This window comes from Pelodiscus sinensis, chromosome 9, assembly GCF_052426305.1.
Source record: "Pelodiscus sinensis isolate ZL-2025 chromosome 9, ASM5242630v1, whole genome shotgun sequence".
Lineage (NCBI taxonomy): Eukaryota > Metazoa > Chordata > Testudines > Trionychidae > Pelodiscus > Pelodiscus sinensis.
Window position 1 is genome coordinate 67,860,894 of NC_143060.1, and position 121,896 is coordinate 67,982,789.

The 121,896-nt window shown below is 58.3% G+C and overlaps 4 protein-coding genes and 1 long non-coding RNA gene across 10 annotated transcripts; 4 read left to right on the forward strand and 1 right to left on the reverse strand.

Annotated features, from left to right (window-relative positions):
* Positions 1 to 4,886: 4,886 nt before the first annotated feature.
* UAP1 (UDP-N-acetylglucosamine pyrophosphorylase 1) lies at positions 4,887 to 25,485 on the forward strand. Of its 3 annotated transcripts, XM_075937087.2 has the most exons (10): positions 4,888 to 5,170; positions 7,141 to 7,345; positions 8,702 to 8,877; positions 10,467 to 10,639; positions 17,804 to 17,997; positions 19,066 to 19,209; positions 19,956 to 20,144; positions 20,787 to 20,834; positions 23,541 to 23,607; positions 25,049 to 25,485. In XM_075937087.2, the coding sequence occupies exons 1-10, from the start codon at positions 4,903 to 4,905 to the stop codon at positions 25,178 to 25,180; spliced, it is 1,596 nt and encodes a 531-aa protein (XP_075793202.2). In that variant the 5' UTR covers positions 4,888 to 4,902; the 3' UTR covers positions 25,181 to 25,485. The 3 variants fall into 3 exon arrangements, with proteins under 3 accessions (XP_089636785.1, XP_075793202.2, XP_075793203.2); XM_089780659.1 differs by lacking the exons at positions 23,541 to 23,607; positions 25,049 to 25,485 and adding an exon at positions 21,098 to 23,534 and having other exon boundaries at positions 4,887 to 5,170; XM_075937088.2 differs by lacking the exon at positions 20,787 to 20,834.
* A 936-nt stretch (positions 25,486 to 26,421) lies between these two features.
* LOC142830631 (uncharacterized) lies at positions 26,422 to 30,660 on the forward strand. Its single transcript, XR_016350298.1, has 2 exons — positions 26,422 to 26,744; positions 26,829 to 30,660. It is a non-coding gene; the product is annotated as an uncharacterized LOC142830631 (long non-coding RNA).
* A 3,850-nt stretch (positions 30,661 to 34,510) lies between these two features.
* Positions 34,511 to 82,022, forward strand: DDR2 (discoidin domain receptor tyrosine kinase 2). Of its 3 annotated transcripts, none has more exons than XM_075937092.2 (17): positions 34,511 to 34,556; positions 48,912 to 49,022; positions 54,098 to 54,200; positions 56,864 to 57,095; positions 57,566 to 57,713; positions 58,521 to 58,626; positions 59,998 to 60,181; positions 61,285 to 61,525; positions 62,359 to 62,421; positions 63,701 to 63,831; positions 65,003 to 65,213; positions 66,354 to 66,577; positions 70,507 to 70,634; positions 72,971 to 73,162; positions 73,851 to 74,085; positions 77,426 to 77,575; positions 78,392 to 82,022. In XM_075937092.2, the coding sequence occupies exons 2-17, from the start codon at positions 48,944 to 48,946 to the stop codon at positions 78,527 to 78,529; spliced, it is 2,565 nt and encodes an 854-aa protein (XP_075793207.2). In that variant the 5' UTR covers positions 34,511 to 34,556; positions 48,912 to 48,943; the 3' UTR covers positions 78,530 to 82,022. The 3 variants fall into 3 exon arrangements, with proteins under 3 accessions (XP_075793207.2, XP_075793210.2, XP_075793208.2); XM_075937093.2 differs by having other exon boundaries at positions 34,540 to 34,560; XM_075937095.2 differs by lacking the exon at positions 48,912 to 49,022 and having other exon boundaries at positions 34,536 to 34,556.
* Positions 82,023 to 100,358: 18,336 nt separating this feature from the next.
* Positions 100,359 to 113,975, forward strand: HSD17B7 (hydroxysteroid 17-beta dehydrogenase 7). Of its 2 annotated transcripts, XM_075937106.2 has the most exons (9): positions 100,361 to 100,762; positions 102,436 to 102,639; positions 104,555 to 104,647; positions 105,754 to 105,868; positions 106,512 to 106,706; positions 107,690 to 107,794; positions 109,796 to 109,852; positions 110,792 to 110,890; positions 113,272 to 113,975. In XM_075937106.2, exons 1-9 carry the CDS (start codon positions 100,557 to 100,559, stop codon positions 113,371 to 113,373), a joined length of 1,176 nt encoding a protein of 391 aa, XP_075793221.2. In that variant the 5' UTR covers positions 100,361 to 100,556; the 3' UTR covers positions 113,374 to 113,975. The 2 variants fall into 2 exon arrangements, with proteins under 2 accessions (XP_075793222.2, XP_075793221.2); XM_075937107.2 differs by lacking the exon at positions 104,555 to 104,647 and having other exon boundaries at positions 100,359 to 100,762.
* Positions 113,976 to 114,385: 410 nt separating this feature from the next.
* CCDC190 (coiled-coil domain containing 190) lies at positions 114,386 to 120,319 on the reverse strand. The gene is made up of 3 exons (XM_075937110.2): positions 120,040 to 120,319; positions 118,911 to 119,040; positions 114,386 to 116,263 (listed from the first exon to the last, which is right to left on the reverse strand). Exons 1-3 carry the CDS (start codon positions 120,218 to 120,220, stop codon positions 115,690 to 115,692), a joined length of 885 nt encoding a protein of 294 aa, XP_075793225.1. The 5' UTR covers positions 120,221 to 120,319; the 3' UTR covers positions 114,386 to 115,689.
* Positions 120,320 to 121,896: the final 1,577 nt, after the last annotated feature.

The following is a 121,896-nucleotide window of genomic DNA, read 5'->3' on the forward strand; positions in this document are numbered from 1 at the left end:
CCAGTTACAGTGTGCTGCTGCCCCAGGCCCTGGGTATAGGAAGCAGAAAATCTGGGGTTGGGCCAAGGGCTAGGGATTAACTGCTGGGCTGGGGGTGAGAATGAAATGCTGGGGCAGTCTGTGAAATGGTGGAGAGCAGAGGCTGAAGGACAGGGACTGGTACAGGCCAGCAGTGGTAGGGCATGCCCCACACAGCCAGGCTGGCCTCACGCCCCTGCCAGGAACCAGTCTGGGGCAGGTTTTGTTTGGTGCATAGGCTAGCTGCCAGTGGCCCCACCCATCCTTCCCCTGAGATCAGTGCCTAGATGACACACACTGCTCCACCCTGTCCCTGGCTAAGCTCATGGCTCAGCCATGTTAGAGAGGGGACCTGCTGCCGGTTCCTTGACTGTGATTCTGAATTTGAGATGGGCCCGAATGGACGAGGAAAATGTGAAAGTCAAACCTTCCCCCATTGCGTACTGGGGGTTGGGGCTGAATGGGGATGGGAGGTGTGACCTTGGGAGGCAGAGGCCTGACACACATTACCCCCAACACTGTTGTGAGCATATATAGCTCAAAGGGATTCCATACGGTGTCATGATATGTACACTGGCAACCTGCTGGCCACAGTATCAGGGTGAGGTGCCTGGGCGCTGCCGGGGAGCTGGAAATAAGTTCCGGGGGCCACAGACAAAGGTACATGGATTGGCTTGTCTGGGCCCAGTGCTGAGAGCTGGGGCCAATGGAAGTACATTTATGCATGGGGTGACCCAGGCCCTTAGAGAAACCGAGTGGGGAGAAGCCCATTTGGCAAAGGGCTGGGGACAGACACTCCAGGCGGAGGCGGCAGATACGATGGGCTGTGACAACAGGCCCATGGGGGTCTCTTGCTGAGAGGGCCTCAGGCCCAGCTCCTGCCCCCCCACCTGGGACATTGGAGCTGAGTCTGGCGGGCCAAGGATGCAAATGAAACACTCGGTGGATGTGTTTGTGCCCCGAGGTGCCTGGCACTGGGCTGCCACTCCAGCACTCCCTGCTGCTTCATGACACTGTGTGAGCATGTGCCTCAGCCCAGCTGGCAGCCTCCCCGCCGTCGCCCCGTCTTTGGGGCCACTCTGGACACTCAGGGGCTACGTCTACACTGGCCGGATTTTCCGGAAATGCTTTTAACCGAAAAGTTTGTCCGTTAAAAGTATTTGCAGAAAAGAGCGTCGAGATTGGCAGGGATGCTTTTCCCCAAAAGCACTTTTTGCAGAAAAGCGTCCGTGCCAATCTAGACGCGGTTTTGCACAAGAAAGCCCCGATTGCCATTTTCGCTATCAGGGCTTTTTTGCGCAAAACAACACCGCGTTGTCTACACTGGCCCTCTTGTGCAAAAGCATTTACGCCAGAGGGCTTTTGCCCGAACGGGAGCAGCACAGCATTTCTGCAAGAACACTGACACTCTTACATGAGATCGTCAGGGTTCTTGCGCAAATTCAAGCGGCCAGTGTAGACAGCTGGCAAGTTTTTCCGCAAAAGCAGCTGCTTTTGCGGAAAAACTTGCCAGTCTAGACACAGCTAAGGAATATCTGGACCCAGGCGGGGGGAGAGGGGCTTGAGGGTTGTGGCCAGCAGACAGAGGGAGTTGGGGGGCAACACAGCTTAGTGGCCGGAAAGCCCTGGCCCTGCCCCTAGAGGTGCCCCAAGGACTCAAAGGTGAGTGCCCAGGGATCCCAGTTAAAGGAGGCGTGTGGGGAGGCATTTGAGCCGGGCCAGCCGATGATCATGTCAAACCAATCTGATAGCTTTGAGTCTCGTGGATAAGGGAGAAGCGGTGGACATGGAATACCTAGACTTTAGTAAGGCATTTGATACAGTCTTGCATGATCTTCTTATCAATAAACTAGGCAAATACAACTTAGATGGGGCTAATATAAGGTGGGTGCATAACTGACTGGATAACTGTTCTCAGAGAGTAGTTATTAACGGTTCACAATTCTGCTGGAAGACCATAACAAGTGGGGTTCTGCAAGGGTCTATTTTGGGTTCTGTTCAATATCTTCATCAACAATTTAGATATTGGCATAGAGAGTACAAGTATTAAATTTGCAGATGATCCCAAGCTGGGAGGGGTTGTAACTGCTTTGGAGGATAGGGTCATAATTCAAAATGATCTGGACAAACTGGAGAAATGGTCTGAGGTAAATAGGATGAAGTTTAATAAGGACAAATGCAAAGTGCTCCACTTAGGAAGGAACAATCAAACAGTTTCTCTCTCTCTCTCACACACACATTCACACGCGCGACTGTCTAGGGGGGGAGTCCTGCAGAAAGAGATCTAGGGGTGATAGCGGACCACACTCTAAATATGAGTCAACATGGTTGCAAAAAAAGCAAACATGATTCTGGGATGCATTAACAGGAGTATAGTGAGCAAGACACGAGAAGTCATTATTCCACTCGACTCTTGTGCTGGTTTGGCCTCAGTTGGAGTACTGTATTGTGTCCAGTTCTGGGCACCGCATTTCAAGAAAGATGTGGAGAAATGGAGAAAGTCCAGAGAAGAGCGACAAGAATGAATAAAGGTCTAGAAAACATGACCTATGAAGGAAGGCTGAAAGAATTGGGCTTGTTTAGTTTGGAAAGGAGAAGACCAAGAGGCGACATGATAGCTGTTTTCAGGTATGGAAAAGGGTGTCACAAGGAGGAGGGAGAAAAATTGTTCTCCTCGACCCTTGTGGATAAGACAAGAAGCAATGGGCTTAAACTGCAGCAAGGGAGGTTTAGGCTGGACATTAGGAAACACTGCCTTCCTGTCAGGGTGGCTAAACGCTGGAGTAAGCTGCTTGGGGGATGGGGGAAGGAGGCTGTGGAGTCTCCATCACTGGAGATATTTAGGAGCGGGTTGATACCGGCAGGGGTTGGGCTAGACCTTTCTCAACCCCCAGTCCCCACAGTTTTCAGACACAATCTTGCTACGGTTGCAACATGTTGATTTGCACAAGGTCATGTCGCGCGGGAAATGTTGGGTGTGAAAATACCAAAATAGCCAAGTGCTGCAAAGCTGAACACGCCCGCCCGGTCTCTTCTCTCCACGCTGTGGGGAGGGGCAGTCCCTTCTCTCCACGCTGGGGGGGGGCACTCCCTTCTCTCCACGCTGTGGGGGGGGGCATTCCCTTCTCTCCACGCTGGGGGGGGGGGCATTCCCTTCTCTCCACGCTGGGGGGGGGCACTCCCTTCTCTCCACGCTGTGGGGGGGGGCCAGTCCCTTCTCTCCACGCTGTGGGGGGGGCATTCCCTTCTCTCCACGCTGGGGGGGGGCCAGTCCCTTCTCTCCACGCTGTGGGGGGGGGCATTCCCTTCTCTCCACGCTGGGGGGGGGCATTCCCTTCTCTCCACGCTGGGGGGGGGCCAGTCCCTTCTCTCCGCGCTGGGGGGGGCCAGTCCCGTCTCTCCCCGCTGGGGGGGGGGGCCAGTCCCTTCTCTCCACGCTGGGGGGGGGCATTCCCTTCTCTCCACGCTGTGGGGGGGGGCCAGTCCCTTCTCTCCACGCTGTGGGGGGGGCCAGTCCCTTCTCTCCACGCTGGGGGGGGGGCATTCCCTTCTCTCCACGCTGGGGGGGGGGGGGGCCAGTCCCTTCTCTCCACGCTGGGGGGGGGGGCCAGTCCCTTCTCTCCCCGCTGGGGGGGGGGGGCCAGTCCCTTCTCTCCACGCTGGGGGGGGGGGGCCAGTCCCTTCTCTCCACGCTGGGGGGGGGCCAGTCCCTTCTCTCCACGCTGGGGGGGGGCCAGTCCCTTCTCTCCACGCTGGGGGGGGGGGGGGGGGGGCATTCCCTTCTCTCCACGCTGGGGGGGGGCATTCCCTTCTCTCCACGCTGGGGGGGGGCCAGTCCCTTCTCTCCGCGCTGGGGGGGGCCAGTCCCGTCTCTCCCCGCTGGGGGGGGGGGCCAGTCCCGTCTCTCCACGCTGTGGGGGGGGGGCCAGTCCCGTCTCTCCACGCTGTGGGGGGGGGGCCAGTCCCGTCTCTCCGCGCTGGGGGGGGGGGGCCAGGCCCGTCTCTCCACGCTGGGGGGGGGGGCCAGGCCCGTCTCTCCGCGCTGTGGGGGGGGGGGGGGGGGCCAGGTCCCCGTCTCTCCGCGCTGGGGGGGGGGGGGGGGGGGGGGCCGGTCCCGTCTCTCCCCGCTGGGGGGGGGCCAGGCCCGTCTCTCCCCGCTGGGGGGGGCCAGTCCCGTCTCTCCCCGCTGGGGGGGGGCCAGGCCCGTCTCTCCCCGCTGTGGGGGGGGGGGGGCCAGGCCCGTCTCTCCCCGCTGTGGGGGGGGGGGGGGCCAGTCCCGTCTCTCCGCGCTGGGGGGGGGGGGGGGCCAGGTCCCCGTCTCTCCGCGCTGGGGGGGGGGGCCAGTCCCGTCTCTCCGCGCTGGGGGGGGGGGCCAGTCCCGTCTCTCCCCGCTGGGGGGGGGCAGTCCCGTCTCTCCCCGCTGGGGGGGGGCAGTCCCGTCTCTCCCCGCTGGGGGCCCCCCCAGATCCTACCTGGGGGCGGGGCGGACTCGTGGCCTCCGGGGGTCCCCGCCAGTCGCAGGGTTCTGTGGTTCTAGGGGGGGGAGGGAGTTTCCCCCCCAGCCGCTGACGTGGCAGCAGAGGCGTTGCCATGGTAACGGCCAGGCGTTGCCCGGCGAAGGGGGGTGACGTGGAGCAGTCGGCGATGGGGAGGAGGGGGCTGTGGCCCCGCCCACGCCGGCTCTCAGCCAATAGGCTCGCGTCACGGCCCCTGCACGTGGCGGAAGTGGCCCGTCTGCCGAGCGCCGCCATTGGTGGTCGCGGGGGCGGGGCCGGCCCGGAGGAAGGCGATAGGTGAGGGCGCGCCCGGGGGCGGGGCCGAGGGGCGGAAGCGGCTGGAGCGGGGCTATAAGAGCGCGCGCGGCCGGCCCGGCCCGCGCCCGCCATGGAGCCCGAGGCGCTGCGGCGCGGGCTGGAGGCGGCCGGGCAGGGCCACGTGCTGCGCTTCTGGGCCGAGCTGGGCGGCGCGGGCCGGCGGGCGCTGCGCGAGCAGCTGCAGGGCCTGGACTGCGGGGCGCTGGGCGCCGCCTTCCGCCGGGCCGGGCAGGGCGGCGCGCGCCTCGGGCTGGACACGCGCATGGAGCCGCTGCCGCGCGCCGTGCTGGGCAGCGCCACGCGCGACGCCGAGCGCCTGCCCGCGTGGGAGCGGCAAGGTGGGGGCGGGGCGCGGGGGGGTCTGCGCGGGGCGGAGCGGCAAGGTGGGGGCGGGGCGCGGGGGGGCCGGGTAGCCGCGGGGGGGGTCTGCACGGGGCGGAGCGGCAAGGCGGGGGCGGGGCGCGGGGGGGCCGGGTAGCCGGGGGGGTCTGCACGGGGCGGAGCGGCAAGGCGGGGGCGGGGCGCGGGGGGGCCGGGTAGCCGGGGGGGGGGTCTGCACGGGGCGGAGCGGCAAGGTGGGGGCGGGGCTCGGGGGGGCCGGGTAGCCGGGGGGGGTCTGCACGGGGCGGAGCGGCAAGGCGGGGGCGGGGCGGCGGCGGGGGCCGGGTAGCCGGGGGGGGGTCTGCACGGGGCGGAGCGGCAAGGTGGGGGCGGGGCGCGGGGGGGCCGGGTAGCCGGGGGGGGTCTGCACGGGGCGGAGCGGCAAGGTGGGGGCGGGGCGCGGGGGGGCCGGGTAGCCGGGGGGGTCTGCACGGGGCGGAGCGGCAAGGTGGGGGCGGGGCGCGGGGGGGCCGGGTAGCCGGGGGGGGTCTGCACGGGGCGGAGCGGCAAGGTGGGGGTGGGGCGCGGGGGGGGCCGGGTAGCCGGGGGGGGTCTGCACGGGGCGGAGCGGCAAGGTGGGGGCGGGGCGGGGCGCGGGGGGGCCGGGTAGCCGGGGGGGGTCTGCACGGGGCGGAGCGGCAAGGTGGGGGCGGGGCGCGGGGGGCTGCGCGGGGCCGGGTGGGGGCGGGGCGCGGGGGGGCCGGGGAGCCGGGGGGAGTCTGCATGGGGCGGAGCGGCAAGGTGGGGGCGGGGCGCGGGGGGGCCGGGTAGCCGGGGGGGTCTGCACGGGGCGGAGCGGCAAGGTGGGGGTGGGGCGCGGGGGGGCCGGGTAGCCGGGGGGGGTCTGCACGGGGCGGAGTGGCCCCTGGGCTAGTGTGTCCGGGTCGGTCCGAGGCGCTGCTACCCGCGGGGTCCCGTCCCCCGCCCCTGGAGACCCCCCCCCCCGTACCTCACAAGGGCCGAGTTACACGGGCGGGTGACTTCCAGCGCAGGCTGGCGTGGCCAGTGCTTATCTCCCGCGGTGCGGCTCGTCTGGGCTGGAGCGGGGCTTAGCGGCCAAATTAGCAATTACTCGAAAGGGCTGCAGCTGTGAGTTCCGTGTTTGATTTACTAGAGCTAGTCCAGCCTGATTTCAATAGCATGACAAGTGGGTGGTGTGCATACACACTCTGCAACGTGACTGGCTTTTCAGCTGTCGGTGGTGATTAACCTAGAAGACGTATCCTGATTGTTTAGTAACTTAGAAGATGCCTTGGCATTAAGACACAGCTGCAGGAGATCATGTGGCTTGCTAGCCTCAGTCTGAGGATCACTGGTCCAGGCTGTCCCAGGTCTGGCAGACCACAAGGAGTTGAGGGCAGCTGACTCCCTGGTCCTTGAAGCCCAGCACAGTGGGTCCCAATGCTTTGGGGTAAAATACAAATCTAAAGAGACTTGACTGAACCTGGACTACATGGCTGCTGGTGGGACCATCTGACAGCCCCTCCCACACAGTCACTACATGAAACTGCTGGCTGAGGTTCTGTCCCTGCAAAAGATCCCCTCCCTGCCCTTCCAGGCCACTCCTGGGTAGAGTGGTGTGATGCTGGCTGTTCTCAAGAAGGGTGTGGGGTAAACACCACATGCATGCCCAGAACTTAGTCTAGTCCTGTTGGGGCTGCTCTGAAGCTCATTCTTGTCTCTTCCAGACAGAGTTCCTTGGCTATGATTGACCCAGACAACAGAGCAGTATGCATGTTCCTCTCCCCCTCCCATCCCGTCCCCTTGCCTAACTGCAGAGCCTGTGGGATTGGCTGTGCTTCCTTCGTCCCCAGAGCCAGGCAGCTTGAGTGCTAGAGGTTTGTGGCTCCAGTGCTGCTGCTGCTCAGAAGCTGGAAGGTGTCATGTGCAAAGGGCAAGCTTTTGATTACTTTTCTTTCTTGTTTAGGTCTCCATCAGATTTCTCAGAGCAAAGTAGCTGTCCTCCTCCTCGCGGGTGGACAGGGGACGCGGCTGGGTGTTTCTTATCCCAAGGGAATGTATGACGTGGGGTTGCCATCCCACAAAACGCTCTTCCAGATCCAAGCTGAGCGTATTCTGAAACTGCAGCAGCTGGCTGAAGAACAGCATGGCACTGAGTGTGTCATTCCATGGTAAGGGAAGTGGATTGTCAGGCCTCCTGATAGGGCTTTGGGTCTGGTCCTGGCTTTGTTTCCCTTGTGCAGACTTGGGCACGACTGAGCTCTGCTTTGACCTTGCTGACATGAGGGCAGTCGGCAGGGGTATTGCTGCTCGCCCCACAGGAAGTCCTAATGCAGACATGGGATGCCAATTCTGAGGCTGTAAATTACCAGGTTAAGGTGCACTGGTGTCATGTCTGTTTCTCCCTGGTCAGTTGGTTCATTTTCCTCTTGAAAGTGTCTCCTCTGGTCACTGGCTTCCGGCACTGCTGTATCCTTGCCGCTGTGAGCAGCTTGTGTGTCCTCCTCGCTCTGGGATACAAAAAAGGATGCAAGAGTATCGGGGCTGCTAACCCGCTGACAAAACAAATGGCGTGCCACACATACACATTCAACGCACATGCTTGGGGCTCCCCCCCACAGTGGGGCTAGCTGGGGCTTGTGACTCCAGCCACATGGGCGGGAAGCTCTCCCAGACTGGGTTGAATGTGTGGTCCACAGGCTGGATGAAAAAGAGCAAGGGCTTGGATCTGGTCTGTGGGCAGTAGGTGCCCCACTCCAGCTGTCCATCTTGGGTCTGCGCTACTGTCCTGCCTAGGGCATTGAGGGAGACCAGCGTCAGTACAGATTTACCGTATTCCTGATGACCGTTGCTAGTATTAGAATCCTTATCCTACTATGCGCTGCGCTGCCTGTTCCCGCAGAATCCCCAAAGGTCTGGAGACCCCTTGGGTGGCTGCTGGAGGGGGCTCAGAAGCTAGTTAGCAACATGCAGCAGCAGAGCTAGATGCCATTGACAGCGTCCTCAGCCAAATTACCCTGCAGTATTGTCCAGGTCTGCTCAAGGAGGCTCAAAGGAGCATGCTAACAATGTGTCAAGGTCTGTGTGGACTTGGTGTTGGTTTTGCCAGGACACTTCCTGAGCCAAGGAGAGAAGCAGGCTTGTGTCCCCAGCTTCCCTTCAAGCCTACTTGGTGCCATGAGGTTGGGGGGGGTGAACCTTCCAAAGATGATCTAGACAGCTCAGTCTACTGACCCCTGAAGAGAGCTAGCGCCAGTCTTACTTCCCGCTGGACAGCATCCTGCTTTCCCCTGCCAGGACCCTTCCTGGCGTCCGCACTGATGTGTCAGTGGATGCGATGCTGCAGAGTTCACTGGTCTGGGGAAATGCTGATGTGACTCAGCGTTAGACTTGTGAGCTGCTCTGATGCGTCCTGGTCCCAAGGGTCCTGTTGGCTGTATGTGGGCTCCAGAAGCAATCCTGTGTTGATTAGGCAGGCACAGAGTCTGGCCCCCAGAGACGTACTTGGGTTGTTCTTGCTGTGGCAGGTACATCATGACGAGCAGCAGAACCATGGAATCTACAAAAGAGTTCTTCTTGGAGCACAATTGCTTCGGCTTAAAGCAGGAAAATGTGATCATCTTCCAGCAAGGGATGCTGCCTGCCATGGATTTTGATGGCAAGATCCTTCTGGAAGAGAAGGGCAAAGTTTCTATGGCGCCAGGTCTGTGCAGTTGACAGCCCCTTAGTGGGGGTTTAGGGGTGTGAACTGCTCCAGCAGGCCTGGGACACCAAGAGATCATTCTGGCTGGAGGGTTTCCAGTGCAAGATCTGGAGGGTAATGGTGAAAAGCCTTGAGGAGATGGGAGTAAACCTCCTGGGGGTAGGAGGGCAGTGAAAATTCATTCGCACTCCTCAGACAGATGGAGCCAGCTGCTGGCAGGTGTTAGATGCAGAATTGCTTTGTTAGTCCTGTGGATGTTGCAAACCTGTTTCGTGGCCTGTGCCAAATTCAGCACCATGCCCCCATTTCCGATGGATTTTCAGTATTGCTTTGGCTGGCCGCAAGCGGGGCAGTCCCCGAGAGCAGTGGACGGCAATGCTTTGAGTGCAGTGTAGGAACACCGCCCGCCTCGCCCAGGACATCTCTCGGGGGGGCAGGGTAGATTGGAGGGTGAGGACTTGTGGGGGTGACATGCGCACAGGCTGGTTCTCAGGCAGATCACTGCTTCTCCTCAGGCCAAGCTTGCCAAAGCATTTTGCAGGATTAATGCCATTACATCCCTGTCTCTGCTGTTAGCGTGCGCCTGCCTGCCTGCCTGTCCCTCTCCCTTAGGCAGACATGGCTCTAACACAGCCAGGCCTTTTGCCTGCAGACTAGGAGTGCCCCTCTTGTATGGTACCTAGTTATCTAGGGGCAGCAGCCTGCTCTGCTACAGCACAGCTGGGTTCCTATTTATCCCTGGGGGAGGGTGTGTTTCTGCAGAGCCACTCCTGTCCTACCACTCCTTCCTTGACTTGCTGATGGAGTAGCTCTGGGATGCCAGAGAGCTCGCTTACCCCATATGTAGAGCCCTGCAAGTCCACAGGTATCCACTGTATCTCCATGGGTATCTGGGACTCTGGATGTGGGTCCAGGTGCAGAATTGTGTATCCATGCAGGGATCTCCCCATATGCCATTGGATGGGGGAGGGTCAGGGTATCAGGCCATTGTTAGTTGGACCCTGGCCATTGGTGCCCTGCAGCCCCTAGGGAACAATGGCACTTGTATTGAGCTGAGGCCTGGCCCCAATTTTGCATCTCTGCTGTTAGAACAAGCCCTTTGGTCCTCATGATCTGACCCTGGGCACCTTGCTCACCACCGTCCCCATAGACACTTCAGTCTTGTCGCCCCCTTGTCCCTGCACACGCTGCTCTGGCTACGACTGCTCTTCCTCTCCCCCAGAGCGGGCAAAGCGGTTCAGCCACGCCGGGCCGGGACCTCGCAGCAGGCCCCGAGTTGAAACAGCTAAACCAGGAACTGTTTGTGTCCCTACTCAGGGCTGCATGATGGCTTCTGTTTAGCCCAGCATCTGCTGCAGGGTTGCAGTGCCAGGCCCCTGCATGAGGGATGGAATGGGACAGGGCACCAGGGGAACTGGCACAACGGGCAGAGGAGATCTGGCCTGGGCTCCCTGGCCCCTCTTCCCAATGTCTAGCCTGCTCCCTGGCAGCTTCTCTCAGTCTCTGGGTCCCATGGCGCCCGGCTGGGAACGGTCTCGGATGCTCACTCCTGCAGGCCTCTAGTGCATAATGTGTTCTTGCCTGAGCAGATGGCAACGGGGGGCTGTACCGAGCCCTGGGTGCCCATGGCATTGTGGAGGACATGGAGCGGCGTGGCATCTGGAGCATCCACATGTACTGCGTTGACAACATCTTGGTGAAGGTGGCTGATCCCAGGTTCATTGGGTTCTGCCTGCAGAAGGAAGCGGAGTGTGGTGCAAAGGTAATGGGGCTGCAGAGGGTGGAAGGGCAGAGGAGCTGGGCCTACACCCCTGTGTGCCCTGACACAGTTGTTACAATTGCCCTGTTGGCAGGAGTCAGCAGCATGCTCCCCAAGGCGGTATCCAGGTCCCCAGCCCCTCCCTTGACATGGGCTCCAGAGACCCGAGAGGGGCTGGCACTGACCTCACTGCCCTGAGGTTTGCAGGCTGCTTCCATGTTAGCCCCTGGACTCGGCCCACACCAATCCATGCCTGAAGCTATGCACATGGCACCATAGGATGCCTGTGGCAGCAGACTGTGCAGCTCGATCAGGCTGGCTTCATGCCCTTCTCACTTCGCTGCCAGCAATGCTGCTGCAGGCCGTGTTCAGCTGATAGTGCTCGGCTGCAGTAGGGCCTTGAGGGTCAGAAGCATGGCCAGTGGAGGAGTGCTCGGCTGCAGTAGGGCCTTGTGGGTCAGAAGCACGGCCAGTGGAGGAGTGCTCGGCTGCAGTAGGGCCTTGTGGGTCAGAAGCATGGCCAGTGGAGGAGTGCTTGGCTGCAGTAGGGCCTTGAGGGTCAGAAGCATGGCCAGTGGAGGAGTGCTCGGCTGCAGTAGGGCCTTGTGGGTCAGAAGCACGGCCAGTGGAGGAGTGCTCGGCTGCAGTAGGGCCTTGGGGGTCAGAAGCATGGCCAGTGGAGGAGTGCTTGGCTGCAGTAGGGCCTTGTGGGTCAGAAGCACGGCCAGTGGAGGAGTGCTAGGCTGCAGTAGGGCCTTGGGGGTCAGAAGCACGGCCAGTGGAGGAGTGCTAGGCTGCAGTAGGGCCTTGGGGGTCAGAAGCACGGCCAGTGGAGGAGTGCTCGGCTGCAGTAGGGCCTTGGGGGTCAGAAGCACGGCCAGTGGAGGAGTGCTAGGCTGCAGTAGGGCCTTGTGGGTCAGAAGCACGGCCAGTGGAGGAGTGCTCGGCTGCAGTAGGGCCTTGGGGGTCAGAAGCACGGCCAGTGGTGGAGTGCTCGGCTGCAGTAGGGCCTTGGGGGTCAGAAGCACGGCCAGTGGTGGAGTGCTCGGCTGCAGTAGGGCCTTGGGGGTCAGAAGCACGGCCAGTGGAGGAGTGCTAGGCTGCAGTAGGGCCTTGTGGGTCAGAAGCATGGCCAGTGGAGGAGTGCTTGGGCTGGCAGCAGCGTCTGCTGCGGGTGCTTTGGAGTGTGAAGCTTTTCTCTTAAGTGCCAGGGAGTGAACTCTGCTGAATGTTCAGGTTCTGGAGCCCAGATCTTCCCCAGGGAACAGTATTGGCTCCAGGGCTGTCCCAGTCCAGTGCCTCTTTCCAGCCAGGCCTTTGGGATGGCCCAGCCATTGGCGCTCTCCCTGAAGGGAGAGTAGATTAGGCGCCTGTTGCTATTTCAGGCATTGGTTCCTGGACTGGCGCCTGTGCTGTTTGGTAGTGCATCGGACAGAACTGCATCCTCACTCCAGTTAGATGCCTGGGCACCCTTATCCCAGGCGTTTCCTATGCATGTAGGCCGGCTATCAGTGGCCCGATTGCATGCTACCACCCCGGGCCTCGCCTCACTCCATGCACGGGCAGGAGTGTGAAGCAGGTTGAATGGGTATTGAGGCTTGTCCTCGGTGCATAACCCACATTTTTACTGTTTGCCATCCAAGTGCACAATAGAGTAACTCCCGGGCTTTCCTGTGGTGCTCTCATCCTAGTGTCTTAGCGCTGCGTGGGCGTTAGTGAGCATGGTGTCTCCCGCCTGGGAGATCAGTGGGTGGCATCTCACTGACAGCAGGGAAACCAAAACACAGAATAAAGCCACGTGGCAGCTCACTTCTGGTGCCAATTGGAGCAGCCTAGGGCCTGATCTTTTGTTTAGAGTACTTGGAACTTCATCACACTTCAGATATTGAAAGCACAGTTCCCATTGCTGCCTTACAGCTGCTATTGCTTAGCCTTCTGCAAAGCAGGCCACATGGTCACCAGTCAGACCTAGAAAACGAGGCCCGGTCTGTGCTAAACAGAGGATTGACGCTATGGAGTACCAGAGAAACTCAGCCTCAGGTACTCCAGCAGTGGTGTTTACGTTGCTGAAGTTGTCTACTAAACCAGAAGGCTGACTAAATAGACCGTAGTGTCCACCTGCACTGTTGGATTAAAATGATGAGAAACAAAGATGTAAGAACATACGAATGGCCAGTCCATCTAGCTCAGTTTCCTGTCTTCTGACAGCCAGTGCTTCAGAGGGAATAAATACAACAGGCAGTCCCGAAGTGATCCAAATTACCAATACTTGTGTACAATTAAACTTGAAATTAGCAGTGACCCGCCTTACTGTGATCTATTAAAACAGTTTAAATAAATGTTTGATCAGTGAGTTCCCAAACCTGAATTTGTTAATGCGGTTTTATTATACAGAATTGCAGGGGAGCTATCTTCTGGGGTGAACTCAAGCTAGCTTGATAAACAGTGGTTTAATAAATTTCATTAAGTATCACATTCAGACTCTACAGAAGAGCAAATACTTATTTTTCAATTCCTGTTGAGAACTTTTGCCTTCAGTTTAGCTAGAAGTTACAGAGAATGCTTTCTTCGTTTGGGCTAGTTCATAGTTGAGAAACCAACTAGGAGCTGATTTCAGTAAATTAGGTATTCAGAAATCCTACAAGAACATGCATCTTTAAGTGACTAAGCTTTAAACATCTGGGGGCAATCTTGTTTTTAATATAACAAGGTCATTTTAGTTAAAATGCACAAACATTTGAAAGTTATTAATTGAATTCCTATTTACATCCCATGTAGCCTGACAAATTTCAAAACACTAAATCACCATTTTCTAGCCTAGTGAGCCAAGAATCTGAATAAATGTGTTCTGAGCTGTCACTTACAGTTGTTGCCGTCCTCTTTAATATTTGAGTCAATCCTTGAAGAAAATATTTGCCTCTTTTCTGTTGGGGGAGAGGAGGGTTAGAATCCAGTTTCTGGAGCAGCAGCCAGCTGCCTTTTTTCCTGCGATCCCCAGTTTGGTTCACTACACTCTACCACCACCAGCCACAGCTGAGGCAGAGAGCCCAGGCCAGGTCTGTCCTGGGCCCTGAGTGGGGGATGTGTCGACGTGCTATTTGCTAGAGAACAGGAGGGAGGGGCTGGGGTGTAGGGAGTTCTGGTTGGATTTTGGAAGTGTGCGGTTTAGCGGTTCGACACTTCGGTTCCTGCCCGTGGGACTGATCGCTCTTCCCCCGCCCTTGCCCCGACTACTGCGTCCTCCACAATAGAGCTACCCCTCTGTACCCAAAATGTTCCTGCTGGGGGACCAGGCACTTCTCTTACTGTCCCTACCCCCCAGAGGAGCAAATGCAGGGAAGTCTTGCTCGGGTCTAGTAGCCTGGAATCAAATAGGCTCAGTGGCTCTGGGGCTATGCAAAAATGAAGAGTCCTGGGCAGGCTGGAGCATTGCTGCTGGCCTGCTTGTTTCAGAGCTCTCACTGAGAGCTGGGCTGCTGGCATGGCTGTCAGCCTGAACTGTACAGTCAGCACCATGCGGGTGCACGTCAGGAGGGCTGGGTGCTGGAAGGGTCACTGCAGCCAGAGATACCCGCGTGGGGCTTGCCTGGGGCTGGTGCTCCTGATGCCAGTAGTAGGTGTCAAGACGGATTGCGGGGACACCAGGGTAGCAGCACGGTGTCCTGTGGAAGGGCACAGTTCACCTCAGCACTTCTGGAGCAAGCCCCTCCCCTGCTGGAGACTGGCTGTCTGGGAAACTTACTAGTCCAAGCAGAATCTGCTTTGCCTGCTCGCTCCATGCGCACCAAGTACCCTCCCTTCTCAGACACCAGGCCGGTCCGTGCAGGCCGGCTTTCTCTCTCCCTCGTGTGGCTGACTAGCTTTTCACTAGTGGATTCTTTTCTCTGCTGCCAGACACCACTTGGACCGATCACATCAGTTCTCTCCCCCCTCCCTCGGCTGTCTCCTAGCAGAAGCAGTTCAGAGCCAGGCTGGCTACTCCTGCCTGGGGTAAACTGCTCCCTGCCGCCTCTTCCCTCGGGAGAGCAGTTTCCTGATGATCCCAGAAGCCTGGGAGTCTGGCTCTGCCATTTCCTGTGCTGCGGGGAGCGTGCTCTGGTGTGACCGTACGCTGTAGCTCTGCCTGGAGTGGGGTAGGCTCTAGTTCCCTGCTGGTCCCCTTCCTGAGTAGGAGGAGGTTGCGGGGAAGCAGAGCTGGAGTGCCCGGCTCCTGGTCTGAGCTGGCTGAAGAGACCAGAAGGGAAGAGATGGCCCACGGTAGCAGGAATCCAGGGAAACGGCTGCTTTTCACTCCCTCTGAGCCCAGGGCCTGGGGTCTGCAGGAGGAGCGCTGCTGAGGTGAAAGGGCCGTCCCTTCTCCCTTGGCAGGGGGGAGGCAGCTGATGCCACGCACACCTCTGCTTTCCCCTCCTGCTGGTGCTGCACCTGTGTGTGGGGGTAGACAGGGCCTGGGATTGTGGACAGATTAGAGGGTGATGCGTAAGCTGAGAGGCAGTCCTAACATTGCAGGGAAGAGACTGATTCCTTCCCGTCCTCCTCCGTCACTGGGGCTGTCGGCGTTCCAGCCACCCCGCAAACGCAGGCTGCTGGCGTTCTTGCTTCACGTGTCACGCTACCTGGCCCTTGTCAGCCGTGTGGACTGGATGTTGGCAGGTAGAAGGAGCACTGGGTACGCAGAGCTGGCTTGCTCGGAAGAACGGAGCAGGTGCGTGCCACCAGTAGACGCACGACCCCCAGATATGCCATGTTTTAAAAATGTACCACAGGGCTAAGGGGTCAGGCGGTGTAGAGCTCGCTGCTCTGCAATGCATGGACCAGAGGACGGCTAGCGCCGCCGGAGCGAGAAGCGCTGCAGTCGCGCGAAGGGGCGATCGAGGCATGGCGGGAGGGAGAACAGCAAACTAGACACCCAGGCCAGCGCCGCGGCTCCAGTTGCAGTGGTGGGCCCAGAGGCGCGAGTGTTCAGCGCCCAGTCTCCTGTGCAGTGCTTTGCAACGGGCAGGCCCCACGCTGGCCGTTTTCTCTCCCCAGCTCCGTGTCCCCGATGCGTCCCCATGGGCACGGCAGCATGCAGCATCCTCCAGCTGCAGAGCCAGGCCCCTTAGCAGGAGGGAGTCTCTGGGGCAGGCTGTCCTGCAGGTGCACCAGAGGCTGCCACAGGAGAGCAGCTGCCCGTGGCAGTGAAGTCCTCTCCTGGCAGAACAGTGCTCCTGGGAGGCGAGGACTGGGTCGCTGGTGCAGGAGAGGCCAGGAGCCAGGGAAGCACGTGGGAGGGGGCAGCGGGTAGATTTACCTTCGCAAGCAGCAGTGTGAAAGTTGGGGGCTGATGTGGGAGGGGGGGGCTCCCACCCGGCCCCTCTGTGAAAGTTGGGAGCTGACGTGGGGGGGGGGCTCCCACCCGGGCCCCTCTGTGAAAGTTGGGAGCTGACGTGGGGGGGGGCTCCCACCCGGCCCCTCTGTGAAAGTTGGGAGCTGACGTGGGGGGGGGGGGCTCCCACCCGGGCCCCTCTGTGAAAGTTGGGAGCTGACGTGGGGGGGGGCTCCCACCCGGCCCCTCTGTGAAAGTTGGGAGCTGACGTGGGAGGGGGGGCTCCCACCCGGCCCCTCTGTGAAAGTTGGGAGCTGACGTGGGAGGGGGCTCCCACCCGGCCCCTCTGTGAAAGTTGGGAGCTGACGTGGGGGGGGGGCTCCCACCCGGCCCCTCAGTGAAAGTTGGGAGCTGACGTGGGAGGGGGGCTCCCACCCGGCCCCTCTGTGAAAGTTGGGAGCTGACGTGGGGGGGGGGCTCCCACCCGGCCCCTCTGTGAAAGTTGGGAGCTGACGTGGGGGGGGGGCTCCCACCCGGCCCCTCTGTGAAAGTTGGGAGCTGACGTGGGGGGGGGGGCTCCCACCCGGCCCCTCAGTGAAAGTTGGGAGCTGACGTGGGAGGGGCTCCCACCCGGGCCCCTCTGTGAAAGTTGGGAGCTGACGTGGGGGGGGGCTCCCACCCGGGCCCCTCTGTGAAAGTTGGGAGCTGACGTGGGGGGGGCTCCCACCCGGCCCCTCAGTGAAAGTTGGGAGCTGACGTGGGAGGGGGGCTCCCACCCGGCCCCTCTGTGAAAGTTGGGAGCTGACGTGGGGGGGGGGCTCCCACCCGGCCCCTCTGTGAAAGTTGGGAGCTGACGTGGGAGGGGGGGCTCCCACCCGGGCCCCTCTGTGAAAGTTGGGAGCTGACGTGGGAGGGGGGGCTCCCACCCGGCCCCTCTGTGAAAGTTGGGAGCTGACGTGGGGGGGGGGCTCCCACCCGGGCCCCTCAGTGAAAGTTGGGAGCTGACGTGGGGGGGGGGGGCTCCCACCCGGGCCCCTCAGTGAAAGTTGGGAGCTGACGTGGGAGGGGGGCTCCCACCCGGGCCCCTCTGTGAAAGTTGGGAGCTGACGTGGGGGGGGGCTCCCACCCGGCCCCTCAGTGAAAGTTGGGAGCTGACGTGGGGGGGGGGGCTCCCACCCGGGCCCCTCAGTGAAAGTTGGGAGCTGACGTGGGGGGGGGCTCCCACCCGGGCCCCTCAGTGAAAGTTGGGAGCTGACGTGGGAGGGGGGGCTCCCACCTGGGCCCCTCTGTGAAAGTTGGGAGCTGGCGTGGGAGGGGGGGGGCTCCCACCCGGCCCCTCTGTGAAAGTTGGGAGCTGACGTGGGAGGGGGGGCTCCCACCCGGCCCCTCTGTGAAAGTTGGGAGCTGACGTGGGAGGGGGGGGCTCCCACCCGGCCCCTCTGTGAAAGTTGGGAGCTGACGTGGGAGGGGGGGCTCCCACCCGGCCCCTCTGTGAAAGTTGGGAGCTGACGTGGGGGGGGGCTCCCACCCGGGCCCCTCTGTGAAAGTTGGGAGCTGACGTGGGAGGGGCTCCCACCCGGGCCCCTCAGTGAAAGTTGGGAGCTGACGTGGGGGGGGGGGCTCCCACCCGGGCCCCTCAGTGAAAGTTGGGAGCTGACGTGGGGGGGGGCTCCCACCTGGGCCCCTCTGTGAAAGTTGGGAGCTGACGTGGGGGGGGGGGCTCCCACCCGGGCCCCTCAGTGAAAGTTGGGAGCTGACGTGGGAGGGGCTCCCACCCGGTTGAGGGAGCCCGCTTTCCCCCGTAGAGGGACTTCCTGGGCAAAAGGCCTGTCGTGAGTCCCCGTGTGTTCTCTGGGCAGGTGGTGGAGAAGACCAATCCCATGGAGCCGGTGGGTGTGGTGTGCCGCGTGGATGGCACGTACCAGGTGGTGGAGTACAGCGAGATCTCGTTGGCCACAGCACAGAAACGCAGCCCTGATGGCCGGCTGCTCTTCAACGCAGGCAACATTGCCAATCACTACCTCACCGTGCCCTTTCTGAGAGACGTGGTCAAGTACGGGCCAGCTGGGGCCGGGGCCGGGCGCTAATGCGGGGCCAGAGAGAAGCGCTTGCACTTGGAAATCAAGCCTCACCCCGGTGCAATCAGGCAAAAGCTCTTGGGCAGCATCTCACTTTCTCTTAAGCACTCCAGGGGTGGCAGCTTTCCCATGGGGCTGGGGCCAGCGTGTCTCCCGCACTAGCCCCTTCCTTCACAGCTAGCTCCCTGTGCAGCAGCCCAGGTGGCTGGCTGGTCTGGCCAGAAGGAGGCTGCTCTGAGCTCTGTGGTGCCTTCAGAGAGTAGCATGGCCCTGGCTGTACAAGCTAGGCAAAGTGCCCTGCGGACATCGCGCTTGCAGCCAGCCAAGCGGCAGGGGGTAAAAGGGTTACCTGAGCCTCCCCCCCCCCCACTCTCACTCACACACACTGGCTAATATTGCCCTGTTCCTCCTGTGCTTAGCTGCTGGGGCTGCGAATGTGTGAACTGGGACAGTCACTGGTGGGTAAATGTGGAAACAAACCAAAACCTGCTTCTGGAAACTAACCTCTGATCAGCAAGGGCTGAAACCCCACTGGGCTGTCTAGAAGGTTAGTAAGAGGCACCAGGATGCACATGTGCAGCCAACAAAGCACGGGGCCGGGGCCAGGATCTGGCCCTGCACAGATCCACTAGGAGCATCGCGTGCTCAGCATCGGGCGGGGAGATCAGCATCCTGCTTCGTCCCCTCCTTGTGCTCTGCTCTGCTTGCTCTCCCGCCTCCCAGCAGAAGGTGGAAGCCTGGGAGCACCTGGGCTTGCTGCACTGCAGCAGGCCAACCCGCCGAGGGGGTGGGGGCCTGCCGGCGCCCCAGAAGCAAGGGAAAAGTGGTTTGATCCAGAGGGCATTCAGGGGTCAGTGGGATTTCGTGTCTTGTGCTCTGGCTGTAGGGTAAGCAACGTGCCCAGGGCTGGGGGCCAAACGAGAAGGCAGCTGGGAGGACGAGGGAGCCCCGCTCACTCCGGGCCGCTCCTGGGTTGGATTGGCAGTGTCTAGAACGGGCCTGCCGACCATAGCGGTACTGACGCCTCTTTCTTGCCCTGGCAGCATTTACGAGCCTCAGCTGAAGCACCACGTGGCCCAGAAGAAGATTCCGTACGTGGACCTCAGCAGTGGGCAGCAGGTCAAGCCAGACAAACCAAACGGCATCAAGATGGAGAAGTTTGTCTTTGACATCTTCCCGTTTGCCAAGTACGCCAGGCTCTTCTGCTCGCCAGGCAGACGGTAGAGCTCTGCTGCAGCCTGTCCCCGGGGCTGCCAGGGAGGCGCTGGGCGTGCCCGGTGCTGGGATGCTCTGAGCCAGGCGGTGAGCCCGGCCGTCTCCCAACAAGGCCAGCCCAGCGTGGGGTTCCAGTGCATACTGTGTAGGGTCCGCGCGGCCGCACGCGGGGGCCTGGCTCTCCACACGGCGCCAGGGAGAGCTGGCTGCTACGGATAATGGACTCTGGGTCCGGGTCCCCAGGTGGCACCCTCTGTGAAGGAAGCAGCACGACAGGGTGGGGAAGTTCTTTGCTTCCTGCTCCACCCCCACATGGTTTCCCATTGTGGGCTGCCGTCACGGCCTGCCACAGGTCGCCACTACCAAACCATACAACGTGGGGGGGGCGTTTTCCTGGAATTGGGGTGAGAAACCTCTAACTCCCTCTGGTGCCATCTCAGTCCCCCTTCCTCTGGGGACGACTTGAGTCCTGAGCTCTCATCTGAGCAGAGCGTCTCTGGGCTGCCAGCAGCAAGGAGAATGCGTTGAATTCCCACCCCGAGGGCAGGGGACACGGTGCGGCCCAGGGCTGCAAGGCCCAGGTCCCTAAGGACTTCCAGGTCTGAGTGGGTCAGTGCCTCGGCCCAGAGGAGCCAGTTGTGACGCCCTGGCATTAGCTGTGCTGCTGGTAGCCGAGCTCTCGGGGGCACTGAGCGGTTCCTGCCTTGCCCCGCTGCAGGCGGTTTGTGGTGTACGAAGTGCTGCGTGAAGACGAGTTCTCCCCGCTGAAGAATGCAGACAGTCAGAACGGGAAGGACAATCCCACCACAGCCCGACACGCCCTCATGTCGCTGCACCACTGCTGGGTCCTCAATGCCGGGGGCCACTTTGTGGATGAAAATGGCACCCGCATCCCTGCGATTCCCCGGTAAGCGGCCCCACCCTGACTCCTGGGCCATCTGGGGGGCTGGTGGGAGCGCAGACGTCTGGCTCTGTGTGGGACCTCGCTGGGCAGCGTGGGAGCTGCATTGCCTGGCCTATCGGGGGGCACTCCCCTGCCCTCCGGAGTTCGAGGGGCAGTGTGGAGAGCCTGGGCCGCCGGCGCTCTAGTCCTTTCTGAGCAGGGCACACTGGAAGCAGAGCAGGCACAGAGTTCCCTGCTGCTGGGCAGCCATTCAGAGTTCCTGCGCAGGCCTGGTCTCGGGCGCTGTTTGCTAGCTGCCGCCAGTGGAGCTTTGCCCTGGGTGGAGTTGCAGCCTGCAGAGATCAGGCGTGTATGCCAGTCCCTGGGGCTGAGCTCTGCCGGGCCAGTAGCTGCACACGGCGTGGCTGGGGCCAGCTGCCCTCCCCTGCCTCCGTGAAGCGGTTCCTAGAGTTTACCACCATGCAGCCCAGCCCGAGGACCGGTGGTAGAGCTCTAATGGATGCTCTGGGCTGCAGGCCTTCCCTCTCACCAGCTCCACCGGGGCCCGAGGAAGAGTCTGAAGAGCAGCTCTGTCTCCTGGCTTGGTCTGGTTCCAGCTCCGTTTGCTTCGGTCCTCATTAACCCTTATTTGTTCCCACACAACAGCATGACACGTGGAAGGCCAGATGCCATCCCAGCCGATGCCCGTTGCAAGTAAATATCTGGTGCCAGGCTGTGTGCCATGCGTGGTGATGGGGCTCTGCTTAGGTACTAACGGGCTCTGCATTTCACTGCAAGGCCAGGTGCCTGGGGAGCCGCGGTTCGCTCCTGCTCTCTGGCCTCTGGATGGGAGCTACTAACAGAATGGCAGTGAGGGTGCATGCTGGGAAACAGGGAGCATGCCCTGCTAAGGATTCCTGTGGCTGCTGCTTCTCCTGGCCACTAGATGCAAAGTGCAATGATTTCTGATATTCCAGGTCGTCTTGCGTGTCCAGGCCTGTGTGTGTTCATTCCGCCTGCTCCTCTGAGTGCTGTAACTCCAGGCAGAACTTAGCTGCATTTGCTGATGTGCAGGAGCCAGGAAAGTCTCCAGCTCCCTTTTGTGGCTGCGCTCTCTCTTGCGTGGACCTGAGTCTGGTGCACACTGGGAACAGGCGAGAGAACACACCCTGGAAACGGGTGTAGGAGCCCTTCAGGTCCTTACAAAGCAGGTGGGGGCTGGTTGTGGCCCCCTGTCAGTGTTCCTCCAGCACCATTGACTGGCTCAGGCTGCGTCTACCATGTCGAGTTTTTTCCGAAAAAACTTCACTGGTGTCCACACTGCAACCGCATTCTTTTGAAAAACCATGGAAAGAGCAGAGGGGGTTTTCCGACACTGGTAAGCCTCTTTCCACGAGGAAGATGCCTTTTTGCGAAAGCTCTGTTGGAAAATGTCGGGTGTGGACGGGGAAGAGGGAGCTCTTCGAAAGAAGAGGAAACAGCCTGGTGGCCACTCCGTCCATAGCAATCACAGCTTTCACGTGAGACAGCGTCCCCACTGAACGGAGGCTCTTTCGATGCACTTGGGCAGTGTGGACACTCTATAGGAAGAAGTATTTTCAGAAGATCTCTTCCGACAGAAGCCTGCGTCAAGCTTGCTGGCATTTGAACTCGGACTCGCAGGGTATGTCTAGACTGTCGGCAGGTCAGCATTGCAAATGAGGCAGGGATTTAAATATCCCACACCTAATTTGCATACATTTGTCGGCAAAAAGCAGCAGTCTAGAGGGGGATCTGTCGAGAAAGAAAGCCTTTTTCCACAGATCCCCTATGCCTCCTTCAAGGGGGTTTACAGGATCTGTCAAAAAAGGCTTTCTCATCAGATCCCCCTCTAGACTGCTGCTTTTTGCCAACAAAGTGCTGAGTCCACAAAATGCGGTGGCCATTTTATGCAAATTAGGCACGGGATATTTAAATCCCTGCCTAATCGTCATGCCTCTGCCAACAGAGGGATGCGGTCTAGACATACCCTCAGAGTGTGTGTATTTCTAGCCCTAAATGGAGACTGCCCCCTTCAGTGGTCAGCATCTCAGGCTTGTGTGAGGGACACTCACTGGAATGCTGTTCCCGTCAAGCGTTTCCACCTGAGCCTTGCATCGCATGTGGTTGGGGTAAGGTCTGGGGGGAGTGGTCTTTCCAACTTGCTGCTTGGTTCTGTGATTCATTCTGCAACACACACAGCTGCGCCTGTTTGTGGCTCGGGATAGCCAGGGGAGAGAGGAGTCACCGTGGGGAGAAAGCAGGGGTCTGGGGCTGCTCTGGCTGCCCAGGGACGACGTTAGGGAGAGGAGGGGAACAATGGAGGTAGTTTTCCCACTTCACCTCTGCTTCGCACAACAGCCCGGGCTGGGCGGATCAACCCCCGGAAACGTCCCCCAGCTGCAGGAAGCTGCACTGCTGGCAGGGGCGGGGTGAACTTGGCAGGGGACTCTGGTGCAGGAGGTGAGTCTGTGGGGTGGATGCAGGGGGAGGCAAAGCTTGTGAGGGGGTTTGGGTCGGATCCAGTTGCACAGGGGCTGGGCAGGCAGGGCAGCTCCATACTGTGACCCTCCCTCTCCCACTTCCTGGCCTTCTCACAGGGTGGGCTCACTGTGTCTGCCCAACCCCTGTGCAGCTGGAGCCCTCCCAGCGAACCTCACTCCCCACATGCCCAGGATCACCTTCCTTGCTCGGGGCTGTGACCAAGCCCCGGGGCTCAGCAGTGTTTCGCTGAGCAGAGTCCCTGCCTGAACAACTGGGCGGGTGGAAGCTGACGTAGCTACAGCCTGGTGGCCGTGGATTACCGACTCCCCCGGGAGAACAGCTTCCGTGGGCGTAGGTAGTGGCCGTGTGCACAGTGGTGCACTGCAGCATTTGAAGTGTGGACACGCTCTGGCTGGGCCTGCCATCTTGTGTGGAGTCCTGGAAGAAATTTCCTTTTAAAAAAGCTGGGTGACAGCTACCAAGAGCTGCTTGCAGTCCTTGGCAAACTGCACATGCACCCAAATGCTCTCCAGCTTCTGAAGGAGGCTGAGGGAAATCGTGAGGCTAGGCCGGAGTCCCCGCATGCAGAGACCGGCTCAGGCTCTCCTAAATGGCTACTGCTTGTGCTCTGGTCCAGACAAGCAGTCTGCTACAGCTTGTGGGAGCGGCTGGTCGAGGGCAACGAGAACAGGGTCACTCCACAGGGTCCACCTCATCCGTCGCTGCTCTCTTAGCTCAGCGAGGATCAACCGTGAGTGCACAAGTGCCAGCCTGTTCCCGCCTTGGTGTCTGGAGCAGGCGTGTGCACCGGAAGGCTGCTACTGCCTGAGGCTGAGTTCTCCAAGGCTGTAACCGGCAGAGTCCCCTCAACCAGACGCCTCTGTCTTAGCACTCATGACTCTTCTCTTTCTGCCGTAGCTTGAAGGACGCGAACGACTTACCAGTTCAGTGCGAAATTTCTCCCCTGGTCTCCTATGGTGGAGAAGTAAGTGGTTTTCTCTTTCTAGCTGACACCACACGTGAAAAGGCAGCTTAGTGAGGCTTGGGGGTGATTGTGTGGGTTGTGCAGGTGGCCTGTCCTAGAGAGGGGGAGGAAGGTGTGCTTGAGACCCTCCTTTTTGGGAAGCCTGCCTGGGCCTCCTGCTCAGAGGGGCCTGACTCTGCCCCTGCCGGGTGAAGTCTGCTTTGTGTGTTTGCTGAGCAGGCTGGTGTGCTTTGGCCTCTGTAAAAACGTGGCCCCTTTGCCTGTTGGCGACATAGTGAATACAGCAGTGAGTCCCCCAGGTCACAGTGTGTCACGCTGTAACGGGCTGCATCAGTGTTCTGCAACACCATGCAGTGCATGATTAGTAGCTGAAGGGAGTATCCCTGGGTTCTTGGTGCAGATAGAGCCCTTGCTTTGAGCGGCATTGCTCAGCAAATCTGAAGCTGGCATTTCTTGGGTAGGGCCAGTTCAGTCCGCAGAACACAGTCCAGCTGCCACCCCTTCGATGGCTCCTTAGTCGGTGCACCGTACCTCTCCTGTCCCGTGCACAGGCAGTGTTTGCCAAACGTGGCTGAGGACTGGGCAGAGGGGCCCAGGTGAGCACGCTGTCTTTAACTGGTACCCTGAGCTCGTGTGGGTCACCCCTCTCCCAGCCATATTTGTGTAACTGGGTTGGTTGTTCCTCCTTGTGCTGGAGGACATCCCAGAATGCATTGCTGCAGATGCTGCTCTGCATACATGTCCTCAGAGCTGCGCAGACTCCTCCAGAACTCTGGAAAACCACTTGGGCGGCACAGCAGATGGGACGGCAGAGGCCTTGCTGTTTAGACCAATGGTTCTCAGCCAGGGGAATATGTACCCATGGGGGTACGTGGAGGCTTTCCACAGCAACTCCTCTACAGATTTGCCTAGTTTTAAAACAGGCTCTAATAAAAGCACTAGTGAAATCCGCACAGACGTGCACTTCGTACAGACTCTGACGTGTTTTATTGCTTATCATACGTGTAATATTTATATGCCAGTCGATTTTATAATCATAGGCAAAAATGAGTCGGTCAGCAATTTGTCAGGACCAGTGTGCTGTGACGCGTGAGATTGTTCTGTCTGATTTTGTAAGCAAGCCTTTTTTAATGGGGGTACACAAGACAAATCAGGCTTCTGCAGGGGAGCCAGTCGTCTAGAAAGGCTGAGTCCCTTGTGTAGACAGAACAGAGCCTTGTATTTTATAACTGATTAAGATGATGGACATGATATTGCAGTTAAAAGTTACCATGCAGATGGGCCCAGAGATTAACTACTAAACCAAACCTTCCTGATTTGCTCTCCTCACTTGGTTAAGTATCTAGCTCCAGTCTGGAAGCAGGCAGAGCCTTGCTAATGCTGCCAGTTCCACTGGACTGGGGTCACCTGTTTCCTAACAGCTGCTCTTTTCTCCTTTTAGGGCCTGGAGAAGTATGTGGAAAACAAAGAATTTCACGCACCGTTGATCATTGATGAGAGCGGGATCCATGAGCGGGTGAAAAACTGTGTAGACTCTTTTTCAGGAAGCCAGCAGGCCCAGCATAGCTTGTGACGTTAGTTGTCAGACTGGAAATCCAAGGAAACGAAGGCTGTCACTGGAAATGGTGGTCCTGCCATTTGAACTCACTGGCTCGAGGCACATTGATGGCCTCTGTTTTAAGTTAAACAAACACTTTAGTCAAGCCCCTGCCAGTACATACAGACGTGATGTTTGAGCCATGGGCATTGATTTTAAATGTGTATAAAGTAGCAAATGTCCATGCAGAGGGCATTTTAGGGTACGAGGAGGGGCTCATCTTAAACGTTTTTTCTCAAATATACATGACTATTTTTAAAAACAAAATCTATGTAACTGTCCACACTCTGCCTTTTGAGAGTCGTCATTTTGTTAGCAAGTACGTCTGTGTTGGCTTTGCATATACCGCATTCCCAGGAATTGCGTGTATGGTATTCATGTAGCATACATGGTGTGTTATGTTAACCGAGTGTATTACGCTCTTCCACATTCATACCCAGGATCTTACAGCCCTGAAAAACTGAAATCAGCTTTGGCATTAGAAAACTGGAAACTTGTCAAAGCAAAGCGACATAAATACCTTGTACCAAGGTCAGGGAGGAAGGGCTTTCCGGGCTCACCTGCACTGGAAGGGAGTAATCAGAGCAAGAGAAGGGAAAGTGTAGGGAGGTACCAAGAACAATCTTGCACAGCCTAGTGGGTTACATTTAAACCGGCCTTACAGGGGCCATTTAGCTTGTAAACCGTCCCACTGTTAATAGAAGTGTGCTGGAGGGCGTGTCTGACAGGTGGAGATGCTGCGAGGTAAGAATTGTTTCCCCGCATGGGAGTGCCCGTGTCTCCTCTTTGGAGTGCACCGTTTTGTCTTTCAACAACTCATGTGGCTAAGCTTGGTCCCGTGAACGTTCTTCGGGCTTGTTTACTCTAGAACAGTGTTTCTCAAACTGCTCTGGGGAGCCCTAGGGTTCCACGAGACCTCCAGGGGTGCCGCGAGGTTGACAAACTGGAAACGGCAATAGCTACGACACACATAGGCTACGTCTACACTGGCCCCTCTTCCGTAAGGGGCATGTAAATTTCAGCAGTCGTCGTAGGGAAATCCGCGGGGGATTTAAATATCCCCCGCGGCATTTAAATAAAAATGTCCGCCGCTTTTTTCCGGCTTTTAAAAAAGCCGGAAAAGAGCGTCTAGACTGGCCCCGATCCTCCGGAAAAAGTGCCCTTTTCCGGAGGGTCTTATTCTTAGTAAGAATAAGACCCTCCGGAAAAGGGCACTTTTTCCGGAGGATCGGGGCCAGTCTAGACGCTCTTTTTTAAAAGCCGGAAAAAAGCGGCGGACATTTTTATTTAAATGCCGCGGGGGATATTTAAATCCCCCGCGGATTTCCCTACGACGACTGCTGAAATTTACATGCCCCTTACGGAAGAGGGGCCAGTGTAGACGTAGCCATAATGAGGGGACTGCTGGGGCGCCGTGTAGGTACGACACACACAATCGGGACCGTTGGGACGCCGCGTAGGTACGACACACACAATCGGGACCGTTGGGGCGCTGTGTAGGTACGACACACACAAGCGGGACCGCTGGGACGCCGCGTAGGTACGACACACACAATCGGGGGACCACTGGGGCGCTGTGTAGGTACGACACACACAATCAGGGGACCCCTGGGGTGCCGCGTAGGTACGACACTCACAATCGGGACCGTTGGAGCGCCGCGTAGGTACGACACTCACAAGCGGGACCGTTGGAGCGCCGCGTAGGTACGACACTCACAAGCGGGACCGTTGGAGCGCCGCGTAGGTACGACACTCACAAGCGGGACCGTTGGAGCGCCGCGTAGGTACGACACACACAATCGGGACCCGTGGGGCTCCGCGTAGGTACGACACACACAATCGGGACCACTGGGGCGCCGTGTAGGTACGACACACACAATCGGGGGACCACTGGGGCGCCGCGTAGGTACGACACACACAATCGGGGGACCCCTGGGGTGCCGCGTAGGTACGACACACACAATCGGGACCACTGGGGTGCCGCGTAAGTAAATATTTATGCATGTAAAGGGCTCTGGAGCCCAAAAAGTGTGAGAACTGCTGCTCTAGAGGATTAAGTTGGTTCATCTGAGGCAGCAGGGAGGGGTGTGTGGAAAATCCCCCCCCTTGAGTTCCTTACGTTGTTCAGGCCTCAGTCTAGGGATGGCCGTAGATCAGTGGAAAAATTCTCCTATTGGCCTCCTGGGGACAGGGGTTACCTGCGCTGTTGGGCGAACCCCTTCCGTTGGTGTAGATGGGGTCTGACTGACGCACTACTGAGGTGCAGCTGTAGCATTTTAAGGGCAGACGTGCCATTAATCATGAACCCTGAGTGTAGTCAAATCAAGCGGTGATAATAATTTGGCAAACCAGGCTAGGGGACATGAGCCAAGCATTAGTCAAACCTGTTTGTGCCGTGCTCAACAGCTAGCCTGTTGGATTTGGAGTTGCAATTGCATAGAGTTGGACTTCGGGGGTCCTTGCCAACTCAGGGCAAAACTATATTAAGTGTTGTTTTGGCAAATAACTGGTTAACAAAGATTCTGGAAAGCAAAAATGGCCTTGTGGGCATAAAGCCATACTTCAGGCATAGTTAAAGGTGAATTACAAGTCAGATGTTTTCTGGGCAGAATATCCAGAGAAAGCCAAAGCTGAAGTGGTGACTGTTCACAACAGTGCTAAAATGCCATGCAGTATAAGCCATAGCAAATGAAAGGGAGAAACAGGCCGTTTTAAAGGTGTTGATGCCCAGTGTGTAACAGTCCCTGGCAGCGATTTGGTCACATTAAAGGCAATCCAAAAAGCGCTCTCTGGAGTCATGTTTGTAGTCTGTTTAAACTGGAGATGGAGGGAAAAGGGAGAAAGGGAGGGGACGATGCGCAGACAAGAATCGGTGTTTACACAGTGACACAGCCTGTTCATCTCAGAAAGAAGGGGCATTACTGGAGCCATTTGGGGTGCATACAAAAGCAGCAGGCACTGGGGCAACAGATACAGGTTTGCAGGGACAGGTAGCAACCCCCACTCCCCCCAGAGCTGGGGTAAAATCCCGAGGTTCTGGCCCCACTTCCATTGCCCAGAACCACTCTCCTAGCCGATGACATACCCCTCTAATGTTTTTACCTTCAGTTCTGCTTTTCCTTTCTGTCCTTTCTCTGTCCGAACCCTTCCCTCCGCTCCCCTTTCCTCTCATGTTCTCTTGGCTCAGTTTGCTGAACTCTGCTGCTTTGTGCTTTGAAATGCCCTTCCAGATTGATTCATTTCCCTGCCTATCTTCTTTCTATCCCTATTCTGTCGCTACATCCCTTCCTGGGATGTAACCTCGACAATGATAGTTACTAGAGAAACCTGCTGTTGCATAAAGTCAGAGAAACTAAAAGAAATTTCCAAAATGCCAAAGGTAAAAGCTTTAAAGTCAGTAAAATGAATAATCTTAACCCTTGTGAAATTCAATAGCGAAAGAAGATATGGATGCCTAGCAAAGAATGTTACCTCTGCTTTAGACCCCAAAGGTTGGGTTCTTTTTTTAATTAGATGCTAACTAATATATATACATGCGACAAGGAGTCCTGTGGCACCTTATAGCCTAACAAATGTATTGGAGCATAAGCTTTTGTGGGCAAAGACCTACTTTGTCAGATGCATGTTGTGGAAATTTCCGGAGGCGGGTATAAATATGCAGGCCAGAATAAGGCTAGAGATAACAAGGTTAATTCAGTCAGGGAAGGTGAGGCCCACTTCTAGCAGCTGCTATGGAGTGTGACCACCACATCAGTTGAATTAACTGATTCAACTGAGGTTGACTTAACCTCGTTAGCTCTAGCCTTATTCTGGCCTATGTATTTATACCTGCCTCTGGAAATTTCCGTTACATGCATTTCACGAAGTGGGTCTTTGCCCATGAAAGCTTATGCTCCAATACATCTGTTAGTCTATAAGGTGCCACAGGACTCCTTGTCGCTTTTGCAGATCCAGACTAACATGGCTACCCCCTCTGATAATATATACATGGGTTTTTCTTATTGATCTAGCGCAATAGTCTTAAGGTAATATTGTAAAGTAATGTAAGTTGCCTTAAATTAACTAAATTAGTACAACTGAGGGAGCAAATAAACTAATAGGGATTTTTAATCGAAGTGTTTAAATAAAAAGGAAACAACCTACTTAGCTTAATTCTTTTAACTTTTTGTTTTGTAACATACCTTTCCATAGTAACGCTTAATGCTTCATTATGTATCTGTAAAGACAAAGGTTGGCTCCATTTGTCTTGAATTGTAAGTCATTCTGCATGTCATATGTTGTCCTATGTGTTGTGAGTCATGTGACTTTTTCTTTTCCTATATTTTTATGCTCTGTTACAACAAAATCAATTTTGCCGGCATCGTTATGAGACTGTATCCAGTAAACGGCGTGTTCTCTGGCGCTGGCCCCGCTGGCCTGTCTGCTACCTCCTAATACAGAGCTTCAGTCTAGTCCCGGGGCTAATGGCCTGCGCCGCATGTTACACCTCTGCACTGCACTTTCATGCAGAAGAGGCAGAAGACTAGCAAGCTGATACCAGGGATTTATTCAAAAAAGCAGCTTCCGATAGGGGCAAAGGAGGCAATGGCACAGGGCCCCGGAGCTCCCAGCTGCTGCCACCGCTACTGTGCCAGGGGTAGCAGCCAGAGCCCTGGGCCCCCCTGAATTGCCACACGAGTGCTGTGCCACCATGCCATGCAGCTCTGAGGGCTGGGTGGGAGGGCCCAGTGATGCACTCCAGGTGGCACTAGACTGACTGCCATCAGCCACACCCCTTCCACCTGAGGCCCTGCCTCAGAGACATGCCCCCCCACACTTTGCCCCCAGCCCCTTGGTGGCTGTTGGCCCTGCTGGTCATAGGTTCATTACAGATTCAGACCTTCTGCAGCTACCATGATGCTGGAGATGATGCCCATGAGGTTCTGCAAGATCCTGACGTGCCTTCTGAATCCGCAAGTGTTACAATATGTTCATTTTAGTTTGTTGTGTATTTTTAGTGATCTGCACATACCCCATGCTCTGCCCTCAGTGATGTGTAGTGTCATACGATCACCTACTGTACAGAAAACTTTATACACCTAAGTGCTTCAAGAAAACTGCTCCACAATGCAGTTCTGCTATTGGATTGATGAATACCTGTGTACTATGGTGTACTTTAGTCATTTTACTGTTTGCTAATTCTTTGAAAATTGGAATTCCATTAAGTATAGCTCTTACTTAACCAGAATGTTTGATTAACTGGCACTCCCCATGTCCTCAAGATGCCAGGTAACAAAGCTTTTACTGACTTTAACGTGAGAGGTACCATGCTATTTCAATACTATGGTTACACTTCATAACGCCACTAGAGCTTTTCTGCAATGCTCACAAAGGGGCCTGTTTATCAATATATGTACATATATTTCTGCCTCAAAGAATTATTCACCTGCAAACAAATAAAATGTTTTTAAAACAGGGGAACGTGCCTCAAAGCAAAAATAACATTAACAAGACCATAACTTTGTTATATACATCTTTATTCAATCTTAAAATGTAGTGGCGAAATCAGGTCTAAATCTCCTATATACCAGGCCAAGCCTAGAACTTGCCACACTTGCCTCTTTGTGGTGAGGGCCTCATAGCCCTGTACCGCTTCTATCTTATCTATTTGGGGTTTTAGCTTCCCTCCTCCGACCACATACCCCAGGTACGCCACGTCCCCCCGTCCAAAGAAACACTTGCGCGGGTTGGCTGTCAAGTTCGCCACTGCTAAGGCGCCGAAGGCCGCTCTCAGGTGTTTGAGATGATGTTCCCATGAGCTGCTGTAAATGATAATATCATCAATATATGTGGCTGCATAATTTAGGTGTTCATATAGTACCCTATCCCTCAGACGCTGAAATGTGGCCGCTGCTCCATTTAGGCCAACGGGCATCGTAAGGAACTGATACAGCCCAAAGGGGGTGGCGAGCGCCGTCTTTTCCTGTGACGCCGGTGTTTAGGGGATTTGCCAATACCCCTTGGTAAGATCCAGGGTCGAGAGGTATCGAGCGGTACCCAGTCCGAGTAGCTCATCTGCTCTGGGCGTAGGGTCCGTGTCACAAAGTGAGATATGGCGTTTATTTTGCGAACGTCTATGCAGAATTGGTCCGAGCCATCTCGTTTGGCACCAGGGCGACAGGGCTCCTCCACTCGCTTCGGGGCTCCTTGATTACGCCCATCTGCAACATCTGCTCCAGCTCCTCTTGCATCAGCTCCCAGTCGTACCCTTTGCCCGGGGGGGGGGGGGGGTTGAATATGATGGTGCATCAGGGTCATCTTCCCAGGGAGGGTCAACAAGACTGTTGGAAATTCTTGTAGCACCGCTGCCAATTCCTCCTTTTGGGACAGGGTTAGGTCTTCGGCGAAGTGCGTCGGCCTGGGCCTCCATGGGCCCAGTTCTGGGTCTGGAGCCTGCGAGGAAATCATCATCCCCTCCCAGGCCACCCTTTTTTTACCAAATTCACGTGATATATTTGAGTGTCTCTACGTTTCCCTGACAATTTCATCTCATAATCTACTGGCCCCACTTGCCGCAGGCCCTCGAAGGGCCCTCGCCACTTCGCCAATAGCTTAGAGTCGGCGGAGGGTAGGAGCAATAGTACACGGTCCCTTGGGTGAAATGGCCGGAGTTTAGTACTCCGATTATAATATTGGGCCTGCTTTTCCTGGGCCCGTCCCAAATTCTCCTTAGCCATTTCCCCTACCACCCGCAACTTGCGCCTCAAGTCCAGTATGTAGGGGACCGTGCCCTTCACTCATGAGTCTTCCTCTTCCCAGGTCTCCCATGCCAGGTCTGAGCTGCCCCGGGGCTGCCTCCCATACAACAGTGCAAAAGGGGAGAACCCCGTCGATGCCTGCGGAACTTCATGTATTGCGAAAAGTAGGGCAGGCAGCAAAAGGTCCCGATCTCATGGGTCTAGGTCCACGCAGCGCCGGAGCATTCCTTTTAATGTCTCATTACATCGCTCCACAAGCCCAGCAGTCTGAGGATGGGCTACTGACGTTCGGAGCATTTTGATCTATAGGAGGCGGCACAGCGCCGCTGTAAGTTTAGCCAACATGTTAGTGCCTTGGTCGGTTAATAATTTTAGGAATCCCCACCCGTGCAAATATTTCTACCAGTTTGTTCGCTGGCATGGCGGCCATAACCTGATACAACGGCACGGCCTCCGGATAGCGGGTCGCGTAGTCCACGAGTACCATAACATACTGGTTGCCACGCCGGGTCTTTTCTAACGGCCCCACCAAACCTAGGGCAACCCGGCTAAAAGGGACATCTACCACTGGTAAGGGCACCAGGGGTGCCTGCGGCACCACCCCGGTCCTGCTTTCTGGCACTCCGGGCAAGAAGCGCAATAGTCCCTGACCTCCCGGTGAATCCCCGGCCAGAAAAACCTTTGCATCAGCTGCTGCAGAGTCTTTTCACGGCCCAAGTGTCCTGCCCACGGGTTCGCACGGGCCAGCTCCAGCACTTGTCGCTGGAACTGCGGGGGGACTAGCAACTGGAGGACCTCCCTGTCCGTTGGGGCGTTTCTCTACCCGGTGCAGCCGGTCGGCCCTTACCTCGAACCCGGGAGTCGTTCTTGGTTCTGGTTGGTCTAGAAGGGAGGTTTCTGGGGTGATCACGTGTTCCCAAGCATTCTTCAAGGTGAATTAGCTGCTGCTGCTCACAATGCTGAGAGGCTAATTGCTGCGGAAGTTGCTGCTGTCTATGGCTTTCCACCAGCCATTCTAATAGCTTGTTGGGCTCCATCTCATGCCCGCTACCCGACTGTTACCACTACTGGGGGGTTGTTGCTATCCTTAAAAACTTTGCGGGGTGACTTTTTTTTTTTCATGATACCCACGTTCTCCACCAGTGTAAGAGGGTGGCGAACCAGTCTACTGCCACCCCCCCTAAGTTCTCTCAAAAGGTCCTGTAAGCGGGTAGCGACCCAGAGTCTACCACCACGGCCCCCTCTAAGTTCTCCCAAAAGGTCCATTTTAACCATCGGGCTCTCTCGCATAAGAAATTCATGTTGCCTGTCTACACTGGCCTCTTGCGCAAGAACAGTTGGACAAGAGGGCTTCTTCCTGAGCGGGAGCATCATAGTTCTTGCGCGAGAAGCCCTGATTTCACACATTAGAACGTCAGTGTCCTTGCGCAAGAACTCGCGGCCAGAGTAGAGAGGCGGCAAGTTTTTGCACAAAAGCGGCCGCTTCTGCAAGATGGCGCGGATGTAGAGGTAGCCAGAGTGTATACGGGCTGGGCTAGCAAGGGATGGAGCAGGAGAACAGAGGGCTGAGGGGGCTGGGGGGACCGTGGCTTGTTCTGACATTGAAGAAGTGATCTTGGGGGTGAAAAGGTGGGGGAGCCGCCTAGCAACCCCCCCAGGCGCTCTGTGCCCCCCCAGGGGCTCTGTGCCCCCCCCAGGGCTCTGTGCCCCGCCCCCAGGGGCTCTGTGCCTCGCCCCCAGGCGCTCTGTGCCCCCCCAGGGCTCTGTGCCCCACCCCCAAGGGCTCTGTGCCCCCCCAGGGCTCTGTGCCCCGCCCCCAAGGGCTCTGTGCCCCCCCCGGGCTCTGTGCCCCCCCAGGGCTCTGTGCCCCGCCCCTGGGGCTCTGTGCCCCGCCCCCAGGCGCTCTGTGCCCCCCCCCTGGCCCCCCCAGGGCTCTGTGCCCCGCCCCCAAGGGCTCTGTGCCCCCCCCAGGGGCTCTGTGCCCCGCCCCCAGGGCTCTGTGCCCCACCCCCAAGGGCTCTGTGTCCCCCCCCGGGCTCTGTGCCCCCCCAGGGCTCTGTGCCCCGCCCCCAAGGGCTCTGTGCCCCCCCCAGGCGCTCTGTGCCCCCCCAGGGCTCTGTGTCCCCCAAGGGCTCTGTGCCCCCCCAGGGCTCTGTGCCCCGCCCCCAAGGGCTCTGTGCCCCGCCCCCCGGGCTCTGTGCCCCCCCAGGGCTCTGTGCCCCGCCCCCAAGGGCTCTGTGCCCCCCCCAGGTGCTCTGTGTCCCCCCCCCCCGGGCTCTGTGCCCCCCCAGGGCTCTGTGCCCCGCCCCCAAGGGCTCTGTGCCCCGCCCCCAGGGGCTCTGTGCCCCCCCCCCAGGCGCTCTGTGCCCCGCCCCCAAGGGCTCTGTGCCCCCCCCCCGGGCTCTGTGCCCCCCCCACGGGCTCTGTGTCCCCCCAGGGCTCTATGCCCCGCCCCCCCCAGGCGCTCTGTGCCCCCCCCCGGGGCTGCCGGGCGGTGACGCCCCGGGCAGGGGCCGGGCCCGGCGGGGGATTGTGGGACGTTGGCGGGGGCCCAGCGCCGCCCTCTTGCATCAGCCGGGCCGGGCCGGGACGGGGACTGACGGGCGGCCCCGGCGGTAGGTGCGGGCGGCCGGGCCGGGCGGGCGGGGGGAGCGGGGCGAGCGGGCGGCCCAGCCGGGCCCAGGGCCCCGCACCCCAGCAGCGGGCGGCGGCAGCCCCGCTCCCTCGGACGGTGCCTGCAGCCCCGCGGACTACAGCTCCCAGCGTGCCCCGGGCGGAGCCGCCAGCCGGGCCCTTGGCGCGCGCCGCGTGGCATGCTGGGAGCTGTAGTCCGCGCGCTGTCCCGTGGCAGGTCCCGCTCGGGGCTGTGCCCGGCACCTGGGGCTCCGTGGGGGGGGGGGGCTGCAGTCCCTGTGCCCGGCACCTGGGGCTCCGTGGGGGGGGGGGGGCTGCAGTCCCTGTGCCCGGCACCTGGGGCTCCGTGGGGGGGGGGGGCTGCAGTCCCTGTGCCCGGCACCTGGGGCTCCGTGGGGGGGGGGGGGGCTGCAGTCCCTGTGCCCGGCACCTGGGGCTCCGTGGGGGGGGGGGGGCTGCAGTCCCTGTGCCCGGCACCTGGGGCTCCGTGGGGGGGGGGGGGGGCTGCAGTCCCTGTGCCCGGCACCTGGGGCTCCGTGGGGGGGGGGGGGGGGCTGCAGTCCCTGTGCCCGGCACCTGGGGCTCCGTGGGGGGGGGGGGCTGCAGTCCCTGTGCCCGGCACCTGGGGCTCCGTGGGGGGGGGGGCTGCAGTCCCTGTGCCCGGCACCTGGGGCTCCGTGGGGGGGGGGGCTGCAGTCCCTGTGCCCGGCACCTGGGGCTCCGTGGGGGGGGGGCTGCAGTCCCTGTGCCCGGCACCTGGGGCTCCGTGGGGGGGGGGGGCTGCAGTCCCTGTGCCCGGCACCTGGGGCTCCGTGGGGGGGGGGGGGCTGCAGTCCCTGTGCCCGGCACCTGGGGCTCCGTGGGGGGGGGGGGGCTGCAGTCCCTGTGCCCGGCACCTGGGGCTCCATGGGGGGGGGCTGCAGTCCCTGTGCCCGGCACCTGGGGCTCCGTGGGGGGGGGGGGCTGCAGTCCCTGTGCCCGGCACCTGGGGCTCCGTGGGGGGGGGGGCTGCAGTCCCTGTGCCCGGCACCTGGGGCTCCGTGGGGGGGGGGGGCTGCAGTCCCTGTGCCCGGCACCTGGGGCTCCGTGGGGGGGGGGGGGGCTGCAGTCCCTGTGCCCGGCACCTGGGGCTCCGTGGGGGGGGGGGCTGCAGTCCCTGTGCCCGGCACCTGGGGCTCCGTGGGGGGGGGGGGGGGCTGCAGTCCCTGTGCCCGGCACCTGGGGCTCCGTGGGGGGGGGGGGGGCTGCAGTCCCTGTGCCCGGCACCTGGGGCTCCGTGGGGGGGGGGGGGCTGCAGTCCCTGTGCCCGGCACCTGGGGCTCCGTGGGGGGGGGGCTGCAGTCCCTGTGCCCGGCACCTGGGGCTCCGTGGGGGGGGGGGGGGGCTGCAGTCCCTGTGCCCGGCACCTGGGGCTCCGTGGGGGGGGGGGCTGCAGTCCCTGTGCCTGGGACCTGTGTCCGTCTGTGCTGCGCCTGGCTCCAGACTGACCCAGCCGTGCTGGGCAATGATGAAAGGTCTAGAGAACATGGCCTAGGAGAGGAGACTGGAGGAACTGGGCTTGTTTAGTTTGGAAAGGAGACAACCTAGAGGGGACATGAGAGCAGTTTTCAAGTATCTAAAAGGGTGCTACAAGGAGGAGGGAGAAAAATCGTTCCCCTTAACCTCTGAGGACAGAAGAAGCAAGGGGCTTGAACTGCAGCAAGGGAGATTTAAGTTGGACACCAGGAAAGACTTCCTGTCCGGGTGTTAAGCGCTGGGATAAGTTGCCAAGGGAGGTTGTGGGATCTCCAGCACTGGAGATATTCAAGAGCAAGTTGGATCGACACTGCCCAGGGATGATCTAGATCAGGGCTACTCAACATGCAGCCTGTTTGTTTGCGGCCTGCGGTGCAGTTTGGGTTCACACGGGGCTCAGCATGCAGCCTGGCGGGGGATCCTTTGAACGTGGCCTCCACTGGGAACACGCTCCACAGCAGCGAGGTGTCTCCCAGGTGGGGTGAGTGTTGAAAGACGCAAGCAGACGGGCTGACAGACGGGTGCAGGGTGTCAGCGTTTCTAGCCCCCAGGGAGGAGGTGCCGGGAGCGCCGGGGCATTGTGGGACGTGCTGGCTGCTCAGCCTAGTGGGCAGAGCCTGAGAGGTGCTGACTGGCTCACACTGGCCACGCATGGGTCTGGCGCTAGGCTTAAGGCTTAATCTTTGTATTCATGCCCATCAGTGTGAAAGAATATATTTGCGTGTCTATGCATCCACACTTAAGTTGCGGCTCTCTGCATGTGCTGTATTATTGTGGCCCCCGGGGCGTCCAAAGTTGAGTAACCTTGATCTAGATGGTGCTTGGTCCTGCTGTGGGGGCAGGGAACTTCTCAGGGCCCCTTCCAGTCTACACATCTGTGATGAATATTTCTGTGGCTCTAGAGGCCCTGCTGTGCCTGGGGCCTTCACGGTGTATAACGGGGCAAGTTCCTGGCTTATGAAGAGGGCTGTGCCCGATGCCAGTTGGCCGGGGAGATGCCGGTTACCCTGTGACTATGAGCCTTCTCCCTGCTTGGGGAGCCCAGCACAAGTGCTAGGGCCAAGGAGGAGTGTGTTCTGCTCAGGGCGTCTTGGTGGTAAGGAGACGATGGACTTGAGATGCTCAGCTCACCCCCAGCCAGCCTTCCCCTGCCAACCGCACTGCCTTGCGGGGCTCGTGGTGTCAGGCGAGCAGGGATCTACGGCAGAGGAGCGCGACCTGTTTTCATGCGCGACCCCTGAATTGCCAGATGGTGTCGCCAAAAATACCAGACCCAAAGTTGTTGAGCAAAAAAACCAAAAACCGCTGGGCTGCCAAAATGCAGTCGTGGCCCCTGCCACTCCTCCTGCCCCCGCCATGTGTCCGTAGGCACCAAGGCAGAAAATACCGGCTGGATCACAGCACTGTGACCCCCACGAAGACAGCCACGAGTTGTGCACAGCTGATCTATGGTACCTCATCTGGCTCCCCACAGTTCCTGCCCTGCTGGTGCAGCTAGAACTGACCTTTGGAAAGAGCCCCCAGGCCTGTGCCCCAATGGCTAGTCTCTCCTTTAAAATCATGCACTTCATTTCCACCTTGAACTGTAACTGCAGGATCCGTCTCCTGGCGCTTGTTCTGCCTGTGGCTGGTAGATCAAAGCGCCTCTGTCCAGTGGGGCTGGCTGCCCTCTGCTACTTCCTGGCCTCTCCAGTGCCAGGTCTTGTCCCCACTTCCCTGGGTGAACTCTGGGGAGTCTCCCACATTGAGGCCTGGCCTGGGGCTACAGGCCCCGGTGTATCAACAGTGCATACGCAGCAGGTCTTACTGAGATCAGTACCTGCAGTTCTTCCCGTCTGGGGCCTTTGGCCAGGGCTGAATACAGGAGCCAGACAGTAGGAACGGAGCGTACAGGGAGAGGGTTTTCAGCACCGCACAGGCTGCATGCCTGGCTTTCTCACCTTCAGCCCTTTTCTCCTGGGACAGTGACCCTGGCACTTCAGGGACCCTGAGTGGGTCTCAATTCCTCAGATAAACTCTCCCCTTTTGAGAGTCCTTATTAAAGCCTCTACAGTCCTATCAATTTTCTGGTTCCCAGGCCTTTTCTTGTCCTGGCATGGTCTGTCGTGTGCTATTTTCTAATCAGGATGTTGTGCGTTACTAAGCCACACATCCATGTGTATTGCATCGATACAGTTCTTTTGACAAAACAGCTTGTAATCTTGTCAAAGAACAACATGCAGTTCTCTGACACGTCCCATTTTCCCTGGAGCTGTGTTAATTGGTATCACTCCTATTTCTGACCTGTCACTCTTTGCTGATAGGTTCTGGGGCAGCTGTTCTGTGATTTTTGCCCAGGATAAGTACCCAGCTAACCAGCCTATGATTACTAGAACTGTCCTGCTTATCTATGTTAAATACTGATACAACCATGGATGGTGGATGAGCCTAGGGCTGTGGGATGCAAATCCACAGTCCTGTCCCTGCCACATAAGGCCACCCATTGTGAGCCAAGACCCCCCACCCCACTGTAGGAGCAGGCCCCCAGCCCCTCCTCCCACCAGGGGTGGCACACGGCCCAACCTCCCTGGCCCCAGCTCTGGCAGACTGGAAGGAGCAGCACTGAAGTGGGGAGGTGTGGGTGGGCCCATGCTTGGCAGTTTGGGGACATATTGCTTTCCCCTGCCTCTGATAACCACTGCCCTGGGCACATTAACTTTCTTGCAGTCTTTTCAAACTTCCTAATAGCCCAAGATGTGTGAAAAATTCACATCAGTGCTCCAGAGAGCTACACAACCAACTCTGTCAAACTTTTGAGCGACAGACTGGATCGCTCCCTAAAAGATCTGCATGATTCCCATATCCAGAGCAGGCATCCCTGGATGAAACTTTCCTGCCTAGCTTCTTCAGGTCAGACAAGATTATCACAGTGGCTCCATCTGGCCTTACAGTGTATGGCTTCATGAAGTTATCCAGACCTGCTGAGTTTATCGTTAGTAGGTACAGTTTAACATCTTCCCCAGCTACCCTTAGAACAGGAGGAATTTCATCCTGGTTACCTGACATTGGATCCAAGCTGTGCGGTGTAACAAATACCAAGAGAAATATTGATTGAGCACTTCCATTTATTGATGCCTTTTCTGCATCATGATTGTCATGTCCCCCATACTTTTCTGCATCAGTGTTGTCATGTCCCCCATACTGTGTCTCTGCTACCATTGTTCCCATTCCTTTTTATCCTGATGTGTTTAACAAATGATTGTCATGAAGTCTACTGGCTATTAATATGACATTCGTTCCTTTATCCGATCAGTCATCTGCTGTTATTATGGAACAGGGATTTCTTACTTGTATTGCCGTTTTCCCATCCTATCGCAACCAAACTGGTTTTCCAGGTGAAATGACTGGCTATTGATTTTGGCTTCTATCTGAGTGACTGCAGATATTGAGGTATTTGGGAGCTATTTAAGGACATACATTCTGATTACATTTTTGCTCACAATCATTTTTACTCATACTTATTTTTAGCTTTGGGAAATTGGACCATTTAGACTTCCAAGTACATACGTTACTGTTTAGGATTATATTCTGTTTGCACATAATGCAGGTTATAGCCATTTGCTCATAGGTATCTATTAATTTTTCATTCATTCATCATCATTATTAATTACTGTCTGTAACTAGGAGTCTGTCACAGATCAGGAACCATTGTGCTAGGCACTACACAAACACAGAACAAAGAAATGGCTTTGGCCCCTGCTCCAAAAACCTACAGTCTAAGTCAAGTTTTGTGATGGATCCATTTGTATCTATTAAATGCTATCAAATAATAATTGCAATGCTTTCTGTGTTAGAAAATCATCCTGTGTGAATTGCAGAAACACCAGGGATGTTCTACTGGCAGTATGAAACTCCAGCACTTGTCCAGTTTCAAGCCCCCTCTCCCCAACAGAAGTTTCTTCCCACCCATTGTAGATGGAGGCTTATGGAGTTTCTTGTCCTGCTTCCAGCGTTTTGGATCTGTGGAAAAGCTGAGCCCTAAGCCTAAGGAAGGAGGCAGCAGGCAAGGCAACGGCCTCGGGGTAAGAGGCAGAGCAGGGATTGGGCCTGGGGCTCCAGTTACCACCTAGGAAGGTGCAACCCTAGGCAGCATTGCCTCTGTCCGTGCTGTGGCCCCGTCTGCACAATAATCCGGTCTCCCTCCTGTAGCGCCGTTGAGGACTGGCAGCTCCCCCACCCCCACCTTCCAGGCCCTTGGGAGGGGGCTTTGTCCTGCCCCGTCCTCAGGGCCACCAGCAGGGGGCAAGCTGGACGTTGCCCTCTGGCTCCCCCTGCTGGCTGATTCTGCCCAGCTGCTGGCAGCCCTAGGGGGCAGGGCGCGTGGGGGTGGGGGGGAGGGGGCGAGCAGGTACAGGGCAGGTGATATGGGACAGTTGGGGGCTGTGAGTGGAATAGCTGCCTGTCCCTCCTGAGGCGCAGGGGTGAAGGCCCCCTGGTGGTGACCAGGGAGCCCCCATTGTGTGTAGTTAAGGCTGGATTCTGACTGACCTGACCCCCCACACTGGGGCCGGTGGCTTCCCGACAAGGGAAACGGGGGGAGATGCGGAAAGCACCGTGTCGTTCTTGGTTTGAAGTCTTATGATGTGGAAGGCCTGAGTCATGCCCGGGGAATTCCGGGGGCGTGACAGCCTGATACCTCGCCAGCCCAGCTCCCAGCACGGACGGGCCCCTTGCTGCACATCTGGCTTTTGTGTGTGGCCGGAGCTGCCGCGTGTGCCCGGTGCCCCTTCCGGCAGGGTGGGGCCTTGCTTGTATCCAGCCACAGCCTCGGGGCCTGGTCGGAGCGGAGCGGCAGAGACGTAACACCCAGGGTAGGGAGTAGCAAATTCCACCCTCGCCGTATTTATCCCAACAGTGCCTCCGTGTAACCCGTCTGCCAGCACGCTGAGCACCGTTTGCTACCTAGGAGTTTCTCGTCACACTGCACACTAGAACCAACTCGAACTCCCACCCAGCAATCTGGGAAAACAATAACCCCCCCGGGCAGCTCTCGAGGTCCCTTCCAGCCCTAGGATCCCTACACAAGGCCAGAAACTCTCTGTTTCTGTGTCGAACCCCATAATACCTGCCTGAGCTAGAGCGTTCATAGAGTCTTGGTTTAAATGTTTAAGTGATGGAGAATCTCCCCCCCCCCCCCGACTCCCTGTACTAAGTAGCTGATGGACCGTTCTGAATAATGACCAGAACTGAGGTTTTTATGCACAATTCACAAACGGGGGCAGAATTCATTAACTGGCTTATCCCCTGAGCTGTCGCTAGAGCGTGCAGGTGAATCTGGCGCACGCACGCCGCGGTCCGACAGGTGGGCGCAGGGCACCTCTCCCAGGAGGAATGCGGTAGCTGTCAGTGCACAGCCCCCGGCGCGGAGCGGACAGCATGAAGGCACACCTGGGGCCCTGCTGGATTCCAGAGGTCCACAGGCTAAGCCCCGGGGCTGGCTCTCGGGCTGTGGGACAATGTGTGTTACACAGCTGTGGAGGTGCGTAGCCCTGCTGCTGTAGGTGGAGGTGCTGAAGAGCACAAGACAACAGTTTGTGCCCATGTCTGGCATGAGCAGGGGCTGATGTGGCCCCCTGTGGGTGTTTTAGCTCTCCTGTGCATGGCAGGTCAGGCCCCACTGCCCATAGGGCCCCAGCTGTTTAACCTGCGGCTTGAGCAGCTGAAGGTTCCTGTGGAAGCAGGGTTCAGGGGAGTAACATGCTGTCCCGAAAGCGCTCAGCTTGCAGCAGGCAGGGCAGGTGTGGGGGTGTCCCTGCGGCGCCCCAGTCCTGGCTGCCGCATGTGAAGGAGCAGGATGGGTAGGCAGCAGCCAGGCATTAGGAGCACCAATTGGCTCTGGTATCTCCTGGCCTGGGTCTCTCCCACAGCCTGGGTCCCCTGTAACCAGCAGGTCGGAGCATGCTGCCTGCAGCCTCTCCCTGGGCCTGCCGCAGCCTGCAGCCCTGCCGACCGCCATACCGCGTGCTAAAGCTAGGGCACAAGAAGCTGCATGACCCACGGGCCAGCCCCTGGGCTGAGCCGCCGAACGGGTAACCCGTTGTCCCAGCAGAGCTCCGCTAGCTGCAGTGGAAGCCAGCGTGCTGTCGGCTGAGTGGCGTGCGGGGCCAGCCTTCTGCACAAGCCAGGCGGAGGTGCCTGCGAATGTGGAAGTTGTGTTGATATTCGTGGTGGTGTTTGTGGGGCACTTGCTGTAGGGCTTGTGTGGGGGTGACTGAGAGCAGCCGGCGGGAGCCTGCAGCGAATGCCGAACTTCTCCGCACACGGCCGGCTCCAGCGAGCCTCGTTCTGGCAGGTGTTGCCGTGGCGCCCGCGGGAAAGCAGGATGGTCTGATAATCAGCCCTGCCATGAGTGCAGGGGACTGGACTAATGAAGGTCGAGACTACAGCAGGGTTCAAGTACGAGGTCCCCGGAGGACAGGTCCATCAGAGGCCATTAGCCAGGGTGGGCAGGGCTGGTGTCCTGGCCTCCATTTGCCAGAAGCTGGGAAAGGGCGACTGGATCAGTTGCCGAGTCCCTGTTCTGTTCGTTCCCTGGGGCACCGGGCGCTGGCCGCTGTGGGCAGACGGGGCCCTGGGCTAATGGACCTTTGGTCCGACCCAGCCTGGCCGCTGTGGGCAGACAGGGCCCTGGGCTAATGGACCTTTGGTCCGACCCAGCCTGGCCGCTGTGGGCAGACGGGGCCCTGGGCTAATGGACCTTTGGTCCGACCCAGCCTGGCCGCTGCGGGCGGACGGGGCCCTGGGCTAATGGACCTTTGGTCCGACCCAGCCTGGCCGCTGCGGGCAGACGGGGCCCTGGGCTAATGGACCTTTGGTCCGACCCAGCCTGGCCGCTGTGGGCGGACGGGGCCCTGGGCTAATGGACCTTTGGTCCGACCCAGCCTGGCCGCTGCGGGCAGACGGGGCCCTGGGCTAATGGACCTTTGGTCCGGCCCAGCCTGGCCGCTGCGGGCAGACAGGGCCCTGAGCTAATGGACCTTTGGTCCGACCCAGCCTGGCCGCTGCGGGCAGACGGGGCCCTGGGCTAATGGACCTTTGGTCCGGCCCAGCCTGGCCGCTGTGGGCAGACGGGGCCCTGGGCTAATGGACCTTTGGTCCGACCCAGCCTGGCCGCTGCGGGCGGACAGGGCCCTGAGCTAATGGACCTTTGGTCCGACCCAGCCTGGCCGCTGCGGGCAGACGGGGCCCTGGGCTAATGGACCTTTGGTCCGACCCAGCCTGGCCGCTGTGGGCAGACGGGGCCCTGGGCTAATGGACCTTTGGTCCGACCCAGCCTGGCCGCTGCGGGCAGACGGGGCCCTGGGCTAATGGACCTTTGGTCCGACCCAGCCTGGCCGCTGCGGGCGGACGGGGCCCTGGGCTAATGGACCTTTGGTCCGACCCAGCCTGGCCGCTGTGGGCAGACGGGGCCCTGGGCTAATGGACCTTTGGTCCGACCCAGCCTGGCCGCTGCGGGCGGACGGGGCCCTGGGCTAATGGACCTTTGGTCCGACCCAGCCTGGCCGCTGCGGGCAGACGGGGCCCTGGGCTAATGGACCTTTGGTCCGACCCAGCCTGGCCGCTGTGGGCGGACGGGGCCCTGGGCTAATGGACCTTTGGTCCGACCCAGCCTGGCCGCTGCGGGCAGACGGGGCCCTGGGCTAATGGACCTTTGGTCCGGCCCAGCCTGGCCGCTGCGGGCAGACAGGGCCCTGAGCTAATGGACCTTTGGTCCGACCCAGCCTGGCCGCTGCGGGCAGACGGGGCCCTGGGCTAATGGACCTTTGGTCCGGCCCAGCCTGGCCGCTGTGGGCAGACGGGGCCCTGGGCTAATGGACCTTTGGTCCGACCCAGCCTGGCCGCTGCGGGCGGACAGGGCCCTGAGCTAATGGACCTTTGGTCCGACCCAGCCTGGCCGCTGCGGGCAGACGGGGCCCTGGGCTAATGGACCTTTGGTCCGACCCAGCCTGGCCGCTGTGGGCAGACGGGGCCCTGGGCTAATGGACCTTTGGTCCGACCCAGCCTGGCCGCTGCGGGCAGACGGGGCCCTGGGCTAATGGACCTTTGGTCCGACCCAGCCTGGCCGCTGCGGGCGGACGGGGCCCTGGGCTAATGGACCTTTGGTCCGACCCAGCCTGGCCGCTGCGGGCAGACGGGGCCCTGGGCTAATGGACCTTTGGTCCGACCCAGCCTGGCCGCTGCGGGCAGACGGGGCCCTGGGCTAATGGACCTTTGGTCCGACCTGGGCAGACGGGGCCCTGGACTAATGGACCTTTGGTCCGACCCAGCCTGGCCGCTGTGGGCAGACGGGGCCCTGGGCTAATGGACCTTTGGTCCGACCCAGCCTGGCCGCTGCGGGCAGACGGGGCCCTGGGCTAATGGACCTTTGGTCCGACCCAGCCTGGCCGCTGCGGGCAGACGGGGCCCTGGGCTAATGGACCTTTGGTCCGACCTGGGCAGACGGGGCCCTGGACTAATGGACCTTTGGTCCGACCCAGCCTGGCCGCTGTGGGCAGACGGGGCCCTGGGCTAATGGACCTTTGGTCCGGCCCAGCCTGGCCGCTGCGGGCAGACGGGGCCCTGGGCTAATGGACCTTTGGTCCGGCCCAGCCTGGCCGCTGCGGGCAGACGGGGCCCTGGGCTAATGGACCTTTGGTCCGGCCCAGCCTGGCCGCTGCGGGCAGACGGGGCCCTGGGCTAATGGACCTTTGGTCCGGCCCAGCCTGGCCGCTGCGGGCAGACGGGGCCCTGGGCTAATGGACCTTTGGTCCGGCCCAGCCTGGCCGCTGCGGGCAGACGGGGCCCTGGGCTAATGGACCTTTGGTCCGGCCCAGCCTGGCCGCTGCGGGCAGACGGGGCCCTGGGCTAATGGACCTTTGGTCCGACCCAGCCTGGCCGCTGCGGGCAGACGGGGCCCTGGGCTAATGGACCTTTGGTCCGACCCAGCCTGGCCGCTGCGGGCAGACGGGGCCCTGGGCTAATGGACCTTTGGTCCGACCCAGCCTGGCCGCTGCGGGCAGACGGGGCCCTGGGCTAATGGACCTTTGGTCCGACCCAGCCTGGCCGCTGCGGGCAGACGGGGCCCTGGGCTAATGGACCTTTGGTCCGACCCAGCCTGGCCGCTGCGGGCAGACGGGGCCCTGGGCTAATGGACCTTTGGTCCGACCCAGCCTGGCCGCTGCGGGCAGACGGGGCCCTGGGCTAATGGACCTTTGGTCCGGCCCAGCCTGGCCGCTGCGGGCAGACGGGGCCCTGGGCTAATGGACCTTTGGTCCGGCCCAGCCTGGCCGCTGCGGGCAGACGGGGCCCTGGGCTAATGGACCTTTGGTCCGGCCCAGCCTGGCCGCTGCGGGCAGACGGGGCCCTGGGCTAATGGACCTTTGGTCCGGCCCAGCCTGGCCGCTGCGGGCAGACGGGGCCCTGGGCTAATGGACCTTTGGTCCAACCCAGCCTGGCCGCTGCGGGCAGACGGGGCCCTGGGCTAATGGACCTTTGGTCCGGCCCAGCCTGGCCGCTGCGGGCAGACGGGGCCCTGGGCTAATGGACCTTTGGTCCGGCCCAGCCTGGCCGCTGCGGGCAGACGGGGCCCTGGGCTAATGGACCTTTGGTCCGGCCCAGCCTGGCCGCTGCGGGCAGACGGGGCCCTGGGCTAATGGACCTTTGGTCCGGCCCAGCCTGGCCGCTGCGGGCAGACGGGGCCCTGGGCTAATGGACCTTTGGTCCGACTCAGCCTGGCCGCTCTTACGACCTCTGGAGGTACCTTCCAGTGGTATGATTCCGTGCCTGCCAGTGGGACTAATGAATTCCCGAGCCTCTGGTGCGTGTCCGGTGGCCCCTCTGGTGCGTGTCCGGTGGCCCCTCTGGTGCGTGTCCGGTGGCCCCTCTGGTGCGTGTCCAGGTCTCTGTTCCAGCTCCTGTCACACACTCACCAGCTACTCTGCACTGGCTGCATGGGCCAAGGAGACTGTACGCCTTCAGCCCCTGGTGACACTGCCTGCTGGATCAGAGCAGGAGTGTGCTGGGAGCTGGTAGACGAGCAAAGGCCTTCATTCACAAAGCCATATGTTACTGCTATAGACAAATAAGTTGTGAGCATGCAAATGAGCTCATTAAATAATTTGCATACATCTTCATACATGGAGCTGCCCAGAGCTTGGCAGCTGTGCAATACTTCTTTCTCTGGTTTTGCTGGCTGCATTGTCATTCTGCGTCTGGACGGGCAGTGTGTGTGTAGTTATGTGAGGACGGATCTGAGCTAGTCCCTCCAGATGTAAGAACGCTCCTGCTTTTCCTGCTCAAGCAGTTCAAATTCATTGTTCCTACAATCAGCTGCTGTTTGTTTTAATTGGGCTGCAGGCCCTTACTAGAGAGACAAGAACTCCCAGGCCAGATTACAGCCCCAAGAGGTCTGAAAGTTTGGCAAACGTTGGGCTACACCCCAAAGCACCTATCCACAGTGACCAGACTCCACATCATCTGCACTTCTCTCGTGTGCGAAACGCAGTGAAATGTTCCTTGGCAAGGGGATGGGGAAAGGTATGCTTCCAACGTGTGACTTTCAGCCAGCAATCGCTTGACTTGCACAAAGAGCCATTCTGTATAGCGAATGGCAGGGGGGGTGCTGAGAGTGCTCTAGGGAAGCACAGCAAAAGGTCTTTCCAGAAAAAGCAGCTCTTGCTCACACATAATCTCTTCCCTACCCCCGCACCCCGTCCCAAGGAGGCCAGATCAGCTTCAGAAGTGACCGGCTCTGTGCTGCATTCTGAAGTTTTGTTTTGTGGCCAAGGGGGATCCAGTGGATGTAGTGTACTTAGATTTCCAGAGAGCCTTTGACAAGGTCGCTCACCAAAGGCTCTTAAGCAAAGTAATAAGTTGTCATGGGATAAGAGGGAAGGGCCTCTCATGGACTGATAACTGGTTAAAAGACGGGAAACAAAGGGCTAATCCATAAATGGTGAGTTTTCCGAGTGGAGAGAGTCCCCCAAGGGTCCGTACTGGGACCCATCCTATTCAACTTATTCATAAATGATCTGGAAAAAGCAGTAAATAGTGAGGTGGCAAATCTGCTCATGAAATAAAATTACTCAAGATAGTGAATCCCAGGCAGACTGCAAAGAGCTACACAAGGCTCTCTCAAAACCATGTGGCTGGGCAAAAAAAGGCAGATGCAACTTAATGTTGGTAAATGCAAGGCAATGCACATTGGAAAACATCAAACCAACTGTACATACGAAATGAGGGGTCTACAGTAGCCGTTGCCAGGCATGTGAGAGAGCTCTTCGCATCCTTGTGGATAATTCTCTGAAAACATCCACTCCATGTGCAGCAGCCGTCAAAAACCCCAAACAGCATGTTGGGAGTCATTAAGAAAGGGCTAGAGAATGACAGGAAAAGATCCTATTTCCTCTCTAAATCCATGGGACGCCCACATCTTGAAAACTGCGTGCAGATGTAGTCGTCCCATCTCCAAAAAGATCTATTGGACCTGGAAAAGGTTCAGAAAAGGGAAACAAAACTGAGTAGGGATTTGGCACAACTTCCGTGCGAGGAGAGATTGAGAAGAATGGGACTTTTCAGCGTGGAAAAGAGACGACCGAGGGGGGATATGATGGAGGTCTATAAAATCCTGACTGGTGTGGAGAAAGTGAATAAGGAAGCGTTATGAGAAGGAGTAAAACCCAGTGAAAGGAAGAGAGCGAGAGGCAGTCTTTTCTCAGCCCATGCACAGTCAGACTATGGAACTTGCCAGAGGATGTTGTGAAGGCCAGAGAGAAATTCATGAGGCCAGGTCCATCAATGGCTGTTAGGCAGGCTGGGCAGGGCTGGAGTCCCTGGGCTCTGTTTGCCAGAGGCTGGGAATGGGCCACAGGGGAGGGATCACAGGGGCACCTGGCCTTGGCCACTGTGGGCCGACAGGACGCTGGGCCGGCCCGGTGTGGTGGTTTTGAAGCTGTTGCCGCTGCCATGGTGAGGGAGGGGGTGCGTGGAAAGCACAGACGAGTAAACAAGGTGACTAAAGCCTCGAGTCGCTTCCTAGAATATCGGGTCCACGTCCGCAGCGCTGCCTGGGAAGCGTTTTCTAGCTTGGGAGCGATTAAAGGACAGGCCCTGGTGTCGGCCAGCTTGCTCTCTGCGTGTGCCGCCCGGCTAGCCCAGTGTGAGCAGCGGTGCAGGCACGGGGCTGTGTCTTGGGCGAGGCGAGTGCCCTCGGTGCCTGGCCCCAGGCCGGGTCCCTGCACGGGCGCGCTCTCCCCATGGCTATGCTGCTGCTTCTAGCAGGACCGCCTCCTGCTGGCCCTGCCCGAGCCTTCCCTGTGGCTGCACAAGCGGAGCCTGTCGGCGGTACGTCGGTGCAGGCCGCCCTCCGCCGTGTCCCGTGGGATGCCAGGGTTCGCACTGTGCGTGTGAGTCTGGGGCTCCTTGCTGCTGGTCGCGCTTGGGGTGGGAGCAGCAGTCCTGAGGCCAGCTGGAGTCCCAGGCCTTGTGCAAAGGATGCCAGAGACTTTCTCCTCATCGTCTAGTTTTCCTTCTGCCCAGGCTTTGTGGGGCTAGAGGGTGCCCAGCTGCAGGTGGGAAAATGGAGATTTCTCTCCTGCTGCCTCACGCGAAGAGCCCGGGGCCCTGACTGGGGCAGAAATCAGGGGATGGGCCTAGCAAACTGGGAGCTGGCAGCAGGGAGAAATGGAGGCCAGGTGCTCCACAGAGCTGGACAGGGGCCTGCACCCTAGATCTACACCTCCCCCCCCATCACCACAGGGACTCCCTCCTAGCGCTGCCCTGCTTACTTCTGTCTCCCCGTCCAGCTGCTGCTCTGGGGCCGGCGCAGCCTGCCGCGATGATCTCCTCCTCCCGGATGCCCCTGCTGCTGCTGCTGCTCCACATCCCGGGCTCTGCCCGAGCTCAGGTTAACCCAGGTAAGCGAAGCAGCTGCCCCGCTGGTCATTTGAATTGCTCGTGCTCCTGCCAGCCACAGGCCACGTCTTGTTCCCGGGTAGCAGACGGGCCAGGCCGTTCCCAGCGCCTCCGACATCCCCGATCCAGAGAGCATGAACATGTCTCTCTGCACCAACCCTGCCCAGGACCCGGGGGCATGGGCTGTGCTGGCTTACAGCAGCTGTGTCGGAGTCCGGTGTGACCCTCCAACGTCCCCTTGTCCTGCAGCCCAGTGTTCCTGAGGCTGCCCTGCCCAGCCAGGCTTACAACCGTGGCAGTGGCAAAACCCCGTTGCCTGCAGAGGGCCAGGGTTACAGCCGCTCCTCCGTCAGGAGACTTAGCAAGTTGCTTTCCAGCGTGTTCTCTCTGGGCGTGTTTTGTGTTCCTGAAAGGGAGGGTCTGACACCCGCAGCCAGTCAGAGACCGTCTGGGCAGGACCCAGCGCCCCTCGGTCCTAACCTGCAACCCACTCTGCTAATAGTGACACCGAGCTCCTGTCACCGGTAGCTCTCAGTGTGCTTTGCAACAGGCTCAGTATCATTCTCTCCCCCCATTTTACAGATGGGGACACTGAGACAGCTCAGCAAAATGGGCTAGAGCGCAGGTCTCCTGAGTCTAGCACACTGCGCTACCTACTAACCTCTGCTGCCTCACGTCCCTTAGCTGTCACCCTCCGCTATTCCACTGCTGCCTCTGCCACAGCTCACCAAGAGATCCCTGCAAGGGATCTACCCTGCAAGGGGCCTGCTAGTCTAACCCAGGGCACTCTGCCAGCACCTACTGCAAGCCACCCGCTGCCAACAGGGTGCAAGGGGCCTGGGGCCTGGCTCTGCGTGTGCATGCGGAGGAGACTGAGTCTGAGCACGTTTGACGGGATTCCCTGCGTTTGTGTGGAGCCTGCCCTTTGAGCAAGGCCTTTCCACGGTTTGGTCCCAGCTGGTTCCATTTCCTTTGGAGTTTGAGGAAAGCTGAACTGGCTGTTTTTGTTCCTCGTGCCGGGTGCTTTTGCAGCAAACTAAGACTTGCTTCATAAACCTTTCGATAGAGGCCTGGCCCCCGTGTAGAGCCAGGGGCTCTTGAGCCTTTTTAAAAAATTGCTACAGGCAAGAAAATAAAACCAGGAAGTGACGTCTGCCCTGGTGAGTTCTTGGAAGCAGAATCTAGCCCCTTCGGCTGTGGTAGAGGAGCTGGGACGTGTCGGGGCTCACAGCTGGCTTCCACCACGACCCAGGCAATTCCAGGATCAGAACCATTGGCAGGCCAGACTGCTGGATTTTCCCCAAGAATCATGCACAGCTTCATGCTGAATCCAAAGGAGCTAACCCGTGTCCTTGGAAGACGGGATTTGGCATGTCTGGCAGGGACAGCCGGCGACTGGCCTAGAGCCAAAGTACCCGAGCGGATCCCAAAGGAACGGCCCCGCCAGGGTTTCCCGCATGACCTGTGGCTGCTACCACTGCTCACACAGGTTCTGGTTTGGTCAGTGTTTGGTTTGGTCCCATGTGGCTTGGGGACTGCCGCTCAACAGCAAACAAGCATTTAATGCTGGGCCGTGGGGCTCGCAGAGGAAGATGAGCAGGAGCTTCTGGGAGGTGCTGAAGCCAGAGCAGTTCAGACGGCACGAGGGGTCAATCTGTCACCGAGAGAGTCACTAGCCCTTGGATCTCCTGACCACGGGCCAGGTGGATTTTTCTCACTGGGCTGTTTTTCTAAAGCTCCAGGGATAGTTTGGAGGGATTTCTCTGGCCTGCGGATGGGAGGTCAGACTGGAGGGCCCTGCTGGCCCCTTCTGGCCTTGGAATCGATGAGTTTTCACTTCCCTGCAAAGACGCAGCCGCATGGCATTGCTGTGCGCTGTGAGCCTTCCCCTCCCCTGCCCGGGGAGGCTGTATTTCAGCAGTAATGAGCTCTGCCAGGTGTCTCTTGGGATCGTGTGGATCACAGCACCTTACAGGACAGAAATACAGAGCCTTGCTGTAGAACTGCCCTGGGTCGCACCGAATCCCAGCCCCTGTGTTCCATGGGGCGCCTGTGGATTCCTTGGTGCAAAACCAGTGTGAGCAGCGAGCCTGCGTGGGTGGGCTGGGGTGCTGCTGACCTGTCTGGGACAGCGCCGTGCAGGGCCAAAGGGCGTCGGACGCTAACGTTCAGACACAGCAAAGTGCTTGGCCCATGGCCACGGAGGGGCGGAGAGGGGCTGGGGAGAAGAGGCCATGTGGTAGCTGGCCTGCGCTGCCCCTCTGCTCAGCGGGCTGGCGCTGACTTGCATTAGACACTGGCCAGGCTGGAGCCTGCTGTGAGAAATGGATCCAGAGGGGGAGATGTGGCTCGCTGGGCGTGGATTGGCTCAGTCTGGGAGCCCAGGCCGGGGTGGCAGAGCTGTAGGGGAGAGCGCCCCATCTGGAGGGAGGGGTAGATACATCCAGCTGGCCAGGCAGCAAGCTGCCCCGAGCTGCCCAAGGGCTGTGGCAGGACGGAGGCAAGGCGAGAGAGGCGGGTTAGCTGCAGGCACTGTCCAAATTGCAGAGGAACCCGTGGGCGGAAGGCGGATGAGACACGTGAATGCAGCTGGCTCAGGCGGGAGTGAGAGCAGCTTGTGCTGTGGTGCCCACGGGCACCGTTTGCCAGTCCGAGGGTGGAGACGGTGCCAAGGGCTGTTTGTGCCACTTGTGTGGGGCGGGCAAGCTGGACAGGAACGACATCTCTACCCAAAGTGAAAGCAGCCCTTTGTGAATGTCCTGGCTTCACTGCCTGGGCTCTGATGCTCCCACTTGGGACACTCTGTCCCTGCACCCTGGCGCCCAGCACTGTAACGTCCCAATGAATTAACCTTCGTCTCCCTCTCATGTCGGAGGCATTCGGCAGCCCTCTGTCGGCCATAGGGTACGTACACAGGGCTGCCAGGTCAGACCGTTTATTGCCAGTCTTGTGGGGAGGTGAAATCACCTTTAACTAGTTAACAGGTTAAAGGTTAAGTTTAACTAGTTAACCGGTTCAGGTAGGGGGGCTGGAGCACCTGGCCAACGCTGTGCCCAGGCCAGGCCTGCCGTGGACCAGTGCCCACCTAAGGGTGAGGCTGACCGGTTATCCAGTTAGCCATTAACGTCCCTACAGTCACGCGCTGGACGGTGTGTTCGTTAACACGCCGGCTCCTGGGCTGAGGGCGCTCGGGGGAATCTCCGTTTCCATTGGAATGACGTTTCTCGCCCGGGTGGTTGTACAGACAGAGCCGACTCGGGAGCTGTGTGTTGGCCGAAGGCTCGGGCCCAGCCGGTGAAATGAGACCGACGTTCTGTCCTGCGCTTTGAAGTCTCGTGCCTTTGGGGGGGGTTGAATAGCAGGGCGTGGCCAGGCTGCAGAGCCCCTGGTGGTTTCCGAGGACCCACACGCGACTTTGCTTGGACAGCGCTGGCTCGCGTCAGCCAAACACGGGGCAGCTGCTTGTGGGCCTCTCGCGCCGGTGGGATTGGAAATGGTCCCCCGTCTCCCGGTGGAGCGTTGCATGCTGGGATTTGTAGTCCCTGCAGAGGTCCCAAAGGAGGATGGCTGCTGACTGCGTAGCAGGAGTCTGTCTGCTGCCTCTGGCGGGCTCTGGGCTGCGGGTGGGTGTGCACTTGGGAGGCAGTTTATGGCTGGAGCTTAGTGGGCCGGAGCCAGTGGTGAGACAGTAAACAGCAGGGAACAAGCAGCTCGTTGAGGAGCTGGCTTGGCAGGGAGGGGGACACGTAGCTTGCGGGAAGCCACGTGGGAGCTGCTGCTGCACATGGGCTCTGGCGAGTGCCAAGCCCCAGCCATGGCCGCCGCCCCGGTGCTTTTCCACTCCCAGCCTGGGGAAGGAAGCTGGGCTGGGCTCTAAGAGGCTGCACGTCCCTAGGGCGGGGGAAGGACATGGCCTTCCTAGCAAAGGGAGCAAGCCCCTTCTCCCAGTCAATTTCCTCCTGTAAAACGTGCTGAGCCAGCAGCGCAGGGCAGCCCGGGGCCACGCGCTCACTCACCGTTGCCGCTTGTCCTGTCCCCAGAGGCCCAGGAGAACCAGCTCCCTGCGACTCCCCGAGAGGCACGAGGGCTTTGCCCCACTGCCGGGTGGCACAAGGCAGTGCGAGAACCCGAGGCTCTTCCGCCCGCTGACTAGTCCGAGCGGTGCTGTGTGGCTCTTCCTCCCAGGCTCCGGCAGCTCTGCTGTGGCTTGCGGCTCGCCCCCTGGGGCCAGCCTGATGCAGGGGGTCTGTGACTTGCTCTTCCTGAGGCCGGCCGGCCAGAGCAGGGTTGCCTGGTGCTCCTTCGGCTGCGGGGAGCTCGGCTGCTACTCCAGGGTTGCAGCAGTCTCTGTGTGGCCAGCGGCTGCTGGGGACTCCAGCCGGGCCAAGCCGGGGGGCTCCTCCTGCATGCCAGCGACGCTCCCACTGCCGACCACAAGCCAGTTGCTGCCTCAGGTCCCTGCCCCTCCCATCCTGCTGAGGGGAGCCACGTGCCGTGGCCGCATGGGAGCCGCACAGGTGTGACCTGCTGTGGGGCAGTGGCCAAGCTGGCTTGATGGGGCTAGTGGGGCTCACGGGCAGGGTGAGGGGCACTGGCAGAGCTGGGTGGGAGCCCGGTAGGAGCGGCAGCACGTGGCAGAGCTGTTACTCTGGCTCTAGAGGAGGGAAGCGTATCTGGAGCTGGGGGAGGACACAGGAGGAGAGGGGCTGCCAGGGTGTATCCAGAATGGCTACCTGAGCATAGCCGGGGCATCTGTGGGTCTACACCAGATACCTGGCATCAGTACGCGTGTGGGGCAGGAGGCGCTCCTATAGATCGCTGATGGACCTGTTCTACTGAGCCCTGCTGGCATGTCGGGTGCATGAGCAGAGCTTTGGGGAGGCCCCAGGACTGAGCTGGAAGGGGAGTGGTGGGGCAAGGCTGGCATGCAGTGGGGAGAGCTTGCCACAGGCTGCCTGCACCGTGCCTGGCCTCCCGGGGCCAGCTCTGAGTTCCTGCAGAATCACACGCACTGGAGCAAACGAAGGCGCAGCCAGTGGTGCCTGGAGAGACTGAGCTGCTGGGTGTCTCGTTTCAGCCGTGTGCCGCTATCCCCTGGGCATGTCCGGCGGCCACATCCCGGACGAGGACATCTCCGCCTCCAGCCAGTGGTCTGAATCCACAGCCGCCAAGTATGGGAGGTGAGGGCGAGCGGCGCGAGGGAGCCGTGTGCCTTGCACGTGGGAGTCACTGGTTCTTGGAGCGCGCTGGCCGCCGGGCAGGGACAGCTGCATCACCGATGAGCTCAGTGGTCGTAGCAGGGTTTCCATGGTGCTGGACGAGCGCCCTGTGCTGGATCCCGGGACGTGTTCTGTGCCCCTGCCGAGTCTCGCTGCCAGGGTCACTCTGCGTGGGCATCATGCCTCAGCCACTGCCACGTTTCCGGACCCCCAGCTGCTGCTCCTGTGCCCCAGCTCCCCACAAGCTCCGGGGCAGCTGTGGGGGTGTAGGGCGCTTCCCGGCCGTGGCTCTGCGGTAGCTGTGGGGGTGTAGGGTGCTTCCCGGCCGTGGCTCTGAGGTAGCTGTGGGGGTGTAGGGCGCTTCTCGGCCGTGGCTCTGCGGTAGCTGTGGGGGTGTAGGGCGCTTCTCGGCCGTGGCTCTGTGGTAGCTGTGGGGGTGTAGGGCGCTTCCCGGCCGTGGCTCTGTGGTAGCTGTGGGGGTGTAGGGCGCTTCCCGGCCGTGGCTCCGGGGCAGCTGTGGGGGTGTAGGGCGCTTCCCGGCCGTGGCTCTGAGGTAGCTGTGGGGGTGTAGGGCGCTTCCCGGCCGTGGCTCTGAGGTAGCTGTGGGGGTGTAGGGCGCTTCCCGGCCGTGGCTCCGGGGCAGCTGTGGGGCTGGCCCTGGGCAGCGTTCCTGGAGGCAGCCTGGTGCTGCCAGGGATCAGCCCATGGCTACGCTGCAGGGCCATGGTGGCTCACTGCTGGCTGTGGCAGCGTCTGAGCCCCTCCAATCCGGGCCTGGGTTGCTCCTCAGCAAGAGGGAAGCTGCTGTTCTCCGCCCTCTGCCAGGCCTCAGTGTGAGGAGGGTCCGGCCAGCTGCCGAGGGGGGCACAGGCAGGTGCCACGTGGGCAGGAGGAGCAGAAGGCTGGGAGCCAGGGAGTCTGTGGACGAGGACAGGCCGTGTGTCCCAGGGCAGGGCAGATCTGGGAGAGGGCTTGCTAGCGAAGACAGGTAGCCATGAGCTTTTTCACCCAGCTCTCTCTCCAGGAGACTGGTGCCTGCGGGTGGGCCTGGCTCTCACCTGCATGGCCTGGGCCGTCCCTGCAGCCAGCCTCTGGCGTTCCCTGTGACCTCGGGTGCAGTGCACGTGCCTGATGCTAGAAACGCCGTCAGGAGCGTTGCCCCATGGCGCAGGGACCCCGAGCCGGCGAGGGGCAGGTGCTGAAGGGTTATGCTCACCCCGGCTCTCCTCTCCTGCCGCCCTCCTGCAGTCTGGGCGCGAGAACAGCCCCGTGGGTCTCTGCTGGCCCAGCCTGTGTCCTGAGCGGGGGCTGCCTGTTGCCTGGGGAATTGGGGCAGGGCGCTGTCTGCAGCTGGCATCTCCAGCGCTGCCGACCGCCCGGTGCTGGGGGCAAGTCACCCGTCCTCTCCAGTGTCTCATCTGGGCTCTGCCCTGCCACCTGAGCTCCCACAGGCTTCTCCTGTGTTTCTGCCAGTCGTTCCCGGTCCCTGGCCCAGGCGCGAGGGCTCTCATGGGCCTGGGGCAGGCGCCAGTGCTGCTGCTGGAGGGCCAGACCCACCGGGGCAGTGAGGAGCACTCCACGGAGCGTGGAACGCCTGGTGGAAAGGGGCTGGGGCCCTGGTCGGTGCCGCTCACGGGGCTGGTAGCCGTGCGCTGCAGCGGGGCCGGGCTCAGGCAGGCTCTCTACCTGCCCAGGCTCCACACGGCCCCCAGAAGCAGCCGCAAGTCCCTGCAGTTCCTAGGCACGTGGGCAGCCAGGAGGCTCCACGTGCTGCTCCCACCCCAAGTGCCAGCTCTGCAGCTCATTGCACCCAATGGGAGACGGTCGCCATGCGCCGAGGGGACGCAAGGGAGCCATGGGCCATGGCAAAGGTGCTGCCTGCGCACCCTGAGCAGAGCACCCTCCGGCACCCCAGACACTTACTCTTGGCCTCCTGCCCGCCCTGGCACCCCAGCCTGCCTCCCCCCCGGGGGGGGCTCAGAAAAGGGACAGGGCAGCCCCATTGCCGCCCTCCCCCGCTCTGGGCAGCCAGTGCTGTCCAGGTGCCCACAGGTGAGAGCCCAGATTGCAGTCGGGGGCAGTGGTGCTGTGCCCCCCTCTGGGGCCCCCCTGGCGCTCAGGCCTGGCTCTGCTGGGGCAGGGCAGGGCAGCGGGCAGTTCTCAGATGGGGCGGTAAGGACAGCAGGCCAGGAGAGCCAGTAGCCATGGCGAGGGGACACGGGTCACGCTCAGACGTGGCAGCCGGCTCCAGCCTTCCAGACCCAGTCTGAGCTGCTGAGGGGTGCAAGGTGCCCCATGGAAGGGAGGACTTCTGACTCTGCAGCTCATTACCCAGCTCTGCCCTGGCCACGGGACCGGGATCCCTTTGGGGGCCCATGGCCGAAGCCAGAACGCCCTGGGGGGAGCATTTGGACAGGACCGAGACCTACGCCCACACCTGTGACTCCGTCCCCGGCTCCTTGTGAGGGGAAGGACGGGCTGAGGGGCTGGGACTGCCCGGTTCTGCGCTGTTCAGAGGGGCCTGAGCAGGCGGGGTGGGCTGTGGGGAGGCCAGGCGAGGTCTGGCGCCTGGGGAGCACGGCGCCGAGAGGGAGTGACGCTATCTCCTCCCGGCGCTGCTCCAGGCTTGATTCAGAAGAGGGTGACGGGGCCTGGTGCCCGGAGGTCCCGGTGGAGCCAGACGACCTCAAGGAGTTCCTGCAGGTCGACCTGCGCGCCCTGCACTTCGTCACCCTGGTGGGGACCCAGGGGCGGCACGCTGGCGGCCACGGCAACGAGTTCACCCCCATGTACAAGATCAAGTACAGCCGGGACGGCACCCGCTGGATTTCCTGGAGGAACCGGCAGGGGCAGCAGGTGGGAGGCCGGGAGCCCCGGGGCCCTGGATGTAGGATGCTCCCCCAGGCTCAGACTGGCACCGTGGCTGGGTGCCTCTGCGCTGCCGCTCAGTGTGGGGCTGGATCGGGGCCGCGCCCTGGCCGCGCGGGGTGCCAGCGACCCCTTTCTGGGCAGCCGGGGCCAGTCCCTGGGGCATTGTCAAGGGCCAGCGGAGGTGAGTCCAAGCGTGGCCAGTTTGTGCCACCCCTGCTCTCCCATGTGCCCCAGGGCAGGCTGCAGCTGGGGGCTCCCTGCAGCAGGCCCAAGCAATCTGCTGCCCTCCCCAGGCCCCTAACACCGTCAGGTGGGCTTGGGCCCAGCTCACACATGCCCAGGCTGATGCAAAAGCTCCCTGCCCCGTGGCAGGGAAGAGCTGAGTGGGCCTGGGGCTGTGGGAGCTGCCCCGTCTCTCCCAGCCCCACAGCATCCGCGCTGCCTGCCACCCTCAGGTGCTGGAGGGGAACGCCAGCCCTTTCGACACTGTCCTCGTGGACCTGGAGCCGCCCGTCATTGCGCGCCTCATCCGCTTGGTGCCCGTCACGCCGCACTCCATGAACGTCTGCCTGCGCGTGGAGCTCTACGGCTGCGCGTGGCTCGGTGAGCAGTGCCGCGGGGCCGGGGCGTGCGGGAACAGGGCCCTGGCTCTGGCAGTGGGGAGCCGCGCTGGGAGTCTGACCCAGCACAGCAGGGAACGCCTGTCTGCACGCAGCTCCAGGCCACGTGCTTTGCAAGGGGACGCTCTCCATTGTGCTGCCTTGTGGGGAGGGTTAGGGAATGGCAGGTTGCATGCCCCTTCCTCCCAGTAAATCCGCGGTTGGGGGTCTGTCCGCTTAGCGACTCAGCCCTCGGGCTAGGGCGCCCCGTCACCTCCAGGAGCCAGCAAGGGCTGCAGGGCTTCCCTCGTGGGCTGGACCCTTGCACACTGAGCGTCTCCCCAGCTAGGTTCCCCATCGGGGACAGGCTCCTGTCATTGTCCCCTCTTTCAGAGACTGCTTGGGGGTACAGCCCCCAGTGGGGGGCAGCCAAGGTCACACCAAGGCGTTCCTGGGATGGTCAGGTCTACTGTCAGCTACCTGCCTCCTCAGCTGCTCTGCTTCCTCTTTTAGTCCCCTCTCCCCCCAGCATGCGCAGGCTTTGCGGCTGGGGCTGGCGGTGGAGCCACTTGGCAGCCAGGGCCCTCAGGAAGCCTCGCCACCCACCAAGCCCCTTGCGTCCTGTCATGGCCTCACGGCCCATCCCACAGGCTGAGGGGCCTGAGGTCTGGGGGAGCCCGTTGGGTCTGAGCTCACCCTGCTCTGCGCTGCAGCGGAGCTTCTTGGCCAGGCGGCTGCTGCGTCCCCTCCCCTTCCGTCTGGGGAGCTGGCGCTGCGAGGCGCCCTGACGGCTGGCTGATTGCTCTGGCAGATGGGCTGGTTTCCTACAACGCGCCTGCCGGACAGCAGTTGGTCCTGCCCAGCGGCACGGTCGTCTCTCTCAACGACTCCGTGTACGACGGCGCCCTTGGCTCCGGGTAGGTCCCAGAGAGGTGGGGGAGGGGTTGTCCGGGCTGAGCAAGGGCTCCACGCAAGGCCACTTCGTGCGGTCTGGTGATGAGCTGCTGGTTCAAGGTCACCTGCCTGAGCTGATCAATTCATCAGCTCCCCTGACTCTGTACAGCACCGGGCACATGATCAACACTCAACCTGCGACCTCCTCTGGCGGGGACGGGCTCCTGCAGCAGGAGGGCCAGGGATGTGCTCATCTGTGCAGACCCCCTTCCCCGGCCATGAGCAAGGAGCTGCGTGGCCAGCAAGGCCCATGTTGGCACAGCTGCTGGAGGGCGCTGGAGCCCAGGCCATTGCTGTTCTGGGCAGCCATGGGGAGACCCTGGAAGGGCTGCTGGGGGCTCTGAGAGCCCCCGTGTGACAAGCAGCTCACGGAGATCTCTCAGGGTGGAGTTAAGAGTCGCTTCCCGCACTACGGGGTTCCTGCGAGTCCTCCTGCCCCCGTCTGGCCACCGCGCCAGTGCACGCCTAGCCATGAGCCCTTTGCGGCCGCACCAGAGCTTGGTGCTCTCGGCCCTGAGGCTATCAGCAGCCCTCTCCGGCAAACCAGGGTGCAGAGTCCAGTGCCGCAGTGAACCGACCCTGCCCCAAACCCCGGTGCGGTAGCGGTGGGATCTGTGGGCAGATGGGGGCAGCAGGTGCTGAGCGCTTTGCCATGTCGGGGCCTGACTTTAGACCAGGCCGGGTTTGAACCTCTTGGGGTGTGTCTAGACTGCAGAAGCAGCGAGGAGTCCTGTGGCACCTTATAGACTAACCAAAGTGTTGGAGCACAAGCCCACGAAAGCTTGCCCACGAAAGCGTATGCTCCAACACTTCGGTTAGTGTATAAGGTGCCACAGGACTCCTCGCTGTTTCTGCAGATTCAGACTAACACGGCTACTATTCTGATTCTAGACTGCAGGGTTTTTTCGGAAAAACTTCCCCTGCGTCTAGACCTCTGCCGCGTTCTTTCGAAAGTCAATCGAAAGAACGTGACAGTTTTTTTGACCGAGGAAAACCTTGTTTTCGAGGAAGAACGCCTTTTTCCAAAATGCTCTTTCGAACAAAGGCGCTATGTAATGCAAAAGGGCACGGCAGGCAAGGGAGCAGGGGGGCCAGGCGCCACTGCAGCCCCGAGCTAGGGAAGCTGCCCAGCCTCAGAGACGCTGCTTTGTTAAAACGGGCTCGATGGCTCTGGGGAGGAAAGAGAGCTCCAGGTAAAGTGTTTATGGAACATGCCCACGTGCCCTGCCCTGCCCAGTGCTGGTGGGGTGGGGTGGGGGGCAGGCGGCAGGCGGCAGGCAGAGAGTGGGGGAATTTGTGTCGCCTCGGCTGTACCCTTCCTTGGTGTCTGGCAGCATGACAGAGGGGCTGGGCCAGCTGACGGATGGTGTTTCCGGCCTGGACGACTTCACACAGACCCACGAGTACCACGTGTGGCCCGGCTATGACTACGTGGGGTGGCGCAATGAGAGCACGGCCGGGGGCTACGTGGAAATCATGTTTGAGTTCGATCGTGTCAGAAACTTCACCACCATGAAGGTGAGTGGCTCCCGGGGGCACGAGGAAAGGCTTGTGCCCGTCCCAGAGGCCTGCCTGGCTGCAGGAGGCACGTTGCAGAAGGGCACTAGGGCTCTGGCAGCCCGCACTGGGGGGACCCTGGATCAGGAAGTGAGCATGAGTGAGGCTGTAGCTCCATGGCCCTCCCAGCTGCATCAGGCCACCAGCTCCTGCTCTGCTCAGCCCGACCTGCTGCCCTGTGGTCGCCAACTCCGAGGGGCCCCAGGGCTGGAGAGCAGGCGTGGCGAGCGGCAGGGTGGGGCGGAGGCTGGGAGGCTGGGGGGAGTCGAGTTACTCCCGGCTAGGGCAGAAGTCGGCGCATGTGCTGCCCCACTTCCTGCCCCTGCCCGGGGTGCTGTGGAAGAAAACATCGTCCTCGCTCTGCGTTTGTGAGCAACAAGTAGCCAGAGGCAGTTTTATTACGAGCTGCAGCAAGGGGAAAACTGGTTCGGACGGGGGGGAGAGGGGCGGGAAGCCCCCCCCCCCCCCCGGCAGATCTTCGAACACAAGCAATTCTGGAGCAGTTTCTATACTGTCCATTAGCTATAACAACAATAACAATTAGTCTCCTTCCCATTCCAAACACCAGTGGCTAACAGTTAGTTAGTTCCACCCAGATGCTCCTTATCTCAAGGTCCCTGCCAGAGCCAGCGTTCGATCCGTATCTCCGTATGGAGGCGAATCACAGATCTCGCCTTGTCAGGCCACAGACTTAGCCTGACTCTTGCTCTCTTGTTAACAAGACCAAGATGGCTGCCCACAAATTCCCTTTTCCCGCCTCCACAGTGACTAATGGGCCCGTTCTTGCTGTGATCCCCATGTTTCTGGGGCTGTCCACTCATGGCTGGAGTGAGACCAGACTCCTGCCGTTTGTGGCTTCAGACAGCCCGGCCTCCCGTGATGAAATGCTAAGAGACGCCGCCCGCTGGGGCTCCGGGTGCAGGAGCCGGTGGGGGCAGGTGTGAGGAGCCCAGGGTCCCTGTGGCCTTGCCCAGGGTCTCTGAGCCCTGGGAGGTGCCTGGGAGTGGGGGGTGCCAGCCTGAGCTGGCCCCAGGCTCACCTGGGACTCTGCCGCCACCGTGCAGGTGCACTGCAACAACATGTTTGCCAAGGGGGTGAAGATCTTCAGGGAGGTTCAGTGCTATTTCCGCTCCGACGCCGAGTGGGAGCCCAACGCCATCTCCTCGGTGCTGGTGCTGGATGACGTCAACCCCAGCGCGCGGTTCGTCACTGTGCCCTTGCTTCACCGCATGGCCAGCGCCATCAAGTGCCAGTATTACTTTGCCGACACCTGGCTGCTGTTCAGCGAGATCACGTTCCAGTCAGGTACGGGCAGAGGGCTCCTGGGAGCTGCAGCAACCCTGCCAGCGAGCAAGGGAGGCAGAGGTCAGGAGGCCCTTTCTTCTGAGGTATAGGAAGGTGGGAGCTGCTGGACTGGATCTCACACAGCTCAGGTGCGTCTAACCTGCCTCCTGTAACCAACAGTGGCCAGCACCAGCTGCCGCTGGGGCAATATGAGACCCTGTAGCTGATGTGAGATCACCTGCACCCACGTTCAGTCTCATTCTGGCCCCTAACAGACCGACTTATGCTCGGAAGCAGGAGGCTCAGTGTCTCTTCCCAAATGTCTGTCATTAATGATGGTAACTCTCTGAATCTTGCTAAGTTCTTGGCCTCAGGGATTTCCTGTGGCAGTGAGTTCCACAGTCCAATTACGCTCTCATACACAGTATGCATTTCCTTTTCTTGCCTTGGAATGTCTCACCTTTCAGTTCCATGGAATGTCCCCTTGCTCCTGGGTTATGAGGCAGGACAAAGAGTACCTACCCCAGGGCGGGGCTACTAGCTATAGTGCTCATCCTATGGAAGAGCAGGGTTTTGAGAGGAGAGCAGGAGTCTTGGCTATTTGTTAAATAAGACAGCGCCGTATGACGGGCACATCCCCCTGCATGCTGCCCCTAAGGGTGGATTTTTGCCGGGAGGCTTTGGCTGTGTTGTGGTAACTTGGGCAGAAGGATGGGACCTTTGCAGAGCCAGGGAGAAATGAGCAGGTGCTCTGAGACATGAATCAGGTGCCACAGGATTGATCCATTCTGCCCTGTCAACAGCTTTCACAGGCATGTCAACATCACTCACTCCTCCTCCATTCTCTTCCTTAGATGCAGCCATGTACAACACCTCCGGCGGCCCCCCCGAGTCACCTGTAGCACCCACCACGTACGGTACGTGCCACGCGCTGTGTGCGCACTCCGGGCTCATGAGCCTTGTCCCCATGGGTCTGTCTACACTAGCCCCTAGTTCGAAGTAGGGTGGTTAATGTAGGCAACCGGAGTTGCAAATGAAGCCTGGGATTTGAATTTCCCGGGCTTCATTTGCATATTGCCGGGCGCCGCCATTTTTAAATGTCCGCTAGTGCGGACTCCGTGCCCGCGGCTGCACGGACTAGGTAGTTCAGATTAGGCTTCCTATTCCGAACTACCGTTACTCCTTGTGGAATGAGGTGTACTGGTAGTTCGGAATAGGAAGCCTAATCTGAACTACCTAGTTCGTGCCGCGTGTAGCCGCGGGCACGGAGTCCGCACTAGCGGACATTTAAAAATGGTGGCGCCCAGCAATATGCAAATGAAGCCCGGGAAATTCAAATCCCGGGCTTCATTTTCAACTCCGGTTGCCTACATTAACCCCCCTAGTTGGAACTAGGGGCTAGTGTAGACAGACCCCATCAGCTTTGGGTGGCCCTTCCTGCGAGGAAGGAAATGCAGCTTCCCGATAGGCCACCTGAATTCCTGAAGCACATGGAACAGGGGCACCACAAGCCACCTCCAGTCTGAGAGCAACAGCTGCTGCAGCAGCGAGCTCAAGCCGACACAGCGACGCCTGGGCCTGGGAAGAGCAGGGTGTGATCCCTGCTGTCTCTGTCTGGATGTGTGTAATGCCACCCGCTGCCATGGAGTCACGAGGCCACAGCTGCAAACTGTGCAGTGCAGCAAGGGAGGGAGTCGGAGTCTGTGAGCTAGTGGTTTAGAGTACGCGTTCGTTTGGTTTGGTCCTTTCGGTAACTGCTCTGACCTTTTGCCCATCGCTTATAATCACTTAAAATCGTTTCTCTGTATCTGAGTTTGCCTGAAGTGTTTGGTAAATCTGCTCGGGTCTACACGGGCTGGAGTATGTCCTATTGCATTGATGAAGTGGTGAACCAATTAATAAGCGGGAGTTGGGCAAGGCAGTATTTTCCGCTGGGGATCTGGCTGGTGCCCTTCTCTGACTCATCAGGGACTCTGGGAGCATTTGTGTAATCTGGGCGGGTGTGTGGGGCTCCGCGTACTGTTGTGCTGAGTGGTGGCAGAGCCTGGAGGGGATTGCTGTACGACCCTAGCAAAGGCCCCCGGATCCAGTCACCCTGGGTTCTCTGGCCAGTGACAGTGGTCTCCTTTTCCAATGAGAGCCCAAGTAAACCCAGCGCCCAGGGGACTGATCCTGCTCTCCCTCGCCTGCTGACAGATCCAACTCTCAAGGCAGATGACAGCAACACGCGCATCCTGATTGGCTGCCTGGTGGCGATCATCTTCATCCTGGTGGCCATCATTGTCATCATCCTGTGGAGGCAGTTCTGGCAGAAGATGCTGGAGAAGGTGAGCAGACCCTGGAGGCTCTGCCAGTGCTGGGCTCCTTTCCGCAGCTGCGTGTCAGCCCCACTGGTGAAGCCAGCGCAGCCCTGAGGGTCATGCAGTTTGCTCGGAGAGACCTGGCTAGGAATTGGTGCCACTCGCATCCCTCCAGCATTCACAGGCGAGCACATGGACCTGCTTTTGCAGCCTGATCTCGCCTAGCCGCTGTGGGTACGTCTACACAGGAAAAACAGACCCATGACACGGCCACAGCTGGCCTAGGCCAGCTGATTGGGAGTTGTGGGGCATGGGCTGCACAGCTAAAGAATTGTGTAGCCGTTCAGTGCTGGGCTGGAGCCTGGCTTCCGGGAGCCTAGGCAGCCCTCCCCGGCAGCTCGCGCGCCCTCCCATGGTCCAGCAGACTGTTCCCCAGCAGCGTCTCCCCTCCCCCTGCACCTGGGTTCAGCAGTCCCGCCTGGTTCACAGGAAGACTGTGTTTCAGTCCCAGTCTGCCAAGCAGGGTCATAGAATCGCAAGGCTGGAAGAGCCCTCAGGGGTCATCGAGTCCAGGCCCCGGCCCAAGGCAGGACCAGCCCAACTCAATCAGCCCAGCCAGGGCTTTGTCCAGCCGGGACTTAAACACCTGTAGGGTTGGAGATTCCACCCCCTCCCTAGGGAACCCAGCCCAGCGCTTCCTCACCCGCCTAGGGAAATAGGTTTTCCTAATGTCCAACCTAGACCTCCCCCCCCCCACCCGTAACTTGAGACCATCGCTCCTTGTTCTGCCATCCCTCACGACTGTGAACAGCTTCTCGCCAGACTCTTTGGAACCTCCCTTCAGGAAGTTGCAGGCTGCTATCAAATCCCCCCTCACTCTTCTCTTCTGCAGACTGAACAAACCCAACTCCCTCAGCCTCTCCTCATAGGTCATGGGCTCCAGCCCCCTCATCATTTTGGTCGCCCTCCGCTAGACCCTCTCCAGTGTGTCCACATCCTTTCTGTAGTGGGGGCCCCAGAACTGGACACAGTACTCCAGATGTGGCCTCGCCAGTGCCGAATAAAGGGAAAAAAGGATGTTTTCACCCACTTGATTTGTCTTGCTGCCTTGGTTCACTGGGCCTATTTGTGTGCCCTGAGCTGGTAGTGTCCTTTGCCATGTCCCTGTACTTTCTCCTGCTGTGTCCCCACCTCTCAGGCTTCTCGGCGGATGCTGGATGATGAAATGACTGTCAGCCTCTCCCTGCCTAGCGAATCCAGCATGTTCAACCACAACCGCTCCTCCTCATCCAGCGAGCAGGAGTCCAGCTCCACCTATGACCGCATCTTCCCTCTGGGTCCAGATTACCAGGAGCCCTCGCGGTTGATCCGCAAGCTGCCGGATTTTGCCCCAGGAGACGAAGAGGCAGGTGAGAATCAACAAGCAAGTTCTGCAACTGGCAGCCTTTTTGAGCAGAATGCTCCTGCTGTACCTGTCCAGATGCAGCTCCAGAGGCATCCGCTGGGAGTAGCAGGGGCCATTCAGTCACTCCAACCCTGACCTGCCAGCCAGGAGCTGAGCTCACATTGAGGTGTGGTGGAGCCATTCTGGGCATACACGCCAACGCTTCCTTGTGGAAACAGTGGATTTGTCTGTCTATGCAACCTCAAAAACCGAAAAATGTCACGCAAAGCATTTTGGTTTGGTAATGCTGCTGTCATGCCTCATGGGAGTGGTAGTCCAGGTGCCTCCTCTCTGGGCTCGGCTTTTTGGTTGGATTACATCTACAGTTTAGACAGAAACATCTCCTGCTTCCACTCGGAACTGGAGTGAGACCATTTCACATCACACGACAGCCAGCCCAGTGGGAGCGACTTTATCCTAGAATCATAGAAAATGAGGGTAGGAAGAGACCTCAGGAGTCATCTAGTCCACCCCCTGCTCGAAGAGGGACCACCCCAACTAAAGCAGCCACGTTAGATTGTTACTAATCTTTGTTAAAGTTGAACCAGCGTATTTTATTTGATTACAGAATTTCAGTTTGCCCTTGCCCTGTGCAGTGTGTTAGTGAACTAAGTCTCAGCAGCCTACGTCAGTGACTCTCCGTAGCTCCCCCAGCAGCAGGGCCAGGCATGGAAATCGTTTCCTCAATCACAGTGCCCTGTCTACTAGCCCACACTGCCTCTTTGAGAGTTTCACAGAGTCTAGATGGAATATTGACAAATACAAAGTCAGTTGCATGGGAAGGAGCAACTGGAACTGCTCCCAGCCGTGGCTCTGGAGAAAGTGGTGATGTCTCTGAGCAGGGGGCACAAGTTCTGGTGGAGGATGCTACTGGCTTCCCCTCTCTTCCCTCGCGTCACGTCCCATCCCCCCCAGCACCAGTGCTAGCCTGGAAATGTGGAACGAAGTTCAGGGAAGTGAGAAGACTGGACAGGTCTTAGGCCCCTTTGAGCTCCCCAAAGCCTGGCAGCTGGGAAAGCAGGTGGTCCAGCACATCCTCTGTGTGACGTGGCTCCAGGGACAGATGCTGAGCAGCTGAGGTGTTCTCATGCTCTTCTCTCCCCAGCCTGCAGTGGAGCCGTCAAACCTGCCCAGCCAAGTGGCCCCGAGGGAGTCCCCCACTATGCAGAGGCTGACATTGTGAACCTGCAGGGGGTGACCGGCAGCAATACCTACTCCGTGCCTGCCATCACGATGGACTTGCTCTCCGGCAAAGATGTGGCAGTGGCAGAGTTCCCGAGGAAGCTGCTCACCTTCCAGGAGAAGCTTGGAGAGGGCCAGTTTGGGGAGGTGAGTGGCTCTTACACTCTCTCCGGATCCAGTCTGTTCCCTTGTGCCGTGGTGTCCTGCTGGGACACTGCCAGTGAGAAGTGGGTTTCACACGAGAGACCCCCCCCCTGGTGCTGAAGCAGACAGCCTGCAGCAGACCCCCTTGGAGCTTCGGTCGGTACCTGGAATGGGAGCTCTCCAGGGCCCAGCTGGCTGAGTTGGCCCACCCATGTCTGTGCTGAACAAATGCCCATGACTGTAAAATGTGCTGCCACTTTATTTCCTAGGTCCAGGATAAAGAGTCTTCCTGCCTTCTAATTATCTCCCCAGAGTGCACCCTGAGGCATGACAAGCCCCCCTCCCCAGTTTGGTCTCAAGTGCGCTGCATTCCTGCGAGTTCACATCTCCTCCCACCCCACTAACTTGGTATGCTAAAACAAAAGACAGGACTATGCAGCACTTTAAAGACTAACAAGATGGTTTATTAGATGATGAGCTTTCATGGGCCAGACCCACTTCCTCAGATCAAATAGTGGAAGAAAATAGTCACAACCATATATACCAAAGGATACAATTAAAAAAATGAACACATATGAAAAGGACAAATCACATTGCAGAACAGAAGGGGGATGAGGGGGGAGGTAAATGTCTGTGAGCTAATGATATTAGAGGTGATAATTGGGGAAGCTATCTTTGTAATGGGTAAGGTAATTAGGGTCCTTGTTGAGACCTCGTGTAAAGTGTCAAATATAAGCATGAATGACAGTTGAGAGGATTCTCTTTCAAGTCTGGTGTTAAAAGGTTTTTGATGCAGGTAATCAAGTCGTTGAGACAATGCCCTTTCTGGTTGAAATGGCAGGAAACTGTTTTTTCTTTGTGATCCTGTCTAATATCTGTTTTGTGGGCATTGATTCTTTGGCGAAGTGTCTGAGACGTTTGTCCAGTGTACAAAGCAGATGGACACTGTCGGCACATGATAGCATAGATTATATTTCTGTGCACAGGAATATGTGTTCTTGATCTTATAACTCACTTGGTTGGGTCCAATAATGGTATCAGCAGAGTGAATATGTGGACAAAGCTGGCAACGGGGTTTGTTGCAAGGGAAGGTACCAGGGTTGGTATTAGTGTGGTATGTCCTGTGGTGGTTGGTAAGAATCATCTTGAGGTTAGGTGGTTGTCTATAGGAGACTATGGGTCTGTCTCCCAGAGCCTCTTTGAGTATGGTATCCTGTTCCAATATAGGCTGTAGTTTGTTGATAATGTGTTGGACAGGTTTAAGTTGGGGGCTGTAGGTGATGACGAGTGGTGTTCTATTGTTGGTTTTCTTGGGTCTCTCTTGAAGTAGCTGGTTTCTGGGTATTCGTCTGGCTCTTTCAATTTGTTTTTTATTTCTCCGGGTGGGTAGTTGAGGTTTGCTAGTGACTCCCAATTGCATTCACCTACAATCCTGAATTTGCCTGTGGACTGCAAGAGGCGAATAAACACCCTTTGTCTGGCAGAGAACGTAGGCTTTGCCTTAGGACAGACTATAGGAACACATTTTTAATACACCCGCAACCCTGCAATAAGTCTGCCAAAGAGAAGAGCGGGGTGGAGGAGACAGCAGCCTTCAGCTACCTGAAGGGGGTTCCAAAGAGGGTGGAGCCAGGCTGGTGTGGGGGCAGGTGGCAGAAGGAGGAGGAATGGGAAGGTCTAGGTTGGATAGTTCGGTTGGGTCACTCGGGGTGCTGATCAGGCCACTGATGCCTGCCTTCCTGCCCTCTGGGGCTCCCCACCACTCTGTCCTGCTGGCCAGAAACTCTCCCCTCTCTCAGCCATGCCACAAAGTTGGATTTACTGCCCCCCAGTAGAGTAGCACAGACACTGAGCTCAGCTCTGGGAGGACTCAGCTGTAAGGGCTCAGCAGCCAGGAAACCAATCCCCAAAACCGCAAATAACCCATTTTACCCTGGGTAAAAGTTTTACGGAGAAAGCTAATCAAGATGCTCCCTCACCTCCTTTATCAGCGGAAGAGAGACGCATGCATGGAGGTCGCTCGCCTTCCCCCAGGCAGCAATGTTTTTAGTAAGTATAAAGAGCGGGATTTAAGTGCTTGCAAGTGCAAACAGACAGATCAAAGTAAGTTACTAAGCCAACATAAACAAAACACAAGCCAGCTAAATCAAATCCACTAAGAAACTTGTCACATGCAAATTCTTACACGAAAGCTCATGATGCCATCTACATTTTTTGTTCCTCTCTACAGCTAGGTTTACACTGCAGGGCTAAATTGGAACAATAAACACAATTTGCGATATGCAAATTGCATATCTTTTTCCAATTTACTTTCGAAAGAGGCTTTTCTGAAATTTGGCATTCCTACATGGTGCCAAATTTTGGAAAAAAAGTGCTCTTTCGACATATCCCTTCTTCTTCATAGAACGAGGTTTACAGGGATGGCAAAAGAGTGTGTCCACTTTTAAAACAAAAATATTTTTTTTTTGAAAAAGTGGATGCCTTCTGTGGCTGCGGCGTTACTTTTTTGGGATACCTCTGGTATCCCCCCCAAAAAAACAATGCAGTCTACACATAGCCTAAGGTACGGCAAGACTATTTGTTTTTAAGTCTTACCTTACACAGTTGTTCTTGTCTCAGGCCAGAGTTGATATTTTTCTGACCTGGGTCCAGCAGCTTTGACTTCATTTCCCCCTCACTCTCCCTCCCTCGGCCATGTGTATCCTCTTAAGGTGGCAATTTCAGAAGCCAGCTGAAGACCAAAGCTGATCACCTTCCATTCCTTAAATAGACTTTCCCTGGGGCAGGAACCCTTTGTTTAGCACTCATGGAAAAATACCAGAGTCAAGGTGGATTCCAGTACCGGGGGCATGGTCACGTGTCTTTATAGGACCAGCCACAGTTGGAGCTTTTAGGACTAACATGACCATCCACAGGTCCTTGGTTTGAATACTGAGCCTAAAATATCACTACTGGCCTTCATTAGCACATTTAGAACTAAAAGCAGATTCACACTTCATATTTCTAACTTTACATGTGAGAATGGTACATGGACAAACCAGGATATACAGATTCAATAGACTGTAACTTTAAAAGTATGTTACACAACCTGTTTTGCATAAAGCATCTTTGAGTTATGCATATTCATAAGCCAGTTTTCTTAAAGCGAGGAGGGGTCATGACCATGACCTCCTGAAGCTTCTTCCAGCCCTAATCTTCTGTGAGTCTGCCCCAGAGTGGTCGTTCTTATGTTCTTGAGACTAAATATGCCTGCAGGGGCAGCGAGGGGCGCCCCACTGTTTCCAGGAAGGGAGCTGTGGTTGTCACTGGCTGGATCTGAGTAAGTAGTTCTATTGCTAGTTCTGGCTCTGGGGCTTGTTCTGTTGGCACTGACAGGAGGGAAAGGCAGTGAAGGTTTGTGTTGACCATCAGCTGGAATGTACCGCTCCTGGGGAACAGGTCTGCAGGGTCTGGTGGCACTGATGTGTCACCGCATGTTCCAGAAGAGGGCTGCGCTGCTGCCTCGGCTCAGGTCTGTGTCCAGTTTACTGCTGGTGGGCTGTATTCGCTCAGGTAGCAACAGGGGTCAATGTGGCACTTTCCACCTTCTGGCCAGAAGGCAGTATGGCTAGAGGCACTGACTACCATCCATGCTTTCTCAGAGTACTCTGCAAGGCCTTTGATTCCTAAGCCAGGGAGAGGGGCGAGGAGTGCAGCAAAACACAATCACCACTCCACCACCTGTCAGTCACTTTCAGGACCAGAGCTGGCAAAGCAGCTAGGAAAACGGTCAGAACTGAAAAGAACTGTTGTGGCTGAAGTGTCAAGGGTCTGATTTGGCTCCTGTTTGAGTATAAGCCTCGGTTGCTCTGATTTGACCCCCAAGAAGTCCCAGGTCCTGGAAACAAAAGAACTGGATGGCAAAGGTAAACACTACCCATTGCTCCCTCTAGGTTCATCTCTGCGAAGTGGAGGGAATGGAAAAATTCATGGACAAAGATTTTGCTTTGGACGTCAGCTCCAACCAACCCGTCCTGGTAGCTGTGAAAATGCTGCGAGCAGACGCCAACAAGAACGCCAGGTTTGGGTTCATGTGAAGTTTGACGACTCAGCCTCCTGTTACCCGGGGCCTCTGCTCTGTGTGTTGTCCGAGAGCCTGCTCCAGAAGTCCCTTTTTCAGAAGCTAGTCAAGTCTCCTGTGTGTTCCCGAATCCATTTGGACACATCACCCTGCCCTCCTTTAGCAAGGACACAATGGAGGCAGGAGAGGCGCTCTCGGCAGCTATTTCTTATCTAGAGCCTTGGGGAGCTCCATTCAAAAGCAGCATCACCAGCCGGGGGAGTCAGGAAACAGGTCACATGTGGCCTTCCTGAGGGCGTGTGTAACTGCAGCCTTTCATTACCAAGTTCTGAGCATCAGCCATTCATGTGTCACCCGCTGCTGGGTCAATTCCCCACCTGCCGCTTTGCACCCAGCTCTTCATTCTGGCCCCCCCCTGCTGTTGCCTACCTGCCCCTGAACCGATATTTGCAAGTTTGATTTAAAATACTGCCCGTGTTCAGTCCACGCCACTGGGCTTCTGCCATCTCGGCAACTGCAAACCGCACCATCCGGGCAGGCTAGGCCAGGCTCCCGGCAGTTCACAAGTTGTGGGAAAGGGGGCGGAGGGGCCTTGGCATCCGTAGCGATTTGTGCAGAGCAGCATCTCTGAGTGGCCTGCAATGCCCCCGCCACCTGACAGCGGTCTAATCTAGTTGGGCGGTGACCTCAGTCGCTACAGCAAGTCCTGTGTTCTGCATTCAAAATGGATCGGGTTGGAAGAATGCTCCCAAGAGAGACGAGTCAACCGCACAGGAAGGAGCGGGGCTTTTACAAATTAACTTCTTGTTGTTTATTTCTCTGGCTAGTATGTGGTTGTCACCGCTGCCTTCTACTTTGGAATCAGAAGTGCTCAGTTTGCAATCAGACCCTGTGTCATAGGCCTTATACAGCAGGTGGAGAGTCTCCTTTAGCTCAAGTGGTGAGGGGCTATGCACTTAGAGCAGGCAGATCTGAGTTCTGGCCTCACTGATGCCATGAAATCCCAAGTAGTCATTGGGCTGCCGCACAGGGAAAGCTGAGTAGTGCCAGGGAGCCACGGGTGTGTTACAGGTAATGGGCACAAGTCTGGGGTCCTGCAATGTGGGCTCCCTGCTGCATGCACTAGCCCCCCTAGAGCAAACCCTGGTGAAGCTGAACTGGAGGCTAGACCAGGAACACGCTCACAAGAGCGTTGGAGCTGAGGAAATAAAACCAAGAGACTTTTAAATCCAAGCCCTGGAAATGTGAAGTGCAGGCTGCACGGGCCCCAAACATTGGGAAATGCCCGTCAAGGCACCCACGCGCCTGGCCTCTCTTCTCCCTCTGTTCTGTTCCTAGGGCCGGGCCGGGAGTGGCTCTGGGTCTCCCAGCTCACGCAGACAGTGGGCCAGCAGCACTGCTGCCATGGAAGCTGGGTGGGGAGCAGTGATCCTAGGGGCTACATCTAGTCCAGCTGCACCAGCTGCTGCTTGGGAAGCCCCAGGCAGCTGGCTCTGGGGACCACCCGAGCAGGACCATTGGCACCGGGATGTGGCTAGAGAGCAGTCCCCGGGAGACGTGACAGCAGGGGCCCCAGAAGTAGAGATTCAGCCACGGTTATCTCTGGTAAGAGTGGATGGACGGGACGTGGGCTGTGAATGTTTATGTATTGCCCATGGCCCATCCATGACCTTGACCAAAACTACCCGTGACTGAAGCTTGGCCTTCCTGCTGGGACCCATGCACAACCTGTCCAGCAGCACCTGTGGAGGTCTGAGCACACTCAGCCACGTCACGCAGGAGAGTTGGGGAGTAGCGGCTAGGTCGTCTTCCAGGCCCTTGTGGTCCTAAGGGAGCAGCCGGCCCAGGACTAACATGGTTTCCAGGGTGTAGTTCCTGGGGAGTGAGGCAGGACCCTGGCAGGTCCAGCCCAAGAGAGCTGCCGTGTGATGTCAGAGCCGTGGAGCCTTAGCGGAGGTTTCTGGAGGAGCAAGTTGCCTCTGTGCCATTTGTTCCCTGTCTGACCTGGGCCATTGGTATGTTCTGTGAGTAGCCAGCTTGCATGGGCAGGTCCCTGACTTCTCCACCATTTGCTGCTCCAGACGGACGTCCCAGGCCCTGAGCCTGGTACCCCCTGGCAAAGGTGCAGCAATATTTTCCCGCTAACATCTGCCTCTAGCAGCGGTGTCCTTTGCTGTGCAAGTTGCTCTCTGGGGGCCTTTCCACCCTTGAATAGTGTCCCATTAACTCCAGTGGCTCCGTCCGTCCGTCCATCCCTGTGGGTCCCCTAGGTTGGCTGGGTGCGTGGCACTAGCCATGGATGACCACGCGTGCCCATGTGGTTTTGTTTCTGAAAGGAACGACTTCCTGAAGGAGATTAAAATCATGTCGCGGCTCAAGGACCCCAATATCATCCGGCTGCTGGCCGTGTGCATCACCGACGACCCTCTCTGCATGATCACGGAGTATATGGAGAATGGAGACCTCCACCAGTTCCTGTCCCGCCACGAACCCCAGCACCCCCCGCACAGCAGCGCACCCATTGTCAGGTAGCCTCTGCCTGTCCCCTACGCAGAGTCTGCCGCCCTGCCAGCATGCTGGGCAGAAGGGCGCAGGCATGTGGGAGTTCATAGGGGACACAGAAAGGGGAGGGTATGACTGGGTAGGGGAGCAGGTGAGAAGGGGGGCGACTGGCTGAGGAGTGTGGCGAGGTAGGTGGGAACTGAGGAAAGGGAGGACAGGTGACAAGAGTGGGTGTGTGTGGGTGGAGGTGAGGCAGGGGGGATTGGAGGGGATGGGGGCAAGTGGCGGGAGTCTGGGGGATGATGGGGCGGGGGGGGGGGGTTGGTGTGACCAGGTGGAGACGCTGAGAGCACCAGCAGGAGAAAATGCCCATTTCATTGTCATGTGTTGGGCTCCAGCTTGCGGTGCTGCCCTGTTGTGGGGATGTACCGAACCTCTGAGTAGCAGGAGTAGGAATCTGTCCAGGCTGCTCTGCCCTCCGTGCTAGGCTCATTCTTCTGTGCCCTACTGGAGGGACACTCCTCCCCTGACTGGCCGCTCCAGCCTGCTCCGTGATTCATCCACCATGGGAGCCACTCGTGCTGTTGGCGTGCCGGGTTCGCATTTCCAAGGGCAGGCTGTGGGGAGCTGCTCCGGGTTAGGTGACATGGCTCCCAGCTGGCTCAAGGCCTGCTCCTCAACCTCACCCCTCCTTTGACCTTCCTGTCGCTGCAGCTACTCGGACCTGAAGTTCATGGCCACTCAGATCGCCTCCGGCATGAAGTACCTGTCCTCTCTGAATTTTGTGCACCGGGACCTGGCCACACGCAACTGCTTGGTGGGTAAGAGCTTCACCATCAAGATTGCGGATTTCGGCATGAGCAGAAACCTGTACAGTGGAGACTACTACCGAATCCAGGGGCGGGCCGTGCTTCCTATTCGCTGGATGTCTTGGGAGAGCATCTTATTGGTAAGTGGGGATTGCCAGGGAGCTAGTGAGAGCTTGGGGAGCACTGGGTGAGCATGGGGAATGGGTTTCAGTGCCCCTGCCTGTAGCCGTCTCCTAGGATTGGTCAAGGGGCAGGATGGAATGGGGGCTCCATGTTGACATGTGTGGCCCAGGGCATGCACTCGGTTGCTCTGTAGTTGAGTGACGCCCGAGCAGGGCCAGTGGGTGTAGCTAGAGGCCTGGCTTGATCATTGCAAATGGCTCTTTACCTGTTTGGGCAGCTGTGTGCGTGTGGGGCACTTTGTCCATGGCAAGTCTTTCCTGAGCCAGGGCCTTGCCAAGTGAGCTCATTTCTTGAGGTCGCCTCCCTCTTAGGCCCTGTGACAGCTACTTGGGAAGTCAATCAGATCTGCTCTCCAGTCATCCATTGGCACCTGCCCCAGCCAGAGCCTGGGTGCTGGAGGGAGGGGCTGCATTGTGCCCAGACTGGCCTCGTGGCGTGTACCCAAAGCTGGTGTGTGACTGAGCAAACCGTCGTGTGGGGCTAGAGCCCTCTTGCTTTCCACACCCCATTGTGCTGCGTGTGTGTCCAGTGCAGCTGAGAGTAGCAGACTCACCGGGTGACTGCCGAGTGCATTTGCATGGCTTTGTCTCTGACTGCAGCCCTGTGACAGAAGGGGACTCCAGGTGCTGGCTCCAAGAGTGCCCTGGGGCTCAAGCACCCCCAAGAAATAGTGGGCACTCAGCACCCCTGAGCAATACTGGAGCGTGGAATGTGAGGAGTTTGGGCGGGGCGGGGGGGTGGAACACGCAAGCTGAGAACACACAAGGGGGCAGAGAGAGGCGGGCCGGGGGGGCCAGAGGTGGAACACACAAGGGGGCAGAGAGGCAGGCCAGGGGGGCCAGAGGTGGAACACACAAGGGGGCAGAGAGGCAGGCCAGGGGGGCCAGAGGTGGAACACACAAGGGGGCAGAGAGGCAGGGGGGGGGGCCAGGGGTGGAACACACAAGGGGGCAGAGAGAGGCGGGCCGGGGGTGGAACACACAAGGGGGCAGAGAGAGGCAGGCCAGGGGGGCCAGAGGTGGAACACACAAAGGGGCAGAGAGGCAGGCCAGGGGGGCCAGAGGTGGAACACACAAGGGGGCAGAGAGGCAGGGGGGGGGGGCCGGGGGTGGAACACACAAGGGGGCAGAGAGAGGTGGGCCGGGGGTGGAACACACAAGAGGGCAGAGAGAGGTGGGCCGGGGGTGGAACACACAAGGGGGCAGAGAGAGGCGGGCCGGGGGTGGAACACACAAGGGGGCAGAGAGAGGCGGGCCGGGGGTGGAACACACAAGGGGGCAGAGAGGCAGGCCGGGGGCGGGGTGGAACACACAAGGGGGCAGAGAGGCAGGTGGGGGGGGGAAGGTGGTGGAACACACAATATGAGAACACACAAGGGGGCAGAGAGAGGTGGGCCGGGGGTGGAACACACAAGGGGGCAGAGAGGCAGGTGGGGGGGGGAGGTGGTGGAACACACAAGGGGGCAGAGAGGCAGGTGGGGGGGGGAAGGTGGTGGAACACACAATATGAGAACACACAAGGGGGCAGAGAGGCAGGCCGGGGGCGGGGTGGAACACACAAGGGGGCAGAGAGGCAGGTGGGGGGGGGAGGTGGTGGAACACACAATATGAGAACACACAAGGGAGCAGAGAGGCGGGCCGGGGGTGGAACACACAAGGGGGCAGAGAGAGGTGGGGGGGGGAGGTGGTGGGGGGCCGGGGGTGGAACACACAAGGGGGCAGAGAGGCGGGCCGGGGGTGGAACACACAAGGGGGCAGAGAGGCGGGCCGGGGGTGGAACACACAAGGGGGCAGAGAGAGGCGGGCCGGGGGCGGGGTGGAACACACAAGGGGGCAGAGAGAGGCGGGCTGGGGGTGGAACACACAAGGGGGCAGAGAGAGGCGGGCCGGGGGTGGAACACACAAGGGGGCAGAGAGGCGGGCCGGGGGTGGAACACACAAGGGGGCAGAGAGAGGCGGGCCGGGGGTGGAACACACAAGGGGGCAGAGAGAGGCGGGCCGGGGGTGGAACACACAAGGGGGCAGAGAGAGGCAGGCCGGGGGTGGAACACACAAGGGGGCAGAGAGAGGCGGGCCGGGGGTGGAACACACAAGGGGGCAGAGAGAGGCGGGCCGGGGGTGGAACACACAAGGGGGCAGAGAGAGGCGGGCCGGGGGTGGAACACACAAGGGGGCAGAGAGGCGGGCCGGGGGTGGAACACACAAGGGGGCAGAGAGGCGGGCCGGGGGTGGAACACACAAGGGGGCAGAGAGGCGGGCCGGGGGTGGAACACACAAGGGGGCAGAGAGGCGGGCCGGGGGTGGAACACACAAGGGGGCAGAGAGGCGGGCCGGGGGTGGAACACACAAGGGGGCAGAGAGGCGGGCCGCGGGTGGAACACACAAGGGGGCAGAGAGGCGGGCCGGGGGTGGAACACACAAGGGGGCAGAGAGGCGGGCCAGAGGCAAAAAGCAAGAAACCCAAGCAGCAGCCATTGGGCATAATGTGACCCCCAAAAAGCTGGAGAGGAAGCGTGTCTTGGCTAATCTGCCTGTGATTAGTTTCTGCAGAGCAGACTGCCAGCATCGTCTTTGGTGGGAGGCCCAGGCAGCCAACTGACCGGGGTGATGTCTGATCTCTGGGGACTGGGAGAAACCTGATGTGCTGTGATTTTAGGGTTGTGATCTTTTATTACAAAATTCAGTTTGGGTGGCAAGACAAACAGGGTAGTGCCAGGGGATGGTCTGTGCCTCCCTGTAATACTGGGATAGCGTTCCAGGAGCTCACGTTTGGTACCGGCTCGGTGAAATTGATACAATCATAGAACTGCAAGGACTCTCGAGAGGTCACCCTTTCTCCCCAAGCACCAGCACCGTTCTAGACAATCTCTGACAGGTGTGTGACCAACCTGCTCTTAAATATCTCCACAACCTCCCCAGGCAACTTATTCCAGTGTTTGACCACCCTGACAGGCAGGAAGTTCTTCCTAATGGCCACTCTAAACCTCTCCTGTCACAATTTAAGCCCATTGCTTCTTGTGCTATCATCCTTGTAACACCCTTAATTGTAGACCCCACCACCAGTCTGGGGAGCCTGCCCTGTTTTCTGACAGTCTGCACTCACAGCTGCAAGCCATGCCAAACCGCATGACACCCATCTGAATGTGAACAAGATCAGGAAACATGTCTTGCTGCCTCCAGTGGTTTCTGTTGTTGCCATGCAAGACAAGGGAAGAGGGCTCTGTTCTTTGGGGGGAGAGAGTGAGTGTGTGCGTGTGCATCTGTGACCCTGAGCCTCCTCTCTCTGCTTTCTCCATAGGGCAAATTCACTACAGCCAGTGATGTTTGGGCTTTTGGGGTGACACTGTGGGAGACCTTCACTTTTTGCCGAGAGCAGCCGTATTCCCAGCTCTCAGATGAACAGGTCATTGAGAATACCGGAGAATTCTTCAGGGATCAGGGGCGGCAGGTAGGAAAAATGTGGGGAAATACATCCAAGGAAGGGATGTAAAATAACTGATTCAGGGCAGGGTCGGTGGCGGGTGGGTGGGGGAAGATTCCATCTCCATCAAAAGCTTTAGCAGAAAAGCTCCATAAACTTGTACTTTCCCATGTGAACAGAAATAGCGTTAGGCTGAGAATTCAGCATCTAGGTCAGTCTCACTGTAAAGGTGGAAGATGAGAGCATGGGAATGCCCGTGCAGATTCCTGCAGCTCTGCAGCCCTCTCTGCCTGGGCTCTTTGAGTGTGTCAAGCTGCTTGTGGTGCCTTATGCTCTGTGTGTGAGACCCGTTGCTGCATTGGGCCCGAACTCTGCGCTGTGCAGGATTGAACCCTCGCATGATCCCAACTGCTCCCCGTGTCCAGACGACAGGAGTAATTAGCTGGCTAATGAGATACCATAAAACCTTGGTATCAAGGTTTCAATTTTTTCCATCGCTGGGCAGAATAAATGTTCTGCACCACTGCGTGTGTGGATGTGCACCAGCCACCAATAGAAACACACGCTGCCACCTGTGGGCGTTCTACTAATCAGAGCTGAGTGGTACCTGACTCTCTCCTGGTGGCTGCCCACGCGCTCAGCCTACAGGTGCACTGCTCTGCATCCCATGTCCCATTTCTCTAGCCCGATACATTATGCAGTTCCCAGTAGTCTGGGACCTTGGTCTTTCACTACGATGGGGATACTGACCCCTCCATAATGAGAAATCGAGTTCCCTGGGGTGAATTTGCTCTTCTTTCAGGCTGTCTAAGGATGCCACTAACTCTCTGTCTTGTTTTGAAGACATACCTTCCCCTGCCTGCTCTCTGCCCAGATCCCATCTATAAGCTAATGCTCAGCTGCTGGAGACGAGACACGAAAGATCGCCCCTCCTTCCAGGAGATTCACCGGCTCCTCCAAGCGTCTGCCAGTGAAGAGTGACCCTTTGCTTCGCTTCCGCATCCTGCTCCTCATCCCACCCCCGAACACCCACCTAAACAAACTGAAGCAACCTCACCTGGACTCACAAGACTCTCTGCACAGTGGGTCATCTTCTACTGCACATTAAAACCCACCATGAGCAGGGGAAGAAAGTGAGAAGGAACCAAGCTAGCTCCAATGGCAAAGAGTGAACAAGGGCTATTGACAGATGCGGCATGTTCCTGTTTATCGGTGGATTCAGTCAAAGGATTCTGTTTTCCCCTTTTGGAAGGGGAAATGTAAGTCCCTGTTCTCCAGGAGGAGGGTGCCGGTGTAGGCAGCGTATGCTGGAAATGTCTGTGGACAGGCGCATGCCCCAGGACAGTGTCTGGTAAAGGGCGAGGGTGTGCCCCATGCAGGGAATGCAGTGATGCGGGTGTTGCCACGAAAGCAGAGTGGGACATGCAATTGAAGTTAACACTGACCATGTCTGGACACTTCTAGGCATCAGAGAAGCTCAGTGGATTTAGCATTTGCTGAGTCAGGGTTCCTCCTGTCCTGGCTTGGCTGCAACCCGAAGGACAGGGAAAAGTTCTGTAGTCGAATGTGCCAGCTGCTGGGCTGGCCTGTGCATTCTGCTTGGTAGTGACTGTTGCACTGCAAGGGGGGCATTGCTTGCTGAGGAGCACCTGGTTTATAGCATCTGCTGCAGGGTCAATGAGGAATGGCCAAGCCACCCATCTGAAGGAGAGCAGAGGTGCCCTCCTCTCACCCAGCCACAGCCTCTTGTCCCTGAGAAATGCTTTCTCCACCTGCTGTTCATGCTCTCAAGGTAGGGAAATGCCACAGCCACCAGATGAGGGGGTAGGTGCGAGCTCTGCATTTCCTGAGACTCTGTGGTAGAGAGGTTTTAGAACAAGCGTTTCATTTCAAAGGGGAACTGGTGATAACCTCCCCTTATTAAGCCCTTCACATTCTTGAGCTGTAATACGTAAAGGAACGGGATGTCGTGCTGCTCTGCATAGCCACTGGCACTGAGGGCTGCTGCTAGCACCCGCTCCTGCCTGCAGTAACCTTGAGTGCCATGATGGCATGGTTTGTTGTGGATAGGATGCAATGCTTAATTTGCCACTAATGAGAGCTCCTCTCCTACCCACCACATCTTGACAGAGGCTCCCTCAGCATGTCCCCTTCTGTTCCAGGGCTGGTCTGACCCCCAGTTGTCCTGGCCTCTCCTAGTACTGGCCACTACATGAACAATTTGGGCAGCCCTGTTTGCTCTGTCAGTTTCCAGTCAGTAGCCACAAAGAGGTTTGCTGATGTGAGACCCACAGAGTATGGACTACACCTCTGGTTCCTACTGTTATTGGCATACAGACCAAGCCTTGAAATCCAACAGAGACAGCAGTTGGTTTAATGTGCTCATGCTGAGATGCACTGTTTCCAGTGTATTATAACCGAGCAGTGACAGGGCATCCGTATGAGCGCTGGGCCTACGCTAAGTGAACAAACTATTGCAGGGACATGGGTAGTGTTAAATAGTTACCTACCTCACTTGTCCTGGCATAGTTGGCGTGTCCACAGAGCAGCTCTGTTTTCATGAGACCCGCCTTGGCTATCCCCACCCAGCTAGACTTGCAATTGTAGTAGTACCAGTTGTGATGCTGACTGGAATGGCTCTCGAATGCGAGCACCAGCCTCTGAGTGGTGTGTTACACACAAGAAACAAAGCTCCAGGTGGCTACATGTTCTGTGCTTAGATTTTATCAGCCACGTCACAAGGGTGAGCTGCTGAAGCACGGTAACAGCTTTCGCATGGAGTCACCGACAGCCCTCTGGGACACCCTGTCTGGCTCATCTGCTGATCTGTATTCAAGAGCAAGGCTTGCCAACAGAACTGACCCATTCTGACCAGCTGGAGTTCTATGTCCAGTGTTGGTCACCAGTGTCTAGAGAGGAGGCAGAGACTCTGGAAAGGATCCAGAAGTGAGTGACAAAGATGATCATAGGGATGGAAGGCAAGTCACACGAGCCAGGCTGAGGGAACCGGGTCTGTTTAGTTTGGAAAGGGGGGCTATGACAGCAGTCTGCAAGTCCTCGAAAGCTGCCATCAAAAAGTGGGAGAAGAGTTCTTCTCTCTTGCCACAGAGGGCAGGGCAGGAGGCAATAGGTTCAAACTACAGCACAGAAGAGTTAGACTGAATCTCAGGAAAAACTGAGTCCTACCGGTGAGACCAGTCAGGCCATGGAACGGGGGCCTAGGGAGGCTGTGGGAGCAACTTCTTTGGAGGTTTCAAAAGGGTGCTGAATAGTCACCTGTGATGGATGGTTTAGACCCAACAGATCCTACACCATGGTGGGGGTTCAACTGGCTGGTCCTTTTGGTCCCTTCTGACGCTGTGGTTCTGTGACCACCGAAGATCCCAAACTATCAGGGGCTGTGACACGTGATGTTGGATTCCAACCCTTGCCACAAGTTAGAGAGTTGTGGCAAGGGTCTGGAGCCAGGTCTGGCCCCATGCCTAGATATGGAGATTTAGATTTATGCCATTATTCCCATTCACACCAGTAAGAGGTTGGCAAATGAAATGACCGTTTTTCCCCTCTGGGGTTTCTCACAGCTTGGACCAGCTTTCCTAGAGACCAGATAAATTAAAGCAGATAATTAGGGAAACAATCCGGGTATTTCTGCCCCCAAACTGAACTCCATCATCTTAAAATTGCTGGAGAATGTCTTGATTTTAATTACGTATCATAATTAACTTGGGAGTGTGCATGTGGCTCCACTGCCCTCTGCTGCCTAGAACCAGAAATGGTTCACTGTGTGTCACATACTTCACACTGCTGAAAATTAATGGAAACTCTCCAATAGGTCCCATAGCAGGAAACCTGCCTTTTCCTCCTTCCCTATCTCCCATCAATTGGTCTGAGTTCTGTTGCCATCAAACTGCAGGAGACCATAGTGAACAGCAGGGGGACAATTGTAATGTGCTAAGTAGCCATGAACTTGTTACAGGCTCAACAATACACTAAGATATTTGCAAGAAATTAATATGAAACCAAAGAGACTCTGCATCAGACTGGTCTAGCCTAAGCAATGTTCGGGGCACCCTTTGCACAGCAGTCATGAAGCAGCAAATGTTGGACTCTAATCAGCACCTGTGGACCAAGACTTAAAAATCTGCTCATCCTTGGGTTCCTGACTGCATGCTGGGGCATCTACGGAAGTGGCTGCATTCCCTGCTTCACCTTCCCCCCCAAAGCCGGAAGGGCCCAGGAGTCACTGAAATCAGTAGAACTGTTGGCTGCTGTGTAGGATGTCTCAAAATCAGATGACTTCTGTAAGCACCTAACTATAGATTTAAGGTACTAATTAGGGCTGTCAATTCTCGTAGTTAACTCAAAAATTAATCGTGATTTAAAAATTATTTATGATGAATTGTCTTTTAATCACACTGTTAAACAATAGTATACCAATTGAAATGTATTAAATATTTTGGATGTTTTTTCTACATTTTAAAATATATTGATCTCAGTTACAACACGGAACACAAAGAGCACAGTGCTCACTAGGGATGTTAAATTGCGGGTAACTGACTAATCAAATAGTCGATGCAGTTTCCATCGACTATTTGACTAGTCCAGTGTTTCCCAATTGGTGTTCACAGGTTCCGTGAAGAGCCGGCACTCCCCCGCCCTCTCTTAAAGAGACAGAGCTGCGATGGGTATCGTGGCGGGGCTTGTTTTTTTCTTTGCTCGACAAAAAGCGGTGGTGGGGCCTTTTTTTTAAGGCAACCCTAGGGGTTCCATGGCCAAATAAAATTGGGAAACGCTGGACTAGTCGATGGGGCGCCTCTGCCTCTGAAGTGTAGCAATGGCCCTAGGGCTGTTGCTGCACTTTAAAAGTGAAAGTGCTATGTGGAGCGCAGGGTCAGCTGGGGACTCCCCGCTGACTCCGGGCTCTGTGCGGTGCTGCCGCTTTGAAATGCTGCCGGGGAGCCTGGGGTCTGGACCCAGGCTCCACATGGCACTGCCACTTTGAAGTACCCTTTTTCCCCTCCCCCTTGCTGCCTCTTTCTGATAGAGGCAGCTAAGGGGGGGAGAGCGATCAATAAGCATTTGCTTATCAGATAGTCGACTAGTCCTTTACATTCCTAATATTATTTTTATTACAAATATTTGCATTGTAATAGTGATAAAAGAAATAGTATTTTTCAATTCACCTCATACAAGTACTGAAGCCCAATCTCTATCATGAAAGTGCACCTTACAAATGCAGATTTTTTTTAATGTTACATAACTGTGCTTCCAAAACAAAATAATACCTAGAACCCACAAGTCCACTCAGTCCTCCTCCTTCAGCCAGTTGCTAAGGCACACGAGTTTGCTTACATTTACGGGAGATAATGCTGCCCATTTCTTATGTACAATGTCGCCTGAAAGTGAAAACTGGTGTTTGCATGGCACTTCTGTAGCCAGCATTGCAAGGTATGTATAGGCTAGATATGCTAAACATTTGTATATCTTAGGAGTAGGGAACCTCAGGCCTGGGGGCCAGATGCAGCCTCTAGCTTGCCTGGATCTGGCCCCCAAGCCTCAGGGCCTCCCCCAGCACTGGGTAGCCTGAACTGGCACTCCAGCCCACTGCTGCCCCACCACGGAGCTGGAGCACACAAAATCTACTAGGCTCTGGTGTGCAAGAGAAACGTTGGGAGTGTGTTTCTCCTTCTCAGTTGGGGGCCATGTCAGGGAGGGTTGGGTTGCTGTTTTGTTTCTCACTTCTGTGCGCCCCTCGACTGATTTGTCTGTGGGTCAATGGCCTCCGACCCCCAAAAAAGTTTCCCCACCCCGGTATTTCCCTTCATGCTTCAGCCATCATTCCAAAGGACCTGCTTCCATGCTGATGAAGTGCATTTAAAAAAAAAAAAGGGTTAATTAAATCTGTGACTGAACTCCTTGGGGGAGAATTGTCTCTTGCTCAGTTTTACACCCATTCTTCCAGCTATTTAATGTTACAGCAGTTTCTGATGATGACCCAGCAAATTCTCTCCCTTTTAAGAACACTGTCACTGCAGATCTGACAAAATGCAAAGAAGGTACCGATGTGAGATTTGTAAAAATAGTTACAGCACTCAACCCAAAGTTTAAGATTCAGAAGTGCCTTCCAAAATCTGAAAGAGAGGAGGTGTGAAATATGCTTTTACAACTCATAAAAGAGCAACATTCCCATGTGCAAACTACAGACCTGAACCACCCAAAAAGAAAATCAGCGTTCTGCTGGTGGCATCTGACTCAGAAGATAAAAATTATCATGCATCAGTCCAGACTCCTTTGGAGCATGATTAGCATGGACACTCTTAGGCTGTGTCCAGACTCAGGGGTTTTTTCGGGAAAAGTAGCCTTTTCCCGAAAAAACTTCCCCTGCGTCCAGACTCAAGCCGCGTTCTTTCGAAATTATTTCGAAAGAACGCGGCTTTTCTTTCGATGGCGGTAAACCTCGTTTCACGAGGAAGAACGCCTTCTTTCGAAAGTTCCTCTTTCGAAAGAAGGCGTTGTTCAATGTAAAGAGGCCGTCTTCAAAAGAGAGCATCAAGACTCGCTGGGTGCTCTCTTTCAAAAAAGCGGATTTCTCTTTCGAAAGATCCGCCTGCAGTCTAGACGCGATCTTTTGAAAGAGGCTCTTTCGAAAGATGCTTTCGAAAGAGCCTCTTTCGAAAGAAGCCTGCAGTCTAGACATAGCGTTAGAGAAGAAACAGGTGACTCAGGAGCAGATGGGGTAAACAGAACTGCTTTATTGCCCACGCACGTTTACCTCAGACATTCAACACACCGCCCAAGTGGCAACAAAGTGGCATCAATGACACCCTTTTATCTATTTTAGTATGTTAATTCACACGTCTATTACTACTTTCCCTAAAACCTTATTTAGTAATGTTAACTCCTACACAATGAATATCCCACTATATTAATATGAAAAGTAGGTGATTAATGCAATTATACCCTCCCGTTTGTTGTTTACTGGTTTTTAATTGAATCAGTATTACATACTGTCTTAATCAGCATCTTATAGGAAGCGCTTCAACCCTGAAAATGTTTTTACAGACAAGTGCGAAGACAATACAAGGCCCTGTTCAGTGCAACCATCTTCCAAGGCTGCCAGGACAAGAGGAAAAATGTGTTTAAAGGGCAATGGCAATGCCTATTCTGGCTAAACCCCTTACCCATTGATGTATAGTCATCCCAGACCTCCATTCATTTTACATATCCCAACAGATACGTCCTCTGGAATGGTGGTTGAAGCATGAAGGGACATATGAATCTGTAGCATATCTGGTATTTAAATATCTTGTGATGCTGGCTACAACAGTGCCATGAAAACGCCTGTTCTCACTTTCAGGTGACATTGTAAATAAGAAGTGGGAAGTATTCTTTCTTGCAAATGTCAACAAACTTGTTTGTCTGAGCAATTGTCTAAACAGGTAGTAGGACTGAGTAGACTTGTAGGCACTGAAGTTTTATATTTTGAGTGCTACTGTTTTGTACATTAGTTCTAAATTTGTAAGTTCAACTTTCATTATAGAGTGCACTACAATTATTTGTATTGGGTGAATTGAAAAAATACTATTTATCGTGTTTTTACTCTGCAAATATTTGTAATAAAAATAATATAAAGTGAGTTTTATGCACTATGTATTCTGTATAGTAATTGAAATCAATATAGTTGAAAAAGTAGAAAACATCCAAAATATTTAAATAATGGTATTCTATTATTCTTTAAGTGTTATTAATTGTGATTAATCTTAATCACTTGACAACCCTAATACTAACTTTAGCCTCCCAACCTTTTCATAAAAAACCTTGGCCATTGACGTTAATGGGAAAACTCTATGGCAACAAGAGTGGGCCCCAAATTGAAAAATGGTGCAATATTGATGCATTTTCAAGGAGGTAAAGAAAAGGGATTTCTGGGTTTGATAGCATAGCTAATTCTTATATGCTGTGTAGTCCCAAGATATTAGAGAGGCAAGGTGAGGTAATCTGTGATATTAACTTATCCATTTGGTCTCTTTAAATAGGTAAAGGTTAACATTCTGCCTCCCTACATTTCCTCTTCAGTTTCACATGGTTACACTCCTCCACTTCCTGACCTAAACTGTTGTGTAGTGTTGATGCAATATTGGCGGCATTCTGCCCCAGAACATGCTGCCTCTCCATGATTTACATGTGTATATAGTTTGTAAAGATGTAACTCTTTGGGTCCTTTGGGACGAAAGAGGCTATAAAAGTGTATGATATAGTAGTTGTTATTAATAATTGTTAAACTTCCTAACAACCATAGGTGCAAAATCCTCTTTTCTCATAACAGAGCAAATGCCTGTTGCATGCAGAAGATCCAGATCTACACTTCTGGCACCTTGTGTTGCTACTTACATATGTGCAATACTGTGCAAAGAGGGTGTGAAATACACCCCATGGGAGTTGGTGGCATTCTGCACATCTTTATTGACACAAGGTACACAGCAGTGGGAAAACGGGCTGTAGGGCTCCTTGATGCAGCTTGGCAATGGGTCTCAATGCTGAATTGGTGAAGCATGGGGAGCTTCATAAAGAGCTTGCCTTTCAGAGGCGTGGCGCACCTGTTGATCACTTTGACTCCTGGGGTAGTTGGGACTGATCAGCATCTCTGCAAGGCAGGCTCAGAAAGGGCACCTTGCCAAAGTCCTCTCCCAGCAGTAAGTTGCCATAGGTGTAAATCCATTTGGTGAGGTGAGGAGGAGGAGGAGAATGTAGCCCCAGATCTAAGTGATGTGGCTGGTTATTGCTCTGTGTCTGTGTTGTAAATACCAAGTTTCTCTGTTTAATGAACCTTGAAGTATGTTTTCCTGCCCTCCCCCTCTGCAGAAAGCATGACTCTGAAACAGTGTTTGAGCTGCTGCTGTGGCTAACAGGTCCTTGTGCTGTACAGCCCAACCCTGTGCAGAGCATGTGAAATGGCATCTTCCATGCCTAGTGCTCCAGCTGCTCACAGAGTCTATCTCCAATACTCATTCCAAAACTGCACTCCCCAAGTGCTCAATATTTGGAAAGGAGACATGATACGTGTGTAGAGTTTTCTGTAGCTCCTTATTTATTCTGTGTAAGGACACCCTGCATTGTACTTATGTAAAATTATTGATTGTAAATAACAACCGTCTTTAAAAAACCCAAACTGCTGCCTGTGTTATGTCTGTGCAAACTACAGGACAGTCCAAATCACGTCTTGGTGTGTGAGTAAGTGTGTGTGTGTGTGTGGGGAGGGTGTATTCTTGTGCACTGCCCTTCACTCACTGAGACCAGTGCAGGGACCGATCCTGACTTTGAGTGAGGAGGGCTGGCTGTAGCTCCATCAGCACAAACTAGCCCAAGCCTTGCCTTCTGCAGGCTCTGAGTATGGCTGATCAAACAGCACTGGGCAATGTGATGGCTGCTGGCATATGCTGGAGCTGGCCTTAACCAGCTAGCCTGGCTAAAAAGACCAGTGCAGCTGCTATAGTAAAGGGCTTCAGCACAGGCTGTACAAGCCCCCAGGGACTCTGGGTAGGCAGCTAAGGGCATGTTATCATGCAATTAAAACCAGTCCATGCCACCTGACTTAGGCTCATGGCATTGCCCTGCTAACCAGGCTACTGCAGAGGGGGACAGCTGGGGAGTCCTCTCTCTCTCTGCCATAGCACTGAGGCAGTCTGCACCCCAAATACCTCAACCCTGGCTCTTCCCCAGAGCTCTCATCCCCGAGAGCCTTCACCCTGCCACATCCCAACCCTCTGCCATAGCCCAGAGCACGCTCTTGTACCCAAAGCTTGGCCCCGCTACCAGCCAGAGCCTTCACCCTGCCACATCCCAACCCTCTGCCATAGCCCTGAGCATGCTCTTGTACCCAAAGCTTGGCCCCGCTACCAGCCAGAGCCTTCACCCTGCCACATCCCAACCCTCTGCCATAGCCCTGAGCACGCTCTTGTACCCAAAGCTTGGCCCCGCTACCAGCCAGAGCCTTCACCCTGCCACATCCCAACCCTCTGCCATAGCCCTGAGCACGGTCTTGTACCCAAAGCTTGGCCCCGCTACCAGCCAGAGCCTTCACCCTGCCACATCCCAACCCTCTGCCATAGCCCTGAGCACGCTCTTGTACCCAAAGCTTGGCCCCGCTACCAGCCAGAGCCTTCACCCTGCCACCTCCCCACATCTATCTTCTGCCCCAGTGCTGAGCCTCTCCCACTTTCTGAAAGCCTCAGCTCCACCCTCACCACACATCATCTCTATATTGGTGCACATAATAAAACATTCCACACATGGCTGTAAAAAATTAGCGGGAACATTGCCAGCAACTATACTGATGGCGTGTGCACATGTGACCTGGCATGGACATGAGCAACACATACGAATGGCCACACTGGGTCAGACCAAAGATCCATGTAGCTCAGTGTTCTGTCATCTGACTGTGGCCAATGCTAGGTGCCCTGGAGGGAGTGAACAGAACAGGGAATCATCAAGTGACCCCTTCCCTGTCGCCCATTCCCAGCTTTTGGCAAACAGAGGCCAAGGACACCGTCCCTGCCTAGCCTGGCTAACAGCCATTGATGGACCTGACATCCATGAATTTATCTAGCTCTTTTTTGAACCCTATTACAATTTTGGCCTTCACAACATCGTCTGACAAAGAGTTCCACAGACTGACTCTGCGTTGCGTGAAGAAATACTTCCTTTGGTTTGTTTTAAACCTGCTGCCTATTCATTTCATTTGGTGACTCCCTAGTTCTTGTGTTAGGGGGGAGAAAAACTAGCACTTCCGTATCTATTTTCTTCACACTAGTCATGATTTTATAGACAGTATCAACAGTATCTTCCCTTACGTGCCTCTTTTCCAAGTGGAAGAATCCCAGTCATATTAATCTCTCCTCATGAGGAAGCCATTCCATACTCCTCAAAGAACAGATACAGAAGGTTAGTAAACTTTTTGGGGCAGGGGAGCATCTAATTCTTCCTCATGCATTGTAGATGGAGCTGGGCCTCCCGCCCCTCCAGCTCAGGGTGGAGAATTCCACTGCCTAGCATGGCATCTAGATGTATGTACTGTAATGCTAAGTCTAAGGTGAATATTTCCCTGGAGAGACTTGGGAGGTGTCTTTGTAAATAGGGTACTCGCCTGCTCTGTGTACATAGTCACAGGGGCAGCCCATCCATACAGGTGAACTAGGCGGTCGCCTAGGGCACCAAGTTAAATGGGGCACGAAATGATGGTGCAATATCATTGAGGGGTTTGAAGGTGGGGGCGCCGATCGCATGGTTCGCCTAGGGCACCCGTTGGTGGCAGCTAGTCTAGGGCCGCCCCTGCATAGTCAGCAAATGCAGTGGTGTCAAAGTGATTCACTTTGGCTGGTGTTGGGTTCAAATCACATGACGCCTGAATACCAGAGGAGTGGAGTATGGTTACTGATGTAATTATTGAGGCAATACGGGGAAGCAGGACTGGGGTTAACTTAACCCAGTTGAGACAGGAGACCACATCAGCTGAAAGAACCTTCTTAAGCCTGGGGCTCAAATGTCAGAGCCCTGTGAAAGTAAGAGACGTTGCCCCAGGTATCCCAACCACGAAGCTGCAACCCCTTGTCCTCCCTTAGCTGGTTTTACCCTCTTGCTCCCTCTCCCACCCCCCACTGTTCAAAGACTAGAGCTGATCCGTTCAACGAGAAGCGCCTTTGTTGTGTTAAATGCTCAGCTCGCGCTGAATCCTTTGGGATGACCCTGCTTCTCCCAGGTTGGCAAGATCTGAAACTCACGGGCAGACTGAGATGTGAGAGCGGAGAGGCAGGTGCCTGCCAGCGGGAGAACGTGAGAGGGGAGGCAGGAGCCGCAGCCAGCAGGGAGGCTCGTGGGGAGACGCTGCCGAGCGCTGAGCAGGCAGGCAGCAGGGCACAGCAGAGGCATGAGGCGGGCGGAGGCCGAGCAGTGGAGCCGCTGCGCTCTGCATGAGGAGGGGCAGGAGGCGGGCAGAGGCCGAGTAGTGGAGCCGCTGCGCTCTGCATGAGGAGGGGCAGGAGGGGGGCGGAGGCCGAGCAGTGGAGCCGCTGCGCTCTGCATGAGGAGGGGCAGGAGGCGGGCGGAGGCCGAGCAGTGGAGCCGCTGCGCTCTGCATGAGGAGGGCCAGGAGGGCGGGGGGAGGCCGAGCAGTGGAGCCGCTGCGCTCTGCATGAGGAGGGCAGGAGGCGGGCGGAGGCCGAGCAGTGGAGCCGCTGCGCTCTGCATGAGGAGGGGCAGGAGGGCGGGGGGAGGCCGAGCAGTGGAGCCGCTGCGCTCTGCATGAGGAGGGGCAGGAGGGCGGGCGGAGGCCGAGCAGTGGAGCCGCTGCGCTCTGCATGAGGAGGGGCAGGAGGGCGGGGGGAGGCCGAGCAGTGGAGCCGCTGCGCTCTGCATGAGGAGGGGCAGGAGGCGGGCGGAGGCCGAGCAGTGGAGCCGCTGCGCTCTGCATGAGGAGGGGCAGGAGGGCGGGCGGAGGCCGAGCAGTGGAGCCGCTGCGCTCTGCATGAGGAGGGGCAGGAGGCGGGCGGAGGCCGAGCAGTGGAGCCGCTGCGCTCTGCATGAGGAGGGGCAGGAGGCGGGCGGAGGCCGAGCAGTGGAGCCGCTGCGCTCTGCATGAGGAGGGGCAGGAGGGCGGGAGGAGGCCGAGCAGTGGAGCCGCTGCGCTCTGCATGAGGAGGGCAGGAGGGCGGGCGGAGGCCGAGCAGTGGAGCCGCTGCGCTCTGCATGAGGAGGGCAGGAGGCGGGGGGAGGCCGAGCAGTGGAGCCGCTGCGCTCTGCATGAGGAGGGGCAGGAGGCGGGCGGAGGCCGAGCAGTGGAGCCGCTGCGCTCTGCATGAGGAGGGCAGGAGGCGGGCGGAGGCCGAGCAGTGGAGCCGCTGCGCTCTGCATGAGGAGGGGCAGGAGGCGGGCGGAGGCCGAGCAGTGGAGCCGCTGCGCTCTGCATGAGGAGGGGCAGGAGGGGGGCGGAGGCCGAGCAGTGGAGCCGCTGCGCTCTGCATGAGGAGGGCAGGAGGCGGGCGGAGGCCGAGCAGTGGAGCCGCTGCGCTCTGCATGAGGAGGGGCAGGAGGGCGGGCGGAGGCCGAGCAGTGGAGCCGCTGCGCTCTGCATGAGGAGGGCAGGAGGCGGGCGGAGGCCGAGCAGTGGAGCCGCTGCGCTCTGCATGAGGAGGGGCAGGAGGGCGGGCGGAGGCCGAGCAGTGGAGCCGCTGCGCTCTGCATGAGGAGGGGCAGGAGGCGGGCGGAGGCCGAGCAGTGGAGCCGCTGCGCTCTGCATGAGGAGGGGCAGGAGGCGGGCGGAGGCCGAGCAGTGGAGCCGCTGCGCTCTGCATGAGGAGGGGCAGGAGGCGGGCGGAGGCCGAGCAGTGGAGCCGCTGCGCTCTGCATGAGGAGGGGCAGGAGGCGGGCGGAGGCCGAGCAGTGGAGCCGCTGCGCTCTGCATGAGGAGGGCAGGAGGGCGGGCGGAGGCCGAGCAGTGGAGCCGCTGCGCTCTGCATGAGGAGGGGCAGGAGGCGGGCGGAGGCCGAGCAGTGGAGCCGCTGCGCTCTGCATGAGGAGGGGCAGGAGGGCGGGCGGAGGCCGAGCAGTGGAGCCGCTGCGCTCTGCATGAGGAGGGGCAGGAGGCGGGCGGAGGCCGAGCAGTGGAGCCGCTGCGCTCTGCATGAGGAGGGGCAGGAGGCGGGCGGAGGCCGAGCAGTGGAGCCGCTGCGCTCTGCATGAGGAGGGGCAGGAGGCGGGCGGAGGCCGAGCAGTGGAGCCGCTGCGCTCTGCATGAGGAGGGGCAGGAGGGCGGGCGGAGGCCGAGCAGTGGAGCCGCTGCGCTCTGCATGAGGAGGGCAGGAGGCGGGCAGAGGCCGAGCAGTGGAGCCGCTGCGCTCTGCATGAGGAGGGGCAGGAGGGCGGGCGGAGGCCGAGCAGTGGAGCCGCTGCGCTCTGCATGAGGAGGGCAGGAGGGCGGGCGGAGGCCGAGCAGTGGAGCCGCTGCGCTCTGCATGAGGAGGGCAGGAGGGCGGGCGGAGGCCGAGCAGTGGAGCCGCTGCGCTCTGCATGAGGAGGGGCAGGAGGGCGGGCGGAGGCCGAGCAGTGGAGCCGCTGCGCTCTGCATGAGGAGGGCAGGAGGCGGGCGGAGGCCGAGCAGTGGAGCCGCTGCGCTCTGCATGAGGAGGGGCAGGAGGCGGGCGGAGGCCGAGCAGTGGAGCCGCTGCGCTCTGCATGAGGAGGGGCAGGAGGCGGGCGGAGGCCGAGCAGTGGAGCCGCTGCGCTCTGCATGAGGAGGGGCAGGAGGGCGGGCGGAGGCCGAGCAGTGGAGCCGCTGCGCTCTGCATGAGGAGGGGCAGGAGGGCGGGCGGAGGCCGAGCAGTGGAGCCGCTGCGCTCTGCATGAGGAGGGGCAGGAGGGGGGCGGAGGCCGAGCAGTGGAGCCGCTGCGCTCTGCATGAGGAGGGCAGGAGGCGGGCAGAGGCCGAGCAGTGGAGCCGCTGCGCTCTGCATGAGGAGGGGCAGGAGGCGGGCGGAGGCCGAGCAGTGGAGCCGCTGCGCTCTGCATGAGGAGGGCAGGAGGCGGGCGGAGGCCGAGCAGTGGAGCCGCTGCGCTCTGCATGAGGAGGGCAGGAGGCGGGCAGAGGCCGAGCAGTGGAGCCGCTGCGCTCTGCATGAGGAGGGGCAGGAGGGGGGGAGGCCGAGCAGTGGAGCCGCTGCGCTCTGCATGAGGAGGGGCAGGAGGCGGGCGGAGGCCGAGCAGTGGAGCCGCTGCGCTCTGCATGAGGAGGGGCAGGAGGCGGGCGGAGGCCGAGCAGTGAAGCCGCTGCGCTCTGCATGAGGAGGGGCAGGAGGGCGGGCGGAGGCCGAGCAGTGGAGCCGCTGCGCTCTGCATGAGGAGGGGCAGGAGGGCGGGCGGAGGCCGAGCAGTGGAGCCGCTGCGCTCTGCATGAGGAGGGGCAGGAGGGCGGGCGGAGGCCGAGCAGTGAAGCCGCTGCGCTCTGCATGAGGAGGGGCAGGAGGGCGGGCGGAGGCCGAGCAGTGGAGCCGCTGCGCTCTGCATGAGGAGGGGCAGGAGGGGGGCGGAGGCCGAGCAGTGGAGCCGCTGCGCTCTGCATGAGGAGGGGCAGGAGGCGGGCGGAGGCCGAGCAGTGGAGCCGCTGCGCTCTGCATGAGGAGGGGCAGGAGGGCGGGCGGAGGCCGAGCAGTGGAGCCGCTGCGCTCTGCATGAGGAGGGGCAGGAGGCGGGCGGAGGCCGAGCAGTGGAGCCGCTGCGCTCTGCATGAGGAGGGGCAGGAGGCGGGCGGAGGCCGAGCAGTGGAGCCGCTGCGCTCTGCATGAGGAGGGGCAGGAGGGGGGGGGAGGCCGAGCAGTGGAGCCGCTGCGCTCTGCATGAGGAGGGGCAGGAGGGCGGGGGGAGGCCGAGCAGTGGAGCCGCTGCGCTCTGCATGAGGAGGGGCAGGAGGGCGGGAGGAGGCCGAGCAGTGGAGCCGCTGCGCTCTGCATGAGGAGGGGCAGGAGGGCGGGCGGAGGCCGAGCAGTGGAGCCGCTGCGCTCTGCATGAGGAGGGGCAGGAGGGCGGGCGGAGGCCGAGCAGTGGAGCCGCTGCGCTCTGCATGAGGAGGGGCAGGAGGGCGGGCGGAGGCCGAGCAGTGGAGCCGCTGCGCTCTGCATGAGGAGGGGCAGGAGGGCGGGCGGAGGCCGAGCAGTGGAGCCGCTGCGCTCTGCATGAGGAGGGGCAGGAGGGCGGGCGGAGGCCGAGCAGTGGAGCCGCTGCGCTCTGCATGAGGAGGGGCAGGAGGGCGGGCGGAGGCCGAGCAGTGGAGCCGCTGCGCTCTGCATGAGGAGGGGCAGGAGGCGGGCGGAGGCCGAGCAGTGGAGCCGCTGCGCTCTGCATGAGGAGGGGCAGGAGGCGGGCGGAGGCCGAGCAGTGGAGCCGCTGCGCTCTGCATGAGGAGGGGCAGGAGGCGGGCGGAGGCCGAGCAGTGGAGCCGCCGCGCTCTGCATGAGGAGGGGCAGGAGGCGGGCGGAGGCCGAGCAGTGGAGCCGCTGCGCTCTGCATGAGGAGGGGCAGGAGGGCGGGTGGAGGCCGAGCAGTGGAGCCGCTGCGCTCTGCATGAGGAGGGGCAGGAGGGCGGGTGGAGGCCGAGCAGTGGAGCCGCTGCGCTCTGCATGAGGAGGGCAGGAGGGCGGGCGGAGGCCGAGCAGTGGAGCCGCTGCGCTCTGCATGAGGAGGGGCAGGAGGGCGGGCGGAGGCCGAGCAGTGGAGCCGCTGCGCTCTGCATGAGGAGGGGCAGGAGGGCGGGCGGAGGCCGAGCAGTGGAGCCGCTGCGCTCTGCATGAGGAGGGGCAGGAGGCGGGCGGAGGCCGAGCAGTGGAGCCGCTGCGCTCTGCATGAGGAGGGGCAGGAGGCGGGCGGAGGCCGAGCAGTGGAGCCGCTGCGCTCTGCATGAGGAGGGGCAGGAGGCGGGCGGAGGCCGAGCAGTGGAGCCGCTGCGCTCTGCATGAGGAGGGGCAGGAGGCGGGCGGAGGCCGAGCAGTGGAGCCGCCGCGCTCTGCATGAGGAGGGGCAGGAGGCGGGCGGAGGCCGAGCAGTGGAGCCGCTGCGCTCTGCATGAGGAGGGGCAGGAGGGCGGGTGGAGGCCGAGCAGTGGAGCCGCTGCGCTCTGCATGAGGAGGGGCAGGAGGGCGGGCGGAGGCCGAGCAGTGGAGCCGCTGCGCTCTGCATGAGGAGGGCAGGAGGGCGGGCGGAGGCCGAGCAGTGGAGCCGCTGCGCTCTGCATGAGGAGGGGCAGGAGGGCGGGCGGAGGCCGAGCAGTGGAGCCGCTGCGCTCTGCATGAGGAGGGCAGGAGGGCGGGCGGAGGCCGAGCAGTGGAGCCGCTGCGCTCTGCATGAGGAGGGGCAGGAGGGCGGGCGGAGGCCGAGCAGTGGAGCCGCTGCGCTCTGCATGAGGAGGGGCAGGAGGCGGGCGGAGGCCGAGCAGTGGAGCCGCTGCGCTCTGCATGAGGAGGGGCAGGAGGGCGGGCGGAGGCCGAGCAGTGGAGCCGCTGCGCTCTGCATGAGGAGGGGCAGGAGGCGGGCAGAGGCCGAGCAGTGGAGCCGCTGCGCTCTGCATGAGGAGGGCAGGAGGCGGGCAGAGGCCGAGCAGTGGAGCCGCTGCGCTCTGCATGAGGAGGGGCAGGAGGGCGGGCGGAGGCCGAGCAGTGGAGCCGCTGCGCTCTGCATGAGGAGGGCAGGAGGCGGGCAGAGGCCGAGCAGTGGAGCCGCTGCGCTCTGCATGAGGAGGGGCAGGAGGGCGGGCGGAGGCCGAGCAGTGGAGCCGCTGCGCTCTGCATGAGGAGGGGCAGGAGGGCGGGCGGAGGCCGAGCAGTGGAGCCGCTGCGCTCTGCATGAGGAGGGCAGGAGGCGGGCGGAGGCCGAGCAGTGGAGCCGCTGCGCTCTGCATGAGGAGGGCAGGAGGCGGGCAGAGGCCGAGCAGTGGAGCCGCTGCGCTCTGCATGAGGAGGGGCAGGAGGGCGGGCGGAGGCCGAGTAGTGGAGCCGCTGCGCTCTGCATGAGGAGGGGCAGGAGGCGGGCGGAGGCCGAGCAGTGGAGCCGCTGCGCTCTGCATGAGGAGGGCAGGAGGCGGGCGGAGGCCGAGCAGTGGAGCCGCTGCGCTCTGCATGAGGAGGGCAGGAGGGCGGGCGGAGGCCGAGCAGTGGAGCCGCTGCGCTCTGCATGAGGAGGGGCAGGAGGGCGGGCGGAGGCCGAGCAGTGGAGCCGCTGCGCTCTGCATGAGGAGGGCAGGAGGCGGGCGGAGGCCGAGCAGTGGAGCCGCTGCGCTCTGCATGAGGAGGGGCAGGAGGGCGGGCGGAGGCCGAGCAGTGGAGCCGCTGCGCTCTGCATGAGGAGGGGCAGGAGGCGGGCGGAGGCCGAGCAGTGGAGCCGCTGCGCTCTGCATGAGGAGGGGCAGGAGGCGGGCGGAGGCCGAGCAGTGGAGCCGCTGCGCTCTGCATGAGGAGGGGCAGGAGGCGGGCGGAGGCCGAGCAGTGGAGCCGCTGCGCTCTGCATGAGGAGGGCAGGAGGCGGGCGGAGGCCGAGCAGTGGAGCCGCTGCGCTCTGCATGAGGAGGGGCAGGAGGGCGGGCGGAGGCCGAGCAGTGGAGCCGCTGCGCTCTGCATGAGGAGGGGCAGGAGGCGGGCGGAGGCCGAGCAGTGGAGCCGCTGCGCTCTGCATGAGGAGGGCAGGAGGGCGGGCGGAGGCCGAGCAGTGGAGCCGCTGCGCTCTGCATGAGGAGGCGCAGGAGGGCGGGAGGAGGCCGAGCAGTGGAGCCGCTGCGCTCTGCATGAGGAGGGCAGGAGGGCGGGCGGAGGCCGAGCAGTGGAGCCGCTGCGCTCTGCATGAGGAGGGCAGGAGGGCGGGCGGAGGCCGAGCAGTGGAGCCGCTGCGCTCTGCATGAGGAGGGCAGGAGGGCGGGCGGAGGCCGAGCAGTGGAGCCGCTGCGCTCTGCATGAGGAGGGGCAGGAGGGCGGGAGGAGGCCGAGCAGTGGAGCCGCTGCGCTCTGCATGAGGAGGGCAGGAGGGCGGGCGGAGGCCGAGCAGTGGAGCCGCTGCGCTCTGCATGAGGAGGGGCAGGAGGGCGGGCGGAGGCCGAGCAGTGAAGCCGCTGCGCTCTGCATGAGGAGGGGCAGGAGGGCGGGCGGAGGCCGAGCAGTGGAGCCGCTGCGCTCTGCATGAGGAGGGCAGGAGGGCGGGCGGAGGCCGAGCAGTGGAGCCGCTGCGCTCTGCATGAGGAGGGGCAGGAGGGCGGGCGGAGGCCGAGCAGTGGAGCCGCTGCGCTCTGCATGAGGAGGGGCAGGAGGCGGGCGGAGGCCGAGCAGTGGAGCCGCTGCGCTCTGCATGAGGAGGGGCAGGAGGCGGGCGGAGGCCGAGCAGTGGAGCCGCTGCGCTCTGCATGAGGAGGGGCAGGAGGGCGGGAGGAGGCCGAGCAGTGGAGCCGCTGCGCTCTGCATGAGGAGGGGCAGGAGGGCGGGAGGAGGCCGAGCAGTGGAGCCGCTGCGCTCTGCATGAGGAGGGCAGGAGGCGGGCGGAGGCCGAGCAGTGGAGCCGCTGCGCTCTGCATGAGGAGGGGCAGGAGGGCGGGAGGAGGCCGAGCAGTGGAGCCGCTGCGCTCTGCATGAGGAGGGGCAGGAGGGCGGGAGGAGGCCGAGCAGTGGAGCCGCTGCGCTCTGCATGAGGAGGGCAGGAGGCGGGCGGAGGCCGAGCAGTGGAGCCGCTGCGCTCTGCATGAGGAGGGGCAGGAGGGCGGGCGGAGGCCGAGCAGTGGAGCCGCTGCGCTCTGCATGAGGAGGCGCAGGAGGGCGGGCGGAGGCCGAGCAGTGGAGCCGCTGCGCTCTGCATGAGGAGGGGCAGGAGGGCGGGAGGAGGCCGAGCAGTGGAGCCGCTGCGCTCTGCATGAGGAGGGGCAGGAGGGCGGGCGGAGGCCGAGCAGTGGAGCCGCTGCGCTCTGCATGAGGAGGGGCAGGAGGGCGGGAGGAGGCCGAGCAGTGGAGCCGCTGCGCTCTGCATGAGGAGGGGCAGGAGGGCGGGGGGAGGCCGAGCAGTGGAGCCGCTGCGCTCTGCATGAGGAGGGGCAGGAGGGCGGGAGGAGGCCGAGCAGTGGAGCCGCTGCGCTCTGCATGAGGAGGGGCAGGAGGGCGGGGGGAGGCCGAGCAGTGGAGCCGCTGCGCTCTGCATGAGGAGGGGCAGGAGGGCGGGCGGAGGCCGAGCAGTGGAGCCGCTGCGCTCTGCATGAGGAGGGCAGGAGGCGGGCGGAGGCCGAGTAGTGGAGCCGCTGCGCTCTGCATGAGGAGGGGCAGGAGGCGGGCGGAGGCCGAGCAGTGGAGCCGCTGCGCTCTGCATGAGGAGGGGCAGGAGGCGGGCGGAGGCCGAGCAGTGAAGCCGCTGCGCTCTGCATGAGGAGGGCAGGAGGCGGGCAGAGGCCGAGCAGTGGAGCCGCTGCGCTCTGCATGAGGAGGGGCAGGAGGCGGGCGGAGGCCGAGCAGTGGAGCCGCTGCGCTCTGCATGAGGAGGGCAGGAGGCGGGAGGAGGCCGAGCAGTGGAGCCGCTGCGCTCTGCATGAGGAGGGGCAGGAGGGCGGGCGGAGGCCGAGCAGTGGAGCCGCTGCGCTCTGCATGAGGAGGGGCAGGAGGCGGGCAGAGGCCGAGCAGTGGAGCCGCTGCGCTCTGCATGAGGAGGGCAGGAGGGCGGGCGGAGGCCGAGCAGTGGAGCCGCTGCGCTCTGCATGAGGAGGGCAGGAGGGCGGGCGGAGGCCGAGCAGTGGAGCCGCTGCGCTCTGCATGAGGAGGGCAGGAGGGCGGGCGGAGGCCGAGCAGTGGAGCCGCTGCGCTCTGCATGAGGAGGGCAGGAGGCGGGCGGAGGCCGAGCAGTGGAGCCGCTGCGCTCTGCATGAGGAGGGGCAGGAGGGCGGGAGGAGGCCGAGCAGTGGAGCCGCTGCGCTCTGCATGAGGAGGGCAGGAGGCGGGCGGAGGCCGAGCAGTGGAGCCGCTGCGCTCTGCATGAGGAGGGGCAGGAGGCGGGCGGAGGCCGAGCAGTGGAGCCGCTGCGCTCTGCATGAGGAGGGCAGGAGGCGGGCGGAGGCCGAGCAGTGGAGCCGCTGCGCTCTGCATGAGGAGGGGCAGGAGGGCGGGAGGAGGCCGAGCAGTGGAGCCGCTGCGCTCTGCATGAGGAGGGGCAGGAGGGCGGGAGGAGGCCGAGCAGTGGAGCCGCTGCGCTCTGCATGAGGAGGGCAGGAGGGCGGGCGGAGGCCGAGCAGTGGAGCCGCTGCGCTCTGCATGAGGAGGGCAGGAGGGGGGCGGAGGCCGAGCAGTGGAGCCGCTGCGCTCTGCATGAGGAGGGGCAGGAGGGCGGGAGGAGGCCGAGCAGTGGAGCCGCTGCGCTCTGCATGAGGAGGGGCAGGAGGGCGGGCGGAGGCCGAGCAGTGGAGCCGCTGCGCTCTGCATGAGGAGGGGCAGGAGGCGGGCGGAGGCCGAGCAGTGGAGCCGCTGCGCTCTGCATGAGGAGGGGCAGGAGGCGGGCGGAGGCCGAGCAGTGGAGCCGCTGCGCTCTGCATGAGGAGGGGCAGGAGGCGGGCGGAGGCCGAGCAGTGGAGCCGCTGCGCTCTGCATGAGGAGGGGCAGGAGGGCGGGGGGAGGCCGAGCAGTGGAGCCGCTGCGCTCTGCATGAGGAGGGGCAGGAGGGCGGGCGGAGGCCGAGCAGTGGAGCCGCTGCGCTCTGCATGAGGAGGGGCAGGAGGGCGGGGGGAGGCCGAGCAGTGGAGCCGCTGCGCTCTGCATGAGGAGGGGCAGGAGGGCGGGCGGAGGCCGAGCAGTGGAGCCGCTGCGCTCTGCATGAGGAGGGGCAGGAGGGCGGGCGGAGGCCGAGCAGTGGAGCCGCTGCGCTCTGCATGAGGAGGGGCAGGAGGGGGGCGGAGGCCGAGCAGTGGAGCCGCTGCGCTCTGCATGAGGAGGGGCAGGAGGGGGGCGGAGGCCGAGCAGTGGAGCCGCTGCGCTCTGCATGAGGAGGGGCAGGAGGCGGGCGGAGGCCGAGCAGTGGAGCCGCTGCGCTCTGCATGAGGAGGGGCAGGAGGGCGGGGGGAGGCCGAGCAGTGGAGCCGCTGCGCTCTGCATGAGGAGGGGCAGGAGGGCGGGCGGAGGCCGAGCAGTGGAGCCGCTGCGCTCTGCATGAGGAGGGGCAGGAGGGCGGGGGGAGGCCGAGCAGTGGAGCCGCTGCGCTCTGCATGAGGAGGGGCAGGAGGGGGGCGGAGGCCGAGCAGTGGAGCCGCTGCGCTCTGCATGAGGAGGGGCAGGAGGGCGGGCGGAGGCCGAGCAGTGGAGCCGCTGCGCTCTGCATGAGGAGGGCAGGAGGCGGGCGGAGGCCGAGCAGTGGAGCCGCTGCGCTCTGCATGAGGAGGGCAGGAGGCGGGCGGAGGCCGAGCAGTGGAGCCGCTGCGCTCTGCATGAGGAGGGGCAGGAGGCGGGCGGAGGCCGAGCAGTGGAGCCGCTGCGCTCTGCATGAGGAGGGGCAGGAGGCGGGCGGAGGCCGAGCAGTGGAGCCGCTGCGCTCTGCATGAGGAGGGGCAGGAGGGCGGGCGGAGGCCGAGCAGTGGAGCCGCTGCACTCTGCATGAGGAGGGGCAGGAGGGGGGCGGAGGCCGAGCAGTGGAGCCGCTGCGCTCTGCATGAGGAGGGGCAGGAGGGCGGGCGGAGGCCGAGCAGTGGAGCCGCTGCGCTCTGCATGAGGAGGGGCAGGAGGGCGGGCGGAGGCCGAGCAGTGGAGCCGCTGCGCTCTGCATGAGGAGGGGCAGGAGGGCGGGAGGAGGCCGAGCAGTGGAGCCGCTGCGCTCTGCATGAGGAGGGCAGGAGGCGGGCGGAGGCCGAGCAGTGGAGCCGCTGCGCTCTGCATGAGGAGGGCAGGAGGGGGGCGGAGGCCGAGCAGTGGAGCCGCTGCGCTCTGCATGAGGAGGGGCAGGAGGCGGGCGGAGGCCGAGCAGTGGAGCCGCTGCGCTCTGCATGAGGAGGGGCAGGAGGGCGGGCGGAGGCCGAGCAGTGGAGCCGCTGCGCTCTGCATGAGGAGGGGCAGGAGGGCGGGCGGAGGCCGAGCAGTGGAGCCGCTGCGCTCTGCATGAGGAGGGGCAGGAGGGGGGCGGAGGCCGAGCAGTGGAGCCGCTGCGCTCTGCATGAGGAGGGCAGGAGGCGGGCGGAGGCCGAGCAGTGGAGCCGCTGCGCTCTGCAGACGCCCCCGCGGACCCTGGCTCTGCAGCGAGGCCGGCACGTGAGCGGGGCTGTGGGTGCGGGGCGGAAGCGCTTGAGGGGCACGCGGGGCTGCCGGGTGCCCAGTACTGAGCGGGGCGGGCTGGTCTCCAGCCGGTAACTGGACACGTGCAATGGCCGGGCGCGTGCTCCGGCTGCTCCGTGCCTGGCGCTGGCTGTGAGCGCGCGAGGCGACGCTGCCGCGGTAACTGCCCTGGAGCCAACCGCCGTGGCAGGCAGCCGGGAACCATGGCAACGCCAGGCCCCGCCCGCCACCGTTGGACGCCGCACGACCCGCCCATGACCCCACTGTCACGCCACGGCCGCGGGCCTCGCGGGCTCGTTGATTGGAGGGCGGCGGCGCGGGGGGGGGGGCGCACGCGCCGGGCTGCGCGGCCGGTTGTGACCCTGGGAGCCGCGATGCAGCGCGTGGCGCTGGTCACCGGCGCGAGCAGGTGCGGGGGGGCCCTGAGGGGATCCTGGGGGGCCGGCCGGCCTGGGGGGGGCACTGAGGGGATCCTGGGGGGCTGGCCGGCCTGGGGGGGGCACTGAGGGGATCCTGGGGGGCTGGCCGGCCTGGGGGGGGCACTGAGGGGATCCTGGGGGGCCGGCCGGCCTGGGGGGGCCCTGAGGGGATCCTGGGGGGCCGGCCGGCCTGGGGGGGGCACTGAGGGGATCCTGGGGGGCCGGCCGGCCTGGGGGGGGCACTGAGGGGATCCTGGGGGGCTGGCCGGCCTGGGGGGGGCACTGAGGGGATCCTGGGGGGCCGGCCGGCCTGGGGGGGCCCTGAGGGGATCCTGGGGGGCTGGCTGGCCTGGGGGGGGGCCCTGAGGGGATCCTGGGGGGCTGGCCGGCCTGGGGGGGGCCCTGAGGGGATCCTGGGGGGGCCGGCTGGCCTGGGGGGGGGGCACTGAGGGGATCCTGGGGGGGGGCACTGAGGGGATCCTGGGGGGCTGGCCGGCCTTGGGGGGGCCCTGAGGGGATCCTGGGGGGCCGGCCGGCCTGGGGGGGCCCTGAGGGGATCCTGGGGGGCTGGCCGGCCGGGGGGGGCACTGAGGGGATCCTGGGGGGCCCTGAGGGGATCCTGGGGGGCTGGCCGGCCTGGGCGGGGCCCTGAGGGGATCCTGGGGGGCCGGCCTGGGGGGGGGCACTGAGGGGATCCTGGGGGGCCGGCCTGGGGGGGGGCACTGAGGGGATCCTGGGGGGCTGGCCGGCCTGGGGGGGGCCCTGAGGGGATCCTGGGGGGCCGGCCGGCCTGGGGGGGGCACTGAGGGGATCCTGGGGGGCTGGCCGGCCTGGGGGGGGCCCTGAGGGGATCCTGGGGGGCCGGCCTGGAGGGGGGCACTGAGGGGATCCTGGGGGGGCACTGAGGGGATCCTGGGGGGCTGGCTGGCCTGGGGGGGGCCCTGAGGGGATCCTGGGGGGCTGGCTGGCCTGGGGGGGGCCCTGAGGAGATCCTGGGGGGCCGGCCGGCCTGGGGGGGGGCACTGAGGGGATCCTGGGGGGGTCTTGAGGGGATCCTGGGGGCCTGGCTGGCCTGGGGGGGGCACTGAGGGAATGCTGGGGGGCCTTGAGCGGATCCTGGGGGGCACTGAGGGGACATTGAGGGAATCCTGGGGGGCTGGCCGGCCTGGGGGGACATTGAGGGGATCCTGGGGGGCTGTGGGAAGCCTTGAGGGGATCCTGGGGGGCACTGAGGGGATATTGAAGGGATCCTGGGGGGCACTGAGGGGATATTGAAGGGATCCTGGGGGGCTGGCTGGCCTGGGGGGACATTGAGGGGATCCTGGGGGGCTGGCTTGGGGGGGCACTGAGGGGATCCTGGAGGTTTGGGGGGCACTGAGGGGATATTGAAGGGATCCTGGGGGGCTGGCTGGCCTGGGGGGACACTGAGGGGATCCTGGAGGTTTGGGAGTCACTGAGGGGATATTGAAGGGATCCTGGGGGGCTGGCTGGCCTGGGGGGAGCACTGGGGGGATCCTGGAGATTTGAGGGTCACTGAGGGGATAGTGAAGGGATCCTGGGGGGCTGGCTGGCCTGGGGGGGGGCACTGAGAGGGTGCTGCTGCTCGGGCGAGCTGGCACCAGACGCATGTTGACTCGGCTCTTCTCTCCCTGGCCTGTTACAGTGGCATTGGCTTCGCGCTGTGCAAGCGGCTGCTGCAGGAGGACGCTGGGGTCCAGCTGTGCCTGGCCTGCAGGAACATGCAGAAGGCCACCGCCACCAAGGCCATGCTCTTAGCTGCCCACCCCTCCGCCCAGGTCAGCCTTGTGCACCTGGATGTCAGCAGCCTGGAGTCCATCCTGTGGGCAGCCAGCGAGATCCAGCACAGGTGCATGAGGCCGCCTGAGTGTGGAAGGGGATGGGTGCTGTGCCCCCTGCCCAGGCTGGGCCAAATGGGCAGTGTGTTCACTCAGGCTAGAGGACAAATATGCTCTCTCCTCAAGTGCAGCTGGTGCTGTTCCAATCCATTTCTAAATGCCATGTAGCATATATAGGCAGGGGGGGCTTACTGGCCTAGCTTGCGACTACTTCCTGAAGCACACCAATCAGGCCCTGCAAGGTTTCGTGCAGCCCTGATCCTGGGCATTATGCTTGGTCAGAAGTGGAAATTCAGTGTGTACGCCACGAAGGAATGCTGAAAGCCTCTCTTCTGCCATTTAGCTTCTCTTTCACCTATCACAATCCAAAAGTATACCACTGAGCCTGAAATACTTACGTTTTCCCTGAACCCAGGAGCACAGGGCAGCTCTAGATAGGAAGTGATCTGTTTGCCTCTTGTTTCAATATTGGTGGCCACAATGTTTCATCTTGAAGGGAGGAGTTGGCTTTCCAAGGGTTTCCCTAAAATCTTTGGCTACCTTGTGTATCCTTGGCTATCTGGTGTTAGCAGAACTCCAGAGAGCTACAGGTATGCTGAGCACCATGCTATCTAGATCTGTTCTGAGAGGGTTAGACAACAGCAAAAAACACATCCCCTTCAGGAATCTTGTCTGTACCAAGACTCCCAGTATTGCTTCCCATCTCCCCAAATGAGCTGAACTGGTAGTAGCAACAGTCGGAAGTCTAATTCTTCCACTGCAGGTCAGGGCACTTCTGGGTTCCTTAATTCCCCACTTACCTATATCTCAATGTTGGTGAAGTTTTGTTTACACACTGCTTTGAGATCTGTAGTTGGAAATCAGTAACTGCAGAGTTACTGTGGTTATGGTCGGTGTTATCTGTTGGGACTGGGATTGTTATATTAGCCTATGGAAGTTAGGTGCCTAAATCTCACTGAATTAATCTCATCTTATTTTCTCTTGCAAATCCCGGTAGCTTGCTGGAATTTGAAGTATATAGAAGTTTGGAAAATAAATTACTTGTGGGCATCAGTTACATTTTAAGAATCCTTGATTTTAATCTTTAACACTCCAGCTTTTGTGGGATTTTCTGTTCAGAGTGACTTTTATGGTTCAGATCTCTATAGTGGACTCAGTCAAGAACTCTAAATCAAAGTACTTTCATAATATGGGGAAATTTATTCTGAATCCTAGTTCTCGATCTTGCCTAGTTTTATTTTGGAAGTGACATCTTCATGATTAGTTTAATGCTTCCTTGAACTTCAAAATACAGAAATGGCTTGTCTCTTAGGCTAAGTCTATGCTGCAGGCTTCTTGTGCAAAAACTGTTTTGCGCAAGAGTTCTTGTGCAAAAGGTCTTCCACAAGAGCGCGTCCACACTGCCATGTGCTTTTGCGCAAGAGCGTCTATGGCAGCGTGGACGCTCTCTTGTGCAAGATAGCTCTGACGACCATTTTAGCCATAGGGGTTTCTTGCACAAGAAATTCATGTTGCCTGTCTACACTGGCTTCTTGTGGACGAGCTCTTGTGTAAGAGGGATTACTCCTCATGGGGAGAGGAATAACTCTTCCGGAAAAAGCCCTGTTTTCCAACTCTGTGTTGTAAATTTACTTGCGCAAGAACGTACATGCAGTGTAGACACCTGGCAAGTTTTTGCTCAAGAACAACAGCAAAAAATACATCCCCTTCAGGAATCTTGTCTGTACCAAGACTCCCAGTATTGCTTCCCATCTCCCCAAATGAGCTGAACTGGTAGTAGCAACAGTCGGAAGTCTTGTGCAAAAAGCCTGCAGTGTAGACATAGCCTTACTGTTTCCATTGTGGGCTAGTATCACCAGCTTTTTAAAAGATGTGCTTTAGGTAATAGCCATAACCAACCATACTGTTTGTGTTTCTCATGTGTAGGTTTCAGCACTTGGACTATCTCTTCCTGAATGCTGGGATCATGCCGAATACCCATGTTAACTTCAAAGCACTTATCTCTGGTCTCTTCTCTGGGTACAAGATACCATCCTTAAGTAACAATCAGATACTTTTCTCTTTCTGATTTGAGAAGGGGGAGAGAGAAGAAATGGATGATGGTATGAATGAATATTCCAGTCATTCACTGAGATTTTTGGATGACTGAGAATGTGAGAGATTGTTAATGCCACTCACGTTAGTGAGTAGTTATCTAAAAGGTGAACAGATCTTCCTTCTGGTATAGTCTTTACTTAGAAAGTCAGATGTGCATGCTGATCTCCAAAGGCCTTCTTCTCAGAAGAGTTTACAGTTCAGGTAAAGCTGGAAGGCTTGCCAAACGATTCAGTGGATGATAACTAATGCTAAGATTTGGTCATGGATATTTTTAGTACAAGTCCTGGACAATAAAGAGCAATTCACTGAAGATGTGATCTGTATGTGACTTTTGCTAAAGAAATCTGTGCAAAAAAATGGGGATCTGTGGGTCTCCACACTGCCTGCAGCTGTGAGGCAGCCAGAAGCTCTAGTCAATTCCACTGTGGGTTGGATGTCAGAGCTCTAGGGTCCCCCTGCCTGCTTGGTTGCCAGGAGCTGTGGACTGCTCTTGCGACAGTGACACTGTAGTATCTCGGGGCCATCCTGCAGCTCCTGCCCAACACAGGCTGGAGTCACAGAGGTTGCTGGAAGTCATGGATTCTGTGACTTCTGCAACCTCTGACTAAATTGGAGCCCAGGCCACAGGCTCTCATTTAGTATGTGAGCAGCAAAAATTGGAGCTGGCTGAAGTCTTTCAAAGTTTAGTTGAAAGGTATTTAATTTTTTTAAAAATACAAAGCAAACTAACAACCTCCTGGCACCTGGATCTTGGTTTTTGCAAAATTTATGCTCTTAAATATGTAAAAGATTATCAGAATTCTTCCTTTTGAAACGGGATTTTTGAAATATCAAAGGGACTATTTTGAACTTTCAAAATGAGCACTGCTTCTGAATTTGATTCTGCGAGGAGTTTTTCAATCTTTTGTAGTGCTGGTCAAAATACTAAACTGGTGAGTGGGAATGTTGTAGAATTGTTTAATAAACTCGTGCCTGAAGAAGCAGTAGCTATCTAAAATCTCAGCTGTTGCCCTCTCATTTTATTCCAGGGAAGCAGTCCACATGCTGAGTACAGCGGAGGGGCTGTTAACTCAAGAAGATAGTGTCACTTCAGATGGCCTACAGGAAGTGTTTGAAACCAACCTCTTTGGGCATTTCATACTGGTAATGATGCTTCTGACAGTCAAGCCCTGATTTTGGGTCAGTGTACTAGTTGTACTAGTTTTGGGTTAAGCAAGAATTAAATGAGTTTGTTTCAGCTTTCTGGTTCCAGTATTCCTGTATATTGACCCAGTGAGGAGTATAGCTGAGCAATGTGCAGTGGCCCATGCATAAGGCAGGAGGCTACACCATTCCTTGTGCATATCCTGGCCTTGTCAGCTGTCTCCTAGTGACTGAAGAAATCCCAGACCTGGCTGCTATTCAGTGTGAAGGCAACATTGGTTACTGAAAGAGTTAGATTTACCTTGTGGTAACTCTGTGCAGCCAGCAGACCTGCTGGCCCTAAGAACAAAGGCTTGGGTTTCACTGCTTTGCAACCTGTATAGCAAGTTACTCCTGCACAAAGTGAGCACAAACTATAAAATGGGTCTGCTGCACCCAAAGGCTGTCTTCCCCCTCCCCCCCCCCCCTTCCCTAGCAGGGGTCAGCCTTCCTGGAGCACCAGTGATGTGATTCTTCACTAGTTTCTTGTGCAGCCAGCTAACCCAAACTCCTTCCCTCTAGAGCAGCATAGCTCAGAAATGGGAATTGTTTTCAGATGTCCTTGGGATACTCCTGAAGCAGATAAGAACTTTTATCTCCTTAGATTCGGCAGCTTGAGCCTCTGCTATGCCGTCTTGAAAAGCCCTCCCAGCTCATCTGGACCTCTTCCAGCAATGCCAGGAAGTCTGCTTTCAGTCTCATGGACTACCAGCACAGCAAAGGCAAAGAGTCTTACAGTTCCTCCAAATATGCCACTGATCTTGCTAGTGTAGCTCTGAACAAGCACTTTAACAAGCAGGTGAGGGTGTCTATGATGCAAAGTTGTCACACTTAAGCACATGGGCCTCAGAAATGCTGATAGGGTGGCATGCTTTTCAGTTGCAGTAGCATGAGGATGCATAGTTGTGTACCATTTAGCTTAATAAATTGTTTCATGAATGTGAAGGAGCTTGGGTAGGGGGAGTTTTGAGTAGGTATGATTGGTAGGATGTGACGGGAAATGTTTGGTGCAGAAGTTGCGTTATGTTTGAAATATTCATAGATGAGCTTAGAAGCTGTAGACTTGCTTTTAAGGACAGTCATGTGCTATCTTCATTGGCTGCGTTGTATTGATATTTAATAAACTTTCCAGTCTGGACTCATCCACCTGATTGCCTACTCCATCACACAAATTAAGCGGTCTATCTAGTGTTGCAACCTGTCTCCATGATGGCTAAAGAAACGTTTTAGAGGAAGGTGCAAGAAACTCGTATGGGACAGTAATAGAATAATTTGCCTGAGAGAGAAACTTCTGCCAATTGATGTGGCTTATGCTCAGTGGTAGAGGTTGAGAGGCCTCTTAAAATACTTACTTGATATGACCGAGGATGGGCTTGTAATTCGTGGCATGGCAGCAGATATCTGTGTGGGAGCTGCTGACTGTCCTACACTAGACTCTCAGACAAGAGGCAGGGCCTTCCCTCTCATGGGCCTGTGATTGGAATGAATGCTAATATCCCCTTGTTCTGTGCCAGTCCGCAAGTGGCCACTTTCTTTCTGGAAAGAGTTGCTATTTTTGGCTGCTACCTAACTGCTATTTGGTGGGAGAGGGGATTAGCTATATGTCAAGGATGAGGAGTGTGTAATACTTCTCTACACCTCTCTGCTCACTGCTGTGCAGGAGTATCTGCTGGCTTTACACTATGAAGCCTTTGGAAGGTGTGAGCCACCTGACAAATATTGTCTTGTTTGTCCTTTCCAAGCAGATTTGTAGCATTTATTGTTGGCTTGTCTCCTCCGCAGGGGCTGTATTCCAGTGTAGTTTGTCCAGGTCTTGTGATGACTAACCTGACTTATGGAATCCTGCCGTCTTTCTTTTGGAAGCTGCTTATGCCCATCATGTGGATAGTGAGTAATCTCCTGGAAATCCATTTTCAGGTTCTCATTATGCTGGGATGGTAATGGAGTGAAATGTCTTCGGTGAAAAGGCAATGTCCTTCATTCCTGGTGTGAAGGGAAATGCTGCAGGTTGGCCTCTCACCCCTTCCTTGGATCCAGGGAACTGCTTGCTGACCTTGCCTTAAAGGGCATGTACTTTCATATAGCAGTTACGCTGCGGAAGGTACCTCACCAGGCTTATGGTGAACAAGAGCCGCTACCAGTTCAGTCTTCTGGTTCAGCCTGTCAGCAGCTCCTTCCATGTTTGCCAAGTGCGTGGCAGTTATTGCCGCATTCCTGCGCAGGTGACTGGCACAGGTAGTGTTCTGATCAAGGGCTGCTCCAGGGCTCAAGTAGAGGTACAGGTTGACTTTATAGGAATGATGTTTGATGAACATGGGGAAATCAACTCTTCCCTGTTCAGCAGATAGTACTGCTCCTGTGAATTCTGAACTTGACACAAGCCAGGGCATACCTCCCAGAAGCGCGGTTTCAGGCCCTGAGTGACATCATTCAAAGTTTCATGCAGCTTCCCACCAACACAGCAAGGAATAGCCTGAAACTTCTAGGACACATGATTGTTTGGTGCAACATGTCAGGCTCTCCAAATGTGGCTAGCCTTGATGTATTGGCTGGCTCGCAACAGTTTGGACAGGTCATGACTGGCTCAACTGGCCCTTGACTGCCTCCAGTGGTGGCTTGATTCACAAAAAGTGTGTGTAAGAGTCCCCTTCACTCACCGTTAGCCATCCCTCTCTCTAGCAACAGATGCGTCAGCCTTGAGCTGGGAAACAGATTTGGGAGGCCTCAAGACACCAGGTACTTATCTCAGACAGAACTCATTCTCCATATCAATGTCAGAGAATTGAGTGGTATGACCAGCATGCTGTCCTCTGAGCTAGCTTGCCAGGGAGATGTGTAGCGATTATGGCAGACAACACCATGTTGATGGTTTTATATCAACAAAGGGGAGTGCATGCTTTTCTCCCCTGTGTCAGGAAGCCCTTGGGCTATGGGACATTTGTGTAGAACAGTCAATACACCTACAAGCATTCTACCTCTCCAGAGCACAGAATGAGTTGGTGGACTGTCTCAGCAAATTATTCTATGGCCAAAAGTGGCCCTTAGCATATGCCCTGTGCAGGGGGTTTATGGCTGCCATGTCCAGGAGAGAGTGGTCTCTCCCATTGCTGTCTTGTGGGGCTGGAAGAGCATGCCTCTTCCCCACTCCGAAAACCTTAGCCTCACCCCTGCCAAAGATCATCCATGAGTAGAATGAATTTTGCTCTGTGCCCCAATATAGAGGTGATATGTCACGCACCTTCATATGGGTGCACATAATAAAATTGGTTCCGCACACAGACATCATAAATTAGAGGGAATACTGGTTCTTCATACCCAGAAATAGTGAACATCATTTTCCAACAGTGAGGCTTTTCCCCAAATAGACCTCTTTGCTCTGTGATGCAACAGGAAGTGAGCAGGGCGGGTCTTTGGGGAAGGGGCAGGATGTAGGGGAAGAAACAGAATAGATCTTGAGTTGTTCTTAAATTCCAAAAATGGTCTGGGCATAAAAGGGTTGGGGATCACTGTTCTACTATCATTGGATGACGGGCTGTCCCAAATTGTACTCCACTTACAGCTTGGGAGCCCGCTCAGGAAGGAGGTAGCTGGAATAAAGGAATATTGAGGCTCCAGGGAGGCCACCCAGTAGCAGGGAAAAGCCTGGTAGTGGCTTGTTGGCCATCTGGATGGTTGTAGTGAACCTACAGGTGGCCCTGGGTTGAAGATAATTATCCCTCTAGCTAGAGGCAGGGGGCCTTAACTCGAGGGATGGGAGAGCAGTTGGCTCTGCCGCTAGCAGCAGAGGGCCTTGTGTCTTGACCCTGTAACTGACCTCTGGGGAACCCAGTCTTGGTTACCTGCTCATGGCATAGGTTCTAGTAAGTCTCATTTCTTATTCCCTTTCAGATCCGTTTTTTCACCAACACTTACACGCTAACTCCATACAATGGTGCAGAAGCTCAGGTATGTAGCATGGCTCACACCTCACATCACTGCTTGTCTGCAGTGTATTACTCCTTCCAACCCACAGGTGTCTGATGCTGGCTGTGAATGTCTCTTCCGCCAGAGGAATGCATACACAGCAGCATTTCTTTACCTTTGTCCTGTGCATCTGAATTGCTTTCCACATGAAAGGTTAAAACACTGAGCTGGTATTTGAGGTTCTTCAAACAAATGGCTTTTCATCCCCTTTTTCCTCACCCATTGAAAACAAAAAACAAACGCCTCCTGCAGAGAGAGACTGTAGTCTCCAGATGGCACCTGAGATGGTCCCTGCTGCTCTTACCCTAACCAGGACCTGTATTAGTAGACGTAAGGCCAGAGGGAACTCTGCAGGTCCGAGTAAACAGGCCATAGAACTAGACCCAGTAATTCTTGCATCAAGCAGAAACCACAAGCAGCCTGTATTGAAGCTCAGCATAAGTGTAATTAGAGTCCATTAGGAGCATGGATTGTCCTTTTCCTAGTACCACAGGAAACAGGCCAGTACCTCTCTGAAGCTCCACTAGAGTATCTCATTGAGGACACTGAGCGGCTTGGCATTAGGGGTGTAAAATCCTGTTTGTTTAGTTAACCAGTTAAACATTGTTTCACTGGTTAACCAATTAAAGGGGGCAAGCAGGACTGGAGCAGATCCATGTACCAAGGCTGGGCTGGAGCAGCTCTCACCGCTGCTAGGATCTGCTCCAGCCGGCCCTATCCATGGCGGGCCTGGGTACCCTGCAGCAGGGAGCAGACCGGAGCAGCCAGTAAGGGAGATGCTTACAGGTTAACTGGGTAACTTCACCTCCCTACTTGGCATCCTCTTACCCTGCATGTGGCCAAGCTGTGTTCTGAAACGCAAGGCTGTTCGGAGAAGCTGGGCTGCCTGCTGACATGACTGTGCTGCAATTGTCTTTAAAGGTCTGGCTCGTCAGACAGAAGCCAGAGTCACTGGATGCACTCACGAAATATCACAGCTGCACTTCACCGCTGGGGGGGAACTATGTGGAGTCCCGGAAGGTAAATACAACAGCAATGATTCTGAAATCAAACGGACTTTCGAGTAGTTTCTGTGCCAACAAAATATTCTTCAAATTGTATTTGTCATAAATAAAAGTGGAGGCTCCAGCGTGGCAGGGAGAAGTACAGGCAGGCGCCTGGCTGCACAGAGGTGGGAGATCACTCTCCAGCTCCCTTCCCTAGGGCGCAGACTTCGTGGCGATGCTACACCTGGTCCTGCTGTAGAAACCCTGTGCCTGTCCTCTGTGCCCAGCGTGTAGGCAGGCTCAGCCTGGTAGTATCCAAGCTGGGGATAGGGGCTCTGTGTGGTGCAGTCTAGGTGTGGGTGGCTCTGGGAGGGGTCCAGGTACAGGAGTTCATTCTGGGTGCATGGGCAGTGGAGCTCAGTAAAAGGGGGTCTAGGTGTGGGGGCCTAAGTGGGGAAGTTTAGGTGCTCGGAGAGTGGGCCTGGGTGGGGTTCCAGCTGCAGCTACTTGGGACACAGTGGGGTGGGGATCCAGGTGTGTAGGGGGTGGTCCAGGTGCAGTGGGTGGGGGGGCTCATTGGGATGCAAGCGCAGGAGGATCAGCAGGAGGTGTGGTTACAGAGGAGGGAGTTTGGATGTAAAGGTGATGGGGCTGGACGGGGTGAAGCTTGGTGGGATGAGGTTCTGGGTGCAGGAGGGAGGTTGGGCAAGGGCTTGTGGGGATGGAGTGGGTCTAAAGACACACAAGTTGGGCGGGGGGGAGAAGCTTCCTGTGCAGTGATGTCCAACTCCAGGGTGAAGAGTGAGGGAAGCAGGGACTGGGGGAGTGCAGAACTTCCTGCAGCTATGGATGGGTCTGGCCCAAGCTGCTCCTGTATGGGTAGGGGAAGAGGAAGTCCTGTCTCAGCTGGGACTCGCAGATGAGCCAGGACTGGGTAGGAGCCACCATCTCTCTAGAACACTCCACATCCCCCACTGCTGTGGCGATCTCTCTCTGCTGGCTGTTCTGGGTCCCTAAGCAATGCTGCTGGGGAGTGTTGCATGACCACGCTCGCAGAGGGGAAAGGGAAGCTGAGAGGGATGTGAATTCTGCACACATGCAGTGGCCCAGAATTCGCCCAAGAGTACAAACTGTAGGAAATGGGCCGGCCCATATTGGCTGAGGACCTTGCTGACGCTTATTCTCTACTGTGCAGTGCCCGGCCTAGTGTGCCAGTCTGTGAATGCACTGCCTCGTGACTAGCAGCAGAGTGTCTAGGTGGGTGGCCTGAGTAGGCATTACAGGGCCATTCCTTCTAAGCCCCCCCCACCGGCCCTTCTGTGTCACCAGCAGAAGGCTTGATGCAACTTCTCACAGCGAGGAGGAAGCTCAATGGACCTGTAGAGGGATTGGCTTGAACTTAAGTTCACAGGAGTCCTATGAAAACCAGCCTGGGTTACAGCCCTTCCCATTCCCTTCAGAGCCAGTGAGAGGTACGATACCTGGAGGCTTTCTGCTGCTGAGCAGTGGAGAGAGGATCTCCTCTCCTCTCGCTGCTGCCCACAAGGACACTGCGGGACAGCGAAGTGGGGGGGAGTATTTTCTTTCTCCCCATTTCATAGACTCTGTAGGAAGTTCAAAGTGCAGGCTCTATGCTGGCTGTACAGCTAAACCTTACTCAGCTTTTGTAGCAAGTGCACAAGAGAGCTGCAGCGTATTGTGCTTGACACTGCATAGATATGACAGTTTCTGCCCCAGGGAGCTTACAGCTTTGGGCACAGCGAACCAGTGGCAGCAGGAGGGGGCGTTACCGTCCAGCTAGCTGACTGGGCTGATTGGCCTGTACTTTGTTCTGTCTGGGTGGGCAGCTGGAGTGCAGTGCAGGAGGCCAGGCAGGCCTGAGATGTAAGAGCAAGGAGTGGGGAGGAAGCAATGCAATGGGCAGGCATGGGGTGCTCAGCAGAGTCGGAGCCTGCAGCCACTGACACCATAGCAAGAGAGAGTTCCCGGTCCAGAGTCAGACTGGGGGTGAGAAGGCCTGTGATGGCTCCTGGAGGGCCTGGATTTCACCCCCTGCATTCTCAGGCGTGGCTAATGCTGGCTGTCTTGGGAAAGCACCTCAAGGGGGCTTCAGCAATGCACATCATGCAAGTTCCTCCTCGCTTAAGCTGCTGCTTCCTCACTGCAGAGGCTGTGGTTTGCCCCGTGTGCTTGGCAGCTTGTGCTAATGCTGAAGGAGAAAGCAGTGTCTCCACACGTCCCACATGAATCCGCTTTCTTTTAGTTGGGGCTGTCGCTAACCCTTGTGAGTCCTAACCCTGACTCCCTGATGTGGCTGAGTGGTTATCTTTCAGGAGAACACCAAACCTGTGCTTGGCTTTGTCTGTCTCTGGCAACATCGAGAGGTCTAATACGACTGCTCTGGTTTTCTTGCAGATGGATGTGGATGAAGAAATTGCTGAGAGATTTTATCAAAAGCTGTTAGAACTGGAGAAGCAAGTCCTAGCAAGATTGACTGTTCCTTTGAGTCCCAAATAACAAATGTAGACCGTGCCTCCAAGGGCAAATCTCTCTGGCACTAGTGACAATGGAGTTCCTTCTAAGTGGGTACGAGGCATTTGCAGTGTCGGCCTTTCTGGAATCATGTGGCTTTGTAGCCTCTCCTCTTCTGCGTAGGCCCTGTCTGCACTTACCAGGAGAGTGGGGCGGTGGGGGTTGATTTTAGCCGCTCTAGGAAACACCTGCTAAATTGACCACTGATTGTGCTCCCATTAACTGCAGTACTCCAGCAGATTGAGAAGCAAAAGGAGAATCAATGGAGTTTCTCCCATCAACCCCTTGCAGTGGAGACACCACAGTAACTTGATCTAAGGTATGTTGACTCCAGCTACACTATTCATGTAGCTGGAGTCGCATACCTGGAGTCGCGTACCTTAGTTTGACATTGCCCCCTAGTGTAGCCCTGGCCTCAGTCTGGGAAGGGTTATTCTCCTGGAATTGAAGATGAGAGAGACACTGTAGTCCTGGAGTCCAGTACAAGACTGCTCTTTACACTCTAACACTTCCTAGTATCCTGCCGAAATCAGGCCTCCAGTCTGTGTATGTCATGGTCTTGGTAATAAAGTGCAGTCGCCAAGAACCACTGAGAAAAAGCATGAATGTGTTGAAGGCGCCATCAGAGCATAAGTGAAAAAGGTGGAAGGGCTGATCTTGGGCAGAAGGCTTTGTACTGGGCAGTGGGATCTCCTCCCAGGCTTCCTGGATAGCCACATGTGACTGCCAAGGTCAGAGTCCTCAAAAGCTGATTGGTATGTCTACATGGACACAAAGGCTACGTCTACACTGGCATGATTTTCCAAAAATGCTTTTAACGGAAACGTTTTCTGTTAAAAGCATTTTCGGAAAAGCGCGTCTAGATTGGCAGGATGCTTTTCCGCAAAAGCACTTTTTCCGGAAAAGCATCCATGGCCAATCTAGACGTGGTTTTCCACAAAAAAGCCCCGATTGCCGTTTTCGCAATTGGGGCTTTTTTGCAGAAAACAGTACTGTGCTGTCTACACTGGCCCTTTTGCGCAAAAGTCTTTCGGAAAAAGACTTGCCCAAATGGGAGCAGCATAGTATTTCCAGAAAATCACTGACGATCTTACATGAGATTCAGTGCTTTTCTGGAAATTGATTTTGCGGAAAAACTTGCCAGTCTAGACACAGCCTTAGTGTGCATGCTAGGTACTGACAGAGCAAAGCGCACTAGCAGGGCTGTGGTAACTGCTGCAACACAATTTGGCTGGATGCTCTTTAGGTTGTATACGAGACAAATTCACATCCAGCCTAATATTGTGAATCACCCGCAGGGGCCAAGGCATAGATTGGGAGCTGGTGGGAATTGGGGGCTATTCTATTACCGTAGCACAGAGCAGCCCTAGTCATGGTTGAGGACCTGCTATGCTAGGCGCTGTACCAACAGGCCACAAATGGCCCTGCTGCAAAGAGTCACAAGATACAAACATGGCTGCCTCAGAAGAGCCTGCCTTAGAGCACTAGAATTAGATCCTTAGGAGTGAAGGGAAAGCCTTCCCTAGTGGTTAGAGCTTTGGGATTCGTGTAAACTGGGTTGATTCCCTGGGTGCTCTTCAGCTTATCGCTTGCCCCTCAGCCTCAGAAACAGTTTTTAAACAGCCACAGGCTCCTTCCAACTGCTGCCTGCAGAGCCCAGTGCCAGGATGTGGGGCAGCCCCACAGGGGTGAGGAATGTGGCTTAGGACATGGTAGAACCCCCACGAGGTGCAGCAGACACATGTCCTCCTCTGCAGAGCCCCGCACCTTGGAGGATGCTCTGGGTGGTTTGGGGAGATCTCCCCTGCCCCATGCTTCTACAAGGCTTCTGAGGCATAGAGGGTTCAGAGACGAGCCATGAGGCCCATTTGAGGTCTGGCCATCCTGCCTGTGAGAGAGGGACAAATTCAGCTTCATCTCTTAAGCTTATTGAAGAGAAGCTGGCTAAGAGGTCATGTGGTGATGGGCTACAAATACCTGCATGGGGAGGAGATTTGAGAGGAGAGGGCTCTTCAACCCATCGGACACGGGCAAAATAAGAGTTGGAAGTTGAAGCTAGATGAACTCGCATTGGGAGAAAGGGGCAACTTATTTACAGTGAACGTAAACCACCTCAAGAAGAGTGGTGCAGTCCCAGCTAAAACCTTTCTGGCTGCAGAGGGTGTCTCTTGGGGAAAGCTGTGCGGGGTACCTGGCTAAAATTCCCTGGCCTGTCAATCGATGCCCTAACGGCCCCAGGCTGCAAGCAGACCACCTTTTCCTATGGGTGACCCTCACACGCCTCCTTTGAGGAAGGAGCCATCATTCAGGACTGTGCTGCTGCTGGGAGGCTGGAGTCAAGTTGTTTTCATGCCCAAAGATTTCTTGCAGGCTCAGTTCCTTCTCGGAGGCTGGGATGCCCTTGTGCCGGATATACCGGGCCTTCCTGGCTTCAGCATACAACTCCAGAAATGCAGGCCTGCTGACTGTGGGCTGGAGGTGGCTGTTGTGGGGGGCATAGGCACCTACAGCGGAGCTCAGCTTCTCGGGGCCAAAGGGAGGTATCCTCTCTGTGGCGCTGGTGAGCTGGAGCATGGTGTCTCTGCCATGTGCATGGCTGGCCTTGGCCTGCCCCTGGGACAGCACTGTGGGGTCTCTGTTGGGTTCTTCCTGCTGTGCCCGCTTGGCAGCGATGTTCAGCCGCCTGGCGAGGGAATGCCTGAGGTCTGTGATGGAGCTCGCAGCTTTGGCCTGGGTGCACAGTGAGGCCAGCCCAGGCCTTCCAGAGGACTCCTGCCTTGCATCATCCAGGATAGCACCAACACGTGTCTGTTGCAAGGGTGATTGGGCTGCTCCCGGGAGCCCCTCCATCTTGGGCAAAGTACTTCTGGGTGCTCTGGAAAGGAGGGAAGAGAGAGGATGGAAACCTCTGCAGTCACTGGCCAGCAGCTCTCCCTCAATCACCTGCTTCCCATGACTGCCCAGTGGTTCTGCCGGGTGAAGCTCCTTCACAGAGCCCTGAACACAGGGCTCCCCCCCGCCAGCCCATGCTGCAGTGAGAGGGAGAGCCTTGCACGCGTCCAACGAGTGTGCCAGGCTGCAGCCCCTTTTCCAGCTCCCCTAGAACCTTCCCAGGTTATGGCTGCACTTCTCCCTGTAGCACACCCCAGCCGTGGCCCCACAGCTCCTCAGTGTGGCCCGCTGTGGCCAGATTCCACCAAGACCAGGGTGTGGGATGGGGAGGTGCTCTCAACTGTGGGGCCTACTTCCATTGCTCCATTCGGGCATCCAGGCAGAGTTCCTCTGGGCCATGGCTGCTGGCTCCCTGCGTGGTGGTGAGGAGCAGTGGGCGCTGGCTGGGGTTCTCTGCTCATTGTCCCCCTCTAGCTCCCTGCTACTGAGCCTGTGACCCAAGTTCCCATCCCTGTGCCCTTCATTCACTTGTCTTGGGTCCAGTGGCCCTTCCCCATGGGCTGGCGGAGGGACCAGCAGCTGTGGGCAGGTTTGTGCTCAGCCACGTTCCCAGGAGCTCCGTAGGTGCTGTGCCAGGCTCCCAGCAGAGCTCCTCCAGCCACGCCCATACATGGGCTGGGCATTGCTCCCTTCGCCCACACAAGCCATATTTTTCCAATAAGGTGTTTTCTTTTGTCAAAAAACCCAGACTTAGTGGTCGTGCACACCCCACCCCCCTCTTTTTTTTGCAAAGTGAGTTTGTGTACAGTGATGTTTTTCATTGTTTTAAAAACATCGAAGTGAAAAATGTATTTTAAAAGTACCAACCGTTTGGGATATTTGCTATGGGTTTTTTGTTTCCCAATTATTGTAAAATGCCCATTGAGTATGTTTTACTCTTTCTCCTATTTTTCCACTGGAACAAGAAAGGGGAAGGTAAAAAAAGAAAAAGTGGGAAAATAACACATTTTCACTTTATAACTTTTTCGTTGCAAGAAAATAAACTAAAAATGGAAAAACTACATTTTTGTCTTTCCCCTTTTCTCCCATGTCCCTTTGTCTTGTTAGTGTGACAGACAAGTGTTTGTTTCCTGCTGCTTTTTGCTGTCTTGCATCCTTTTGCCTGCTCTGTAATGTCAAAAGACCCTCAAGCATGGACCGGAGCTCAGCTTATCCTTTGCTGCTCTGTCTTTTGCCAAAAGCAGGGACATTTTGAAATTAGCAAGTGGCCAAAGGAAAAATGCTACAGGAAATAGAGACAAGTAGCTATCCCTTCCACATTACTCATTTTATTGTACTCAGCGGCTATGCGGGGCGGGAGGGAGCACAGTCAACTCAAATCTGACATTTCAAAAGTCCAAAATTTTGAAGTTTTAATAATTCAAAGATTTTTGGAAATTATTTATTTTTTAAATGGCTCAATTTCACCCCCTGTGCCAAAGGGACAAGATCACCAGTTCAACAGTTTTCATGAACTTGTGAGATAGCCCCAGGGCAGCTGACTACAATAGATTGGTGATAGAAATGTAGCCGTGTTAGTCTGGGGTAGTTGAAGCAAAATGCAGGACAATGTAGCACTTTACTACAATAGTTTGGTGAGAGCAGACATACCAGCAGCTTAGTGAATGCTTTCCTGTTCCCTGAATAAACTGACTAGAGACTTCTACCATGTAATCAAGGCAGCCAACAGGCACCTGAAGCTAATTAAGAGCTCACCTGAAGCAGTAGGCTAATCAGACACCTGTTGCCAATTAAGGCCTGCTGGGCTACTTTAAAAGGTTTCCCCTCCGCTAAGGAAGGGGAAAGGAGAAGTGTGACAGACTGAGAGGGAGAAGTTGCTGCTGAGAAAGGAAAGTGTTTGTGCTAGAGCAAGAAAGTTTGCTCAGACCCCAGGGAGAAGATACTAGGGGAGTGTTTGGGGAAGTGGCCCAGGGAAAAGGCTGCTGTATTGGGGCTAGAGGAAAACCCCATCAGTTGCTGCTACTTAGCATCCCTGGGCTGGAATCTGGAGTAGTGGGTGGGCCCGGGTTCCCCCCAACCCATCACACACCACTAAAAAGTCTGTTCCTGGACAGAGAGGCCAGGAAGGATGGCGGAGGGGTTTCACCAGCGATGAGAGGCTCAGTATGCTGTGGTGCTGGCCTCTAGACAAGGTAAGAGGCAGGTTGGAGGGTCACCGTGAGCCTCTGGGTCAGACAATAACTGCCTAGCATGCAGAACCCACGGGGCTTGACCGGAGCTTTGCCAGGTGTGTGTTTCTGTTAGTAAGGGCTGGGTGCTGGTCTCCTGTGCATGTAACTTCTCTCAGGACAAGATGTGTGGCCTGGGATAAGCTTGTCCAGGCTGGAAGTGACACCTCTGCTCCCATCCCCCCTTAGCAATGAGATCTCTAGCCAAAGGCAGCTCAGCATGTTTGTAGCCATCTAACTCCCTCCTGCCACCCACCCCTGCTCACCCCATGGCTCTCACTGCCCCAAAGGCAGGAGATGGCTGCAGCCCTCAGCAGAGCCTTGCCCCTGTTTGGCTGGGTCCTGTGGCTGAATGGACACGTGTGTTCGGGCTGCCAGGCTGTGGTCATGAGACACACTTACCTCAGTCGCTCCCCTCGGCTGGTGCTATGTGGCTGCCCTGACATAGTGGGGAGCATGGGCAGAGCTGGCCTTTTACCAACCATCTGGGAGAGGCCCTCTCCTGTTGCGTGGGCCGCCTTCTGGGAATTGCCTAAGACACCGGCAAACACTGGTCACTAATCATGGAGCATGCTGGAGAGCCCAGGGCCCACCTAACGCCCCCTACGAAGGCACAGTTATGGCTGGGGGCCAGGCTGGCCGGCAATCTCGCCTTCCCTTTGGCCACCACCGCTTGCCGTACAAGCCTCTCGTCACTGGGCCTTTCACCTCCCTGCTTGTGACCCAAATTCCCATCCCGGCTTTGCCCTCCCATATTCACCTCTGGGCCCCAGCCTCCGCTGTGTCTTCTCCCATGTTGCTCCCACCCACCTAGCCGGCTGGTTCTCGCCGGCCCGGGGCTCTCTCCTCCTTAAAACCCAGCCGGCCACGCAGGCCTAGCCCCCCGCTTCTCCTGGTCAGTGCCCGCCGGCGTGGGCCCCTCCGACTGCCTGTGGGGCTGTGATTCAGTCAGTGTTTGCAATGGGGCAGGAACTTTTATGGTGGCACAGAAGCAATTTTCAAGTCCTGTGAGGCTTCGTAAATAAACCCTGAGACCGGGCAGCAGGGCATGGCACCAACAGTCCCATGAACAAACGCCCCACACAAATCTCACTACGGCACAAAAGATCTAGCAATCAGGTTGTCACCAGCAGCCCCTCTTTCCCATGCCCCTGACTTCACTTGGGCTAAGAGCGTCCGGCACGATGACACCTCACGGCACCGTCTTCCCGAAATGGCGCCTCCCTCCACTTCCACCCACCAGCAGCAGAAGTGCCCTGCAGAGGAAATGCACAGGCTGCTCGGAGACCTCTCCAGCGACCAGAAGAGCTGGAACGCTGCAACGGATCCCGACGCGCAAGCTCCGGGAGAGGGGCAGGTGCCACATAGTTACGCAGCCCAGCTATCACCAGTCCCAAGTAGCCCTGTGGCTCTTTCACTGGCCCCTTCTCCTGCTGGGCTTGCTGAGCAGAACTGGCCTCTCGGCGTGTCCCGTTTTGGAGGGTTCCTCTGGCACTGGGCTGGGGCTCTAGGGGCTGGGAGGGAGCCTCACCTTGTAGCAGTCTCTGTAGCTCCTTGTGGACCTGCCGCTGCGCTTTGATCACTGTGTTCATGTGGGAGAGTCGTGCTTCCTCTAAGTCCTGCAGCCCATGGTGGAGCCGCGCTTCAGCCTGCTTGGTGCGCCGGCGCTCCAGCTCCCAGCGCCTGGACTGGTCCCTCTCTGCCCGATGCATGGTGCCCAGTAACAGAGGGGAGCCCGCTGCGGCTGCCCCAGGGCAGTCCCAGAGCACAGCACTGTGGCAGGGACCTGAAACCGGACACACTCACAAGCCAAGGCGCTTTGGCTCCATCTCCCACCCAAGGACCTGACGCACTTAGCAGACCTGGCTGGCCTCACTCCCAGCCCCTCCATTTGCCAAGGCAGGAAGCCATTAGGAGACTTGCCCAGCCGTCAGTACCCCGGGCCGCGTTGCCGTGCACACAGCAGGCACCCCCAAACACTGGAGAATGTGGGGCAGGATGGGAAGTGTGGTGAGGCCAGCGCACGGAGAATGGGGGCATGAGGCATCCAAACTACAACTCCCATGAGGCATTGCTGTAGCGGCCGTTTTAGAATTGAAATGTTCAGTTTTTGACCAATTTTGGTGTAAATTGTAAAGTGTTTCATTATTTGACTGAAAAGTTGAGTTTCCATAGAAATAGAGCTGCACCCTCTAGCTCTAGCAATGTCAGCATGCTCGGTCTAGCTTTGCTGAGGGAAAAGCCTTGTCTGACCTGCTCTCTTTGCAGGCCAGCAGATCAGAACGCGGACAGCTCAGCAGGAAAGCTTTGACCTCTCTGGCCCTGTGGAATGAACGAGGCTGAGAGGGGCCAAAGCTAAGAGCTCTTTGGCTGAACGCTAAGCTGGGAGTGTGAGGTGTTGGAGGAAGCCTTCTGAGACCTGCATGGCTGAGAGCCAGCCCGGCCCCCCCAGCTACAGCGAGGGAATCCTGGGGAGAGGAGTCCTAACCCATCCAGGTGGCCAGGCGTTAGGCACCCCGGTGTCTCCGCGGAGACCGAGGGTGGCACAGGTGGTTTCCAGCGCTGCGGTGGGGAAGGCATAAGGGGGCAGGTATTGTGTGTTTGACCTGGCGCTGAGTCAGGCTTGGGAGGGAGGGGAAGATTTTTATCAGGGAAGGGCAGAAATGTGAACAACCACTTCCTTGCTGAGGAGCCGAGTGACCCATGAGCACTGAGCGCCTTAGAGCAGCCGTGCTTGTTAGTCCCTGGGAGACAATAGGACGTGTTCAGGCAGGTTAAATGATGCTGTGCCCTGCTGAAGTGCATCCAGTGAGGCACTGTGCCAGCCCACCGCTGGGGGGAATAGCGCACACCAGCCGCACAGTCCGTCCAGCTCCCCTGGCTAGCCCAGCACAGACAGGCTGCAAAAGCAGCTGCCAGTGCGCCAGCCTCTCCATCTGCAGCACCCAGCTCTGCCTGCCCTGGTGGTGCCACATCAAATGGTGCCAATGCACCTCAGCCCAGCCTGGCAGCTCCTCAGCCTCGCCCATCCCCCCACCCTGTAGACCCCGTACTCTGATTAGCATTATTGCTCTGTGGCAGCCCCGGGACCCCGCGGCATGGACCTCAGCAGTGCTGCTAAGTCCTGCAGCCCGTGGCTGAGCCAGGCTTCAGCCTGCTTGACACGCCAGGGCTCCAGCTCCCAGCGCTGGAATGGTTCCCCACCCCCACCCCATGGCTCTCCTGACAGACACTGAGTGGACCAGAGGCTGTTGGTGCTTTGGCTGAGACGTGTCCTCTGGGGCTGCCTGCCAAGCGGGCCAGCTCTGGAGAGCAGCAGGGGTGGAATTTCTTGCAGGCACTCGAGCAATAGACTCTGTGAGTGCTGTTGCCCTGGGCTCTTACCGAC

What these genes read in the sequence shown, in the direction of transcription:
- HSD17B7 (XM_075937106.2), top strand. Translation starts at nt 100,557, where the DNA reads ATGGCAACGCCAGGCCCCGCCCGCCACCGTTGGACGCCGCACGACCCG. An exon ending in ATCTCTGGTCTCTTCTCTGG is followed by an intron (nt 104,648 to 105,753) that starts GTACAAGATACC and finishes ATTTTATTCCAG; the next exon opens with GGAAGCAGTCCACATGCTGA. An exon ending in ACAAGCACTTTAACAAGCAG is followed by an intron (nt 106,707 to 107,689) that starts GTGAGGGTGTCT and finishes TCTCCTCCGCAG; the next exon opens with GGGCTGTATTCCAGTGTAGT.
- CCDC190 (XM_075937110.2), bottom strand. Translation starts at nt 120,220, where the DNA reads ATGCATCGGGCAGAGAGGGACCAGTCCAGGCGCTGGGAGCTGGAGCGC. An exon ending in GCTACAGAGACTGCTACAAG is followed by an intron (nt 119,041 to 120,039) that starts GTGAGGCTCCCT and finishes CCGGTGTCTTAG; the next exon opens with GCAATTCCCAGAAGGCGGCC. An exon ending in AGCCGAGGGGAGCGACTGAG is followed by an intron (nt 116,264 to 118,910) that starts GTAAGTGTGTCT and finishes CCTCCTTTCCAG; the next exon opens with AGCACCCAGAAGTACTTTGC.
- UAP1 (XM_089780659.1), top strand. Translation starts at nt 4,903, where the DNA reads ATGGAGCCCGAGGCGCTGCGGCGCGGGCTGGAGGCGGCCGGGCAGGGC. An exon ending in ACTGAGTGTGTCATTCCATG is followed by an intron (nt 7,346 to 8,701) that starts GTAAGGGAAGTG and finishes TTGCTGTGGCAG; the next exon opens with GTACATCATGACGAGCAGCA. An exon ending in AAGCGGAGTGTGGTGCAAAG is followed by an intron (nt 10,640 to 17,803) that starts GTAATGGGGCTG and finishes TTCTCTGGGCAG; the next exon opens with GTGGTGGAGAAGACCAATCC.
- DDR2 (XM_075937092.2), top strand. Translation starts at nt 48,944, where the DNA reads ATGATCTCCTCCTCCCGGATGCCCCTGCTGCTGCTGCTGCTCCACATC. An exon ending in GGAACCGGCAGGGGCAGCAG is followed by an intron (nt 57,096 to 57,565) that starts GTGGGAGGCCGG and finishes TGCCACCCTCAG; the next exon opens with GTGCTGGAGGGGAACGCCAG. An exon ending in GAAACTTCACCACCATGAAG is followed by an intron (nt 60,182 to 61,284) that starts GTGAGTGGCTCC and finishes GCCACCGTGCAG; the next exon opens with GTGCACTGCAACAACATGTT.